At 41.7% G+C, this 136340-nt stretch overlaps 4 protein-coding genes across 6 annotated transcripts; 1 reads left to right on the top strand and 3 right to left on the bottom strand.

The window, feature by feature from the left end:
- Window positions 1-31175: 31175 nt before the first annotated feature.
- On the top strand, window positions 31176-35798 carry C9H10orf71 (chromosome 9 C10orf71 homolog). The gene has a single exon (XM_063406469.1). It carries the CDS (start codon window positions 31176-31178, stop codon window positions 35787-35789), a length of 4614 nt encoding a protein of 1537 aa, XP_063262539.1. The 3' UTR covers window positions 35790-35798.
- Window positions 35799-52175: 16377 nt separating this feature from the next.
- DRGX (dorsal root ganglia homeobox) lies at window positions 52176-68955 on the bottom strand. The gene is made up of 6 exons (XM_063406468.1): window positions 68600-68955; window positions 65934-66031; window positions 65564-65665; window positions 62789-62961; window positions 62369-62481; window positions 52176-52441 (listed from the first exon to the last, which is right to left on the bottom strand). The coding sequence occupies exons 1-6, from the start codon at window positions 68859-68861 to the stop codon at window positions 52176-52178; spliced, it is 1014 nt and encodes a 337-aa protein (XP_063262538.1). The 5' UTR covers window positions 68862-68955.
- An 8307-nt stretch (window positions 68956-77262) lies between these two features.
- LOC134555112 (bone morphogenetic protein 2-like) lies at window positions 77263-84403 on the bottom strand. 2 transcript variants are annotated; one of them, XM_063406467.1, is made up of 5 exons: window positions 83136-84403; window positions 82891-83030; window positions 82053-82169; window positions 80713-80914; window positions 77264-79028 (listed from the first exon to the last, which is right to left on the bottom strand). In XM_063406467.1, the coding sequence occupies exons 1-5, from the start codon at window positions 83656-83658 to the stop codon at window positions 78592-78594; spliced, it is 1419 nt and encodes a 472-aa protein (XP_063262537.1). In that variant the 5' UTR covers window positions 83659-84403; the 3' UTR covers window positions 77264-78591. The 2 variants fall into 2 exon arrangements, with proteins under 2 accessions (XP_063262536.1, XP_063262537.1); XM_063406466.1 differs by having other exon boundaries at window positions 77263-79028; window positions 82891-84403.
- Window positions 84404-87383: 2980 nt separating this feature from the next.
- ERCC6 (ERCC excision repair 6, chromatin remodeling factor) lies at window positions 87384-130730 on the bottom strand. Of its 2 annotated transcripts, XM_063405694.1 has the most exons (21): window positions 130522-130730; window positions 129315-129751; window positions 126909-127029; window positions 125340-125448; window positions 123048-123777; window positions 116024-116149; window positions 112152-112310; window positions 108079-108214; window positions 102773-102943; window positions 102149-102325; window positions 101708-101824; window positions 100204-100299; window positions 98220-98438; window positions 97372-97482; window positions 96814-96933; window positions 95721-95815; window positions 93847-93992; window positions 93065-93763; window positions 92246-92447; window positions 91871-91949; window positions 87384-91464 (listed from the first exon to the last, which is right to left on the bottom strand). In XM_063405694.1, exons 2-21 carry the CDS (start codon window positions 129746-129748, stop codon window positions 91036-91038), a joined length of 4476 nt encoding a protein of 1491 aa, XP_063261764.1. In that variant the 5' UTR covers window positions 129749-129751; window positions 130522-130730; the 3' UTR covers window positions 87384-91035. The 2 variants fall into 2 exon arrangements, with proteins under 2 accessions (XP_063261764.1, XP_063261763.1); XM_063405693.1 differs by lacking the exon at window positions 130522-130730 and having other exon boundaries at window positions 129315-129817.
- Window positions 130731-136340: the final 5610 nt, after the last annotated feature.

Raw genomic sequence — 136340 nt, 5'->3', positions numbered from 1 at the left:
TTTTACCTCCTTCAACAGGAATTTAAGTACCTACATTATGGTTTAAGGTATTAGAATCTTAGAATCTTGTAGGATCTAACTTATGTTATCTTTCTGATGGATGAAGCCTGAAGTCTTTCCTATGGAGGCAGTGTTAATGATAGGCAATTAGCAGAAACAGCATCTCAGTGCAGAGACACTTTGCTAGTAAAATCATCACTATGCCTGATCAAGTGACAGCCAAGGCATTCAGCTTTTAGTATGTACTAACGTCTGCCTACATCACAGCCCAAATTAATCTTATGGGAGGGATCTGAAACAAGGCTGCCTTTCTCACTGAATCCTTGCAGCACCACAAGTTCTGGTGGATGCCATTCCCCTGCACTGTCCATCTCTACTGAGCTTGCAGCTCCTACACCCCTGGTTCCCCTCACACAGAGCACTCTTAGTGAACTAGATTAATTTGAAGATATCCTTAAAAGCTTTATGTGTTGGACAACAAATGTGAGGTGGACAACAAATGTGAGGTGGTCACTGATGGCAGCTTGTGTAAATTTGGTCTTCATTGCTCTGTAAAAATCAAGACCTCGGCCATAAGGTGTTTGTTGATTTCCTTCCCCTTTGTTTGTCACTGTCCTTGGTTATCAGTCTGAGGCATATCAGATGAACCAGATCAGGGGCAACATGGGGTTGCTTAAAGGTGTTGATGCCATAGGGGGAAGCAGCAGAACCAGCATGTGAAGTATTCAAGGGCTGACTCCGAACTATGTGAGTTTGTGATATGCAAGCTGCATCAGGAGAGGGAATGTGAGGTTACTGCAGTCACTCAAGCCTGTGAAGATATTTGTCATTCCAAAACTATGCTGTTGAGGGCTTTGGTTGAGAGGGAACAACAGGAGGGTAAAATAGAAAGTGGAACGTAGGTTCTCAGGATTGCTGTTAACAGGCACAAGTGACATCATAACAAACTCATCTATTTCTCCCCCAGAAGAAAGGTGGAAACAGTGCACATAACATTACCCCTGATCTCTTGGTGTGAATTTTTGATAGCACTTGCCTGGCAATGGAGGCTGGGCTGGAACTGATGTCCTCTTGACTTGCTTGGATCCATTCTCATCTCTTAGAGTCTTCAGTATTAATTGTCTGTTTTCTCTTTTTTTTTTGAGCTTTAGCCTTTTCCAGTCCAGTCCTTTGGCTGTACTATCACCTAGCAATGAATGCAGATGCAGCAGAAGGTTTTGCTCAAAATTTATTTCCCTGGTGCCCAAAGATGGACAAAACTAATAAAAACCTGAGTCAATACCTGCTGTAGTGGTGGGAAATTTATGACTTGAAAATGGAAGATTTTTCAGTGATCCACGTGTTCACATGGTCTGACATGGTGATTAAGGGAAGCAAGGGTTCATTTGGTAGCATCATAGGATGGTTTGGGTTGAAAAGAACCTTAGAGATCATCTAGTCTCAGTCTCTCTGTCATGAGCAGGGGCACCTTTCATTAGCTCATGTTCCTCAGAGCCCCATCCAGCCTGACCTTGAACACTTGCAGGGGTGGCGTATCCCCAACTTCTCTGGGCAACTTCTTCCAGTGCCTCACCAGTTCCAGTGCCTCACCTATCGTGTTCCTTTGGCATTCAATTGTCTAAATCATGTAGGAAAAATTGTAATCTGAGTTACATGTGTACAGTTTAGTGTGTCACTGCTTTAGTATCTTATTCTGTTTTCTCTGTGACTGAAGGATTTCTAGATTTCTCAAGTCACCAGGAAGATCCCAATCAAGCAATATTTAGACAACATGAGTAAAATTACAAGGTATCTTTCATCTTTCAGGACTCTCCCCCATTAAGTCCTTTATGATCAGCATTAAGAGGTCATTCCTTCACCTTGCAGTCTCTGCTGGAGGGAAATACAAGCACTCTTATCAGCATTTACCATGGACAATTAAAAGCTTAGTGGGGACTTCAGTATTTACTTGAAGTTGCAAGGATGAAGACTTAGGGAAGCCCAGTCTGATCATTATTCACTTCTGAGACAAATGTCCATGGAAGAGGTTTGCATAGCCCTTGGCTTCTGTGTGAAGCTGGGAGCAGGGTTTGAGGGGGGCAGGGATGTAGAGAGGCCATGGGGGAGGGAGGGAATGGCAGTATCAGAAGTGGGAAGATTTAAATAGCTGTAGGAGGATGCTGATAGCCCCAGAACAGGGGCAGGGACACCTGTGGCTACAGCAAAAGTGACTTGACATGCTAAAGGAGAAAGGAAACGCAAAACTTGAGGGTCACACTTGAATTACAGACTATGAAGTGCCATGTCTGGGGGTGGGCATGTGGGGACTGATGCTAAATCAGTAGGTATATTTTGTAAAGCATATTTGAGGGCTCTTAGGCTAAGGAAATTTTAGATGACGTTTCAAATGTCAGGTCAGACAAGGGGACAGAGGTATAGCATAGCTGCAATGTTAGTCTGAGCAGAGAGCCAGTGAAAGGGCTTGCCTCATTCTACAGAGCTACAGAGCTCCTGCAGCATTTCCCAGAGAAGCCCTGCAGCAATCAGTGCCTCTTGCAGTTGCATCCCATGGACTGGGCATCCATATCCCCTTGGCTCTTCAGACCATCCCTGTCTCCTCTGTGAACCCTTGCTATCCCACTTGGTGTGATAAAAGGAGCTGCTAAAACTGGAGGCTGCTGAGTGTTATGCTGCCTCTATTCAAATCTCAAATGAGCTCCTCTTTGTAGCTCTAGGTTTAATTAGTTTTCATTGCAATATTAATGATCCAAACAAACCATTTTAACTTTCCTGTTGCACAGCTGGAATCTTCTTATTTAGTGTTGTACTCTATAAGGGAATCACACCAACTTCCTTTCCTCTCCCCCATTTCTGCCATTAATATGCATTAAAATCACAGTCTCACTGGCATAGAATTTCAGACCTGCCATAAAACTCTAATAATTTCTAAAAATGGCAAGGCTGAGCTAATGGCAGAGCCTTATCCAAATAATACAAAGACAGATTTCTCCTAGAGTTTGATGGAAGTGATGATTAATACTTCATTTATTTATTTACAGTCTAACAGCATTTACAAAGATTTGTTCATGCCTCTAAGCATGTATAAAATCTCTCTTGAACTCCATGTCTAATCTATCAATCTTCAGAAAAATGCCTGCTTTCTCTCTTTATTTTCCCCTTGGGAGAAGGGCATGCCCTGCCCTTCCCAGTGTATGTCTGAAGACTGCACACCTCAGATTTCTCCTATCACAATGGACTGGGTGCATCTCACATTTCCCTCTGAAATCCCTGATGGTGAAGATTTAGAGGAGAGTCCTTTTGTTATCCTCTGGTGTGTTTCACCTCCTGGTCGCACTGTGACTTGTGGAGGCTGAAATAAATTGGATTGTAGATAATCTGGGTATCTGCCTGCTGAAGAATGCTAGAGGAGGCTAGACTCTCTGAAGGACTGATGTGGAATCTTGCAAGCACCTTCTTCTTTCTAAGCCATAGAAATAATGGAAAAGTTGGTAGCAAGAAAGCTCCAGAGTTTCTTGCTTAAATTCCTCCTCCGAGCTGGTCTGTTGCTCACCAGTTGTGGTCAGTTTTGTCTTTGTCCTGTTTAGAAATGGATGTTTTCAAGGAGCCTGAAGAGCTGTGCTCTGCAGAGAGGCTGTCAGCAGCTGGATGAAAGGATTTGCCAGCTAGACTGCACAAGAGAGGTCAAGATACAACTGTGAAAGTGCAAAAGAGATTTAGTACCACTTGCAAAAAGTAATTTTCATTGGGTCTTAGTCTCATAAGGGCTCACATTGTCTTTGAAAATAGGACTTTGGAGTGTGCCCATGGAGATAAAGAAATGCTGTGTGATTGCTGGCCTTGTCATTGCCTTCAGGGTCTTGGTTCAAGAGAGCAACAAGTGAGTTGATTGCAGAGCAGCCTCCCCATGACCCCTGCAGTGGAGAGCTGGAGGTGCCTCCCCTGGAGCCCCTGCTCTGGGGCCTGATGGTTCCTCCTGCATGGCCCCAGCCTGCCCCTTCTCCAGGAGGACTGTCCTCCCAGAGAGCTTTCCTTTAGGAAGTCAGCAAGCCCCATGGGAGCTGAACTCACAATTCTGTCCTTAAATCAAGCATTTATGGTACTGTAGATTTGCTTGAAAACTAAAGCAATTCAGTAGAGGCAGGAAAGTATTTGGATCATCAAGGTCTCTGGCTGCTGCTGGTGTTGGGAGAATCATCCAGGAGAGAGGTTGGGTACCAAGGGTCAGGACTTCACTCAGTGGTCCCAAGGTTTCTCCATCTGTGTAGTATTGTAAAAATAAAAACCTCCACCTCCATCTATCTGTGTTTAAATGCCATTTCTTTTTCTGCCTGCCTAGCTGCCTGAATATAGACTTTTGGTGTGTGGGTATCCTGACTGATGGGATTCGAGGTCCATTTTCTTAACTTCTGTGATCTCACAGGGAAAAGACTTTATTGTGTGAATTTTTTGCCAGAATATTTCTCTGCAGCAGCAGTTTCTTGAAGATTCATCTCAGTGAGATGATTTCACTAATTTCTTGTGCTGGTTTACTTCATATTTGTCATTCATTTGTTGAATGGGAGTGTAAGGGTGAATGGTAACCTACAAAAGCACATTGTCAGCACCTCACAGATGTTTGTCCAAAGTGCTCCTGCTGAAAATTTTTAGATAACTAACTTGCTTGCTACTACGAGTGAGAAAATAAGAGGATGTGTTATCCCTTCAGAAATCATGAGAGTAAACGGGGTAGAGGAGCAGCCAGGGGAATGAAGGACGCTATCTCCTTGCTCATTTGCAAAAAGTGGAGATAAGCTTCACATGAACTGAAAGCACTATCAGAATCATATCAGACAGTGTGGCAGGGTTATAAATGCCCACAGGAATGTGTGGCACCATGGAGGATATAGGGAGCACAGCTCCTGGCTGGGCTGTGCCCAGGCTGGGAAGGACACCATCAAGAAGGAAACACAACAGCAACAGAGAGATAACTTCCCTGAGGTTTCATGACACCAGAGTTGCCTTTAGTGTTTTGTTGCAGTTGACAATACCACAGCATGAAAATTAGCAGTTTAAATCCATTTCTTACTCTAAATTCAACTGTTATTTAAGATTAAAATTGGTAAGATCTCTTATCACTGTCAGCTAACCACAGCTTACCACACAAATATCTCCCTTACTTGGCTTCCAGGGGCTTAATGTATTCCCTTCGCTGCCAGCTTAATTATGTGTGGTTCCTTCCTTACTCAGTTCCACCAGAAAGATGAAGTTTAGTTTAAGTTCATATCAGGAAGACTTTCAGCCTGTTCTGTTTCTTCAGAGTCACACCTGGGGCATCCAAAGAGGCCAGCAAGATCCAGAGAGGGGAGATGGGGCATTAAACTTAGCCCAGAAAACTGCTGGGCACTGACGCTCACTGGCTTGGCAGCAATCAGCACAGCACATGTAATTGCAGCTTCAGTGACCTGCTCTGCTCTTTCTTCAGCCAGCAGCCTCTTATTCAAAATACTGCTGTAAAGCTAAAATCAAAGTGATTATACCAAGGGATGGATCTGCTTTGATGGAATAGTTTTCTAAATTGAATTAAATTGTTGTTTAAAGTGTGCTTCCTTCAGTGACAGAAGTGAGATTTTACCTCTTTCTATTCTTTGTATCTCTGCAAAGCTGAGAGGGTACAGCTCCATGCCTATCCATATCTGGGCATTTCCCCTAAAACTGAGCCAACTTTTGATAGCAAAATGTATATTTTTCAGTGATGTTTAAATTAAGAGCCTTGGTTAATTTACTGCTCCCAGACAAAATCACATGGCACTTAGAGAAACATCATTTTATCTCATACCCGAGCATGTCTTTCATTGCTGGTGGGGCTGACAGCATCTCTTGAAGACACAAAACTTCAGGAGAGCAGATGCTTTGTAGTATTTCTATTTGCTTGGCACTTTGAATCTTTCCAACACCAGCCAGCTTCAGATTTTTCTTCAGCAGCTGTGAATGTAACTCATGGTTTTGAGGGGACTGAGGTCTGACAGCCTTATGTAGAAACCATTAAATGGCACTTTTTACCTCCCTTTAATTGAAAGAACCATTTCTTGTGATGTAAACAAATGTAAAAATTGATATGTTTCGAGCATAAGTTGGTGTTGCTGCATTAAATGCTGAATTTTTTGTCTCCCCATAGAAGCATGAGGGCCAGTAACCTTGCCTTAGGTACAGGCACACTGAAGAACAGAATCACAGAGACTCACCTGCAATTTCAGCAAGGGCATTTCTGAAGACAAATAGCACTGCAGGAACCAGGTGCATTTATGGTTAGTAATGAATAAATAATAATTATATTAAAGGTGTAGGGTTGACCGGGCAGGCTTCCTATTCTGGAACTGGAATCACCTCTTAAAATCTTTAGCCATTTGTCTTGTGATTGAAAGCTGCATGATGTTTCCACATTGGAGCTCATTGCAGGGAAAAGCTTAAAGCTGTCAGTTGTTCCAAAAGCTAATGGAGACATTAAAAATATAGCAGCTTACTGGGGAGAAAACAGGGTGTGTGGGGAACACGTGTTACTAACATATGCTGTAACTGGACTGTAAGTGGTCTCCACATATTCATGAATGATGGCTGACCTCTACTCTGCTAGGGCACATGTGTGCACGTCCATCATGACAACACACTCTGAACTTACTCCATCAGAGGCTCTTGGGAACATAATCCCCATATCTGTCTCCAAATATAACTCTGCTGGTCTGCAATATAAGGCAGTGGGGAGAGCTGCTGCATGGAGGAGCCATTTGGAAACTGCTGCAGTGATATTCACAGAGATCCCTGTGCCTGGTTGATGACCTTCTTCACTAAGAGGCAAATGTCTGCAGCTTGTAAAAGAAAAAGATGCCTCTGAATGCCTTTCCACTTTTAAAAGCTCCTCAGTGCCGGCTCAGCAGAGCAAGTGAAACCCACAAGTGGCAGTGCTTACAGTGCTTGTACTGTATGAGTGTGTGCAGCCATACATCTGGACAAGGAGGCTGGTCCCGGGCAGGGGACTGGGAATAATTCTTGGAGCTGCCTCCAACTTAAAGCTAGAGCTTTGATCTGAGCCAAACCACTAACTAGGAACTGTTTCAAAGTCAGTTCCTGTGGAAATAAGGCCAGTAACACCTCTCTGCCTCAGTGTCCTCCTTTTTTAATCAGTTTGTAAAACAAGACTCCAGAACAGTCCACAAGGGATTGGGAAAGGCTTATTCATTTGTATTTAAAGAACATCAGGATCCTCGGAGAAAAGTTCCTTATTAGAGCAATAATGAATACAAAAAATAACAACAATTCTGTTATCACGAGGAAATTGCAGGAATTTGGTCAGCATCACTTGACTATAGCTGTATTTGTCCTGTGGCTTACAACAAAATAACAAATCATCCTCTCTAAGTATTTTTGAATATGGAGGATGAAAATTATATATTGTGATCTTTTAAAAGAAAATTAAAACTTTAACTCTGAGGTGTGTGTAATAAAATGGCACTTTAATTCTCTAGTGAGCCATGCAGGCTTCTTCTGTTAATTTATTCACTCCTTTTCTTTTTGTGCTTCATGTAATATTCTGAAGTTATTAATGTGGCAATATATTTGACCACAAAAACCTGCCTTCTAGTGTTGTTAAGACTGTGAATTAACTCCACAATTGAAGGCATTTCTGACTTCAAGGTAAAGAGATCATGCTTGGAGTAAAATGATTAACAACATGACAGATATGCAAGAACTTGTAGCAGGTTTTCCCAGGTGTCTTGCCATGATATGTGTGTGTGTGCTTAGGTCTGTGAAGCCTGTGGGACTGTCAGTATTGTGTCTCTGTAGTGCAGACACCTGTGAACACCACACCTGAGCTGCTGTGAGCCCTGGGACACAGCACAAACCCCCCTGAACAGCACTGCAGGCACTGATGTGCTTGGGATTCCTTCCAATGCCCAGTCAGGGTGCCAGGTGCCAGGCAGAGGTCTCTGCTCCACACCTCCCAGTACAGCAACACTGCAAAATCCACTTGGTAAGGAGGCACCTCAGCCCTTAAATGACTTGTATGTCATCCATCTTGGCTGGGTAAACCAAAACCCAGCAGCAGCAAACAGAAGGGAATTTGGTGGGACAAGTTCAGTTCAGTGCAGTCTAAACCATATCTTCATAATTCTACAAATACTTCCAGAACCAAGATGTGGTCCTAGAAATGCCCCAGCAGTTTCAGTTGTACCCCTGAGATGCATCATCAAAGGCTGCCAATGCACCTTGTAGTGATTGTAGCACAAAGCCTTGACTTACCAGTGCCAGCCTAGGTTGTAGGTTGTACCTTTTCTCATCAGACTTGTTCTGTTATCCCTGTGTTTGGGCACTTCTAGGACTCATCCTGCATCAGTGGTACAGTTTACACTGCATGCACAGTGCAATTAAATTCAGGGTACAAGTTCAGAACTCTCTCTCTGTGGGGTTTTGGCAATAACAGGCAAAAATTGAGGGAAACCCAGGGTTTTGTTAGGGTAATTGCTAGGATTATCAGGCAAGAAGAATGGGAGTAGTTAAGGAGAAGCTAAGCTGAATGATGTCTTCTACAACAGTATCAGGAATTACTGAGACCTTGGCTCTGCTGTGGATGTAGCACACACTCCTGGGGCAGCCTGGAGAGGCTGTCTTGGCAGAGAGCTACAAGGAGCAGGATTTTCCAAAATGCTTGTCTCAAGCACAGTACTGCTGTGTTGGCTCTGGGATGTGTGTCTCCCTGCTGGTGGGCTGTACTCATGCCTACAAAATGTCTGCTTCATGCTCAGCAGGCACACAGACGACTGGGAAAGGGACCAAGAATACTGTTGTGCCCCACATAAATCCATTCTGAATAGTCTATGGTGATTGCTCTCACCTCAAAACAGTTATAAGAGTAGATTAAAGAAGGTCCAGAGAGTAGAAGTGTAAAGAAATGTATGTATGCCTTTAGTTCTGCTTTCTGGGTGAAATACTGTTTCCTGACTGATTATGAAATGAAATACTACCTGCTCTGCATCTATGGACTTGCTCCTGGTGAGGGCTGGCACCCTGTCTTGCTCAAATTGGCCAGCAGTTTCAGAGCCCATCACCTCTGTCCCTCTTTCCAGCCTAGCTCAGAAGTCCTGATGCACTGCAGAGGTCAGGATGACACTCAGGTCTTAGGGCAAAAGCTCAGGGCAAAGGCTGGTCAGGATGGGGGGCATGCCCCGCACCATGGGCACAACAGGCTGTGCACAGGGCTCCTCCAGCAGGGTGACAGCTCAGCATGGTTTGCTTGGGAAGGTTGGAAGGAAGTCACTTAGAGGAGAATACTTCATTTGTTTAGGTGCCTTTGATCTGATCCTGTGCAATCTTAATCTGCTCGTATTTCCTGCTGGAAAAACAATGACTTTGCTGGTACTGCTGCTCCTAGTTTTCCCTTTATTCTTTTCTTAAATTTTTAGGATTTTCTCATTATCCCTACTCCCTTTAAATCTCCTCTGGCGTGTATTTCATTTTTATTTCCTTTCTCAGGGGATCTCAGTCATTGCTGGGTTTCTGTCCGCTTTCTAGGGCCAAAGTCCTGCCACCTCTCCTCAGCTGTCTCAGTGCTTGGAGCCTGGGCTAAGCCTCTCAGGAAGCTTCCTCTCTTGTCTGCCAGGTGTCCTGAGGCTGTGGTTCTTCCTTACAGGAGGAAGGGCATTTCAGACATCCCAGAGGTGTCAGAAAACCTCCAGGGATGAGCAAAGGAGCCAAGATCACTTTAAACTTGTAAAAGGCGAGCAGCGGGTGTGATGGATTTTGTCCACTGGATCTCACCTTCTTGCTCATACAAGATATTTGGCACTAGAGCTTTTCTCTACCTCACATTGTGAAGTATTCGTGCATCCAATACTGAAACAAGTGTTCATAAGTGTCTCTGTCTCCTGAGGGTGAATTGTTGCATTCCTGTGCCCTCCCAATAATAATAAATAATATCTTCTATTTATAGAGCTTCAGTTTCCCAAAGAGCCACCTTTGGGATGGAACATACCAACAGTTAGTGCATAGCAACCCTAGACAACAACTTAAGATGTATGAATGTATCCAGTTGAAGCTGAAGCTGAAATTTCTTTTGGCAGAAGATAATTGCAAAAGTTATTAATTATTATTGTTGTTGTTTATGCAGCTCTAGACTCAAGAGCAATAGGCACTTTTAAAATACTACCATCAGTTAGAAAAAAGCACAAAGGTATTACAATCATACCACAGTAATTTGCAGAAGGCAGAATGTTCTAGTAAAAAATCTCCCTTGGAGGTTTTTCCATCCAGGACTCAGCATAAGATATTGAATAGTCCAGAAAAAGAGAAAGATGGCTTTTCCATATGTTCCCAGTGTCAACTTCAGCATGTAGTTTAGTTGCTCTGAAGCTAACATGTCTACAAAGCATGTTTTAGGTGTTTACAGGTGAGATCTGGAAAGAATTCCAATGCAAGTATTTGGTATGAATCTCTATGTATTTTAGCAGGGTGATTTTATTTGAATTGACAGTGGTTGGGATTTTTTGTTTTAAGCAACAGGACAATGTGTACATAAGCCTGGATTTGCAGATCATCTCTAATTGCAAGGTTAGGTGTTTGCACCAGCCACAGTGGAAACCACAGATATACCGGATAAGTATTATTTAAATCTCATGGGCTTCACAAACTAATATAGCTCAAATAGTAAATAGAAGGACTGTGTGATTATATTGAAAGCGTTTTTAGGAGCAGTGAGTCTGCAAATGATTTTTGAAGAAGCTATGAAATTTCATTACTTTAATTTTTTTACATTAATGCCCAAATACATGGTAAAGCTGTGAAAGGTGCGAAGGAGAATGTGAATCAGCACACTGGAATAAACCATTCATCAAGGCATCTAATGCTGAACAATACAAAAATATTCTTTTTATAGAATGTTCCATTTTTTTGCATTTTGATACACCGCACCCATTCCTTGCTTTCTTTGTATTTTCTGATCTTGCATTACTAGCATGGAAGTTTTGTAATTTTTTTTATAGTTTTCATAAAATTCTGTAGCCTTTCAGAAAGGGTAGAGATGTTTCTTTCCAGTGGAGATGTTTCATGCTTGTCATGCTCAACTAAGCTGGAAAAAGGCTCGTCCAAGGTCTCATTAGCATCCCTCCTGTGAGGATAGCACAAACTCTGTCTGAAGCAAAAAGCAGGCAGAGCATGTTCCAGCTCCCACTCATGTCTATGGAATGGTTTCTGTTGATTAGAACTGGCTGCATATGCCAGGCTGCTTCTGGTAAATATCAATTTCTGAAATATCCAGCTTTTGTGGGCCACTTTGAAATGTGTGAGATGCTGCTGTCCTTCAACAGGACTGGAATAGTGAAATCAGAGGGTCTTGTGATCCCAAATGACATGGGCATTGTTAAAAGTGTTGCCAGTGGAGACATCAAACCTTGCCTTTTTGTTCAGGCCTGCCTGCATATGCAGTCATTTTCTTAATGGATTTCAGATACATGCTGGATGTGGGAATTGCTGCTGTGTTTGGAACAGCAATATTTTCTGTTGCTCACTAGAAGACTGCAGTGAAAATGCAATTTGAGCTTGCAATGCTTAAACGCTTCAGTCTGTGCTCTGTAGTGAGTATAAACATTTCTGAAATCAAGGACAATATCTGTATGAGTGTCATTATGGATCAGCTAAAAGCCTTGATTTTGTGAACATGTTCAGTTTTGTTCCTAAGAGTCCTTAATCTCTCAAGGAAGATAATAAATCATGTACCTGTTAGCTGCATTAGAATTTTCACCAGTAGTAATTTCATTATTGTTTTATGTTTATCTTATTTTATCTAAAACACTTTTGTAAAGTTTAGAGGAAACCAGTTGTGACTTTTTTAAAAAGACAGATTTATCTCTTTATTCTCATTATATTTTTATTCAAATATTTGACAGTGTGAATTTTCTAATGAGTTTAGCAGACTAGAAACATTCAGAAAATGCCTGAAGGCAGTGGTTTATATGATCATAATTCAAACCACATGTCTTTTCCTTAATGGAATGATATTAAAGAATTATTTTGTTTGCATTTGTCAGTTTATTGATACCAGTACTTTAGTACATTTCCTACAGTGACTTTCAGACCCAGGAATCACTTTACTGCTAGGAATAGTCTCTGATTACCTGGGACTCATCTAATTAATCATTATTAAGGGGTTGTGACATAGTTTTTAGGCCTGGGGGAATTTTTAGGGTGTTCTCTGATGGCATCTTCCTATCTACTCCACATCTATCACTGACTCCATTTTCCAAGTTCAGCTACAGGGGAAGTTTTGGCCTTTGCAGTGGCTCCTGGCTGAGGTCAGGTGTGCTGCACACACAGGAGCTGGGGCGGGTTCCTGCAGCACAGCTGACAGACTTCTGTCTCTGCATGCCCTGTTCCCTCTTCCTCGCTTTTCTGCAGCGGTTGCTCTTCTGTTTCCCATTTGGCTCCTTTCTTCTCAGTCATTATTTAGCACTGTTCTGCAGAGAAGCACATTTGCTATCTTTCAGGCCAGGTTTTCAGCTGTTCTTGGCCTTGCTGTGTTTGCATGAATTCCTCCCGCTCACACTGATAATCTCACTGCTTGCTAATCTTCCATTCCTGACATTCAGCAAAACCTTGAACAATTACACATTGCCTTTTTCTGAAAGGGTGGACATGAACTTCTCGTTCTCTCTCTAGTGCTTTCTGGTTTACTGAATGCCGATTTTAGATTGCTTACTTTTCGTAAACGTGACCTAAAGTCCTGTCATTTTGGAGAGAGAGTATTATAATTAGTTGGATTACTGGAATGAGAAATGCAAACAGCTGTGTTGCTTCTTGCATTTAAGAGGTGTGCTCTGATCTGCTGGTGGACTGGAAGCAGGTTAGAAAGTGTTTTTGCTGTGCCTTGCATACTCCTGGTACCTGCTTTTCTGCCAAGACATGCAAAAATTAAATATTTTCAAAACCTTTGTGGTTTCCAATAATCCTTTCCTGAGAAGGATTCTGAACAATGAAGAAAGTTGGTTTGAGCAGGAGGAAGTGCAAAGTTAAATTCCTTCCCAGTCTGATTCACATCTGGATTGAAACCTTTCTCCTAAACCAGCTGGCCTGTGCTTCACTGTCCACTGGTGCTCGAGTACAAAACCATGCAGGGAGATACTTTGCACCCCAATCTCTTCTGAACACATTTTTCAGGACTCTTAAGTTTTTGAGATTATGCAAACATGTTTTGGTACTTCTGGTACTTTGGTACTTTGATTTCTGAGAAATAAAATTGTATTATAAAATTATTTTCTCCTGCAGTGCTTCATTCTTTTTTCTTGGCCTACAGAAAGTGTATTCTACAAACCAGAAAATGAAAACCCATGTAATTCAGGCAACTCATAGACTATAACAAGTTTTAATGTTTTATCTTTTCTCTCTGCACCTCTCTTCACCCAGAGATAAACATATTTTTACCACAGTACCTCTGCAGTACTAGAACCGCAGCATAACACAGCTTCCTCTTGTAGTGCAGTGCACCACAATTTCCTCTTGCCATTTCCCAGAATCTGGGGGAAGTCAGCCCTGCTCACACTGCCCAAATTCCACCTCTCAGCTGTGAAGGTACTTGGGACAGGATAGGGACAGTGATTCTGTGGAAACCTTCACAGGAATTCATCCAATGTGTTGTGTAAAATGCAAAATACTGCATGAAATCTGGATGGAGGTGTGTGGGGCTGAAACAAATGTCATACTGTCTGCTTCACCTTGTCCGTGGTGGGGTGAGAGAGTGCACAGGACTGAGAGCAGCCGTGTGACACCTCTGGATTGACTAGATTTCTGGCTGCCTGGGCTCTCATACGACCCCCTAAAAATAGCCCCTTATGGTTCCCATCATTGTTTGTCCAGCTATTTTAATTAGCCTGTGGTCTCCAGCTTTGGCTTTGCAATTTGTAAATGGGAAATATTTACACTAGGCCAGTAACCCCACATTCTTCCAACCTTTTCTTAAATTAGAGAGATTATAGCTATGTTTATAAATTACCTAATGCATTTGGCCTAGTATCTCTAAATGTCACTGCCTTCTACATAACGTTTTTAATGAGACCTAATTTTAGATCACTCTGACTATTTACAGATATTTTTCCCTGCAACTGGTATGTCACAAGTGTGCTCATTTCTTAAACTTTAGTTGAAAGACTGGTTTATTGCATGTCCTGGCATAGGCTGGACCTCTCCTGCAAATTGCAAAGTGCTGTCAGTTTTTGCTGACATATCCTGATGAGAAGGGAAAGATTTCCAAGGAAAATCAATGCCCAGAAGGCAGATAGGTACTTAGAGTGCTTTTTGGCTATTTTAGGTAATGCAACCCTTTGAAAAATGGGTCCAGGTAGAAGAGTGCTTTACAGGTTTAATCTTTACTTGTAGATTAATTTAGCCCTCTTCTGCTGTTTAACATTCTCTGTAGTTAGTTCTTTATTGCCACATCTGTCTTCCACTCTTGGCAGAGTGTTTACTAGTGAAGCAGTTATGCAAAAACATCTTTGTGGGGTTCTTCAGGTGTGATCACTGTATGTGAGGTGGCTGTGTTACTGGTAAAATGTGAGTGCTCCTGACTGAAATGCCAGTTTGATTTGGGGGAAATATACAGGATGAGGCTGTGACTGACATCCTTGCCAAAGGTGTCCCTGAGGCTGTGTTTTTAGAGTCCTTCTAGTCTGCATTCTGCCCCCAAAAGCCAGAAGAGAGATCCAGAGCCCCAGACTGGTGCCATGGTCGGGCACTTCACAGAGTTTTGGGATGAGTGTTCCAGGCTGGAATCCAGACAAGTTGTTTCTGAGTCAGCTGAGTCTGGGTGCTATTGATGGCACAGCAGCAGGGAGAGGAGATCAGGAGATCAGAAATTCTTTTCAAATTGCATTTAAGGTCTTACTCACAGATGGACAAAAATATGGTGGAACCAATGTCTGCCAGTGATCATAAATGCAGTCAAAATTAAAACGTAGAGAAGTTTGTTGGTTTCATAAGAAATCTGATTTCAGAGAAGAAACATAACCATTTTTTAGGAAATAATATCTTCTACTACTTTCAGAGAGCAGGATGAAAATAATTTTGACATTTTATTATATTAAACACCATATTTTAAAATTATGAAAGATGACATAAAGGAAATATTTATTTTTCTTGAACCCTTCTCAGATTTCTTCCAGATCTTCCAGATCTTACTTTTTACTTTCCTTGGCTTCATTCAAAGCTTCAGTAAGGACAAATAGGAAAAAAATGCAACGGCTTAAAAAAATTCTCTCCTTGTCAGAATTCTAGAGTCCCTAGAGTTGGGACCAGTGAACTGCATCTTCTGGCAAGGTTTGAACCCTAAGGAGTAGACCTGAGGAGAGGCTGTGGATGGGTCCTGCATCTGTCTCGTTGCACAAATTCAGCATGAAGGGTGGATAAGCAGCTCTTCCAGAAAGGTGGAGAAATGTCCCCAAGGAAAGAGGCCACAGGACTGCTAATGGTTCTCAGGTGCTGGGGACCTTCATGTCCTCATATACATCTTCTCAGCTGGGTTTGTCAGGACAGGATGTGTAAGGGGCTGGACACAGACAGAGAGGAATATGACTGTCACTTCCTCTGATACCATGAGCAGCACAGCCTGTGTTGGCTAGGAGGAGGTGCTGAACAGAAAATGCACCCTTGATCTTGTTCCCCTTTGGGAGAGAAAATACCTGTATCAACAATTCCCTGCTTCACTGCTTTTGTTCAGCTGATGTGACCCAGAGGCTGCTCTGTCCAGCCAATGTTCTACATCACCTACACTCCTTGTCCAGTGCCCAGAGATCAAGTTATTCCACTCACTGCTATAACAGTCAACAAATCATTCAATCTGTGGCTCCAGGTAAGAACTGAACCTGTGTTGCTCTGCTGGACAAAAAGTGCTGTAAGCAAACAACTGAAAACTCAATATAATCCTATTGCTCTCATGGGTTCCTAAATAGACCCCTTGCTTGTTAATGCCTTGAGAATTATAAACCATTTAATTTCTGCAACCAAAACAGTTTGATGCTTGCATTTTCCTAGTCCAGGGTGATGTTTTCATTTCTGTTTATAATCAGTTCCACTTTTTGGTTTCCATGTAGCAGGGGCTTTTTGCATGTGATTGGTGCATTGACCCCTCGGGGTCTGCATACTGCTTCTCTGGGATTTGCAGCTAAGGTAACAAAGGAAAAAGACTGTCTCTGTCAGTAGGCCAGAACTCCATTTATTTCCCTGGAGGAAGTGTTGGGATGGGATAAAAATCAGAAAAGGCTGAAAGCTACTGCTCTTGCATAAGGCTTTCTTCTCAGAATTCTCAGCATCACCAAGCATACAAAGTGTATGAGTGAAAGATGGAATTCATTATGCATACAAGTATACATACATTTTCCATTGATATATTGGTGCAAATTGCATGAAGTTTTCATACAAGTATAAAATCTCAGTCCAAATTGCTGTCTAAAAAAGTTCAGTGTGTCAGTCTGTTATTGCTCGACACTCACTGAAAGAAAACAGCGGGAATTTTTGCTTTTTAAATTTCCTGGGAACGGGATAACAACATCTATGTGCCACTGGGCTGTGTTTCTTATGTGTTATTCAGGAGTTTTCCCAGAAATGGTTTTATTTTAATGACAGGCCATCTGATCCCAGAGCCTCATCTGAGCACTGAATTAGCAAATATTTATTATCTCAGTATTTGGATAAGCTTAATGCCTATCCTAAGATTTAAGTCCTTCCAAAGCTGGAGTCTGTGAACCACATTAACCATGATGAATAGTGTTAACCCCAGTTGCTTTCATGTGAGAGGCCTGTTTTGGATTTTCCAAGCAATCAGCCAACCTCCCTGCATTAGCAGTTACCATTTCCATAGGGATCTTTCTAGCTGCGATTCAGCCTCTCAGCAGTTCACAAGTTCAGGGCTTACAGAAAGCAGGGCTATACCTGCCTCTCTTCATAGACAGCATAGATGGATTTATTTTTAGCACAAGTATTCCAGAAATACATTCCTCCCCTCTTTAGAAATCTGTGGGAGAAACAGACACACATACAGACAATTTTGCCTATACTAGTGGCAGTGGGTGCCTGAGAACTACTTTTTCCACTGTCTCTTGTAATCCCAAACATTTTTTTCAGTGTGCACTAGCTCTCTCCTGTCTCAGTCCATAGGTGCCATGACTCATGATACACCAGACCTTTGTGCATAAGTGCTTTTACAGGTGCAGAGCATGGGAACCTGCTGGAACTCTGTTGTTCCAGCCCAGAACTCAGCACTTAGAAGTGTTCTGATGTTTGGCAAGACCAGCATTCAGTTTGGGATGAGTTAGGAGAAATACTTGAGCACCAAAAGCCCATACCAGGACTTCAGGAGAGTCATCTTTGTGAAATTTCTTGCTGGAATCTAAAAATACACGTTCCTCAGGTCAGGAAATGAAAGCTGAAGGTTGCTTTGGAGATGGCAGGTCATTGTCTGTCCAAGGAGGGGTAAGCCTGGGCTGCTCCTGGATCTCAGGGACAATTAGTTCATCATGAGTGTCCCTTGGAGATTCTAAGGCAGCAGAAACTTGCTCATGCTGTAGCAATGTAATTAGCAGCTCTTTTTAATATGCAAATGACCACTGGGCTCATGTGGAGTCCTGCGTGTCAGGAAGCAGGAGTTGGGCTGTAATCACAGGAGATCCTGCTCTTCACTTTGCTGTAGGCTGTGGTTCAAGTCCAACATGATGCTGAAGCCCAGGAGAGTGCCATGACTGCAGTAAGACTCTGTGTGCACTCAGCATGGCCCAGGGTGCCAGCCATTGTTCAGATCTGCAGTACAAAAACGTAGCTTGGTGACTTCATGGCATATTTCCCCCATTATCCAACATCCTATTGCAGTACGCCAAATGAAACCCAATGCTGGCGTGTGCCTTCCATGATCTTGTTTGCTTTGGATAGACAGTGGAAGAGGTCCTTACTCCAAGAACTCCAAGAACACTGGCTACATGTGTCCGGCCTTGATGATGAAATGAGCTATTTATGAAAAAGCACCCACAGGACAGCAATGTGTTACTCGTGTGCATATGTACGCAGTATTTTTAGTGGTGACCCTAATAAACATTTTGCCTCCCACCTGTAGGTACAAAACTGCAGTGCTCTAAGGTTTGATTCACTGGCAGCAGCAAGCCCGTGGCACAGCACTGCTGTCTGTATTAGTTATCTCTGAAGAATTACCAATGGCCAATCTGAATGTAAAAATAGCTGATGACTGTTTGTTTCATCTGTCTGCTACTCGACACCGCGTGGTTATTCCAATACGTATGTTTGCCTCTTCCCCACCATGATCTCCGCTTGGTTTCCCCTTGCCTTATAACTATTTAAATACATTTTACCAACTTCGGATTCCTGGCTCATTTCACTTCACCTGGCTGGGCAGGTCTGCAAGGGCTGAAGGGCTAGCTCTTCTACTTTTATTATTTTATTTATTTTTCAGTCATCATTTTTATCAAAATAACCATGGTCAGAGGAACAGCTCAACACAAATAATGGGAACTGCTAATAGTAAGCAGGCTGCTCTAAAATGTGCTGGGGCTTTGACTTAAGGGAAGAAAGCACAGCCCTGCATTGTCCCTGTCAGGAAGCTGGAGCACAGAAGGTAAGGAGGAAGCATATGGGTGTTTGTAAAATAGGGAAATGGTGGAGAATGGTGGTTTCTGAGTGTGTGAATGTGTGTGCACTCAAGGATCAGTAATGTGAGTGATCAGATAGGAGAAATAAACCAGCATATAAATCTTTTCTTCAGTGATTAGAGGTGGAAAGTCTTTTCATTTTGTCCAGCTTTTTTTTTTTCCTCAGAGAAATGCAGGATTGTCTCTGAAAATCTGTGTGTGGAGACATACACATAGATTTGTTTGCAGTGAATACTGTTTGTGATTATTTTGTAAAGGGGCACGATCTTTTTAAAAGAGCACTACATTGATATGGAGCTCCATTTAATTCTTGCACATTGTGCTGTAAACAAATTTAAGGAAATATACATTGGTTTTACTTCTTGTTTTACTTTCCAGGTGATTACTGCCTACAGATAAGCTACTTTTTAAAACTTTAGTGATTTGTATAGGATTCAGAAGGCTGTTGGATGTTTATTTTTTTTGGAACAAATAGGAATAGAATAAACTAAATATTTTGTAAAATGTAATTACAATGCTACAAAGCCTGAAAAAGTAAGATAGTTCAAATACCTTTGCAGGGCTAAGAGGGCACAATAAATGACTGTGACTATGACTTGCATCCAATTTTAATTGTTGGAAGATTTCTTAAATGGCATAGGCTTTTTCTATTTCAGTTGTTGCAGAACTTCTTAGTCTGCTATCCCAAGGAACTGCATTTTATTAGTTTAGCTGCAGAACTCAGTAGCAAAAAAAAAAAAAAAAAAAAAAAAAAAAAAAAAAAAAAAAAAAACCAAAAACCACCACCCCAGGAATAATTAAAATCAAGCTTGAGAAGCCAAGCTGCTTATGCTTTTTTAAATGGCTTGTGAACTGGCAGACTGATTAAATGTGAAAATGTGAATAGGAAAAGTTTTACAGCAGCAGACCACAGTGACTGGTTCACAGTGAATTTGTACAGTACCAGCTAGAAGGTTCCTCTCTAGTCTTCCTGGGAGGGAGGCAGGGGAGAAGGAAAAGAGAGAAAAGAAGAGCAAATAGGCTTTCTGAACAGGATCAATGTCTGTGGCTCTTTTCCTTCACTTCTTCAAGGAACTGACCACTTAAAAAGCAAATGTCCTCACTTAAGTGCTCGAAGGATGAGGTCTGTGACAAATAGTAGATGTAAGAGATTCCCAGTACACTATAGCCCCAGCTGCATTTCTCCATCCTTTCATGCTTGTCATTAGGAAGGTATTTACATAGGCATTCTCAGCTTAGTTACCAAAACACTTGTAGGCCACAGCTGGGTGGAAGTTTGCAGGTGTAATTGCATCTCTTCACTGCAAGCCAAAAGCACACAGAAATTTCGCTCTGTAGCCTCTTATTCCTACCTGCTTCTCTGAAATGCTTGTCTCACCTGTATTTGCAATACCAGTGCTGTGGAAAAGATCCACAAAACTGTTAATCTTTTCAAGACCAGAAACAAAGTCAACTAACCCTATAAGCCACGTTGGGAGAAAATTCCATTCATCTGTATCAGGCTTTCTTTAGTCCAGCTGAGTTACACACAGGGAAAGTTGCTGGCAGAGGCAAATTCTGCAAGTGGTTTTTAGCTGCAGGCTTGCCTGCAGCTGGGGTGCCAGGTCACACAGAGCTTTGGCTGCTCCAAATGAGAGGGTGAGTTCATTGCTTGTAGAGGTAGCTGTGCATTGCTTGAGGTTGTGTCTCATTTTGGGATCAGCTGTCTGTAAGCCAGCTGACAGGTGTGTGGGGAAAGGACCACAGTGGAAGCTGCATGCGTTCACTCAGAGATAAGGCTGACCCCTCAAGGTTCACCCTTGAGATAATGTTGTTCCTCTTCAATCAAGCCTGCATTTGCTTTTGGATGGATCAGTGATTACTTACACATATCTGAAGTTGTGTGTGTATATGTGTACATATGTATATATTATATATGTATATCTGTGTGTGTGTGTTGAGCTTGGTGTGTTATGACTCTTGCTGCTTACGAGGTTTTTATGGCTTTCACGTGTGTGTGGTGGAAGAGCACCAAGACCCCTGTGCTTTAGCAGTCCCAGGGAAATTAAGGTAGCACTGAAGCTGTAAGAGGACAACCCTTACCTAGAAGTAAGGTCTCCCTTGGATTTCCCTGCCAAATGATCCTCTTTGGGCAGGAATAGAAAGCAGATATTTAATTATAGTTCTAGGTTTCTTTATCATCCATCACCTGTGCTTGCAAATAATGATATACAAGAAGGCAGTAGCTAGTAATGATTAATCTAAATCATCTGGCAACAGCAGACCCCTCTTTTTATGAGCCAAGAAGGTCAAATAGGGATGCATCTTTATTTTCAGCCTCTCACATAACCACATCCCATTAGTTTCAAGGATGCTTTCTCTGTAGCCTACACACTGTGTCAAAGGCTGTTTTGGGGACTATGATAAGGCTATGACAGTCAGGTACACGAAGGTCACCTCATTCATACTTTCCACTTGCAAAAGACAGATATGAAAATCTTTGCAGTTTTAGGGAGGAATCTCTCAAAGAGATGTCCATAGTTAACATTTGGCTACACCTTAACATCCAAAGTCAGCAAGCAGCAGTCTGGCAGTTTGCAGCTATTGCAGATCCTCAGTCTCAGATGTGCCTCTGTCTATTGACTTTACTTGGATCAGACATAAGCTGTCCTACCTCGAGGCCAGCTTGGCTTGTTATAGATCCATGTACAATTTTGCACTCTTCTGATGGTTTTTGTTCTGTTGAGTGTATTTTATGTGTCCCTGTCTCTATCCTTTGCACATTTCAAAGCACAGGGCTTCATTGTGCAGAAATTGCAGATGGGTGCCCAGGACTGCCCAGGATGCTGGTGCAGAAACAACATCATACTCAGAGGGATCTGACCCCTGCAAGCTGTGTCAGGGTTTGCACTGGGGCAGTGGGGCAGCACTCCTTATCATGATATTGTTCACTGAAACTCTGTTTTGACTGATCTGCTTTGAAGTAGTGATATTAGGACTTGATCTCTCTCTCCAAAACTGAGAAATTAGTCTTTGACCAGGCTTGTGAATTGAATGAAACCATAGACAAGTAGCTAGAATTGCCACCTCTGTGGTGTGTGGGAGAATTGAGGAGCAGGGATGGGAAAGGAGAAGTAGTTGGTGACAGCACTAGGCTGACATGATGCCATTGTTTGTTTGCAGGCTTCTTCAGAGGGTCTAGGGAAGCCCCACACTGACAGAGGGACTGACTCTACCAGAGTCATCCTCTTAGAGAACAAGTGGGGATTCAGCTTAAAACTCTTGATGTTTCCTTTTCTGTCTTTTGCATATATCCTTTACAGAATAATCACAAGAAACACCATAGCAAGTACATTAACTGTGAAAGAATGAGGAATTGGCTTGGGGACACACCATTCAATCATAACGATTAATCAATCTCTGAATAGAGAGTCTGCATTTCCCAGGGCAAAACCAAAACAACTCCTATGCACAGTGCAGAAAGAGGGAGCTAAAAGGACCTGTCATCTTGTTCAGGTGAGATTTTTCTCCTAGCTTTTGCTCTTCAAAAGGAGGAAAGTAGTATGGGCTCCAGAGATACCTGGGACCAGGGTGAGTGGGCTCTCCCTGCTCTCTTAGAGTGCTGCCATAGGTGTGTAGCTGTCCAATGGCCATACTCCAGATAGCAGGCAGAAGGCAAGCCACAGCTTTTGTCCTTCAACTGGAATGGCTCTGTTATAATCACAAATGGTTGAGGAGCAGTTTGTCATCGGAGGAGAGATGTTATGTGAAAGGATGGTTATGTGCTTGAGTCATGTGCTCTGGCGTGCACTGAGTGTTACCCTCCCTGCCACACTGCCTGCTCAGGATCTGAGCTCTTTGGGCTGCATCTGAAAGCTATAGCAAGGTGTAAGGAAAAAATAGCTCAATTCCTGCAACCTGAGCCACAATATTTTGAAAACCAGAGCCTCCACCTTCTCCCCCACCTCTGACACCTACACCTTTTGGTCTTTGGTAACATAAGACAGGTATTTTGGTATATTGCCTGTGCCTAAATCCTGTGGAATTCAGGGAGTGAGTAAACTGCTTAGAAGTAGGAACAATTTTGAACTTAGCACATGCAAGCATTTTGAATTCTTTTCTTGAAAGAAAACAGATTCAGCAGTCTTTGTCCAAATCTTGAAAATATCCAGAAGTTAGAAAGAGCAGATGAGACTACCAATAAAGGAATGATCCTTTTTTTCTGCAAGCCTGTTATTTCCTGGGACTGTGTCCTGTGTGGTGGGTGTGGGTCAGACTCTCCTTGTCAAGAAGCTTAAATGGTTTAAGTGTAAACTTGACAATGCTGATGGTATCAGTGTGTTGGGGCTGGTGAGCAGAGGGCAGTGTAAGTGGGGTACGGTTTCAGATTCCCCAGCCTGGAAAGAGAAGTGAGGCATGCCTTGTTGCTAGCTGCAGATTTCCTTGTGTAGGTCACAGAGGAGAATACACCTGCCTCCCATTTGTGTCTAAGATACTTGCTGACATCATTACAATTTTCCCATGACAGGGACTGGGACTGTCTGGTGTGCTCCTGATTACAAGACATCCAAAACATTATATTTTTTTCCTGACCATGTGTTTTATTTCAGTTCCTCCTTTGTCATGTCCCACCTCTAGCCATTGCAATGCTGTGATACTCCACAGCTTTCCCTCTGCTGTGGGATAATCTCCTTTCTCCCACTCAGGAAGTGAAAACTCAGAAGCTTTTGTCATCTAAGTCTTGCTTGAGACTGAATGGAAGGAGATGAATACCTGTCTAATCAGCCAAAATCCTTCCAGTGCTCAGTGAGGGAGCCGTACCATTGTAATGTCAGCTGTCACCATCAGCTAGTGAGGAAGGCTTGAGTTTTAACAATCTTAGCAAGATTTAGGTATCAAGCACCTGAGATGAAGCAGAGCTCTTTGCAGTCAGTCACCTCCAAATCTGGTTGGATTTTGCTGTACAATGGAATGACAAGCTACAGCATCATACTAAGTTGAAAGGGGGGTGGAGGTGGGGGGCTTGCAGAGATTAAAGATAAGTGGGAAGGCATATTTTTTGCCTTACTTGAGAAAAGTAAAGCTCTTCTTGTGCAATTCAGAAAACACACATTTGGTTCCCTGCCCTGCCACAAATGCCCTCTTTGATCTTGGGCAAATCAGCCAGCTGAAGTTGGGCCTTAACTGCTGATCTGTAAATGAGACACAGATCCTGCTTGCAGTGGGAGAGTTTGCAAAGATAAATAGCCACGAGGTGTTCATGTACCATATTGCTGGGGAGCTGTATAAATATCTTGGTGTATAGTGACTGACCTAGTTACAGACAGTGGCCTTTTCAGGCAGATATTTAATGCCAAGAAACGCACTGTTTGGGTGCAGTTGCTTAAATGTCACTTGTCTGTGCTGACTTCAGGTCATGGAAGGATCACCATCCCTTTTGCCTTGTGTTTGTCATGGACTCGTGCTGTTTGTCAAGTGCTGCTCCTGCCCTTGGCCTGTGTCAGTCATGTGCTCTGTGCCTTTGACTTCCCCTGTCACGTCTGCATGCTACTGGCTCTTCAAAGGCAGTGAGTCAGGAGATGGAAAGGATGAACAGGAGTTGCAAGAAAGCCTCAGTGCAGATACAACCCTTTCTGAGAGACATCTCCTTCTTCCAGACTTAACAGGCCTGTTGGCAGGATGGGGCATTTGGAGGACATTGGGAAAGGCAGTCCGGAGACCGGCTGGAAATAACTGTTGGGTCTTTGCCACTGAACCAGAAAGGGAAAGGTAGAGACACTTGCAGTCTCTGTTCCTCCCATTTTTCTTCATGTGAGGTCTTCATCTTCCAGTGTTTGAAGCTTTGTGGTCTGAGCTGGAAAGGTAAGCGTTTCAGCTGGGGCTGCAAGAGGTTCACCTCCTCTGAGGAAAGGACACAGCAGGATACAGAACACACAGCCATCAGCTAGGTACATTTCTTCCTTGTGTTCATACTTCTACCAGTCTACACTGACCTTCCTGGAACTGATGAGTCCCTGGTTCCAGCTCCCATTGGAATAAATGAAGTAGCTTCAGCAGAGCTCACTGGAAGAAAAAGACTTCAGTTCTTTTTTTCAGAAAAAAATAAGAAGAGGTTTGATTAAACAAATAAAATCACAATCATATTCATTTTAATGACATTTCCCCTAGAAACATAATTGGAAATTTATGGGCTTTATAATTTGAAATATTTACTTAGGGAAATTTCAAAACAAGATCATACTGTTGCAGTACCATCAGAGTATTGTTTGACATAGAAAATAAAATGAAAGGTTTCAGTTAATGTTAAATATCATACACCCTCTTTGATTTAAGGACAGTAATAGCATACTATTATAACTATTGTAGTATATATACATATTATTTCTCACAGGTTTTTTTCACTGAAAATGGTGAAATAATCTAAAATCAATAGAAAGGTTTTTAATTCTAAATGAAATTTTGAAATTCCCAATTTAATTTCTCTTCAGAGTCTTTATTCCATGTGAAATGCCAAAAGCTATCTAAATGAGAACAACCTCCCCTAATACATACGCAAACATATTTCCAGAAGTTGATATTGTCCACATGATGGCAATTCAGTTTGGCAGCCAGCTCTGCTGGTGCAGTCTGGAACTATATCATGCCTACCCCACCACTCTTAGGTCTATGTATTCTAGTGAATATTGCAGAAAAGAGGAAAAATTACTTTATCTCAAATGTACTGCTGTTTTTAATGATGAGCAATACAGGTTAGAAAATCATAATTGTCTAGAGGGCACAATTTGGTGGCATAGTAATGTCACATTGGTTCCATCCCCTTTCCTTTGCATGTTGGTCTAAATACCTCATGGAGGTGAGGTTTGGCTCTTTGCAGATGTTGAATTTCACTTTACTGTGGTTACAGTTGCATGTGTAGCTTCTGGACAGTGCGCCAGTGTTGGCTGAGGAAATAGATGTATTCAGTCACCAATTCTGTTCTCAGTTATTCTAATGACGTCTGTAAAATGATTCTAGATTTATACCAGTGTAACTGAGAACAGAAGTTGGCCCAAAGTCAAGAACAATCTCTCCTCTTCTCTGGCCCAGAACAAGCCGTTCGAGACATAATTGCCAGGCCAAACCCTCAAGGGGAATGGACCCGGTTCCCCACACTGGTTTGGTTAAGACACATGGTTTCTTTGCCTTGCTTTCCAGTGCAATGATCAAAGATCTGAGGCTGGAATAGCTGAGGTCACCTTGTTCAGTGCTAGTAATTTCTGCCAGTGTTTGGGATTTTCACCCTAAGCTGGAGAGATCCACTTCTCCATCCTCCATCTGCTGTGGCGGGTATTTGTATTTGAGTAAAGTGGTTCCCCTTTCCCCAAGCAGGAGAATTCACTTCATGACTTTTTATGACATAAAGGTTTCCCTTTATGACTACAAGCAGTTGGTGAAAGTGATCTTGTTGGATGTGGGAAGCAGAGGCTCGTGCTAAGAGATTTAATTTTATGGCCACCTCAAACTAGACATTGCCTTTCTTGACGGTTCGGGGAAGTGTGTCTTGACACTACCGCCTCTCTGGGAGGCAGCTCCCCTGCTTGTTGAGGGTGTTGTGATCATCCCCCGGGTCCACGTTAACTCCTTGACACGTTTTTGTTTGTTTTCCTAAATGCACAATGAAGACATCAGGGCTGTGATCATTGACCAGCAGCAGCACACTCCGTAGTCATTCACGTGCTGATCGCTGCTGCCATGCAGGATTTTGTGGCGATTTCCAAGGGACCTCACGAGCCAGCCCCACTCGGGCTAGGGACCAGCTGCTGTCAGCTGGGAGCGTTGTCTCAGCTTGATGACACAAAGCTGAAGAGACCTTCTTCCATCCACAGCTCTCACCTGATTATAAAATCCTCTGTGTGCCATGAACAAATCTGAACCTATGCAAAAAACTCATCAATTCATTAGGGATTCTTCTATTTCCCATGGTAAGGAGCATTAACTATTATTTGTCACTATGAGCCCCTGGAAGCTTAAAGAAGCAGAATGTGTGGAAGTGGAGCATGCTCCTGAATAAATGACAGCCAGCGGTCACCATAGGGTTCTGGACTGTGGGCTGGAGCCATGGATGGATGCCACAGAGAGAGCACCACATGAAGAAAACAGCTCACAAAGATTTAAAAAAAAAAAATCTCTTCTTCACTTCTCATTCTCATGGGTAATGCAGTGCTGCTGACTTCAGACTGCTATGCAACTCCCAAGGGCGCTGCCAAAATGCCACTGTGATGTCTCATGGCATAACCCTTCAGCCAAATACCAGCCCAGGGGGGTGGGGGAACCAACTGGCCCTTTATATATTGCAGCAGCAGTGATGTCATATGCTCCAGCCAAGTTTGCTGGTTTACCCAGCTCCTGTCTAGTGAAAAAAAAAAAAAGGCTGACATTCGGTCTGTGCCAGGCCAGGAATAGTATCTGTAATTTAACCTCCTCATCACAACTTGCTAGGGGCTTAAGAGAGAGACTGAAAAAAGCCTCCTATTTAAAGGGGGGTGGGGGGGGGGTGGGGGGGGAGGGTTGGTTTCTGATTAAACTGCTTGAAATCTGTGTTCATACAAACTTTTTCAGTAGCTCATATCAGATGATGCCTATCACTCATACCTCACACATTTCTCAGCATTTCCAAGTGGTTTCAGATGCCCAGCATTGCTTTCCTCTTTCTTTAACACAGACTAAATTCAGACATCCTTAAATGTTTGAACTAGCTGAATCCTGACCTAAGCTCAAATACTGCACCTTCCCTGTTAGCTACCATGTTTGTCCAAAAAGGTAAAGAAATGGGACTTTACCAGCTTATTAAATTAGTAAGAAACAGCTTCTTTGCCTAAGTTGTTGTCATATTCATTCAAGGAATAGCTGAGGTAATGACATCAATACAGTGGTGCTGTTTCCATCCAGTTCCTGTAATGGTCTGCACCTTGAACACTTGGTGCAGGTACAGCTTTTCCAGCTTGAAACATTACACTTCACAAGCACTTGTATTATGTCCAGGCAAGACAAGGAGACAAGGATTGTCACAAGGGTTTCAGAGACAGTGGCAGTCACTATTCTTTCCTGAATCAGTGGCGCCGAGTTGTTTTTGTAACTGTGACTCCATCTAGGAAAATAATTGCTGAGATTACATCATGATATCCGTGTTTATAGTTGCTCTACTCACTTTTCAGCAAAAGTTCTCAGTTTACAAGGGACAATATATTTCTCCAGACCTCCATCCATGGGATCTGAAAGCCAAGATTCCTCCTAGTTCAGGCACCACCACCACTAAGTACTGATAAACATTGTGCTACTGGAATGTAGTCAGCAGCCCCGTTAATGAGTGAGACAGAACTTAATCACCATCTCCCATGTCTGTGTTGGCTTTGCACAGTTAAGGGTACCACAGAAGCAGTAAAATTGTAATTTAACCTCTGAGCAAAGAACTGGCTGCACATCTCTGGAGCGAGGATACCCTTTTACATGTGGCTGCAACCAGATGTAGCATTGTTGGTAGTTTGGTTGATTTTTCTTTAGTTTTACTTTTTTTTACCAACACATCTTAGACAACAAAAGGCTGTGATTGATACAGGCTTATCCCTAACCACACTGATAATTGCCATTCCTCAGGTGAGGTGCAATCACAGTGGGTGAGCCCTTGTTGTCACTCTTGCCAGTAGGTTTTGAATATCATGAGCTGCCTCAAAAGTTTCCTTAGAGAAGACTGTGCTATCTGCATTACCTTAGGGCCAGACAGTTCTCCTTGTAGGAAATTGATATATTCTCGCAAAGATTAGGCAAACTGGCCTGAACCTTGGGAGTTCCCACAGCAGAGGAATGGCAGCAATTCATGTTCACCATGGCTGAGCTTTCCTTTAGCATCTCCTGCCTCTGGTTCATGCATGGAAGCAAAAAGATATTTTGTTTACTGCCGCTTACCCTGCCAGCTGTCCACCTTTCATCCCCTCGACCACAGGACAGTGAAAACCATGGACTTTCAAACCTCAGCTGTGTTAGTTCTGAGTCAGATTGATGTCTGTATTTGTTGACAGTGGAAAGCCATACACAGGTGGAGTGGAGGCACGTATTTTCCTCTGAGTCCCTCTGAAAGGGTAGCACAGCAGGGGAGAATTCTTCTTCTTAGCCTGGAGTCATCGTCCAGCCTTTGCAAAGGGCAGAGTGCCAGGAAATCATTGCTCACTCAGCTGCCAGTGGCTGCTGGGGCTACCAGAGCGTGCTGGAGATTGTGACAGTTGTTTGCTAGGAACCTGACTGCACTCCACAAGCCATCAAACCCAACAGGTCTTTGGTTATTGTCACTCTGGGACTGACAGCTGTCTCTTTTTGTAAGAAATCCTGAAAATCAGCCCTAGAATGGTTGTAAAATGGGAGCGAACGAATGATCAAAACAATCCTCAGACTGAGCAAACAAATATCTTTGTTTTCAAATTGCAGAGTTCACTTAGGATCAAAAAAATGCTGAAGGTCAGAAACATCCTGGAACACTACTTCTGTCGAAACTACATCACTGGACTATTTCTACATCCTCACTAAAGATGGTCAGAAAAGAAGACAAACACAAGTATGAGAGTGAGTTCTAAAAATAAGAAGCAAAATTATAAGGCAGGTATGTACTTGTATTTCTCATTTATATAACAATTAAGAATCAAAACCAGAAGTAGGATGGCCTTTCATTCATCTTGTCTTTTTTCTTGTTGTATTATACACAAAAACGTATGTCTGCGAGGGAGGTGAAACTCACATTTGAAAAATCTTTGTACAAAGTAAGGTGGAGGAGCTCTGTAAGGCTCATTTTATTTCTGGTATAAATCTATTGTAGTTATGCATAAGTCATGGGAATTGCATGGCTGGCAGGACAGGATCTAAATTCACTATGATACTTGGAGTCTAAAAATAAGTTGGCTGAGATTCTTTGAAATAGAAAAGAAAGGTGAGGAGTGTTTTCGTTTGAGGAAACAACTGAGCCAGAGTAATTCAGCTGATTAAGCACAGTTCCTCTTCCTTTTCATACTTTGACCAGCACTGGCTCATCACAGAGAAAAACAAGTCCTTTCCAAGAGTTTCACTGAGATGGACCAAGGTGGAACCAGGGATTTGGATACCTGGAGAGGCTGTAATCTTGATCTGAATTTCATTGCTCAGTTCTACAAGCTGAATCAGTGGCACCACGCTTGAGATATAGATATCTTCCACTTGTATAGAAGTTGCTGTAGATGTGAACTGTGGTGTTTCAGCTCATCACAAGTTCGTAATGCCATTTTAAGGAGAAAATGGAGATACAGACCAGACTTTCATTGAAGAGTTTCAGCCAGTTCTGGAGTATGCTCTTAAACTGGGTCTCCCTGCAGTTTAGTCAAAACTCTGCTCAAATCCTCGAATGTGAGAATAATCATCTAAAGAATTTACAGAGAAACTGAGAAGAATTTTACTATAGAGATTTTAAGTACAGCTGAAGGGTCTATTTTGCTTTTATTTGTTCAATTAAAAGATTCCCACATCCTGTGTTCAGACAGGAGATACACAAAAACCTGCATACTGTGGGCCGTGACTGTGTCATAATCAGTCTGTGGTATCTTATTATTGTGTTGAATGTGTTACCTTTAGGTCTCAGCAGTTCTGGAACTGAAACCAAACGTTCCCTGTGCTACTTTAGTGGGTCTGCTACAGTCCCCAAGACACTCCTGCCTTCTGCTGGCTAAGCTGATGTTAGCAGCCTCTTCATCTCCAACAGACCAAGACAACCCAACTGTATCCTGCTATGGGTGGCTAAACTGTACCCCAGCACTATTTGTATGGAAAGGCACAGTAATCCTTTCTACCTGTAGTGCCATTCTGTTTTCTCAGACAAGGGTTGTGTTCATGGCAATTGTTATGACAAAGCTGTGACAATTAAGTTTTATAGACTTTTCTTTCATTTTGGACTTAGTGTGCAATGATGTACTCAGTGACATCTTTTTTAAAGTAGCTTTTGTTGCTAATTCTTCCTGGCCAAAAATGGCTAAGCTTCTTTTCTAAATGGATGCACAGCACTTGGAAGTGTTTATGGTTGGAGGTATGGAAAGGGAAGTACTTGAAATTTGTTTTGTAGGTCCTTGTTTAAGAGCCCAAGTAAAGAATATGAGCTGAAAACACTTTTTAAAATTACTCTTTCCAGAAAATAAATTATCTACTGTGAGCTACTTGAATTGACCAAAATAACAGTGATTCTTCATGTTGTTTATTGTGTTGCTAGCATCACAAAACTAGTCAGTGACTGTTGTATCTGGAAAATGCTCTCTGTCTAATGGTGTTAATACAGAAAAATGATAATTTATAATTTTTGGCTTTGCAGAGAGGAAAGTTTCCTTCAGCTATTTTGTAAGATGAGTCAATGTGCAGCAGCACCATCTGGAAGAATGGCTTTGTGCTTGTGAATTGCAAACAGCTGGATCTGCCTCACCAAGTCACCTGCCTATTCAACACCTGAAACTAATCCTTTGGATACTTCACTCATGACTCTCATGAACAATGCAGGGAAATAAGAAACACACAGAAGGACATAGTGATTCTTCAAGTATTGGGAGTCTCCTGGATGACACAGACAGAGAGGTGAGCAGCCTCACAGCTCGGGCTTTCAAAAGTTTGTGTGTAGCAGAACTTGAAGATCCTTACAATGAACCAGAACTTTCCATTTCACCTGACTTTGCCCTCCAGTTGTCTGCTAAAATTCACTCAGGGACGTTAAACCATGACATCATGAAAAGCAATGTCTGTGACAAGCTAACACCAAGAAACAATGAACATACAATATGGGCTTCCACATTCCAGCAATTACCAAAGTGTGCTTCAGAGGAGAAAAGGATTGCTAAAAACAACACCTTTGCCCTGGAAAGGAAATTGAATTTGCCAGTCCCTGGTCCAAAGAACAATAAGCATGTTTCAAAAGTGTCCTCATTGATTAGGACATTTGATAAGACTGCAGACCAAGGGTCAGGAAGTCCTCTGATAGCAAATAAGCAGCCCATTAAGAATAGCTTTCAGAAATATAAAATAAATCATGGCAACGATATTGCTTCCTGGGATGATACAGACAATTTAAGCATCCACAAGGAACTTGCTGAATTTTCTGAGGCTAGTCAAGGTAGCCACTGTCTCAGTGGCAAACATGAGTCACAGAGAAGACCTAATAAAATAGACCTGAGTTATGGGGACTCTGATGGTTATTATCCTGTGCTGATTGAGATGTCAAAAGTAGCCAAGTCAAATTTTTCCCATTCTTCTAAGAAGGCTTTAAAAACCAGAAACTTGAAAGTTAGTGAGCCAGCAAAAAAAGGTAGTTTTCTTCACAGTGAGAATAGTGCTTTTGAATCATGGAATGTTCATAATAAAAAATTGAAAGAAAAGGAGGAATTTGCTGACATAAAAACGAAAAAGCAAGGTGTTACATACCTGGAAGAATCACCATTTGTTAAAGGACCCCACACATGTGAATATAAATTGTCACCTGTCGTGACCACTGTTGCTAAGGAGGAAGATTTTCAGATGAAGCCAACTCTACAAGAAGCTTCCTTCTCTCTCCGAGTTGTACCTCAGGGTCTTCTCCCTTCAGAAACCAAATTTCCTGCTGCTTTCCCTCCCACACCTCCCCCTAGGAACCACGTACACCAGGGTCCCCCTCGGCCACCCCCCTCCCCACCGGCCCTTCCCCTCCCACCGCCCTGCCCGCCCGGCCAGCCCTCAACACCCCCCAGCCCTGAGGCTCCTCCTGTGCCACCACCCCCAGTGCCAGCTCGACTTTCCCCCACGGCCTTGTCCCAAGCCTCTGTGTCACCCCAGTCTGTGTCCTATAGGACGGTTTCACCCTCACTCAGGTTTGAGACACCCAGTCCGCCTCCACCAAAACCCCAGGCCCCCTTAACTGGAGAGGAATCCCTCAGCCCCCAGCTGGGCAGTACCTGTCCACCCTGGAGGAGACAGAGGGCTGCAGAAAAGGCAGCAGGGAAGAGACAGGCTGCAAAGGAGAAGGTCACAGACAGCCACAAGTCCTCATTGTCTGAAAAGGCGACCGGTGCTGACCCTGGCCAGCATGTGACTCCTCTGGCTAAACAGGCAAACTCCCCTGGATCCATCAGTCCCTCTTTCAACATCACCGAGCTCCTAACGCCTGTCATTCCGCCAAAACAGCAGGTGGACACTGCTGAAAGTGAGCTGATCCCACTGACACCTCCTCCCACAGACAGCACAGCCTCAAGAGACCTTGAGGAGTGCACCTTAGATGATTACAAGTCTTGGGACAGTTACAGGCTGACAGCATCGAGTCTGTTATTTAACTTAAAGGACGTGCGCAAACGTGTTAAAAGCATTTATACCCCTTCTCCCCTGTTAAGGGCCTTGGAGGAGAAAAATAAAGCAAGGGACAATATGCAGGAGAGTACAAAAACAAATGCCTCATTCTCAACTTTGAATGACAAAAGTGAGAAAAATATTACAGAGAAAGATGAACTGAGTGATATAGCTTATGTATTGTCTAGCAGTGTTCATGAAAAGGACAGTAAAATTGATTTAACTGGGCACTTCACAGGTAACCACCTGACTTTGAGTTCACCCCAGACAACAGAAGACCTTCCACTTTACCAAACTGGAGACAGCATGCATCAAGACAATTCACAACACCAAGATGTGGTTAAAAACACAGGGAATAATGAAAATTTTCCCTTGTTCAGACATGAATCGAATGAACCTGATTTAGGAAGACATCAGCAGTATCCAGCACAGAGATCATGCAGTAGAGACAATGTAGGTAAAAAAGCTGGGCAGCCCATCCAGAATCACAGTGTGCAGGGTGAGGAAAATGAAAGACAAGCTGCTATTCAGAATGAAAATTTTGCCTTCAAAACACTCCTAAACCAACTCTCACCAGAAGAAAATAAACCTTACAGTGGCACCCAAACCAACACTGTGCTACCTGGCCATGAAGCACAAGGCAAAAGAAGCACTAGTTCTTCAGAGCAATCCTTCGTCTCCACAGTGGAGCAGCCACTTCAGGAAGAGCCATTTCTGCCAGTGCCCCTGATGGAGCAGACGTGCCTCCAAGAAAGCCTGAGGACTGACAGTGAAATGGGTTCAGGAAGTAAGAAAAGACACAAGGAGAGAGGGAAAGAGATTGGGGAAGATGAACTGCAATATTGTGCTTGTATCAGCCCTGATACTGGTGCAGCAGAGAAGAGGGAGGGAAGTGTTTCTGGGAATGAACAGAGGAGCTTGATGAAAGTAGGGAGTGAGAAAAGGGAAGAGGCCAACAGCACAAATCCTGCATCCGATGGTATAAGAGACACGTCCATCCCCAGGTCTGAGGAACCACAAACACCATCATCTTCAAGCTCAACCAAACCCAGTCTGTTTATGATTAAAGATAACACATTCAGGTCACCTCAGGTAATAAGGGCTGTCAAGCTGCCCCTACTCCGGTCGTTTTCCCTGGATGACACAGTGAGCAGCAGTTACAAGGAAATGGAACGTAAGTTTATGTCCCCAGCAGTTTACAACAAGCAGCACCAAAACTTGTTGCATGCCCAGGAGGTTGGCTGGTGGGCATCAAGGCACAGAGGGCAGCAGAATGTGAGAGATGGAGCAACTGACAGAGAAAAAGAAGCCAGTGAGCCTGGATCTACTTCAGTAACACTGGATCCCAGTCCTCTGGAAGATACAGAGAGCTTTTCATTTGGAAAACTGACAGAAGAAGATGAAAAGACTTGTGAGTTGTTAAATAAATTTGGGAAAATGAATGAGGAAAGTGTCTGTAGAAATAAAAAGAAGCCTACAAAGGCAAGACACAGCTTAGCACAGCCAATTATAGATCTGGAAAATGACCAGGCACAAAACAACCCCAGCTATCCTGCAGAAAGAAAGACAAATTACTTTAAGAATCATCATTTATCTAACCGCAAAGGAGGCTCTTGTGCAAAAAAAATAATCACTAGGGAGACAACTTCCCCTGTGACTGGCTCCATATTAGAGGACCACACATGTTCTTCTGTATCCAATGACACTTTAGAGGACCTCCTGCACATAGAAGGTGCTCCTGTTTTGTTGGACAATCCTTTATGCTCTGCTGTTACAAGCCCCAGGTCAGGAAGCATGGTGCACTCTCTTGCTGCCAGTTCATTGTCAGATAAACCAACTATTTTTGGCCTTAGAGCGACAGAGGATGTCACAAATCCTGCCTTGTTGAACACGGCACTAGAGAGGCAAGCTTATATGCCTGCAGAAGAGAGAATCAATTTTGCACAGAGGAATCTCCTTTCTGATGTCGCAGGGGAAGATGGGAGACTGGAACCCAGGGGACTTGGTGGGAGACCAGCAGGCAAGCCACCCACTGTGCCACCTAAAACAGAAAAGGCTCTGCGTCGGGCTAAAAAGCTGGCAAACAAGAGGAAAAAAGTGCAAGAGCAGCAGAAAAACCATCAGACTGAGCATACAGGTGCTGTAGGGAGAAAACCTACTCATTATGGAGAGACAACAGTATCTGCTTCACCCTTAGGATATTCTCCCCTTCATCCTCCCCTTCCCTCAACTTTTACTCCCACAGAAACCAGTCCTGGGAAATCTAGACGTGCACCAGCAGTAAGCTCTTCACCCTCTTCAACCCAGCGGAAACTCCTCCAGGACCCTGACTCTGGTCAATACTATGTGGTTGATTTACCAGCCGAGGTTAATTTAAAGACATTTTATGACCCAGAAACTGGCAAATATGTTCAAGTCTCAGTCCCTTCCTTGGAACAGAACTTACACCAGTCCACCTCTTCAGACATTAAGAATTCTCCCTATGCCTCCTACCCTAGAGTGCTGCCCTTACCAGCCTCATCGGTAGCAGTGCTGAAATCACCTTCTCAACTCTCCGAACCTGCCTGGTCAGTGCCTGCTGGACCAGAACCAGCTGAACTACCTGAAGATGGCCAGCAGGACTACAGATACACTGAGTCTGTGGATACTCAGCCCTACACTGAACCAGACTCCTACTCCTACCATCAAGATGCTGGAGAAACTCAAGTTCGCTTAGGAAAGGATGTGAGCCCAACCCAACACACTGGCATTGTCACCCTCACCACTTTAGATGATTTTGCTGCTGAAGGAGTATCTTGAAAACTGAAGTAACAAAACATGCCAGCTAGTGTTTTTAAGAACTGTTTGGACAGACACATGCACACAGAAGCACATGCAGATTTGAAATTTGTACAACACTTTGTCTGAATCTCATTGTGGTTTGGGTGGGAAAGGAAATGAAAGCTGTTCACGTTGAAAGATGCAAGGTAATGACCACTCTGAAGAAAAGAGAAATTGAGTAAGCACCAAATTATCAGTGAGATGAAGGGGCAATGCCAGCTAGACAAAATACATTTGACAATGTGAAGCCACTGCTTGCTGCTGCTGCTTTGTCATTAAGAAGGCTGGGATAGCCAAAGCAAGTGTCCTGTTGCCCAGATGTGTTGCATGATACATGACACAAAATAAAACCTATGAAATCATCCTATGCATCCTATGAGACTTAGAACTGATGCTGCATCTACTGAACTTTCCACACTCACTGCCTTTGAAATATATTGACAGATAGAAAGTATGTGGCTACAAGTATGCCATATATGCAAGATCAGTTTTTTGCACACGTTGATTGCCCTGATGTCATTGACAAAAAGATTGTATACTGGATGCATGATACGACAGCCATGTCAAAAAAAACCCTTTTAAACAACAAGAATACAGTTTCAGCTGCTCTAGACTTCTAATATACTTTTGCAGTGCCCACTAACATGCTGCTGGATTCTTCATATTTCTTGATAACATTCAAATTGGTTCCCCCGGAGTCAGGGTTTATTTATAATGCAACTTAAAACTTCATGTTATCTTCATCCTTGGCCTTCATATTTTGGTGAGGATCAGGTTGAATGAAATCCCACAACAGTATTTAATTGTTTGTTAGAACAAGACATTCTTTACTATTGCAATTGAAATGTATTTTGTTTTGTTTTCAGGCTCCCACTGAAACATGGAACTAACTTTTAAAACCTGAAAAATGTATCTAAATTTGATCTTGTGAATTCTGTGATTTAATACAAACAAACAAAATATTCAGAATGTCCAAAGTATTAATTTCTAGAAGAGTGCTTCTTTGAATTATCCCTTTTCTTTGAAAGATCTGTATGAAAACATCACTCATCCCTGCATAAGCTCTTTTTAATCATCGTAGTTAATGAAGAAACCTAGGTGAAAAGATGGAAATATTTAATGTATTGTACCTGTTCATAAATATCTATATTTGGAGTATTGGCTTAGTTTTTTTCTGTCTCATTCTCGTACTGTCTTCCCCAGTTACAACTGAAGTGCTGAAACTCAAAGGAAGAATTATCCCAGTGACACATCGGCAATTTTTACAGGATTTTTTTCAGTGAAGCAGCTCTTGACTTCCTGAAAAGAAAGGGATTAATCAGGCCTTTTGTTAATGTGGAGACAGGACACAGGCACTGCTCCACTCTCCCAGTGCTAATATTTATGACAGAGTTTTTCTTCAATAAATTTCCCAGGACTGAAGCCTCTCTTGGGACACAGACCCACTTTGTGGTTTTTCTCCTTCTTTAACCTGCATTCAGCTCTCAGCCTTCCTCCATCCCTGACCAGAGCCATGTGTTCACAGCCTGTCCTGGTCCCACCAGACAGTTCCTTTCATCAGTGCCACTTACTGAAACATTTCTCTTAGACAAACACTAAGGGCATCACTTCAGTGATTACAGTGGGGTTTGGATTTAGCCTTTAATGGTTTTCTAAGGTTCATTTCACCTGTCAGGCATTTTGTGATTTGGTAGTTTTGATTGCAGCAGAGGTGTGGATTGGAAGTGAAGAAGCTTGTACTGGTATGGTTTGGGTTTTAAGCATTCAGCCAAATGCCCACATTTGAATAAATATTTATTGTTCAGTTTTCCACCCTGGAAGGTTTTCAACACCTGGCTGAATAAAGCCCTGAACAACCTGGGCTGTCCTCAGAGCTGACCCTCCTTGAGCAGGAGGTTCACCCAGAGTTCTTCTGAGGTCTTTTGCAGCCTGAATTATCCTATGATTGTGTTCTGAAAACATAAAAATTTTAATGAACTTTGACTTGAAACTCAGCAAACGCAGTCTCCCCTGAGAAAGAGCTCATTTAAAAAACAACAACAACAAAAACATAAAAAAAAAAAACCCCGAAAAATCAAGAGTTTTTGAATCAAGAATTCATTTTCAAGTTGTTACTATAAATATTTTTTTTAGTCACAAATATTTTGCAAACTGATGGTGCTATTCATGTTGCACTTCTCTGTTGCTGTCACTCTATACAGCATAATGTCTATCCAGTATAGAGCAGCATCTCATCCACATGTTAAAATATAGGTAAATAGATCCATTAGGGTTTTCCATGGTGCATTTAGACAAAACCTATGCCATCTTAAAGCCTAGCAGAAAAAGCCTTTGTGTGTGTGGGTGTGGTGTTACACATCTTAATGCCCTTAACAGCCACAAGTCAAGAAGTAAGCTCTGAGAGGACAGGATGAAAGCTTCCTTTCCAAGGGAAGACTATGGATATGAAATATCTGTGGACAGATTAAAAAATGAATGGTAATTTGATGACAAAAATGTATATGTGTATTTAAAAAGGTCCCTTTCACTTTTTAAACTGTTATTTGTTTTGTAGACATGCATGCTTCTGCACCCTTTTGTCAAGGATGTCCTAAAACTTTATTGTGGAGACTAATGGGGTGCTCCATTATACTGCTTCCAGGTATGTGAGGAAAGCAGGGTGTATTTTTCCCTCTGCTGTTAAGATGAACTGAAACACAGGCATCTAAAGAGGAGCCAGTCCTAACTTGGATACCAAATACATTTCAAGTAGGACTTCTTCATTTCCATCAGCCCTTTCTTCTAGCTTCAGGGGGCTGCATTCACAGTGGACCGTGTCTCTGAACAGCTCCCAGAGCGGGTTTTGACCTGGAGAATTTGTAGCTAAATTGTTGTAGCAAGCTGAGGGTCTTCTCCAAGGTAACAAGTGACAGCACCTGAGGAAATTACCTGAAGCTGCTCCGTGGAGGTTTAGACTGGACATTAGGAAACATTTCTTCACTGTAAGGGTGCTCAGTCATTGGAATAAGCTGTCCGGGGAAGTGGTGGAATCACCATCCTTGGAAGTGTTTGAATGGTGTGGTGAACACTTGGTGCTAGGTCAACCCTTGGTGATGATTTTAGAGGTCTTTTCCAACCTTGATGAGTCTATGATTCTGTGAAATTAAACAAACTGGGCAGTTTTTAGAAGAGATAAGAAAGTGGTTCTTGTCTTGTATCCAAAGCTTTCCACACTTTGTCGCAGGGCATGAACAATATTAGAAAAGTATTGCTCCAGGTCTCAGCCTGGTTTGAGCAGGAACCCATCAGCAAACCTCTCTCTGCCCTAGACCATGCTGCTGGCCAACCTCTTGCTAGGCTGTGGGAGTGTGTGTATGTGTACAAAACACACATGCATCCACATAAACAACCCTATGTATATATGTAATATACCTGTAAAACTGCCATTTGCATATCAGTATAAGAAAGCAATAATGCCTGTGATAGGTGAACACAAAATGTTTATGTGTTAAAAGGAAGACAAATGGAACCTTTTGAAATAACAAATATTTTTGTTCCTTGCCCTATTCTGTTTGTGTTTGTTGGGGGGGATGTTTTCCATTGCTGCTGTGGGAAACAGGGCTGGAAGAGGTCAGTACTAGGCAGAATGAGAGGTGTAAACTGACCCTTTGCTTTGGGGAAGGGGTGCTATGGGATACGTGCAATAGTCGTGAAAGCAGTTGTAGGAAAGCAGTGTTTTGTGACAGGGACATTAAGTTGTAGGTTTAAGAGGTGTTGATGCAAACCAAGCCAAATTCTGCCTTGCCAGCAGACTGTGGTTAGGGCTAAAGAACACAGCAGGTTCTTGGCATGCACAGCAGGCTGAAGGGAACACGGGCCATTGTTTTCACTGTTAACTTCTCCTGCACGTGGCCTTTGTGCATGTTGCATTTCTTGGTGCCCTGAGGCTCATGAGTGGTGATTCTTCCTTGACAGGTATGACTGAGGCCAAACCTTAGCTAGTCTTTGGTTCTAGGGCCAGAGCTGCCTACCTCTGAATCTCCTTCTCCTTGTGGGGTGACTGCAATGCCAACAGTCCAGCTGTCACACGGCAGACTTGGACTGCATTCCAGAGCCATGGCTCTGTCCCAAGGGCTTGAATTTCCTCATGGAAAATGCTGGATTTGTTTTAGACAGTTTAGTTTAATTGAAATGGCCTACATGCATGGATTTTTGTCAACTCCTCCTTGGGTGTTCAGTGCCTTCCTAAGTCATCTGTCCAAGAAGATATATGTCATCAGCACGTTCCATCAATGCAACTGTATTTGCAAATAAGTAATTATTTATTAATTAATAAACAAAATAAATGGGACTTGTTTTATAATACTGGAATGACTTCTAACCAGCTTTTTCACTGTAATTATGTGTCATTGTAATTTTATCTCCAGTTATGCTGGCAGGGAAGGTTGAGAACAAGGAAGTGTTTGTGCGTATATGTTTGTGATATACAATTAAAACACCTAGGAGATGAGTGGATGCAGGCCTTCATCCCCCTTCCTCCTTTTCCTAAGGAGAGGGAGCAGGAGACTGGGCAGAAACACCTTTGGCCCAAGACTCCTGTGATCATTCTCACTCCCTCCCTGTTATGCAAGGGCAGTGGTCTGTCTGGCCAGAAAACCATGGAGGTGTGGTGCCAGCACCCAGTCCAAAAGCACTGGGAGATGATCACCCTCTTGCCATCACCCAGAGGATATCAGGGCTTTTATATTCCCTGTGTCCCATCCACCTATGGGAAGTTACCAGGTGTGTAACTTGTCTTTTTTCACATTTCTCCTCATTTATCTTATTGTATGTTGTGTTATGAAACACAGTGGAGATTTCTCAGTGATTTTGGCTCAGTCTTTGTCCAGACTGGTTATTTTATTTAGGTTTCCTCTGCTTTGATCCCTGAGTAGTCAAGAAGTCCTTCCTGACAGTGAAAGTGTTACTGTAATATGAATACAACAGATCATAAAGAGAATAGTTGGCTGGTTATGTTTTTACCAGAAATACATTGACAGGTTTGCATATCTGTATTTGGAGGATATACTCTGTCTCATTTCTGAGTAAATAAAAAAACTCTAAGTTTGATCTCCTCTATCACTGAAAAACAGCATCAGAAGCTGGTGATGTTGCACATGATGGGTTACAAGGGCTCTAGTGAATACATATAAATGTGTAATTTGGAGCAACTGGTGTACATCAGTCATTTTTATTAAAGAAACTCTGCTTCAGAGCCTTATAGGAGATAAAGAACATGGAACACTTGAGTAAATTGAACTTCAATGTGTTTGGGGTTTTTTTGTGAAATCCTCATCATAACAACAGAGGTCAATGATTCATTTGTTTTATCTTTAGGATGATTATTCTGGTTTTATGATGATCCCACATTTAACACTGTCCCCTGATACTAAATATAATATTGTAATTACGGGGTTTAAATGGACAGGGAATGGCTGAAAATGACCTATGGTCTTCTCTTGCTTCTTTTTGATATTCTCAAAGTTTTCATGATGTTGATTTCTCACATTAGATAGTCAGATCTTTGGTACTATATGGCCAATTAGAGACTTGCTTCTAATATGCTATTGGACATACTTAGAAAGCAGCATTCCAGTAGTGCAGAAGAGAAATCATTTATGTCCCAGTTGACTAAAGCTCTGTGTTTTTATTAAAGCAGATTTAACTCAAGCCTTGAGGGAAGCAGCTTGCAGTGGTAAAAGATAAGCAATTTCCTGTGTCCAAGTCCATATTGAATAAATTGAGGCCTAGGGTACTTTAAAAGAAGGAGAGAGGGAAGACTCTGTGAGAAGCAGGGACAATCTTTGAAATCCTTCTAGCAATGGAAAGAAGTGGGACTCCAGTGAAAAGTAAAAGATGTTCAAAGCTGGAGCTGCACTTTGAAAAGCCAGGGCTTGTCAAAGGCAAGCTGCCTGACAGGCTGACTCTTCCCTATGCTGACTTGGACTCCCTTGTCGTGGAGCTCCCTGGTGTGTTCACAGTCCTGCATTCACAGCCTCATCTTACCACAACTGGCCTTTTGCTTGCTTAAAGCTGGCATGGGGAATGGCATCATTCAGAGCACACAAAAATGGAATTATTGCTGTGCCAGCGTTGTCAGTGTTGTCACCAACACGAAGCATTCCAGGTGAGCTAAGGTGGTCTTCTTCAGCACCATTCTTACATCGACAGGGCAGAGATGACAGACCCTGAGATAAACACTGATCCTTCTTTCTATTCCTAGCGCTGATAAGCTGCAGGGGATGAGAATTGGGTCTGGTCCAAGAGAGACTCTCTTTGATTGCCCCAAGATTCCTGAAAGTCTGTTGGCAGAATCAGTTTCTGCTGGTGAGCACTGACTGCCTGGAACAGGTGTCCTGAGACTGCATCCCTTCCCAAGGAATGTGGGTGAAAACATTCCAGCGCTATTCCATGCCAAAACCATCTGTGCTATTTGAAATTTCCAAAAGGAAAAGTTAGAAAAAGAATGAAAACAGAATTTCCTGTCACTTTACACTAAGATAATGTTATTGTCCATGGTGCACCCATACCTGTGTAGAGAGGTATCTAAGTATGTCTACAAGTCTATATAAACTTACATGTATAGCGTTCATGTTCCTCTGAAGTGTCTGGACACGGTCTAAACAGTGCCCTCAATGTCCTTTCCAGCTCCCACTTGTCTGTGCACATCTGTGACTTGCATTTCCCACACGGGAGCTCCATTTTCCCCTGGGATTCCCACATTCCACTGCCCCAGGGAGATTAATGTTTGCTTCTTTCCACATTCTTGCCGGGACCGGAGTTGTACCTGGGATGCCCCCACAGCTCCACCTCTCTGCTGGAGGGGTGGTCACCCACACATTGTCCCCTCTTGCTAAAGGTGGTGCAGCTGGTGAGTCCAGGGCCAAGTGGAACTGGAAAGGGGGATGGAGGTGCCCTTTTTTTAGCTGTGTCCCCTTCCTGAACCCCCTGCATTATCAGCTGGAGACACAAACACTCCTCCTGGCAATGGGATCAGCCCCAGCAGTTCAACCCAGCAGCAGAACTGTCCCTAGCATTGATCCTGCTGCCATAAACTCCTTTCCTTAGCAACCAGATGAGCCCCAACATAAACCAAGCAGGATCAAATACCAGCTGGAGTACTGGACCAAAAACCTACTGACACAGCCAAGTCACATGACTGCACCTTAGCAGAAATTTTCCAGTAAAACAGCTCCTTTGCTGAAAAAAGACACTGCTTTGACAACACTGAAATTGCTGGTAAAAAACCTACATATTTGGAGTGTTAATTTTTTTTCATCTGCTGTCTTCTCTGATGGGAAATTTGCTCAAAAATTATTGAGAAGTCCTCGTTTGCTTACATGGATGTCTCAGTAAACAGTCCTGGACCTTTTCTTTTGGACTGAAAGTGCTTTTTAAAGAAATCATTAATTTAAAAACATGTATTATGAATTTGAAGATAAAGAAAAGGGTTTCAAATACCACAAAGTGTTTTTTGGTTTATTTCTTTGTAGTTTGTTGAGCTGAATATTGTTTTAACTATTTTCCCCAGCGTTTGGGGGTTTTGTTTTGCTGTTGGTAGTAGTGGTTTAGGGGTATTTTGGAATGAAGAAGAGATGTTACCATCACCAAATCGGCTCTGCGAGGGGAACAGTTTGTGATGCAGCCGCAGACGAGTGCTCCCAGCAGCGGCTACCAGGATGAGCCAAGCGGAGCTCCCTCTTGTGCCGGGCTGTCCTGGCTCTGGGTCCAGCTGCCATGCGACCAGCGCCACGCTGGCAGTCTGCTGTTAACACTGCAGGGGGCTATTCCCGCTGCTGCCTAACCGTGCTTGCCAGTGGTGGAGGAACCTGGCTGTAGATTTATATCCTTCTGGGCATCCGAGACATGCTTAATGGTGTGCAATATCTGCCTCCCGGGGTATACTGAGAGCTTATCTGATTGGGCTCAGCAGGACACCAGCCACGTGGCTTACACTTCCCAATTTTTATGCTTCTCGTCTGAAAACCCCAAACAACAGCCTGGTCCTTGGAAAGCTTCCAGTGGCTGTGAGAGTGGCACTAACGCAAGGGCAACGGTACATCCACACTGCACTTGAAGTGCTCCTTCAGCAGGTAAATACCCTTTATCCTGTAAAGAAAGCTGAGCTGGGGGTAAAAGAAAGGTTTATACGTGTGGCTGCACCTGCACTGTGGCTGTTTGCTGGAACAGCATTGTCAGCCATGGCCACATACACCCAATCAGGCTGGGCACAAGGAAGCCTGTGATGCTCAGAGGCCACAGATAAAACCACATGATCCCAATTTGTGTGGGTTTTATTATGGCTAATCCTAAATCCAGCCTGAATCAAACTAAACCCTCACTCATTCCTAATTCCCGCAAATTAATGCTCGCATTGCTGTGTACATGCTGTTAGCTAACAGAGCACACAGCAGACATCATCCTCCATAACATGCTGGGCTGTTTAGAAGACTTTTTGCTCCTTGCTGCTTATTGCCAACTCTGCCAGCACAAGTATTTCCCAGTCTGCTTGTAGCAAGCCCAAAATGTTCCCTCCTGCTGATAGGAATGTGAGGAGCTGAGCTCAGGAAGAGGGTCCCTGACAGAGGGCAGGGGGAAAAGATGAAGTGAAAACAATGTGCTTAAAAGGTGTCATCATTTACAAAAGTAGCATCTGCCCAATGCAATTCTCCCTTGTGGCAGGTGCCAAGGGCCTTGTTAAACTGTGGGCCAGATATGCACCTTTTCATGCAGGAGCTATTTTGGTTGGGCACATATAAGTCCTAGAGGCAGAGAGTATGGAATCAGGGTTAAATTGCCTTCCCATACAATGGCAGCAGGAATAAGGTGTTTACAGTACCTTGGCTCCTACTTTTAATGTAGTTCTAAAATCTAATTAATAAAAAAGACTGTAATTTATTCCCTCCTCTCCTGCTTTCACAGTGTCTGGCAAACTGTGTATTGAAGAACGGAAGAGTACCAGTGTCACTAAATTTTAATATTATGTGATTCATCAAGCTGCTGGTGAAAAAGCATAGTTCCTAACTCAGTGGACTATTTTCTTAAAAGTTTAATTCCATCTGAACTGGCTAGGAATTTGAAGATTTTCAGAGTTTCCTATAGACAAGAGGCTTCCCAGCCTCAACAGCTCTGTAGACACTTGATGTTTGTACAGAGCAGCAGACCCATGACATTGAACAAAACAAAAAAAAAATATTGAATCCAACCAACCAGCTACTTCAAAAGAGAATTTCAGTGAAGATCTTGTGACACCTTAGCGTGTGACAAACAGTACCATTTGCATCTTCACTTCATCTACTGCTACTCATGTCTGTGATGATGTGATGCAGACAACCCAGTGCAGCATTGAGAAGCAGAGTGACACTGAGCGGTCCCAGATATCTTGTGAGCTGTCAGTGAAGAGACAAGTCACCTCTCAGGCTATGGAGACTCCTTCAATTACTAAAAGAGAGGACCCTCTTAGCAAGCAAAATCTCCCTTCAGAGTGTCTGCACTGAAAAAACAGAGTAACATAGGGCTCAGGTTGGCTTGTCACAGGGCAAAGGGATCCCTAGTGAAAAACTACTGAGCAAGAAACACTCTCCCTCTTCCTCTCCTTCCAGCTTGGACCCAGGTTGTGAGCTCCACCCACAGCCTCCTAGTGGAGGTAGGGATAAAACCTTGTGCAGTGAGTCCTGGGCTTCACAGACAGAGAAAGGGCTCTGTGGGGTGCATGAAGGTGACTCACCTAAATGCTGCTCCTGACCCCGGTGGAGGGGAACTCCACCAAAAGAGAGACGGAGCTGTGGTTTAAATGTGCATGCTCTCACACACACACACAATGTCTGGCTGCTTGTTGTCTGTGTTATTTATCTGAACAAGCAGCAGCATCAATCTGGATTGCTCCCAGGTTCAGACCCACAGGACAAGTATTCAAGTATTTGGCTTTCTGGGAGTGATTTTGAAACTTCCTTTCTGACCCTTGTTGGATGGTGATTGTCAAATCCTCCCCAGAGAACCTCTGGCTCAGTCCCAGCTGGGTTTAGCTCTAAAGGAATGGTTCAGAGGAGAAATAGGATCAGCTCTTTTCTCCTGTACATCTTCCTTCCCTGCCAGCAGCCAATTTCTTATGCACTGCTACAGAAATATTTCTAATAAAAAGTAACAACTCCCAGGGATGCTCCTATCCCTTGCTGTGCCAAGGCTGGTGATCACATCAGCATCTTGGTTTTCAAGCATCTGCCAAAACCTGATGGCTTCAGCCAGCACGACGGAGCGAGGGTGAGCCAGCTGTGATATAACAGGCAGAGTTTAGGTTCCTGGGGAGTCTTCTTTCCAGAGATGGGCTTCTTCATTTAATGGGCTTTGGATCTTATTTAACACATTGCCTCATGTACAGTGCAGGGATAAAGAAGCTGTGTGCACATAATAAAAAACTTGGCCTATTTGTACCTAGGGGAGCCCTAATAAATTTGCCACTATAGCAAGTGTTAGTCTCTAGGGCCAATACTGAATGCTGGAGTTTAATAAAAAAGAATTCTGAAACAGAAGAACTGAAAGGTAAACCAGTTTGGCTGACAAAGCAAACACAGTTTAATTAAAAATGAAAAGTTTTCTCCTGGCCTTGACCAGTCCCCAGGAGCAGTGTCTCAGGCTGGCTGTGTCTGGCTTGCTTCTGTCTGATGGCTGCTCTCAGGGTGCATTTCCCTAGCACACTATCCGAGGTCTCCCAGACTGGGCTGAAGGCACTTCTCAGGGTGTGTTCAGGCCATTGTTAGGGCAGAAGATGATAAGTCAGTCATGAGGGATGACATATTCCACGTGTCCACCTGTATACAGCTTTAATGTCACAGTACTCTGGCTTGTGCTGAGCCTTAGCAAGCAGGTCAGTGGCAGCCACCCTGCCATTAGACCAGCCCAGAGGAGTGGATATTTTCTCTGTACAAATAGCTGTCACAATCTCAGATGCTCCAGGATGCTGTAGAGTGATTTAGCTGTACTGTCTGAGACCAGAAGCAGCTTCAGTAACTTCCAGGCCCAACAGAACAGAGTTCTGGAAGCTGCCTTTTGTTACTCTGCATGTGAAAACTCTTCTTGGTAAAATGACACAAGTGGTGGTGTTTTTTGCCTGCTCTGTTTCGTATTATGGATGTTATATTGAAAAAACACTGACTACAGAAGAAGCCATTGAAATTAAATACTAGAACAGTTAGACAAGCCAATGTTTTGAATTCCAGTGAGATTTAACTATTACTGGTTTACCACAAGAAACGTCTCACAACTCCAAAATGTGATGCTCAGACTTCTGAAACAGCAGACCAGCACCTGCTTGTGGCAGACATCTTAGGGCAGACAACAAGGACACTGAGGTTAGATTATTAAAATATTGTCAACACCTCACTTTCAACTAAGGCTGGATGTGCTACAGGCCAATGAAATTCACACTTTCACAAGTCAGGTGTGTGTAAACACTTCCTTGGTAGTTATCAGGAAAAGATCTTATTTTGTGGTAATATGGCCACCTAAAGTCAATATTTTACTACATTGCAAAGGAAGTTTTTAACTTGAAAGAGTAAAGCGTTGTTTATTGTCCTCTATTACTCTTTTATTTATGGCATTGTGGTGGTGCAGCCCCGCCGCCTCAGGCCGCACTGTGATCTCAGAGAGGGTGTCAGGCTCTTCAGTGGAGAGGGCTGAATTATGTACTCAGGGCTCGGGTATCAGCTCAGGGCATCTCACTTCTCCTGCTTCACACTGCTCCCGCCGCACCGCCAGCCAAGCACAACAGGATCTTTATCGAGCAGAGCTCCTTTAGAGGGAGAATGTGCCACAGCAGCACACCACAAGCATTTCATCTCCATCCCTCGTTCCCTTGTGGTCCACCCGGCAGCAAATGACTTCCTCCCACACTGTGCTGGCTTCTCTCTGCTGCAGGGAAGCAGGAAGCTTGAGTGCACAGCAGAAGTGCAGACTTCCAGGGACACAGCCCTGCCAGCAGGCTTTTATCCCTGGCCACGACCTGGGATGGGGGACTCCTCTGGGAAGTGGAGAGGTCATCCCAAATTCACCAAGGGCAACAATCTGTGGGGAACAGAGGGGAGGGCACCGACGGCAAGAGGGAAGAGTTTAATGATGAACCAAGATCCGCATGCACGTGGCCTTCAGCATTGTTGTAAATAATACTCCTAATAAAGAGCCAATTAGACCAACAATCTCATTACTATCCAGCATGCAGTGTCGGAAGGACTAGCCTGAAGCATAACTGAGCAAAAGTGAAAACACAGCTCCACATTTCCTGCTATAATGTGCACAGGCATAAGGAGACTTAAACAGATGTGTGAGAGGCAACAAGCACGGAGAGCTGAGAGAACAGCATACAACCTTATGAAGAAGCCCCACGGTGTGGCACTTTGCAGCAACCCCCATTAACAAAACCCAGCCCAGCTCGCTGTGTCACCCCACACAGGGAGGGGCTCCTGGATGGCCCTGCCAGAGCCCCCCCAGTGCCAGGCTGGGCCCTGGAGCAGCAGGAGCTGCAGCGTGGTGGTGCCTCTGCACCTGGGCTGGAGGCAGGACCACGGGCTTTCCACAGAGCCATGAATGAGGGTGTGGGGAAGGTGGGGGATGAGAGGCAGCCTGGGCACTGTGGGTGTCTGTGATTTCTTGAGAAAGGAGCCCAGGACTGGAAACACTTTGCCAAAGCTAGGCAAACAGCATTGGCACAGTGACTGTCCCTAGCTTGGCTCATGCTAGTACAGAAATTCAGAGAAAAATAATGCATAGCATCAAATGACAATGCAGAGAGCTGTTCAACAAAACATATTTGTCTTACATCCATCCTTAAACCTTGGGCTTCAAATTTTCCTTTACATAACCAAAAAAATACCATGCAGGCTAATTTTGGAATAGCTCTCATGTAAATCATCCCCTTGGGCTTGGGCCTTCAAGCTGGGGTTCAGCCTGAGTGACTTTTTATAGCTGAGTTATAAACTTTTAAATGCCAGACTTAATCAGAGCTACTGAAATGGCCATTAGAGTGGTTTAAGTGGCATAGTCCTGATATATGACAGCACAGAAAGTAGGCAGGTGGCTCATCTGCAGTGGGCAGTCCATCTGGAAGGAAGCAGGGTCTGGTGGCTAGAAACTAGCACGACTGAGACACAGATCTCTGGAGTTCTGCTCTTGCCCTTGTGCTACTGCTGAGTGACTTCGAGCAAGTTCTCTTGGGAAGCACTGCCCTGAGCAGCCAGGTCTCAGATCAGAGGCCTAGAGGAAGAGGTGGTTCACCATGCTCTGGTTGCTCCAATATGCTGACAAGAACACGAATATTTATCTGCCTCCCCTCGGCAAAATACAAGAACTGTAAGAGAATTGGCCTAGGGTATGACATGGCATTGTGTACACTCAAAACACAGGAATCAACCTCATTTTTGGCTGACTTGGAGCCATCACCCACAAAATCTTACTGAATAATTATAATCACAGACATGTCGGACACTAAAGAGCTCAGGTTTAAGGGGGACTAATGCCACTTTGCTCCTTACCAGGAGGCTTTGTAAAGCTTTGAGTCCCCTAATTTAGCAGATTCTGAGGCACTCAGCAGGTTCCAGCTGTGCATGGGAGAGCCTCCCTGACTCTGCAACATCACTGTGGTCCAAGCAGAACTGGGCAGTCATCAATGTGAGAGCACAGAAGAAATTCATCCAAATGAAAACAGCACAGGAGCTTTTCAGGGTCTTCTTTCTAAATTTATTCAAGTATTAAACAAACAGAAACTACAGCATGCATCAGATACTTTCTTTTATTGTACAACAAAACTGTGGACTTGTTTGTATTTGCAGCATTTCCAGCAACATCAGGCAGACTTGTCGATGTTATCCAGTTTTGCACAGTCACTAGAGTGTCGCATCATGAATTATTAAATCAGTGCTTCGTGGTAATACATAATTTCTTATCAATTATTCATGCTAATGTGCGTGTAGTTTACTTAATTGTGTTATTGACGATCAAAAGTAATTTCCTGAAAATCCTCAAGGACAGAAAATTTAATCAGCGTAACTACTTTTCAGATGCAATGCTGTTAAGTATTCTTAATTTGCCCAACAATTCACTTATTTATGTACCTTTCTGGAGGAAATACGAGTTTAATCAAACAATTAGATTGAAGAGTTAGTGTACAGAAGGGCTGAAGTTCAACTGAATGCAAGGTAATTATGTTGAAAGAAAGTTGGGCCTGCCTCTTTGGACTGGAATATTTTTTTAGTCTTTTTTAGGAGGAAGAAAAAACATGATGGGGAATATCACTAAGAAAACAGTGATTTTCTCTCCTCCAATTACTCCCCACAACAAAGCACATAGCGATCTCTTATTTTGGTGGAAGAAAAGGGTGGTTGCTTTTGTTAAGGTCAGCCATGACTTGCAGCCAGAGAAGCCACATCCACCCACATTTCAGCAGAGCATCTCCTGAAGCTGGAGCACAAAAGCAGATCGCAGACTACTGTACATTCCCCTCCCTGCATTAGGACAGCTAAGGATCCCTCAAAGAAACACGCTATGTGGCAGAAGTAAAGCAAAATTACTCCATATGATGAATGTGGGCCCTGTCTGACTTTTCTTTGTTCTCTGACCAAAGGAGAGACCCAGCAATGCCCTCTCTGCTGGCTTGTGCCCAGAAGACACAAACTCCACTCTGGGAGTGCCTGGTGTCCTTGGCTCCTCCACAGTGATGGTGCTGGGTGCTGAGTGACCCCACAAACACCAGGGCTCCCACCCTTTGAGTGCTGCTGACATCAGACCATGCCTGGTGGAAAGGAAGGTGTGCACTGGGGGTATGAAAGGGTCCTGTGAGCCACAGAGAACTCCCAGGTTCTGTGCAATTCATGGGCTGAAATCACTTACATGGAGGAGACAAATTTTTGCTGCCAACCTTACTCAGGACTGCCTTTCCAAGCACACCCCCAAACATGGATCCTGTGAACAGCTACACAAAATCCCCTGTAAAGGCATGTGGTCAGCACATTTCAGGAGGTCTGCAGCACAATGTGCAGGATCAGAGGTGAGAGGAATCCTTCCACTAACCTCCATGTTACTTGATCAAAATCTCAGATAGTGGTTTCAGCCTGTTCTCCAGGGACAGCAGTGGACAAAACCTAAGTAATCTGCAAATGGCACCTGGAAAATTCTAGTCCATGTCACTAAGTTTAAATCCACATGTGCAGTTCCCATGGAAAAAAAATATGAGGCATTCAGATTAAAATGACTGCTCTTCAGATCAGTCTGCTTTGCTTTGGGGAGATTTGGGTGAGAGATAAGACTAAATTTACTAAGGCATCAATTTCTCCCATACACTTTTCCCAATCTATAATAATTAATATATTTTCATATCTAGATTCATTACAACAAGCTTTCAGTAAGTGGAATAGTCTAAATTTGGATGGCATAAAGGAATATCCTTCCAAGCTTTATTTCCTCTTTATTAAACATAAAACATGGAAAAACATATTTGCAGTCTTGCAATGAAGGATTTTTCTGTCTTCTGGTCTCTTTTTACAAGAAAGTGATGTCAAAATACCCCCAGCTTTGTGCAGATCTAGAGACAATTCACTCTCCATTAAATACCAGCATTACTGTTTGAAGCTGTAAATGCCACTCTGAAGTCGTGTGTCTTTCATGTCTAACCCAGGGAATGGCAAGAGTAATACACTAATGTTCAAGAGGATAGTGCGAGGATTTTAGTCACAAGTAAACCGATCTCAGTAATTTCCCAATAATCTACTCCATAAGAAGTTTCACTTTCAGAGACAAGAAAAAAAAAAGAAAAAAATTATGAAGAGTTTTGTTCTATTTTCTGCTTCTCTTACGTCTGGATTGCCTGGGATAGGTTTGGTTGAAGTCAAATGCCTTCAGAAAACAGCAGGCCAAACTGGGATACACCTGGATTTTCCTTCCCCTCTGTTGTGAGCAGTGGAGTAACTGGCACCTGAAAGCATCTCTTGCCCCAGAACTCACATCTGGAAGTGATGTGCTGCTTCCAGCCATCCATTTCACGCAGGATGGGAAGTCAAGATGTGCAGGAGCAAGCCGGGATCCTGGGCCTTTCAGCGTCCCTGGGATGTACGGGGCAGGGGGGAATAAGAACAGCTTCACAAACGTTTCCAAACACAGATAGTGCTGATAAATTAGGGAAATGAACCTACAGCGACACAAGAAAAGCAAGGGTGCATGAAAGGCAGCCAAAGAGGCCCCTCAGCTGTGCCGGGTCCCTGGTGGCCCCACGATGTCCCACTGGGCACGGCCGCACTGCAGTTCACCCCACGGCAGAGCGCCGGCGGCAGTGCCCTGAGCCGCGGGGCCAGCACCGCTCCGCTCTCATACGCTCTTCTCCCCTTCCATGTGCTCCTTGGCTGGGGAGGGCTGCTTGTCCTGGCTGCCCTCAGGGCCGGGTTTGGCAGGAGGAGTGGGGCTGCTGCTGGCGGCGGGCAGGAGGTTGGCAGACTGGAGCACAGCCTCCGAGTGCTCGCGCGCCTTCATGCGCAGCGCGGCCACGCTGGCGGTGCGGTTGCTTTGGCAGCCGTAGGTGGGCAGGAAGGAGAGGCCCATGGGGTCTGGAACGCAGCACGAGCACAGCGGGCTCCCTGGGGAGGAAGGAGAGAAGGCACCGTCACTGCTGGGGAACGTCACGAGACCATCTCTTCCCCCCATGGTTAGTCCGAAGAGGACAGAGATGAGGTTGACCTTTAGTGGGTACATGGACCTTTAGTGAGTACACAGGTGTCCTCTGGATCACCAGGGCTAGAAAACCCATATTCTGTTCTGCTCTGAGTCATCCAGGGTGACAGAGTGCAAGAGGGAAGTAGAGACAGAAGTGAGCAGTGAAGTTCAGATCACATATGAGATTTCCTCATAAGCAAGGCTCAGCTCATTCCCTCCTCTCATATCAAGCTGCTGTTCTGTGGCTGCCATCAGCCCCATGCTGGGGATGTCCCCTGCCCTCCACCTGCACACTGAGCTTGATCAATGTGGGCAGCAGCATTTGGTGAGTGAGTGTAGGGGTTCTGTCACTTATCTTTGCCTGAAAGATTACAGCAGAGAGAAAAGTGAAAATATTCCACTCGTTATGATGACCTTCTCCTACCTCACTGTAAGATGAGATACTTTTCCTTGGCCAGAGTCCTGCCAACTACTGCCACCATGTTTACCTGCAAGAGTCTGTTCTGTCTTTACCCACTCAAGTTCTGTGCTGCTTAGGGGTGACCCCTCAAAGAGAACAACCTTCAGAAGTGAGCCAAGGCTACCTAAAGTTGCTGCTGTGATACAGCTTAAGAGTCCCATGAGGAGAGATGGGCCAGAGCATCTCTACCCTGTCATTTGGGATACATGGCTGTTCCAAACAGGCAAGAAAACACTGGAGAGTGGATGAAGTGATTCCTCTCTCTTGAAGCCAAAATATTCCCTGCAACCCACTGACAGGGGCAGTCCTCACTCCACCAGCTGCCTTCCTGAGATGGAACACTGCAGGCTCTTCCTCTGGTTTCTCTTTGATAATGCTAGAGCTTGGGCCAGTTCCCAAACAAGCACACCTGGAAGTGTAGGTTGATCACTGGGCAGCATATGCAGTCCATCCAAAAAGCTACACTGGTACCCAGCTTAGAGGCATCTATTCAATGATGGAGAATGTGTCAGAGGAGTAGGATGGGGATGCAGGGTGGGATGGCTGAGCTACTTCTTGAATTTACTCTCTGGTTAAAAAATCAGTCACCATTAGTCACCATTTTTTCCAAGGTCTTCGAGGTCACACTAACTCCACATCCTCATTTACACCCCTGGTGAAAACCTGTCTTTTGCTGATGTGCTACCTTTCAACAAGAAGCAGCCCAGCCACACACATCCTGACACGATGCAGTATCTTCCCCTGATCTTTCCAAGCCAAGGACTTCCTTTAATTTCTGCAGTTAATATTTGAGTTAAATGGCTCATGACTAAGTGATGGAACTAATAACCTACAGAGTTTTACACTTCTGTTCTTGGTAGCAACGGGTCAGCACCCATCTGCTAGGAATGAAGGCAGACAGTTGTTTGTTTTTAAGATGTTGTTGGCAAGACTGCTCCACAGCAATTGTCAGAGATTTGTGGTTGCCAGTAACATTATGGAAAAAGTATTCTTTGTATTTCAAAAAACAGCATCTACAAAGGACAGCTTATTAATATAAATGGGAAGATCCCTTTTCTCTTGTATTACTTCTCTGATAAAGCATCTGATCAACAGATCAGCATTTCCATGGGTCCAGGCATTTAAGCACAAGCAAGTTTCAGCACTTGACTAAAATCCTCTGCTTCTTTTGCTTTTAGCTCTAGGAAGCTCAATCTTGAATTCTGTGGCTGTTTTGAGCAGGTCAAAAGGAGGGTTTATAATAAAATCTACTCCCGCAGCACAACTTACAGTTTTTGCCACCACCAGCCATGCTCACAAATTAATTTTTTGCCCTGTTGAATCACAGCCACAGTTTTAACAGGAAGGAGAAGAGTCCCTGCAGTTTGCAGCAGGTCTTTTCCACTAACCTCAGGTTCTGCTCAAGATGTGGGAGTTGGGAGGCGTGCAGGAGCATCCACTGCCTTTGCACTGCTGCTTTCTAACACAAAGTGAATGAGGCTTTCAAAGAAAGCTGTTCAGCTCTCAGGCTGAGGGGAGGGCTGGCCTGCAGTGCCTAATGCAGGACTGGGCACAGACATTGCTTAGTGGGAGGGGGAGAGAAGTGGAAAGCAGTCTTCCCCTTTTCAAAAAAGCAGGAATAGGCTCCATCTCCTAAGAATAATTTTCATTCTACTGTTGGAGGAATAAAATATTTATCAGTATTCAGTACCAGCCTAAGCTCTTTGCTTAATAATTAGTCCTGATATTACCTAGTGGCTCTGCAACCTGAGGGTGCAGTTACCTGTGGTGAAAACTAAGCTGTCTCTAGCAATAATTCACCCATAAACCATTCCTTTCATTTTCACTGAGGTTAAAATACTTGCAAACAGGCCACACATGAAAAAAAAGTAAAGTAAAAAGCATCATTTGGTCCAGGACCCAGCTGGAATAGAGCAGAATAGAATTTAGCCCTATTCCTTTTTAATGTATGCTGTAAAGAAGGTTGACTCTACCTTACATTCACCTGAATCTGCAGATGATAAGTCCAGTGAAACGTACTGGACTTAGCCAGCACAAATCCAAGACAACAGTGGGGCACTCAGGAGCCCAAGGCCTGCACCTGCCTGTCAGTTAGCCAAAAAGTGACCAAGGAGGAGACACTCATATATAGCAGACACCAGGGGTTTTTAACATCTTGTTGGAGTAGCCCTGAGCCCACAGCAGGAAAGGAAGGAATTGTTCCTACTTATTTCAAATCTTCAGAGGACTTTAGGCATCCAGCTCCCATCAAAATCAGTGAGGGTTCAGCTGTCAGCCCTACATCTTGATCCAGCTCCCACCACCATCTGTGACAATCTGAGATTAGTTTAACAGGATTTGTATCAAATTGCTGCAATACAGACAGCGTACTGTTTGTTTTCTTTCAGGAACTTACTGCCTGCTGTACACAAAATTAAAATACACAATTAGATTTCCATTAAGTTACTACAAATTCTGCTGGATTGATCTGAACCTCCTTCTATTCCTATATGAGATCATACTTTAAATGCCCAGCCTGAACATAAATACTTAATGTAATAAATACAGTCTGAAATATTTGATCCACTTGGCAGTTTAATTGATCTACTACAGAGACTGACAGGAAAAATTAAATTAGTTTTGTCTTGTCTCTGCCAACATCACATTTAAATTGTAACAATATTTGATCTACATTTTTCATTGTGGATTCTTTTGTGCAGTTCCATCCCTCAGTTTCAGGTGAGAAGAGAGGGATAGGAGTGGGGCACATGCTAATACATAAATATCAATATAAATTTTTAAATATATATTTTGTGTTTCAAGTCAAGGGCCTAAAGAATTTAATAGGTAGTCTTTCCAAAAGGCAAACCTCACATTCCTTTCCTCTTTCATTATTTGTGCATATCAGCATTTGACATGAACAGCTGAATGACAACCCGACATGGAGGGAAGAATAGAAAAAATCCCATTTAAAATCCTCATATATCAGTGCATGCTGTTTAGTTTTCAGAGAAAATATTATGTTTCATCTAATTGCTGTTGTCTTCTCATAGTTGTCACATTGGTTTTCTTCAGCTCTAATCCCTCTCGTAAGGATTGGAAGGTCAACAACTACCTCCAGTTCATAGTGTTTATTACCAGTGGGAGCTGATTCAAAGGGAGCTCCCTCTTGCACTTCAGAGATGACACCAACATTCTGTCTATTAAAGCCTGAGTCAAAAGCAGGAAACATAAAAGTGTCTTTATCCAAGTCTTCTTGGGCTCTGAATCAGGAAGTTCAGAACAAGAAAGGCATGAACTCAATCCTGAAACAGGGAAGCATCAGCGGGTCCCACTTTAATTTGGGTTATCCTCAAGGCTTCTGGAATTATATTAGATGGTTTCTTCTTCTACTGAGAAACTGGTTAAATGTGGAAGATACCCTGTGCTGCCCAGAGGCTGGAAGAGCACTCCAGAGGTGACAGCAGAGTCCAAATATTATAATTTCACATATCCTTGGCTGTGACCTCTATATATGCCCAGCGGAAACAACAAAGAGCTGATGATCTGGCTCAGTTGCTCTATCATCAGGTGCCCTTTTGTCTAAATAACTCAACACTGGAACTGGAGGATTTCATCCTCCTGTATCTGTGGCAATAGTACTCTGAAACAAAAAAAAAAATTCAGAAGCCAGGACTTGCCTATTAGGGCAGAAAGGCTGGCAGCAAAGCCCACAAAAAAGCTGGGAGAACAGAACCAGTTGTGTTTGAACTTCGACAGCTTTGAATACTGTCAGCTTGGCAACCTCATCAACAGGAACCCCTGCCCAGCTGAGGTCCACTAACTGAACCAAGATTTGTCCTGGAGAAACACGACTGCACCCATTTCCTACCCATGGCTCTTATGGCTCCAAGTACCTGTGTATTTCCTAGTATTTGTGGAAAAGACCAAAACTCTCTACCTGTGAGGTAGGGCAGTGCTAGAGCTAGGACCTGTGATATGGGAATCAAAATATTTTTCCCAAGGTGTGTACATCTGCAGCAAGCTAAAGGAATGTTGTAGATTCTCTGAAGTCAGAGTGGCAGATAAACCAGGAAAAATGCCAAACAAACCCACTTAATATATTGGCTATGTTACATGAGAAAGGCAGTAAGTCCATAATCAAGAAGGACACTGAAAATAAAGGACCCCAAGGGTTTTATTCCCATTCCCCAGTCTTACAGTAAACAATGGAGCTTAAATTCAGTAAGCACCAGTTCAAGGGTGAGTTAGGTCTGTAAACACTTCTTTTGTAGTGTTGGCAATGGGAATTGCCCAATGGAACTGGGCAAACTCCCTTTATGTTTCCATAATAGAAATTGAAACGTAATGGATGTGTGGTTCTAGGTATGTTTTAACTTTTTTTCCTGGATACTGCAATTAAGTCTCCCTAATATGAGCAGCAACCACAGTAGAGCAAACCATAAAAGAGCCTAATCAACAGTGCCCTGCAATACCCATTTGGAAGTGCATAATGCAATCGTGCTTCTCTATCAGTGGTGTGGAGATGCCATGAAAACCAACTGAGCTATAACTTGTACAGAGCAGAGCCGTGGGTGAATTATGAAAGTAATTCCCTGGCAAGTGTAATTATTTCTCTCCTCATACACTTCACTCATCATGGGGTCTGGGGAAATTTCAGCGGAACACAACAGACACACTCTTGGCCTCAGCCACCAGAATTGTAGAACGCATCCGCTCAGAAACGGAGATTCTTGTTTACACCCATTAATAACATCTTCTGCATTAATGAATTGCATTCATGCTGTCATCCATTAAGAAGGTACTTTGAGGTCTCTCCCTGCACAGAACACTATCTTCTCCAGATGACTCTATAGTTTTACAGCCCATAAATAAAACAAGTATTTTCCCTTCATCTTTGAGGTCTGCAATTAAATCTGCTAAATGGACTGCAGATGCCTGGCTTACAGTAAGTGTTTCATCTTAGAGGATCATGGAACTGTCGAAGTCATCACAATGAAGTAGCATAGTTGTCAAATCAGGGCAATTTCAGAGAAAAATTTCACAGAAATTTCATCTCTGTGAGTCAACCTTTTTCCTAAGCATGGCCAGTGGTGAAGTACTAAACCCCTGAAGTAGGAAACATTGTATACCCCAGAAATTATGACCTTGTGCTAATTTTTCAAATGAGGAATTGTATTTCCTCACAGAATAGTACATAGGGAGATGATACAGTAGTTAACAGAGCTTGCTACTGAGCACAGCCTCCAATGTGCTAAACTTCAGAGAGACAGGAGACAGGAAAAGGGCTGTTGTACTACTGAGCAGAGAATATTTGATAGAATCAGAGAAAAACTGTCCAGTGATAATACTCTCCTCTGGAAAAGTCTATATTCTGAATAACAGTTTTCTTTGCATAGTATAGCCAGCCCATGTTATTAACAGAACATCCTGTGGTGTCAATATCCTCACTTCAATGGAAAAAAAAATCTCAGTTTCAGAGACAGCAGAGTTCATGGGGCATACTGTTTAGGGAAAATAGCTTTCTTCTCATTCATCAGAGCAGACCTGGTCTCATACTCCAACAATATCCCCATATCCTAGAAATGGCACATGTGGGGTCCAGAGCCACATGAGGCAAGCCTAAGGAGCACTCCACAGTCTTTCCAAAAGCAAAGTTGAAGGCTTAGTCCCTGCCCCAGACTAGGCTGTCTTGAGATATCCTGTCTCTTGTAGACCAACTCAACCGTTACATCCTTACACTACAAATTAGATCCCAGAACCTTGTGACCTAAGCACTTTATGCATCTTTGGAAACCTGGCTCTGGAGCCAAGCAAAGAAAAGCAAAGTCAAAGAAAGAGAGGTATTAGGTTTTTTACTAAAGATGGAGAACTCTCAGATGATGGAATCAAAATGGTCCCTGAGAGCTTAAAATAATTATTAATTACTTACATCACCATCATTGTTATTCACTGTATTGATCTTGTCTCCTTTAAAGCATCCATCAAATATTATTCACCAACACCAGCGAAGTGTTGGCTCATAAGTCCAACAAAGCACACCTTGTCTACTCAAAAGAATAAGAAAACAACCATCTTCCTAGTAGAACTTGATGTAGTGAGAGTGCTCATTTCTTTGCAGGCAGCTCTTATGGCCGTACTGAAGAATGTGATTCCCTTTACTGGCCAGGATCATTCTCCCAATGTGGGAATACATATCTATTTACAAGATCCTCATAGAGGAGCTGCATTTGGTATGACACTTGCACAGAAGAAAGCAGGGTCATGCATCCTTTCATGAAGTGAAATAATGCATTGATTCTACAGTAACTATTTTGCTTTCAAAAGCACAGAGAATTCCTGGTAGTTTCAAAGAATGGTTGGTGAAAGACAAATACTGGGAAGACCTCTCAGTCATTTCACTCTTCAGTAAAATTGCAAAATTTTGGAAAACCTTTCTACTTGCTGCATTTTCCCTTATCTAGGTAATCAAAAAAGCAAGCAGCTCATAACTTTATGCCCTGTGCTGAGTTTTATGGGATTTGTGTGACAAAGTCTTGTGCATCCAGACAGACTGTGGCAGGGTTCTGGCATAATATCTGCAGCAAATGCAACTAGATTTTCAAGGGACAAGCTTAGGTCCCTTAATTAGGATGTATAAGGGCACATACTGTCACACATATACATGCACACAACTCCTGTCTCAAATGGAAATGAAAAGGGAGAGTCAAGCAAACTGAACCGAGTATATGACAAAGGCAGTCATATTAAGGTTTTGTGAACACTGTGTCTCTCCCTACCCTTTCCCTCCTTCCCACAACCATTATCTTCTCCTCCAGACTGACACATGAGCTTGGTTGTGCTCTCAATACACTGGTTTAAATGAACCATCATTCACCTGGAGTTGAATCAAGGGAAAACTAAACTGTGCATTAGGCCTGTGATACCTTTGGTCCACTCAGAAGCTCTAGAGATTGCCCTGGTCACCAGTTAACAGGAGCAAAGCCCAGTGACTTGCTGTGCACAGCCCTACCCCAGCCCAAGTGAATTACTCTTGGAGAAATGGAGAAAGAGGAACTTGTGGACATGAGCCAAGGAAGGAGGACACAATACTCCGTATATCAATGCTACAAGAAAGATGTTACAATTATTCTCTGCTTGTATATATCAGATTTGGTCCCTTATATAATGATAAGTTCTTCCCCCTTAACCCCAAAGCCAGAATTTGACATTACTAAGACCTAGCAGCAGAGCTGGCAGCAGAAGAAAAAGAGCTCCCCTCAAAGCAGCAGCTCAGACTACAGTTCCTTGCAAGGATAACAATACGCTGACAGGCACAGGCAGCTCCTGGTAGATGGATATGCAGAGGCGCAAATCTCTACCTGGATTTCATAAAATCAAAATATACTACTTAATCCCAGTCCTCCTGCATGTACCTGGAGATTTCTAGTGCCAGGCAGGAAATATAAAACAGACATTTCAAGAATGAACTGCATGTATAACTGACAACATTCACCAAGACAACGTGCAGGCATCTGATAATTGACCATTCCTTTACAAATTGTATAAATAAAAAATCTCCATTTACATTTGGGAACAGTTTTTCAGGGACATTGTCTCTTAGTCTGTGCAACTGACTGTTTACCATATATCTACCAAAGATTCAGGAATAGAACTTCTTCTGTCCCTAGGTTGTAAAACTTCAATCAAGCAAAAAAGAGCAAATTATTAATTTCTCAATTTAGTGGCTAAGCCGTCAAACGAAAGAAAAGAGTATCAAGAAGTCTTCCAAATAAATAAAATTAAAAATAAACAAACAAAACCAACAACAAAAATCCAATCCCAAACAAACAAAAATCACCAGCTAAAAAAAACACCAACAAAAAAACCCAGCTAAAAATACCAACCCCTCACAACATTTTTTTAATCTTTTTTATTTCATTTTGCCTGGCTTTTGGGTGATTTTTTTCTTAAAAAATAGCTACATTTAAACATGAAACAAGTGAAAACACATATTGATGCCTTTAATTTTGAAAGTGTTTGAACATAAACTTTAAGAAAAAAATACTCCTTACTTTCATCTAAATTATTCACTGAACACAAGCCTTTTCCCACATATTTCAACCTGTCTCAGACTACATTTATCAATTAACAATTTTTTTTTTTGCCGGAAAGATTTCAGCTGTATCTACTCCAGAAATGTTGTTCTTGCCCAATGGAAAAAGTCAAAATTCACAACCCCACGACTTCACAGGGTGGAGATCAAGAGGACTCAGGCACTCCAAACAGCTGCTGCCCACTTACAAGCAACAATAATCCTTTAAGTTTTAGGGTTCAGGTCACACCTCTGTGTCCTTTCTTGATTCAGAATTCCAGGTTCCTCACCTACCAAAGAGCAGTAGCTGTGTGGTGTGTCTGGCTTCAGCTTTTTGTGAAGGACAGGAGGAAAGGGGGTGCAGGGGGCAGGACACTGGACTTGACATACAACTCAGGAGTTCCAAACATTTGCTTCAGGAATATACCCTGGCAGCACTGATTTCACTGGAAATACAAGGAGCATGAGGTATGCCAGAGAATACAGGGAGATGTAATAGAGGAAGTTTTTCTTTATATTGGGGGGGTCTTTAACCGAGAAACTTTCCTCACAAGTTACTGCAGCACACTGGGACACAGAGTAAATGTATGTGCCTCTTTGTGCTTGGCACTGCTCTGAAGCTTTGCATCCTATAAATCTATAAATTGAATTCATCCTGCTTACACCCTTAGTCTTATAAATTGTTAGACTAAGAACAGCTAATGGATGAGTGGGTGATTTATTTTTAAAAGATGCATACTGCTGCTTTTTGGAAACTGAAAGTACATAGACTCTGGATGTACCCTTCCTGAAGCCCAGGTCTCAGGTAATGAGGAATTACATTGTATCCTCCCCTGTCCCCAGGAACATGCTTTATTCAAGTTCTCAAAGGGGACCTACTGTCCAAGAAGAGAAAGGTCTGGATTGTGCAGAGATGCACTGCAAAGGAAACCACATGCAAAGAGCGGATGAGGCATCAGTAATGGTGCCAGGTACTACATAATGCAAAAGGAGGTATATAACTAATTTATTAGAATAAATTTAACTCTTAAAAAAAGCATATGCAACAAAAACTCTAAAGGAGCAAACCCTACATTGTCTTACTCCTTGAGAGAAAACCTGACCTCACAAAAAGTAACTGTCAGAGTAAAATGAAGGAGTTTTGCCACAAATGATGCTATGAGATACATTGGGAAACTCATTTTGGAACGTGCAGCAGTGGTCAGTGCAATTACTACCAATCTAAACAGAAAGAGGGATCTACCATTTCCCAAAGGTTTCCCCACAGAGGGCAGTGGGACCATGCCACTTAGCTTGAAAGAGATGCTCTCTGAGCTTACCCCAAATTAAGAAATTTACCTTTTAGAGAGGCGACATGGGATAAAGCTTGGGCATAGGTGGCTGTGTTGAGAAGAGTCCCCGGCAGGCAGGAAGGGAAGAAAGGTCCTGTGGGACCCACTGATCGGCTCAGGCTGATGGAGAAGAGAAAACAACTTCCTTACAAAACCAGAACCAGCTGATTCCGTTTGTGCATGCACACAAACACGTTGGTGTCTCAGCATCCAACTAGATGTGACCCCAGGCTGGACAATATCAGCCTCCCACAGCCACCAGCTTCTCAGCATCTCCACAGGGAACAGTGGATTGCACAAGAAACACCTCATTTTCTAAAGCTGATACCTGTAGGTGAAGGCATAGCAGGAAATCTGTGTGCACATACACACATACGAGGCATTCTTGCCCCACAGACAGGCAGCTGATGTAATGTACTACTCTTACCTCTGCTGGATCTCCAGACCCTCTTTCTTATTCCTGGTTTGATCTGCTGGAGAAGGGGAATTTAAATTCCTCGCAGGAGGTGCCACCTCAGCCATGGTTTCCTTGGAGCCCTCTTGGTCGGAAGCACCCCTCTCTGTTTTTCTCCATTTAGCCCTTCGATTTTGGAACCACACCTGGAGCAGGAGAGCAATCCTAGGTGAAAACCATGTTTAGCCAAATGTGAAGCAAGGAGACTGCAAATTGTCACTCTGGTGAAATGTGTCATTTACTATCTTGGCTAAATCTTCCTCTTGTTTTGTATCCCCATTGCTATTGTAGTTGAGTCCTAGGATTACATTTTTATCTGTAATATTTCTGTGTCTGGAAAACAAGCCAGAAATGTCTAAAGACATTCAAAATGTATGTCACAACAAAAATTTTAAAAGCAATAGTTTTGATACTTCTGTGCTAGTTAGCAAGGCATTTAATCACATGCAAGCCTTTATGGACACATTTAATTCTCACTGATTTCTACGCTTTAACACATCTTTTTATAGGGATGGTGTTAAATACATGTCTAAGCATTCTAATGAAAACATATATAAGTCCTTAAACCAGCTGCTGCTACAATCAGAGAGGTCAGAAATGAAAAGGTGTGTATGCAGCTCATTTTCTGGAGAGGGCTGAGGCTGGCTGTTCTTCCTCTCATGTCCAGTCTGCTTTCAGAGGACCCAGAAGCTGATAGGTACTAATTTTGGAACATCATTCTGCAGTTTAATAATGTGGTAATTCAACTGCCCCCACCTCAGGCCACAGTATGACCTCAAAATAGAATACCAGTTTCCAAACCATTTTTTCCCCCCATATGCAAAACAAATACTCATATTCATGATTTTTTCATCTATTAGTCTAAAACATTTTCTTTTTTTTCTAATAACCTTGGAGCCGATATGCTGAAAGAACCATGTTTAAGGTGGAAAATGCTAAGCCTCTCTTGAGGTCAGGAAATCCACATTTTAATACATAAATTCAAGTATAGGCGAGATTATTATTCTTCTTCTCCAATTCCATTTTAGTTAGCTGCCTTTTAATTGCATGTATCAGCAAACATTGAATAATGATTTTATCTATATTCTAAATTTAGAGCAGTTAAATGCAAAGCAAAATGCAGACACTTTCTTGTGTCTTAATTGAATGAAGGTCACAGCTATAACAATATTTAATTGAGCTATTTTTCATTATCATATTTTAATGACTTTGCACTGACAGTTTGCCTGCTTCTGAGGAAAGAGCATGATGAAGTCGTTTATTTCCCTATTTAGTTATTGTTTGACAACATCATCTTCGATTAAGACTCTGCTTTATAGCACATTAATCATATTTGAATGAGCAAGGGGTATAAATGTAAACATATCTCCCATCCTCTGTGTTTCCCCATGTCCCTGCATGAAAGCAGGCTAAACAAATGCTTGCATCTATTGTCTGTTTGCATAATAGCTGACAACAAGGCTAAACACCAGTCCTCAGCAATCTAATTGTCACCACCCCTATCTCACCCTTGCACCTTTCAGGAAGAAGTTATGATCTTCCACTTCTGAATGCTCAATAATTGTCCCATTTATCTCAATTTGCAGTTCAGTCTTTAGGCACCAATAGCCAAAATGGCATTTTTTATTATTTTTTAAGCCAGTACCTACAATGCAGTGGTAAAAGGAGATTTTCATTTCCAAATAATAATCAGTTTAATTTGCCCACATATGACCAATGATTCATGTTCAGATTTAATAATCAGGATCACATAATCTGATTATAGGAGAAATAATTTGTTTACAATCCCCAATTTACTGTGGTGAATTCCATTATCTCTCTTCAGCCATTGGGTTTTAAAAGATACTAACATGACCCTAGGGAACAAAAGGCAAGCTATTATATTTCCTACAATTAGATCTTTGCATAGTCTTAACCCCAAGCACCTAAAAAAAAAAAAAAAGAAGAACAGCGTGCAGAAAAGCCCCATAAATAAAAATGAATGCATAATCGTCTTCAAAAAATGGTTTGCAACTCTGGTGGATGCCTGAAGAGTTACAGGGATCCATCTCTGACAGCTGCAGGACTGCTTCTCTTAGCAGAGCATGTACACATATATATGGACTGGATATGGAAAAACAAACGTATGGAAAAAAGAAAAAATAAAAACAAGGAAAAAGGTGAGGAGAAGGAAGAAAGGAGGGGCTGGAAAAGTGTGGCTGTGGAAAGCGTAATCATGGCTAATGGTATTTATTGGATTATATTAAAGGTGTGGGAATCGCTTTGCAGGCTCTTTAGCAGCCTAAATTAAGTGTTTAGAAAGAAGGGGAAAGGGAGGAAAGTTGAAGAGGTGCAGAAGGTTTCTTCCTGGCAGCTGGGCTCCCTGCAGCTGACTAACCCAGTGCTCGACAGTGGTCATAGCTGCTTTGGAGAATCACGTCTCAGCTCTTTTCTCTGCACCACGCCCCCCCTCCAAAAGCAAGGAAATGGATGTGCATTGATGTAATTTAGTACCTTGGAGACGCGGACAAATTAGTGTAGAACATTATCACTAGTTAATTATGAATGACCGATTAATCAACCTAATCTAATATTCCACATTATGTTGATGTTATTAAAGTGCATCATGAAAATGACAGATCGTCTTCATTTGCGTTCTTTGGCCAAATGTGCACTCTGCAGTCATGATGTCAAATAATAAAAAAAAAAAAAAATTAAAAAGTTTGCCAGTTTGAATATCCAAGTTAAGTAATTCCCCAGGATGTTTACCTGCACCCTGGCCTCCGTGAGGTTGATTTTCAGAGCCAGCTCTTCCCGAGTGAACACATCGGGGTAGTGGGTTTGAGCAAAAACGGCTTCCAGGGCCTCGAGCTGATGGAGGGAAGGAGAGCAGAGGTCCGTGAGGGATCCGTGAGGGATCCGTGAAGGATCCACCGCCCCACAGGGGTGTCCGCCAGGCATGGATGAGGGAAACGGGGCCACCGAGGCCGCGGGGCGGGCAGCATGGGGCTGGCACGGCCCGGGGAGCGCGGGAAGGAGCCGGGAGGCGGCAGGGAGCGGGCGTGGGGAGGCAGGGAGCAGGAGTGGTGCCGGCGAGCGGGGGCAGCGGGTGCCGAGGCCGGGAGGAGCGGGCTCCTACCTGCTGCAAGGTGAAGGTGGTGCGGTTGCGGCGCTGCTTCCTTCGCAGGAACCCGTCGTCGAAGTCGCCGGCGGAGTGACCTCCGAAGGGGGCCGCGCCTGCGGGCCGAGAGCCGCGTTAGGCCCGCTGGGCACAGGGCCGGGCACGGAGCGCTGGGGCGGGCAGCGCCGCCCCGTCCCGCGGGCACGGGGGGTCCTGCCGCCCGGAGCTCACCCCGTCCCGGGACAGAGCTTTTTCCGGGCCGTTTGTGCTTTAAAAGGTCAAAGAGACGAAGCTTTGGCATAGGGGTGTTCGGCAGCTGGCAGAGGCCCTGCCCGTCTGCCGAGGGAGCCCGCGGGAGGCCCTGCCCGGCCGAGGCGGCAGCGGGACCGCTGGTGGGTTCCACCGCACCCCGGACGGGACCGGCCCCGTCTGCTCCTTCTGGAGGAGAATCTGGGCACGGGGCTCGGCACAGCCCGGCACCGGCTCGGCACAGCCCGGGAGACGGCAGCGGGGCTGGAGGGGGCTGCCCTGCCCTTCCCCGGCCGGGCACCGGGGGTTTGTCCCCAGAGGGAGGTCGGGAGAGGGCAGATGGGCCACCGGGATGCGAACCATGTTCCGCGGAGCAGACCTGGCCTTCGTGGCTGCCCCAGTCACACACCATCCGTGCATGCCCGTGTTGAAATGTGTCACTCCCTTTCTGTTTGCTGACAAAACAGGCTAAAAAAAACACAAACAAAACGAAACAGACCAAAAAACCACTCAAAACTTAAACCAAAGCAAAAAAACCACCAACCCCAAACCATAAAAAGAAAAAAAAAAACCAAACACACCAAACCAAAACCCACAAACAACCAAACAAAACCAGACCAAAATAAACCCTCACGGAACAGAAAAGTGCCCGAACCCCCAGAAGCGCTGCTGAGTGTCCCTGTGACCCCGCTCGCAGACCTGCCCCTGGGGTGCTCTGGGGTACGTGAGCTGGAGGTCACCGCTCATCTTGCAGCATCATTTAGAAGATAAATACGGCCGCGAGCCCTCTCCTCACACAGACCTCACTCCATGTGGGCCTGGGAGAGGCTCGTCAGAGAATAAAGTACTGTCCCGGTGACCCCCAGGAGGTGGTCTCTTCCCTGCGGCACCGGGCCTCCCCGGCTGCCCAAAGGCTGGCCGAACAGGGCTTTTCTGTTTCCTCTTCTTTCCTTTGGTGATGAGGGGTGGGGGGCTTTGGACGGAGGTGTATTTTGTTGGGTTTTTTCCCTCCAGTGATGCCCAACGCTGTTTTCATCCTTCGGCAGGGCAGCTCGCCCCTTCCCCCGGCCCGCTGCTGCCCGAGCCGGGAGAGCGAGGGGCGGCCCCGGACACGGCCGGGAGAGGCTGCAGCCCGCGGGGCGCTCCCCGTCTGGGGCCGCCGAACACAGGCACGGAGAAACAAACACACGGCAAACAAACAGACAAACAAGCAAAACAAGAGCACGTTTCCAAAGCTGTCTGCCAACAACTAGCAAAAAAAGCGACCTCTGAGCTCGGTGGCACCGGCGGGAGGGACCCTCGCACTGTCCTGCCCAGTCCGGCTACCCTCTCCTGTCCCTCCAGAAGAAAACTTTGGGGAGCGAATATTCCAGCTGGGATGCACAGACCGGCTTGCGTCCGCTGTCCCTGGGAAGCCGTGTTCAAAGAGGGGCTGACCCTCTCTCGAAGTGGGATGAAACCGCTGGACCACTTCTTCCTGCCAGCTGCGCCGCAGGGAAAGCCCCTTTCTCGCCGGGTGATGCCTGTGCAAGGAGCGGGGTGGCCGGGCGAGGGGATTTTACGGGGCTGGGTGGCTTTCCCCGCCGTGCAGCCGCTCGGGCACGGCGGGACAGCCCGCCCGCGGCTGGTGCTGCGCGGCCGCGGCTCCGGGGATGCTCCGCGCACTACGGGCAGCGGCCGGCGGGAGAGGGGACAGAGGGCATCTGCGAGGGTGACACGGGGAAATCCTGAAGGCTGACCGTTTTTAAAAAAGTAAATCAACAACAACAACAATAATAATAAAAATTAAAAAGTCTCTGAGCAATAAGACAAAGGAAAAATCCTCCCAAATATTTATTTTCCGCTTTTTTTTTTCTTCTGTTGTACCTAATTTTTCCCCATCCTCCCACAGAATGTTTGTAAAATAGCATTAAAGATTTATGCGGTCCCTTTTGCTACAGGGAGGAGGCGTGACCACGTCCTGAAAGTGTCCCGATTACAGCCATGACACCAACATCTGTGCTGGGAGGGGAGAAAAGCATCTCTCTCCTAGCCTGAGGCTCAACTGCGGGATCGCTATCCACAGAGGGGAGGCAGGTGGCAAAATGACGGGGGTGGGGGTGTAAAACCAAGCCCTTTCCAGCAGGAATAAAAAAAAAAAAAAAAAAAAAAAAAAAAAGAATGCAATCCTTTTTTCCTTCACGTGACAAGAGGGGTAAAGGAGAAAGCTAGGATGGGGGGAAGGGGATAGGATTGTATTTTCTTAAGGAAAAGGATGCTATTTAGTTGTCTTATCTATACATTTGCATCTTATCGCAGCACGTATTTGAACGTGACAGTCGTGGCGCAAGTTCGGTCACAGTTTCTCCCTCCGTCCCCAGCGCACCCCGCGCCCACAGACAGACAACTGGAAGTTCAGCTCTTGTACTTACACATCTCTGTGCGACAACACTCACCCTCTAGCTGCGGGGGGCAGTGGAAGTAGAACATGGCCCCGCGGCCGGGTGGGCGCTCGCTGCCCGCAGCTGCGAGCCCGGCGGCGGCCGGCAGCGGGGCCAGCCCGCCCCGCACCGGCGGACCCGCACCCGCTCCCGCTCGGCACCGCCACGCAGCGCCCGGTGCCTCCTGCAGACCTGAACACACAGAGGGAAAGAACAAAACGGGTGAAGAGCCAGAGGAAAACACCTGAAGAAACTCGTCGATAATCCTAAAGCCCATCCCAGAGGAAGAAGAGAAGGCAGTGTCTAACCCTGTGCAACGAATTAAAAAAGCCAAAGGCAGAAAACTCCGTGGTTGGTGTACAGTAAGCAGAATCAACAAAACTTTGTGGGGTTTTTTTTCTGCTCAGAACAGCATATTGTGGCTCTCTTTTCTTCTATCTATCTATCTATCTATCTATCTATCTATCTATCTATCTATCTATCTATCTGTCTGTCTATCTATATATCTATCCATCTATCCATCTATCCATCTATCCATCTGTCTCAAATATTTCTTTATGGAGCAAATAGCTACATAAAGAAAAAAAAATGCTTGTAGATAAGACGGAACTGCTTAAAAGAAAATCTAAATTACTCTGCCTAAATGAAACAGCAATAAAACCTAAAAGCTGCCTTCTTTTTAAAGCATCCAACACACTGGGCTCCAACGTCCTCGGCAAGGAAAAAAAACTCAAACAACAATTCAAATTTATATACAGTCATACTAAAAACAAACAAACAAACAAAAAATCCAGAAGGCACATGAATATAGTAATCCATACCTAAACCGAACAGAAGTAAAAATCACCGGTAAGGTTTGGGGGTTTGCTTTAGAATAAGGCGTTGTGAGTTGTTGGCTGGAGAGACAGAAGGGCTCTGTGGAGTTCTGGAAGTGGCCAGATGTCTTTATATCTGTCTACAGCATGCTCTGCCTCTCAGCACTTGCCTTTATAATCTCACGCATAATTGGCCTTAATCTGATTATTTCCAGCGCTGTCTACAGTGAGTAACTTGGATAGGTCTATTGGGCCCTACAAATGGCCCACGTGGTGTGCAGAGCAGGGGGGGTGGAGAGGATGAAAAGAAAAAACCGTCATTTCTCAGCAAACGCCAGGAATGTGAACGGCAGCAACACAATCCCATTATTTTCAGAGCGCTGGCGCTGCGGGGCTCGCAGCCCCCTGCGTGTCCCCCCGGCCCGGGGTGCCCCCGAGGCTGCCCCGCCGCCCGCACCCGGCGCTGCCGGAGCGGTAATTGCCGCCGGATGGGTTTTGGGGGGCCGCTCTGCACACGCCTCGCCTTTCCAAGCGATCGTACCACGGCAAAGTTTGATTTTGTTCGCAGCGAGGGGTCTCTGGATTTATGCTCGCTTCCCGTCTGCAAATGATATGCGGCGGGACCCTTCGCAATTACTTTTAAAATGCATCCGAGACATGGGCTCAGCGGAGAGAGATGGCCCTTGCCTCAGCCCGGGTGAAAATTAGACTTTAAAGTACCCAGATGAAATTTTCAAGTCAGGGACGCGGGATTGGATCAAATCACATAAACTGCAAAAAAAGCAAGTATAATGGCGCATAATTGGTTCTGTAATAGCATTACACAAGGATAATAGCCTGTTATGGCCCCCTGCACATTAAGTGCTTCCCTGGCGTAAAGCCTTTATGATATTAAAGGGGGAATATAATGATATTTTGGTTATTAAATGCGTGTAATTAATTTATGCACCACTGAAAATAAAGTTGGTATTATGACCCACTCAAGATGCATCAGAAGATGTAAGTCAGACAACTGTTGATAAGTTCTGGTGTCTATGTTTCGTCTAGACTGCTGATTTTATTTTGGAACTATTGCTTCTCCGGCAGACTACACAAATTTAATATTTTATAAAGATTGTAATGTTCTGTGCAGGAAGGGTGAGCAAATCTACACAGGCTCTCTTAGATCTGATGGGAGTTTAAAGACAGCACATTCATACCAGAGCAAAAGAGATGGATACAGGCAATACAGGTGCAGAAATAGTGAAGAGATGATGTCTTTGGAAAGTTGATTCTGTACATATGATCTCATTAAATAAACACTAATAAGCCTTAGAAATATCACCTGCTCTGTCTTTTACATTAGGCATAGATGTGGAAATTCCCCTAATGCATATTCAAATTGAAGTTATGTTTCCATCCTGTGAAGCATTATTTTACCAAAGCAAGGCAAAAAATAATTTTACTTGAGATAAAAATTGATTTGGTCTGATCCTATCTTACCCGTTCACTTCTAATTTTAGCAGACTAGTAACAGATGTAGAAGGCTGTCTGTTTCATATATGTTTACATGTCTACACACACACTTTTAGGAATATCTTTGTTTGACAACAGATATTTGCTCACCATGCAGGCAAGTCTCTGAGCAGTAAAGTATACTATGAATTCAGATGGCTTTTACATCACCATGCAAGATCATAGACCAATGCTCTGAATCTGACTGAATTTGATAAGATAGCAGCACGAGCTTTAGGTCATGTTAAAAAGAAGGCCATAACCCAGAGGTGCTGCCTGGATCTCTTCTGACAGTCTCTCCCTCTTGAGCTTTCAAATCCACGCAGGGCCAGTACTGTAGGATCCCTTTGCACAGAGACAGATGTGCCTTTTCGTTTTTCTCTGACATCAGGAAGAGATGATTGAGATAGTGTTTTATCATAAGAACCCCTAATAAAATAATAATAACTTCATTATGGCGCTCTCAGGCCTTGCTCCAGTCAGGGGGCTGCATTGCTTTTTTGGCTCCAAGACTCACTTTCCCCAGCAGTTTGAAGCCTGCAAGTTCAGCGTATTGCTGGAGAGGGAGAAGGCGGAATGGAGCACGGGGAAGTGCTCCAAGTCGCTGCTTTTTAAATAGAAGCAGAACCCCGAGCTGGTCGAGACTCAACTTTCTCCCAAGGACCAGCAGCTGCAAAACAAGGAGATAACTAAGCAATATATAATCCCCCACCCCTCGCCAGCTCGGTGTCTGTTTAATTTTAATGCTCGAAACGTGGGGCTGACATAATTAAAAGTTAGCGCTGGGGAGTGCTGGGTGCTGCTCTCGGGTGGACGGAGCCCCGAGGCGGCGGCGCTTCAGCACCACGGAGAGCGCCCGCGGCTCCGCTCCCCGGCCCCGCTCCGCGCCCGCGGCTCCGGCCCCGCTCCGCGCCCCGGCCCCGCTCCGCGCCCGCGGCTCCGGCCCCGCTCCGCGCCCCGGCCCCGCTCCGCGCCCGCGGCTCCGGCCCCGCTCCGCGCCCCGGCCCCGCTCCGCGCCCGCAGCTCCGCGCCCCGGCCCCGCTCCGCGCCCCGGCCCCGCTCCTCCCGCCTCTCCCCGGGGACAGGCTGCCGGCAGAGCTGTCCCTGCGGCCCTCCGTGTCCCCCTGCTGCAGAATTTTCCTGCCAATCTGGGACCACAGTGGAAAAAATATGCAGTAAGTTGTTTGGGATCATGTCTAGTATTTCTCTGATAGTTCCTCTGAGCTACCAAAGGCAAGCACTAAAAATAAGAAGGAAATTATAGAGAGCTACACTATCTCAGGGAAAAAAACCCAAACCTTTTTATGTAAAATCCTTAAAGTCTCCACCATAAACTTAATTTTTATTACTACTATTATTACTGTTGTTATTACTGTGACTATTGTGACATCAATATTAGTTACTAGGTCTGCAATACAAAGTCCAAGTAAATATAATTCTGGATAGACACTTTGCTGATGGTGTCTGTTTGAGTGCAGAACTGTTCCTGTGCTGCACACACAAACACACCTCTTCTTATCTTGCACCCATGAAAACAAAACCTAAGGCAGAACTGCTCAGCAAAATCACTGAATGGATGTTTTCCTTGGAAGCACTGAGCTTTGAGGGGATCATTCGTAAAACTCAAGGAACAGCTCAGTTTGATGAAATGGCTCTCTTGCCTTTCCATGTCCAAATGCTTCCTTTCCCGTGATTCTCAATACCTGACCACAGAAAAAGGCTAGCAGCTAAAAGGTTATTTTACCCTAATTCATGTGCAGTAAAATGTATTTTCCAATTAACCAAATTTGCCGATTTGTCCCGCTTGGACACTCTTATAATTTATAATGTAAAAGTGTTCTTTCTTTATCTAAAGACCAAGGTGACTGCTTTTAATTTTCTGTAACCTCTTTACACTTGATGTTCACCAGACTCATAATGTTAATTGGCTTCATATACGGATCATCAGTTTAATGAAGGAATAAATCCTATGTTGCTTTATGTCCCTCTGTTTTAACAATGATTGCTTTAATGAAGAATGTGACGTGTTTGAAATCAAAGCTGCAGGAGACATTAGAGGGTTGTTTTTTTTATGATGACTGAAATGCTTATTTAAAGCTAAAACCATGAGGTTTTCATATTTCAAAAGCTTCTCTTGAAACAATTTTCCATGGAAAATACTGACACATTCTTCACCAGAGAACTCTTTCTTTGCAATTATGGGCAGAGACTGAGAATAGCACAGTCCTGTAATATAAACACCCCAATTAGGTTATGAAATTATCTCTAAGCTGATTTTATATCACTGCAGTTTTCATTCAGAGTTTAAGTAAAACTCCCAGTGAGTTATAAGTAGTTATACCTGCTTAAATAAGGAGTATTTCAGGGTAACTAATAAACTGGGTAACTAACCCAGTTATGAATTTAACCCCACACAGGTAACTAATAAACCTCTTTGTCAGCCTACTGTATTTTCACTCTTCGTGGGTAGATGAAGAAATCTACAGGGGAGAAAGAAATGTCAGTTTATACACAAAAATGGTCTAGATTGCTGTAGTCTATTTTTCCCCATGGGAATTTCAGGATTTCAGAAGCAAGGGTAAAATGTAACAAAACATGGGCTTGTAGAGGTAAGGTGACTGCAGATCAGAGCATCAATTAGGTCAAGCTGGAAAGCAGCAATTAGACCCAACTGCATGTGCTGGTTACAGTAGCTACAACAGGTTTAAAATGTGCAAAGCAAATGCATTCTGGTAATTGAACTTTTATGTTCCTGGTCCCATTTATAATGAAAGTAAGCCTTCCTTCTCCCTCTTGCCTCTGCCTTTAATGGAGACTTCATATACTGGTATGTATACACTGGTATATATTTTCTTCTCGTTTGACAGCTGTTGCTGACAGAAATTACATGACCCTTAGATAAAGGAACATGCAACATCAGAGAAGTAAGTCTCTAATCAGAGCCTGGGCAAGGGCTAAACAACAAATTGAATTGGATAGAAATTTCATGATGTGGCAAAAGAAGTGCATAAGACAGAAAGGGATATTAGCTTAAATTTTATACCACAGAGAAATCATTCAGTATGCCCAGCCTCATCCTATGATCTCTTGTCTTGTTTATGTCCCTGCAAGTGCTATACTCATTCAATCCAGGTTGCAAAATCTTCATGTAGGTACACACACACCTTCAGCACTGTCCTCCATACACAGTGTGCATGTTTCCTTTCAGAGCTGCCCAGGACCCTGTGAACACCCTATGAACAGCTCATGAATCACTCTTGCCTTCCTTCTCAGTGGAAGACAAGAAGGTACCTTGTGGCATCTCCAGTGGCACACAAGATTAGTCTGCCAGGAGCCTTCCTCAGTATCTGCTGCTCTCTAGGAGCTGTGCCCTTACCAAACTTATCCTTACCATTTCAAGTGACTCAGAGCCAGGATGAGGCAAAACAACACTGGTTTTCAGGGGAATTGTCTGGGTTTTTAGTGAAGATATCAAACAAAGGTGCTTCTTGTGGGATAAAAATAATCTTCTAACCAAGAGCTGTGAATAAATATTTCCAAGGGAAGGTATTCCAGCCTATGGCTTTTGAGGACACAGTTGCTTGGCCACAAACATTGGCTCAGCACATTCAGCAGAAAGTTTGACACAGATGAAGAGTTGATTACCATGTGGATCACAGTGGAAAGTCTATACAGATTTTTAAATACACACACCAGTTTGGTGATGCCTGACAATTCCATGTAACCTGCTGGTTATCCAAGCAAGGTTTCTGTGAGCAGATCTGAACCAGCGTACTGGGGTTTATGCCATAGTACCACTTTGTGTCACAGGGCCTGAATTTACAGCATCACCAAATCATGGTTTCAGTTAAAGTTTAGTCACTTCCCAGTATCAGGTCGTTTTCTCAGGGAAAATCTGCAGCTTTTGTTTTCCACAATAAGGCAGGCCATGATCTAGCACTGAATAACAGCAGTTACTATATTCATGAATCTAAAGCTGCACACATCCTGTGACAACAGAAAGTTAGCAGTCATTCTGTGAATGGCTTCTAGCAATAAACCCAATAGGAAGAAATAAAACATCAGCTGCTTTAGTGCACAATTGTCTCATTCACTAAAGTTAATTCTCCAAATTCACACCTACTAACTACTCTCCTTGGAGGTGAGCTGCACTCCAGGCCAGGAAAGGACTAGGTGTGACATACTTTTGCACAAAGCCATTGAAATGCACCCTGTGGATGTGGCAATGTTCTCACGTTAGCCCGAGCACTCCATCTCAGTTCCCGGTAAGTTGCACCATCCTTTGGGATGAACCAGGAGTGAAGCTGTCTCTGAAGACGAATGCATGTGCACAGTGTACATGGGTGTACAGAAGAATGAACGCACACATATATGTGCATTTGCATGTGCAGTCTGAAGGGGACTGGTGATAGCCAGTGGCTATCAGCCAGATAGGAGGGTTTGGCATCTGTGGGAAAGCCCTGGAATTTACCAGAGGCACCCAGCCACTCCTCTTTCCCGGAGACAAGCTCCAGGACTATGAATAAATACTGTCCTCCATGGGTTTTTCAAACAATTGCCCCATTTCCTATCCAAAGAATAGGAACCATAGTAATTACCCTTGGCAGTCTGGAAGAAGCACTGCGCATTCCTAGAAGATTGCCTCATACCAAACAGCATTTTCAAGGCTGCAGAGTGGATAGAAGAGCTTACAGCACTGCTGTGTTCCAGCTTCCTCAGGGCAGGCACATTGAAGTTTTCTCTTCTCCCTTCCCACCCCCGCCCCTTTCCCCCCCCGAAAAAAAAAAGGAAACCACCTCAGATCAGTTTCCCCAAGCCCATCCCTTCTGACTTACCTGTTCCAGGACACCCCCAGCATATCCTTTCCCCTGCTTCAGTGTCAAGAAGCACCTTCCTATCATCTACACCTTATGAAAGGAGCACCACAGAAATCCCTTCAAACAAACATTTCTACAAAGAGGAGAGCACTCTTGTGAATTTGCTCTTTACCGTTGGCTCTCTCCCACAACATATTCAGACCCCATCGCCACGTTGTCAGGACAAGGCTTAGTGCTCTCCCCACCTTAGGGAGCAGAGTGTGACTGCACACACCTCACATGCCTGGAGCACTAGAGTTCCAAACTTGGACCAGACACTTTGTCATGGGCTGAGCGTAACGCTTCAGTTTTACCATGAGTAGGATTTTCTTCTTATTTTGGAATTTTACATGTTTCAGTTAATGAATAAGAAGAAAATTCACCTTTATTCTAAAGCAAAACAAACAAACAAAAAAAAAGGCAACAAAAAGAAAGAGCCCACTTGTGCTTAATTATTATTCTAATTACAAGTTGTGGTGTAGTGTAAATTTTTTCCCTTGGCGTTATTATGAACCTCATTTCCTCACAAAGTCCAGGATAAACAATTCCAATATATTTTGTTTTAATTATCAGGGTTTAATGGGGCATAATAAGACTAAGTTGAGTGGTGCAGAAAAAAAATAATTTAATGTGCACAAAACTACCCAGTGCTCCTAGCTTGGCCGTGCATATTTCACCTATTGTAGGGCAGCACTATGTTAGCTAATAGTCAGTTTGCCCATCATTCATTTATTAATCATACTGGCTTTTCAGTAGAAAATTTCCTTTTTTTTTTTCCCTGGCATCTGAAACAACAAGAAACACATTAAGATATCCCAGAAAAACAACGAGCAGTTCTCTGGGTTGAGCAGTCAAGGATGAAGGTGATACACAGCTGATAGTGCTGGAAGGATTTGTCATGCATGGACAGAAGATGAGATGGTGAGCACAGAACCTGCCTCTGCCAATCCACTCCAAATGCTGCCAGTAAAAACTTCTGACTTCAGGTCTTAGGGCTTCTACCAAAAGAAGCAGAGATAAAACATCAGCTGAAGTCACCACTCAGAAACAACCTCATCCAGACTCGTGCTGTGGATGCATCTTGCCACTCCCAAGGTGTGGTTTCTGTAGAGTTAAAACACCACAGGTACTTCTGCAGTGAAAAGGGAAAAGTGCAAAAGAGCAGCCTGGGAAACAAAACAGTGAAAGGAGATCCTTTATGGCCCTCTGTGCTCCCCAAGGTCCCTTTGGCAGTGGCGCTGAATCAGAGGGCTGGGTGTGGCTGATGCAGCAGTTAGAACCACCCTGCTACCAGATTTACATTCCACTTTACCAGGACCACCATATACCAAAGATCAAAACGCTTTCACTGGAGGAATAACTACCGGGTCCTCCCTAAAGGGAAACATGTCTATTCTCCTTCTCTGTTATACTCCTTGACACAGAGGACTTGATAAAATACCCCCTGAAGCCATTGGGAATTTCCTCTCTTCTGGAAAATTATTTAATTCATGACTCTAGGAAAGAGGTTCAAATGCAACATACAAACCATACCAATGTTACATTACATTTATTTTAAAATTAGCATTTTATAATACAGATTATTTTAATATGCCCCAAGTGTTTATTTTAAATAAAATAAATTTATTATAGACATCAGTATTTACAGAAAGAAAGACCCTACATATTTTTTTTTTTTTACATCTCATTAGAGTAAAAAAATTCTCCTTGAAGATTCTGCCCACGGGAGATGCCACATTCTGTGAGAGGTTAGCCTCCTTCAAGGGTTAAGGAGACAAGAAACCTAACCAGGCTTAAGATACAACTCCATGGATTGACTGAGGAACAGCAATGGGCTGGTCACCTGCACGAAATTGGAGCAAGACTGAAAGATCTCAAGGGGCCTCATCCAAGCCTGTGTCTCCTCCTACTCTTCAAAGAAGGAAAGGGAATCAGCAGGTACATTCCAAACTCACCTCTGACACTGGACCAGGGCAGTATCTAGCATATTCCCATGGACCTCCAAAGCTCCATGGTTTTCTTTCTTCTTGCTAAACTACAAGGACTCTGACCCAAGCTTAGGCTCTGACAGTACACCAAGCACACAGAGGCAATCTCTGGTGCCACACACCCTAACAGCCATTACAGAGACAGGCACTGGCCTCACCATACAGTTCCAGCCCTGAGTTAGAGGCCAAGTATGCTGATTCCCAGACAAATACTGACCTATGGGCTCCTTCTGGCTGGCTAGCAAGTCCCATGGGGACTTATGAGGAGGTCTCTGCATTTGGTAGAGCTGCTTAAAGCTCAGGGGAAGAAGTCCATTTCCTGATAATGCATGATATGCAAGTGGTAGAGACCTCTGAAATTAGCTCTAGGCAAGAGCTTACCCTGAAAGCTCAAAGTAGAACTGCACATCCCCACTGGACCATGAAGCCAAAACTGATTAAGGCTGTGCTAGTAAGGCACCTGCATCCCATCGTGGATTGAGACAGGATGCCACGCCTGTTAAATCACTGGAAATTCTGAGCTTTGGTATACAGAACAAGATCTTAATTTGAACAGTGTTTCAACTTAATGTGTTTCAACTCCCTCCTCCTTCACGTATCAAGTTTCTGATTTTAATAGTTTCCTTGGTGTACAGGCACTCAAAGAGCTCTCCATGGAGGTCTTGAAGTCTCTTGAAGCTCTTCACAAGCCAGCCAGCTTTCCACCCAGCCATGGTGAGAGAAGGATTCGAAGCACAGACAGGTTTCTGTCTCTCCTGCCCTGTGAACTGAAATGCCATCTCCTTTGGTATCTTCAGTGGCCAAGGGGGAACTGAATCCAGGTGCACATCAAATGCAGAAAAAAAAATGTCTTGCTAATGACAACCACACCTTGTTGCCACCATGTCTTTATAATTTTTAAGGACGACATTCTGTTTGTCATCAAAGTAGAGAAGATTGAGAGACTTCAATTCATCTGGCACACAGCAGGGCATGCTGACTTCCTGAGACAGTTTCAGTGTGTAAACAATGGACTGAACTGTAGCATGGTTTGTCGCATTTAGGCTTTCCCCCAAAGGGAAGATGCAGGATCCTCTGCAATAAAACGCATTGTATCCACTCGGGTGAATAATCCATCCTGACCAGCCAATGGCCTGGAAGTCCACGTAGAGCTCCCTGCGGTGACACGCGGTCAGCGGGCGCGCGGCGGCGGCGCGGGGCCTCCTGCCCACGCCGGCACTGCTGCCCGCCAGCACGGCAGCGTCGTGAGGAGCACGGGGAGCGTCAGATCTGGCAGGGTTTGGTTCTGCTCCTGAAAGGAAGCTGAACGTTAATACTTCAAAAAAAAGTTCATTTACTAAGCACAGCATTCTGCATGAAAGTCTATTAAATAAATCTACATCGAAGTCTTCGGAGCAGATTTTAAAATGGCACCTAAGCTGTGAATGTACCAGAAAGGGTGTGTATTCAATTGCCATTTCAGCCATACTTCCACATCTATCAAATCTCTGTTTCAGGGTCCTGGAAAAGCACCAGTTCAGCAGAAATAGAAAAGAAAAATGCAATGATCTACCAAATATTCATTGAACTCCACAGTCCCTCTTCAGGGCTGAATGGTATAAACTATCTTCCTACAGCCACTCCTACAACACACAATATACTGGGCAGTGCTAACAGAGGGTGGAGATCGCAGCCTTTTTCTCTCCAGTATTCTTCCAGGAGGTCTACCCATACCATATGTTTCTTTCAGCCTTTTTCTCTCCAGTATTCTCCCAGGAACTCTACCTATACCAGGAACTCTCCCCATACCCCATACATATATTCTGCAAAGCAGAATGTGCAGAAATCTGGTAATGTGTAAAGTAGCACTGTAAAAAATAAGTTTTTCAGATTTTTGATCCTACAAAAACCACCACCAGGTTTACATAACACCGCTAAAGAATGAAGCGTACTGACAATGGGATGCTTTCCTAAAGTACCTTCTGAGAAGCCCCGAGGTCCATGGAGATCCATGTACACAAGCTGAAACTCACTGATATCTGTGTGGTCACTCACCACTAACAACGGGCAGGTCTAGAAAGTCTCTTTGTTAAGAAATTTTTCAATCCTGACATTATCCTGCAGTATTCCGTGAACTTTGATGCTCATTAAAGTGGCTCTACCATTTCATTATTAATTTTTATTTGGAAAACAAAAATAAACAGGCCAGACTAATATTTTATTTTATTTTTAATCAATTTCACCACCTACTTCTTAATATTGTCCTACCTAGCTTCTTTCTGATATGCAAATACCAGAAAACCTGGAAAGCCAGAACAGCATGATTTTTGCCCCTCCTTCAAGCTTTTGCTCTTAACCTTTATCAGACCCTAAAATCCATTCTTAGCTGATTTTACACCAAGGCCAGTGGGAGAGGTAAGACAGTGTTTTGTATTTTAAGGCACGAGGGCTTAGTCTCTGATGAAAGCAGCCTTTAGTCACAATGCTAATTAGTCACTGAAGTTAAATAGGTGCTTAAAAACCAAGCCAAGGACAGAGAAGTTCAAAGTGCTTATTTAACAATCTCTTTCACTCTTAAAAATCACATTTAATTACTCCACTTACAGATACTTTACCAGAATTTCGACAAAGTATCCCAGGTCACAGAGTTTTCTCAGACTAAATTTAACATACAATTTTCATACAAATTTCACCACCACAAAAATAATATAAGCAGTACTTAATAACAGAATTCCCACTCCTTTACAAACTAAATAAACCAGATTTCTCTTAGCATTAAGGAATATTTCTGGCACAGAGAGCTTAATTTATGAGGGGAGGGGCAACTTAGGATGCTGGTGACCTACTAGCAAGGACTATCAAATCAAATTTCGATCACTGACAAAGCTGAATTTCAAACCTGTTTGATACTGCAAAGAACTGAGGTTACATCTACATGAGGTAGCAGGAGGTAACAGAAAATGAACAGGCAATTCATATTCTAAAAGTGCACTCACTTGTAGCAGAGGGTACAAAGCTGTGAGACCTCCGTTTGTTACTGTTGGTGAAGAGGACAAGGAGAGCTTTTCGACTCTCCTGCAGAGCGCCCTGGCTCTTGGCAAATGTAACCACGTCGTGCTCCACTCCATTGCTGGAAACAAGTGTTGTAGTTATCCAAAAGCCGTGGTTGGAGCTGCTGTTCCCAACCCACTTGGAAACCTGGCGAAGACATAGCAAAGAAAAAATATTGTTTCGATATTCTAATTACAGCATTACAATTAAGCAATGTTTATATTAGGAAAAGAGAATAGGCAACAAGCTATGAGAGCATAAGGACATTTCACAGAAGTGAGATAACTGTATAGCTGAGACTCCATTGAGTTTAATATTTAAACCAGTAATTCAATACTTAAAAATACAAAATAGCATATGCATTCCCCAAAGCTACATTTACAGAAAGATAATTAATTTCAGAGAATTTACCACTGAACACTTGAGTGCAGAAGTTAATATTAAAATAAACTCTCTGATTTTCAGCAGAAATTTATTTTTCATAGCAATCTCAACATAGTAATATGAACTCTCCAGACCTTTTACACTGTTAAGACTTATGTAAATCCAAAAACCATGTCATTTGAAGAAATTCACAATCAACCACATTTACTTATCTAATTGTTATAATTACACACTGATCGATTAGGCCAGGCCATTCTCTAGGAGGAATATAATGACTTAAGATGGAACTCAACCAATCATTCAAGCAGGCTGTTCAGTCTGATCATAAAGCTTAGGCAATACAAAACACTGTCCCAGAGCACAGCTTCAAACCACGCGTGTGTTCTTTTGAATTCACCTACTGTTACAGTTCATGGATATCTACAAAACAAAGCTTGAAGCTCACAAATACAGAAGTCTATGGGGGAAGCTGAATGACAGGCAGTCCAGCCATGATAAACTCCGGAAACACAACGCTGAAGCATACTGCTCTACAGAAATGCTGCCAGAATAAAAAGGAGAAATGAAAACCTACTCTAAGTACACAACCAATGCCAAATGCTTTGGCAGCCTAAGGACTAACAGGTTTTAATCACAACGACATACTTGGCCTGATGTCCCTCCTTCCACATGGTTTGGGTTGCTCAATTCTCACCGTGCTTGTGCTCTTAGCAGCTCATTAACACTTCTTTAATTCAGGTAGCACCAGGTGTACTTTTAAGGGTAGAGAGAAAGCGTCTCTCTCTGCTGCTGTCCTTCTGTTTGAATTGACCTCAAAACCCAGCTTAATGGCAATGCTGGAGTCATAAGGTGTCACCTTAAAAGTTTTAGAAATAAAATTAAATCAGACTTCTCTGCTTACTGTCTGCGTGACGTTGAAGACTTCCCAGCCTTCCGCATAGAGGGACAATAATCTTGATGCAATGAGATGTTTTTTCTGTGGCTTATTTCCACTCTCCAGGAGCTCATACACTTCCACCTAAATAACAGCAATATACAACAAAACCAATAAGAAATTAATTTGATTGTTCTTACAGCAAAACGGGAGGATGAAGATTATGCAAGCTTCTGCTACATCACAGCTGTAAAACTGTACTGTCATTCTAAAACAGGTAAAAAGTAGATTTTGGACAATTGACAAGTTATCACTACATACAGCTACTTCTAGATGTGTTGAGAAGCAGGATACCAGACTGTAGATACTATAGAAAAATATCCTGACCATCCCTATCCTGTTTTGAACACCTGATACCATCAATGTCTTTTGTTCATCCACATATTTGTCTTCAGGTCCGCAAAAAGTCTAATCCTGCCCTTTGCCAGAGGAATAGATACACCCAATTTCCTTACCCACCCTGTTTTCCCATGAATCCCTGGCTGCTATTACTACTTTTCAGAGCAGCTCCAGCAGATAAATTTCAATTCGAATTTCGAAACATCTCAAATCCCAGGGAAGTATAGTTTGATTTGGGATACGTCTGACCTTGGTATCTTTAGGGAAAGCTCACTGCACAAAGGTCAGCCTAAAGCCAAAGTCAAAACTTCACATTACTTCTTTGCATGCTGGAAGCAAAGAAAAAGTGAGGATGACAAAACAAACATAACAATAAAGCAGGTTTGTGATACGCCGTTGCACTCCTTATTTTCAGTATAAGTAAGAAAGATAGCAGAATTAAGTGTTAAACTATTTCCCCACTTACTTTGCAGAAGTGTCGCACGTCGGACCTTCTGGACCGATGTGTCCTCTTAAGCTTGAAGACCCTGAACTCGGCTTTCAGCATCTGCTCGCCCCTCTCCATGGCGCTGATGTCGAAGTAGAAGTGGTGGTGGTCCACGTGAACTGGAAAAGAGCCTTCTTTAGGAGCCCCGCCAGCCCCGCCGGGCCGCGCCCGCCCGCCCGCCGCGGGGATTCGCCGCGGGCTCGGCCCCGCCGCCGCGGGCCCACCTCGGTCCTCGAAGCCGCGCACCACGTCCCCCTGCAGCAGCCCCGGGGCGCGGGTGATGCCGTTGGCGTCGGCCACCTTGTTGAAGAGATCCACCATGAACTGGGGCGGCTTCTTGCGCGGCAGCACGTCGGGCGGCAGCTCCTCGATGTCGAACACCTCCCGCAGGCGCTGCAAGGCCGCCGCCAGCACCTCGTCCCGCGGGTCCCGCAGGGGCAGGGCGCTCCCGGCCCGCAGGCTCAGCAGCCCGGCCAGGCACAGCCACAGGCACGGCGGGCCGGTCGCCATGAAGGGCGGCGCGGGCTCGGCCGGGCCGCCTCGGGGCCCGCGGCCGTGACCGCGCTGCGTGAGGGGGCAGCGGCCCTCCCGCGGGCCCGGCCCGGCCCGGCTGGGCGCGGCCAGGCAGGGGCGCGGAGCGCCGGGCAGGGCGCGCAGCCTGAGGGCCAAAGCCCCGGGCAGGGGCGCGCCGGGGCCATCAGCGGCGCTTAAGGACTCAATGGGGCACCGCCGTGCGCTCGCTGGCATCAGAGCGGCCGCCGGGCCGGCCCGGGGGCTCGGGCTGCCGGGAAGGGCCAGGTGTCGGCGAAGAACTTGCGAAACCCCTATCCTTTAGGTCGACCGGTTTTTTTTTGTTTGTTTGTTTGTTTTTTTTCCCCTCAGCCAAAAAAGGCTATAATTTGGAGATTACTGAGCTCAGGTGATGTTTCCTGTCGTTGCCGAGGAATAAAAAGTATACTGCGACCTGGGCGCGAGCTTCTGTACTTCCCTGTCTCCGGAATGCCCGGGATCCCGGTACCTTTCCCGTCTCAGATCCCGAGGAATGCCCGGGATCCCGGTACCTTTCCCGTCTCATAGCCTGAGGAATGCCCGGGATCCCGGTACCTTTCCCGTCTCAGATCCCGAGGAATGCCCGGGATCCCGGTACCTTTCCCATCTCACAGCCTGAGGAATGCCCGGGATCCCGGTACCTTTCCCGTCTCACAGCCTGCGGAATCGCCGCCGGGGCGGCCCCGGTGCCGCGGGCTTGGCCGGAGGCTGGAGCTGCCCGGGCTCAAGCTCCGGCCCGACAGCTGCCCAAGGGGAGGAGGCTTTAAGGACCGAGCCCGGGTTCTGCTAGTGCAGTGCAGCAAGAACAGCCAGCTTCGAAGTACTCAGGGATAGGGGCAGGGATACACATTCTGACGAGATATTTTAAGGCTTAACTATTTTCCAGAGTCAACAAGCTTTCATTTATTTGCTTTTTTTCTCACCCATTGGTTGATGAAGAGGATTCCACACCCCCCACCCCCAAAGAAATACTAAAACAGAAAACCAACGCAAACGAACCCACCCCAACCCTAAGGATCCTGCATAGCCGTCCTTTTCAAGGCAGTCTGGCAGCTTCCAGAGGAGCAAATAGACCTTCATGATGGTTCGTGCAGCTTGTGCCCCACTGTGCTGTGTTCTCTTTCCAGGCAGAAAAGTATTGGGAGGTATTTTGTGTGACAGATAAAAATGTCTGCTGGCTCCTCTGCTTGGCCACACGATGTTAGACAGCAGTCCTTGCACTGAGCAACCAGGTGGAGCTATAGGAGACTAAGGTGGGGACAAAGAGGCTACAGATCCACACAATCCCAAATTTTTGCCCCATGAAGAGCAAAAGACTAGTGGAGGAAAATGAGAAGCAGTGATGGGTTAATCAGACCAGTGGAAAGAGCACTGTTGCTGGACATAAAGCTTCAGCCAATTTTGATCCTCAGAATTCTCAGTTGTCTGCTAAGAGCTGCAGGTGTCTCAGCTCATGCCTACCAATAGTGCTGGATAAAATAATACCCATTCAGCTACCTGCCTGAGAGCTTGGAAAGAGACTAGTAAGACAGAAGAATTCATCACTAGACTGTTTTTCAGTCAACCTAAAAAGCTTTGCTTCCACTCCACTGCTTCTTCACATGCTTATCCTCACAAACCCTACCCCGCCCTTGGGTCTCTTCATTTACTCCCAGTATCCTCCCTAGGCATATACCTTCATTTTTACTCTCATGGTGCTGCTTCCCGACATTAATGTCTGGGAACACATAGCTAGGGTTCCCAAAGAACCTTAACTCTGCCCCAGAGGCAAAGATTTATGAAAAAAATCCTCTCTGTTTAATATAAGCTGGGACCACAAACAACGAAATGCCTCTATTGTAGTGCAACTGCAGAAATTTCAGCCTACAGTTAGCCAAACATAACCCACTGAGTGCTGTGTTCTTTTATTTTCATATTTCTGATTAGGCAAACAACATAATGAAAGCCTCTTTCCCTATTCTTCTGTAAGACTGCATGACTCACCACTTATGTAAGCCTTATGCAGGAGTTGGTCATAGCTCCTCTGATGATTCTAAGTCCTGGTTTGCAATTAGTGCAAGGCTTCAACCTCCCTGTTCTGTACAATAAAAATAGGTTCTCTCAACTTATGTGTTGCGAGCAGTGTGGCTTTGGGAGCCCAGGAAAAGCTGGGAATTTGTAGGGGATTATGATAGATAGTTAAAATTTTAGGTGGATTCTCTAGAGTTCAGCATTGGCATTGCTTTCCCTTCTCTCTCAAATGACTGGATAAGCAGCTTGTTGGGTCTGAAGAGTTCACAATCATCTGGCTTTCAGGTATAACATATGGGTAAGAACGGGGGTGTTTATTATATGGCCTGCCACATCATCTTTGATGCCATTGTGGTGAATATAGGACAGCAATATTGAAAAAGCATGGTTATTGCATGGTATCAGTGGGCAGAGCAAACTTGGGAGCCTTCATTATGCATTTCAGAACTTTATTAAGTTTGGACTGAAGGGCAAGCCCAACCCTGCCATTCAGAAAGGAAGAGCTCAGGTCAGAACACACCCTCCCCTTCTCTCATTTGTGTCACATTAGCATGAACACTAAGAGCCTGTGGGTGAGCAGCCTGGAAGCTGCTTCTTAACACAACTGCATGACACTTCCTATATTTTCTGTGCTGGTTCTGCAGTTCCTGATTTAATGACTTACAACAGGTCTGTTCTTTCTGGGGAAAAGAAGCTTACTTTTCTGCTCTATGAATGAAACAATGATGTTCTGCAGTCTTCCCCAGGTTTTTCAGGCAGGAACAAGAACACAAGGTTATTTCACTCAGTTCCATAGCTTAGGCCCATTTAAAAAAGAGGCACAGCACTTGCATGACAGATGTCAGACTCCTCTTCTAGTGGTAGGAGAGGTAGCAAAACAGCCACCAGAACAAAGTTAAGAATTACTAAGGAAAGCTTCATCTACTAAGTCTCAGCTGAAGGCACAGGACTGTACCTCATCAGCAATACTGCATGAAGTAGGAGTGGTGACATCACCCCAGAGCCTAGAATAGCAATCCCGTGAGGGCTGGGTAGATGGAGAGAGCCACTGAGTTAGTAAGCATTTAGTATATTCAGCATTTAGCCTGAATGTTGGAACATGGACATTATAAATGGCCCTAAGTAGCAAAGTGTTTTTACCATGTATCTAATATATAAATACCTCTCCCAGAGGAGATAAACTCCCAAGTGCAGACTCGCCAGCACATCCTGACTCCTAGACATGTGCCCTATGCAAGCCCTTCAAAAATGGCACTCTCAGCAATTTTCTATTATAGTTTTGTGTAAATTAGAGTTGCTGAATTCATGATCTAGACAATAAAATGCCATATTACCTGTTTTTCCAACCAGGACTTCTTTGTACTGTGGTATCATTTCTTGAAGCATTTTTGAAGGACTTGAAAGATGTTTTGCTTCCCTCTAAAGACTGAATCCATCCAATGGAGAAACCAATGCAGGAATTACAGTGCTGCATCCAAAGCTGTCCAGAGGTTTATAGCAGGAAATTCCAGGCACCCCTGCTCCTAAAAGATCAAGCAGGTAGATTACCTCACATTTTACATCATCTCAGTGACTGTGCTACCCAATGTAAAACATGAGGAAAAATAAGGAAGAAATCCTGAGTGAAATCCTAGTGATTTCTTAGCCCACACATTAGAAATAAGCCAAATTTGGATAAAGTTGCTACAGGGTCTCTTCACATTTAATTTTTTCACAATCTTTATGTATCTTTTGAGAAAGCACAGCCACCAGCAGCACAAGAGACATTGCAACACTCTTCCTTGCTGAATCACTGAGATACAGCTGTTCCACTGTTCCTTAACACTTCCTCCCTTTGAGAGAGAAAACTGCTTAAACTGTAATGACTGGATTTTACAAATGAATCATGTATGCAAAAAAAAAATCAAGTTAGATATTATCCCACCAGTTTAATTATTCATCTACTCAGTCCCTTATTTTAAAAATAAAATTATTTTAGGAGAAAAAGAAAATACCAGTCAATGACAATCAACAACCAATAACAATGTCCCTTCTGTTATAGCCTCTTGAAAGGCAGACAATTGCAGTAGTAGAAGACAGTAAAATTTAGTCAAGTTTAGCACAATTGGAATCAAAAGCAAAGCTGACCTTATGACTTGAGTACAACTGTCTATAGGTGACTGTCACCTGAAGCCAAAACCTGCAGATGTAAAACTCCACTTCTTTACAGCTTTATTTGGGAGGAGACATTTATTATCTGCAACAGATTCAATTCTCCACATGGTGCAGCCCTTTGAGAAGAGGCTGAGCCACAGACAGAAGTCAGGCATTTTTAAATCACCATTTCTAATCAATCTATCCACTCAGCATCTTACATTTCTTTTGTGGTGGGTCATCATAATCCAGAAAAATCAAAGGCCTAGAACCTTTAGCTAAGTCTTTTTTCTCTATGTCAAAATTTAGTTCTATACCTGAGATGTGTTGGTTGGCTAGACATATTCAGCAAGAGGGTGAACACGGATGAATAAGCACCTGGAAAAATGTAAAAGGAAGATGGGATGGGAGGACAAGAGACATCATCTTCATGAATAAGAAGGTTTTTTTACCTCCCCCTTTACAAATACGGTTTGAAACCAGAAGGAACAATTACTATATTTTAACTTCTGCTATTAAAGTAAAATTCAGCATGTTTTACCTAAGCAGTGTACACACTTCCCACAACTGCTTACAGAACAATTAACGTTTCTGCTATTTAGCTTTCTAGATTTTTATTTAACTTCATTTGTCTGCTCAGCTGTGTGGATGGTAGGTCGCATCCCACAGTAATATAGTGCTCAGCTTTTAGCACCTTCACAGGAAAGAATTTTTCAGTAGTTCCCTGTGGTATCCTTTATTTAATTTAAAGCTTATAATCACTGTTCCATGCTGACATGTCTTTCCTTAGTAAGATTTAATGATTTTTTTCCCAGCTTGATTCCTAAATTAACATCTGTATTTTGATTTTTCTTTATCTCCTTTTTTTACTGAGGTAAGAAAACAAAATGTCAGAACACATTCATTCCACATGAGGGATTTTTTGAATCATGCACAAATAAAGTAGCAACTACCAACTACAGCATTGAGTACTTGGAAACTGAGACAGCTAAAATACAAGGTTTGTTTGACTGTGCAACACTGTTAGTGAGGAACTGCTTCAGATAATCAGTGAAAACGTGAAAAGAATTCACTTTACACAGGTAAAGCTAAACAAACAAAAATCAGATGTTTTATGGAATAAAGTAGAATTATTCTGAAATAACGTTACAATGACAGTAGCTATATTATATTCCAGAAAAACTTTTACTTATAAATCACTCTGTAAACCATTAATCACATATGCTTTTGAGATTAACTACTTAAAAATATTCCTTGAGTATTATATTAGTACTAATTCAGTCCTTAAAGATTTTCAACAAATGCAAGTACTGGAAAAAAGCTAGTTAGGATGCATAATTTGAAACTGCATAAATAATGGAAATATAATTAAAGACAATATGAATCATTTGGTCAGTGCACAGCACACAGGAGATGCCTCCCTGCCCACTCTTCCCATGGCCCAATGACTTCTACAACACACTTTTGCTTTTCCTTTTTTAATAAGTTCATAAAAGCTAAGAATTTATAAACAGTACATGCAAATCTATTTACATTAACAAAACAAGAAGCTGCAAGTCCTTAGTATACAGGAACTACGTCATTAAAATTGAGAATACAAATAAAACAGGACACCAAAGCTAACAGATAAGGTGACAGCAGCTTTGCTCACTGCTGAATTCCTGGTTTGTTGCTGGGATAAGTAGAGAGGCAAGGGGACATGATATTCAAACCAATTCAAATACCCTATAGCTTTGAAGAAGACAGAAAAATTGGTTTGTTTCTACTCTTTTTCTGACCCATTTCAAGTCATATCAACAGCAGTTGCAGCCCAAGTTCCTTGTTCCACCTTTTTTTGAAAAAGGGAATGTAAATGAACATAAATGGGATCAAAGAAAGAGATATTAGAAGTCCCATCTTCAAATGCTATTAGGAAGACAAACATTCTTGAATTGTCTGTCCTGTCCAATTCCAGCCTCTGAAAAGCCAAGAAGCACCACTTCTTGCAGATCTCTACAGACCCTTTATCACTGAGTAAAATCAAGAGCAAAAGCCATTGGAAGTCTCTTAAAGGTATTTTTTTACAAAAAGCAAGTTTGTATTCTTGCTTCACCATTCATCTTTGAATATCTGGACTTCCACTTAAAGTAAACAAGATAATTTCACAGTGAACAAAAAAGCTAAAAGTAGCTCAGCTTTCCATAGCTTAGGGATAGGAGGGACATTAGGCATATTTAACTATTCCTAGTTTAAGCCATACAGTAATTTATTGTTGCTGCAACAATGTGGTTTTCTTCTCTAAATCTGTCCACATTTTCCACCTTAAAATTTCCTTGTGTAGCACACAAGTACCTTGAAGACAGAACCAATGTTGTACTTGGATTTGCTACAAATAACTGGTATTAGAACTTACCCAATTGTCAAGAAACTTTAAGTTTTCCCTGCTATGGAAGGCAAATGACGTGTAACTTCCATGTATATAAGGCCAACTATGCCCAAAAATTATTATGGTGAGTAAAATACAGTGACACCCTTTCCCCTCTGACCAGCTAACACCCCAGTCTATGTCCACATATAAAATATTAAGTGCTAGGAGGTAACTGGACATAAATCACAGTGAAACATATGAACATTTAATGAGATTTCAATTATAAGTCCACAACCTGTGACAAACATAACAGTTATTGTAGCCTCAGTTTTAAGAAATACTGTAGAGCACACACGTACACACTTGCCAGTTGTGTATGGGACTGTAACTGGAGTGCTGATTATGGTGTTAATAGGTGTTCTGGAATTTAGTAAGTTTTCCATAATTATCAGTTGTCAGTTAACTCAATATCCTGCCACGCTTCCCATTTTTTGTGATTAAGCCTCCATGGTACTAGAATTATTTCCCAACTTAGTTAAGCATTACAAGAAAATTCTCACTAGATGAAAGTTACATAAGATGATTCTGATGCACTTGTCAGTACAAGTGAGTATCTCATGCTAGGTACTATCATCTCCCCCCCTTTTTCTTTCTTTTTTTTTATTGCACATTGTGTGCCATGACTATGATCATTCAAGTAATAAACAGGAAACCAAGGAAGTAGTTTTCTTGAATTTCACAGAAATCAAAGTCTTACAACTCATGGAAACATCCATGGTTCTTACTGTAATAAAAGGTCAGTATATGTTCTTCACCCCATTTATATTAAAATTTCTTTTGAAGAAAAGGTGCTGATATTTTGTATTGTTTCATCTATGAGGTAGACGGCACTTTTATATAAATAGTGTAAATCAGAAACTAAGTTAACTTTAAGCCTGCAACAAGTCCTGCACCATTGACTGTTCAAGGCATTAATTAATTCAGGAATACAAAATACTTCAGAATTTTCCAAGTCACACAGTGTTCCTCCTTGGAGAGGAGAACGGTGGTCAGCTGGACAGAGAGGTGCCCTCACTGACCAAGGGTCATCGGAACTCCGGCTTTAGCCTCCAGACCCCTTCCCCGCTGGGGCTCCTGTGGAAGGTGCAGATATTGCGGAGCAGTTCTCTGAAGACACAGGAGTGCTCCGCAGGCAGCTTGGACTCAAACTCCTGCAGCAGCTCCCGAGTGCTGGCCTCGCCGTCCACGCGCGCCTGGAACGCCAGGAAGTTCCGCAGGTCCACCAGCAGCTCGTCGTATTCCGTGGAGCCCTGCACCGGGCCGGGGGCTGCCTGGGGATTCTCATCACCCTCACTCCTTGCCTGCTGCGGTAGAACAAGGTGGTTCCTTGCCCTCATACGAGCTAATAAAGAGGAAGAGTCCAGAGCACTGGATGATGATTCTCCAGGTTTTCCATTGAAGTGCTCACTGGAACTACACTTCTTTATATTTTGTTTCTTTGTTGTATCTCCATCCTGCAAATAAACACACAGACCAGGGAAAGTTGCATTTTGAGACCCACAGAATCTATTAAACAAAATCTGCCTGTTGCTTAGACTTAAACACTACCACTCAGAACTTGGTCATTGGAAGTATACAATAAAGAGGTGATGTATTCTGGTCTCAACTTTAGAGCTTAGAAGTATTGCTGGTCTTGAGACAGATAAGCAAGCCATGGTGCAACCTGTGACCACTGTATCTAACTAGACCTCATTAAAACAAAAATCAAATTCACAGGTAACAAAAAATTCCAGCATTCTACATAATCATGCAACAAATGTGTATGACACATCTACAGTGTAAGTCAGATTTACTGCATAAATCATCAACACTTCACATATATCAGCTATTAAACCAGAAATATTAGCTTGTGTTTCTTACCTTGTGCTTCTTTGCAGGCGATGCACAAGTGGAATGTGAAGAAAGCAGCATGGAGTTTCTTTTTTGACCAAACCGACTCCTAAAAACCCATGAAAGAATTAACTCCATGAAACAGCATTCTCAAAATGGATAGATTTTTCAAAGATGGACTGCATTTGTGATTGTGCTAAGCTCTCTCTTCTACTATGCAACAATAACGCTTTGTACTTCAGAATGGACTACCATACTTGTAATATGCTTTAATGTTTATATTAAGTATAAGACACACACATGACTTTGATGCATATTACTGCAAATACCAAGACAAAAAATGTAAATCTTTAGCATTCTAAGCAACTCCTGTTTTCCAGAAAGCAGAGTGAGAACTGAACTCACTTTATTCCTGATGGTGCACCTGAAAGGCCACTTGTGCCTGTCCAGGTTGGCACACCAGAAGCAGCTCCTAAACATTGCTGACGAGAGAGTCTCAAGGCTCTCAAGGCGTCCTGGGCCACTCTGCTTGCTTCTGCTTCCTCCAGCACGTGATCTGCACTGGAAGCATCCATGATGGCATCATGCTTCATAACACTGTGAACCCCTACAACCAGAGGATACAGAAGGTGAAGGAGGACATCTCTTAATTTATGTGAAAATCAAACACTCACTTTTGAAGTGAATGCCACAATTGCATTTTTCCTTCTTCAGAGTGATTGTAGGAAGCACATCAGTAACAGTAATTTCTAATGAGAGAACCCCCTTCTTTATCAGTTAAGTAATCAATCTGACAGCAAATCACTTGTGGTGTGCTGATGAGGTCATTACTCACAACAGACCTGGCAATTATGTGGGCAAATTGATCATTTCCATTGTTATGGACAGGACAGACAGAAGTGAAACCCTTGTGTAAATGAAGGTTGATTACACCCTGGAAATAATCTAGGAGAAAAATTCCATATACTTCTATATCCAGAAATGAGGATCTCTCTGATCAGTTTGTGCCAAGGTAATTAGCAAATTTGTAACTGGAACTAAAGTCAACTGCAATTAAATTTAAATGAAATTTAAACAATGAACATTTTAAGTTTCACTAAAGTAACAGAACAAACATGTTTTGTATTGTAGCTCTAACCATCAGAGTAACAGATCTGCTCCTTCTCCCATTTGCATAGGTTTTATATACTTCTGTTTAGTCAGCAGTCAAACAACAACTGTTACCTGATTTTTTGAAAAGTTTCTGCAAGACATAGTCATCGTTCTTCTTTGAGTCTTGCTCTTCACTGTTCTCCCTTCTGTATTGCTTTTGTTTCACTAGATGAGGAATGCGCTTTCCTTCAAATTTGGCATCTTTGTGATGTTTCTTCTTAGACTTATCCTTGTGGCTCTCATGTGACAGCACATCCACCCTGTGCTTTGTTTTTGAGATGCACTTATAATGATTATTATCAAATTGCCCATCTTCAGTTTTAGCATCCTGCTTTTCCCAAGAGCCAGCTGCATCACAAGTAAGGCTAAGGTCTGTCCTGGCATCTGCATTAGCTGCTTCAAGTCTTTCACCAGCCACCATGGCAGTCGGACATTCAGCACTCTCTGAAGACCCTGCAGTGCATGGCATTGACTGGGACATGCATTTGGCATCACTTTCCAAGCATTCCTCACTGCTTTTATTGAATGAATTCATATCAGTAGCAGCTTGTGCGTTATCTTTTGCGTAGCTATTTTGGTCAAAGGCTTCCAAATTTCCTTTGGTTTTCTCACTTGTCTCTATTGCTTTAGAAGAAGAATCTTTCATGTGTGTGGTGGAATAGGAATTGGAGGACTTGATCTTCTTGTGTGAGCTGCTTTCTGTAAGATGGACATCACGTTTAGAAATGCCACTATCAGGTGGCTTTGGGACCTGAACATCTGAACCAGTACCTGAGGGATGAATGCAATTAGTATCCATTTAACAAACAATTAAGATATTTTTTCTTCCAAACAAATAGAAAAAAAACATGTACCTGCAAAAATTGCACTTGTTTCTGTCCCCTGAGACACATCAGGGCTGTTCAGAGTAAATAGTTCATAAAGGTCATTTGATTTGAAGAAGCGATTCTGCTTAGGGTCTTTCAGCACTCTATTTGTTAAAAACTGTTTGAAGATTTGTCTAAAAAAGAAAAAAAAAAGTACTTTGTGCATGAAACAATGTCTAGCTATGTTTAAGTACCGAGTACAGTACTAAACCAGAAAACTATAAGCACAAACATTACTCTGCAGAACAATTAAGCAGTGGGAAGATGATGTTAGTTTCTAAAAGACCATCTTGAGTTAGTAACTTTCAAATAACCAAGTAGATTGTTAAACACAGGGATTTATTATTTTGCAACAACCCCATAACACAACAGGTAACCACCATCCTGAGATGTCCTATGAGGCATCCCTTAACTAAGCAATAAATAACTTCACAGCTAGAACTTTTTTGTCTATTAAAATTGAAAAGCTTGCATATGTAACAATAAAAACAATCAGAAAGCTCCTGAAAGAAAAACAAGAGCTTGTTAAAACTACAACATTTTATGGGTTCAGGTGATTGGAGGAAAACAGCAGAGCAGCTCAGTCTGATGGTGATGACTGGATGACAGCCACTGAAAAGGGGAATCAGACTTGTGGCTGAGAAGAGCTCACTTGCAGAGGACCTAAAGCAACAAATCTATAGGAGAACGAAGCTCCAAGAAATCTTCTAGTATTGGTAAAACTGCTTCTGTGCCACATTTGTACTACATAGTGCCTGGAGCAAAAGCTGTTTTATTCTGTAGAAGAAATACATCCCTAAATGAAACTAGCAATCAGTTGTCTCAAACAGTTTTTATCACACTTTCAGTTCTGCTGACATTAAGCAGGGAAACTATTTTAAATCCAGTCATCAAAAAACTAAGTTTTCATTTGCAGGCAACAAAACACAGGAAAACAGAAAAGACAACTTCTTAAAATATGAGGTCCTCTGCACTGTTCCGGAAAGAAATGAATTTCTGGTGGTTGTTCTGACTGTTAAGAGTCCAATTCCTTGATGCAGTCAGTGTTGCTCAAACAGAAGTGTGCCAGAGGGATGCAAGCCACAGAACAGCAGATACTTTGTGTCCATGTGGCAAAACAGATTTAAAAATGCATTCAGTAAGTGTGGGCATTTCATTATTTGGAGCTTTTTGTTCATCTGAATTTTCCAAGAGGGTATTTCAGTTCTAGACACAGGATTCCCATGTACATTCATCTGGAATTCATGTGAGTGAAGCTAAGTACTGAGAAAGCTAAATGGGAAAGCAAATCAGAAAGATTTCATTGATTTTGAAATACTTTAAAGCACTTCAAAGGCTTTAGCTACATTTTGAAATAAATAACATGAATATGACTGGTAGTTATTGGGATTTAATTCTTTCACTTTGGAATGAATTGGGAATAAAATCAAATTGGGTTTGCACAATAGTAAATAGATATATGTACCACATACATCTTGATATATCCCAAGGAGAATATAAAGAACTTGATGATTTGAATTTGCATTTCAGACTTGTTCAGTCTCATGTTCTGAATAAGGTGCTCACTGTTCTCTATCTATGCCTCATACTCTGTTTTACAGCTGCTGGAACAGACTGATATGGTACATCTAGCACATGGGTCTTGCAGCTAGGGATGGAGCAATGCAGCTGGGAGTACACTATGAGAAAAAGGTTCTTCATTTCTCAGAAGAAACTTCTCAACGTTTTCCATGATGTGCCCATCATGACCAAGGCTGGGGATTAAAAGCAATGTGTGCACATGCACAGATACGTCACTGTTACACCACCTGGGATTTGCTACACACATTTTCCTGAGCATGCAAGAAATGGTTCTGACTGACCTGTGGTATATCTTCTCCTCAATAGTACCTGCAGTGAGCAGCCTATACACAGTCACCTCTTTCTTTTGGCCTATTCTCCAAGCACGTTCCCGAGCCTGGAACACAAAAGGTTTTGTTACCAGACGTGAGCCTATCAAACGTGTCTGACAGAGAGCTTATGAGAACACTCCTTCAAACTCAGTTTGGACATTTAACAATTACTTCAAGAAGTGGTATTTCTAGAGCACAGGATAACTAAGCAGGAGAGGAAAAAGATCTAGGAAGTCTCCAATTGTACTAAGATATCTATGCAAAAATTATCAATAAATAGATTATGTTAAAATAGGAGCTTTTACCTAGAATATGTACTTTATATAAAGTTATTCCAGAAGGAAATTTCACAACAGAGCTTCAATTCACACCTTTCCTTTGAACTTTTCTTCTTTAATTTAACCAAAATCTTTCCTAAAAACATCTTGAACCAACCACTAATACAGAGCACTCTAAGTCAGACACTTGCAGATCTCAGAGCTACATAGGATTTCTATAAAAAAGCTTTTTCCTCTCAGACTTGTAAGCACCATATAACTGCTACATGATTTGATAAATCAGTCTTATCACACCACGAGATACTGAACAACTTCTAAAAGCTTAAAGCAGCTAAGGTCACATCTACATATCATTATCTAGTTAGAAAGCCAATTTGAGCAGCATCTGTCCTCCTTTTCTCACCCTGCATTGTCACCACCAACAGTCCTGCCTGTTCAAGAGCAAAGCTGTACTTTCCCTTCAGAAACATCTGGTTTATTTATTTTAAAAACACAGGCCACTTGAACTGTTTGTTTGACTGCACTGTAACTGAGTACACGAATGAACAACACTGAAGAGTGGTAAGGTATTAACAGCTTACAGGATGTGGTGGGAACCACTTAAATTGGCTTTGCCACAAGAGGAATCATAACGTGGAGCTGCACCCTAAGTGACCACTGCTGGGAACAGCAACTTAGGAAAGAGCAACACAGTGCTTTAACACTGCTTGAGGAGATAAATGTCATTTTGTCTTCTGTTTTATTTCAACTTAGCTGGTAAATGGAATGTAATAAATCAAACTCACCTGTGTGTCTACACTGGGATTCCAGTCAGGATCATAAATAATAACCCGGTCAGCACCAACCAAGTTAACTCCAATGCCACCAACACGAGTTGTTAGAAGAAAAAGAAATATAGATTTGTCCTGTGACACAAGAGAGTATTTACTGAAGCAAGAATTATCAAAATGTAACATAAAAAAAAAATATATATATATTTCCTGGATTATTTTATCAGCATTATATGCAAAGATGCAAAGGAAGCCAAGAAAAGGAACACATTTCCTTGTTCTTCTAGTACTTCTTTGGACAAATAAAAGTAGTCCGATCTAAATTTCATTTACTCTTATCCAATATATTTGCTTTTCCGCCTTCTCAAATGTGTTTCTTTCCTTAGCAGAAAGCCCAACTTAAGTGTGCAACTTTTTTCCCCTCTCTCACAAAGACAAGGGTTTTATTTCACTGAACTCCCCAGTTCTGTGTCTCCAACCTGAAGTAGTATATTTAAAAATAGAACACAAAGGAATGGAAGAACTCAATCATACTCAGTAATATGCACTCTTGTGTGGGATGGAACATCTCACCTCATTGTATTTTGTTACAAGAGGCTGCCTGGAAGCTACTGCTGTGGTGCCATCCATCCTGAGGTAGGAATAGTTTCTGTATCTCACAAAAACTTCAAGTATCTGCATCATCTGTGGTGATAGAAAAGATTTAATGAAATTCAGACATGAAGGCTGAGCACCTGTGTAATGAACCTATAAGAATTTCTGGTACTAACTGCAGTGTCAATCAGACAAACTATGACAATGAAAAACCTGAAACAGTTTCTTAAGTGACAGAAAAACAACTTATGTAAATGGGGAAAAAATGATTTCACATCTGAATGCAGTGGAATATTTGTGCTTGGTTTAGAAAGTCCAGGGCCATAGGTTCAAGACAATTAAACAGACTGGGGCGCAGCATCCCAAGGAAATCCCATGGAAATCCACAGAAGGAAGACAACTGTGAGTACATTGGGAAAACAAACAAAGGTCACTGCCTGTGCCACTGTCCCAAAGAGACCGATTCTGGGGATCAGACGAGCACAGGCACTGCACAGAGCACGCAAACTGACCCCCAGCTGTACCCTGAAAGCACCCAGCAGGGACAGCCTGGCAGCACAGGCTACAGCTGGCACAGCTCTGACCCAGCACACTGGAACTGGGCCACTGCCACAATGCCCTGTCATTCCAGGAACACTGACGGAGTTCAGGAACCGGTCTCTGACTATTCCAAAGACATCAGTCACTTCAATAACTTCTTCAACACGATGTTGGTTTTATGAGAAAGACACTACAAAAGGTGGTTCTACTTACAAGTTTTTCAGAACTCACACACACATTTTAAGTAATAGTAATAGCTAAAACTAAAAACAATTAGCTCATCTTACCTGTCTTGACTGAGTAAAAAACAGCACTCTGTGACCTTGTTTGTGCCATATTTTCAGTAAGGATTCTACCACTATCATTTTTCCAGAACGTTTCCAATATCCAAACTGATTCGGATCCTCTGTTTCAGCATCTGGCACACTCTTCAGAATTCTGGGACTATCATCAACGAAGTCAGGGTGATTGCAAATCTTTCTCAAAGTTGATAGTCCTAAGAGAATCTAAAGAATCCGAGAGAAAAATATTTCTGTTTTCATGACAAGTACTTGTATCTATATGGATTGTGGACAAGAAAAATATACAATAAATAGATTAATCCACTCACCATCCATGTTTGTTTTTAATAATGTTTTGATGCTAATATCTGTTTAAAGGAAAGTTTTAGCAAAATCAGTACAAGAGAAAGTGATTGAAATTTGATGTATTTGTGAGCCAGTTCTGCTGACAATGTTAAGGGAATTCTGCAACTATTTCTACACTAGTAAAACCAGTCCCTCTCTAGCTGTAAGGTCGTATTTTACTTACTCAAAATGAAAAATTCCACCAACTGGTTTCTTGACATTATCATATCTTTCCTTCCAACTCCTACCATATTAGTAGGTAACTTAAGACAGACCTTGAGGATAGTCAGTATACCCACCAGAATGCATGATAACAAAGAATATATGAGTTAACATACTTGAACAAACATACAAAACTGAAATTGTGACTTTTGATGCCATGTTAGAAGTATTCTATTCAGTTATTCATTCAATAATATTACAATGTTATTTATACTTCTGAATATTCTGAAAAGTGAACTAGCTTGAAACACTGAATCCCTCAATGTTTTAGCACTACAAGCTGGATGAGCCTGCCCATAATTTATGGTTTGTTTTTACAATGTTGTTTTTCAGCTGGGACTTGCTGTTGTCATCACAGAATATCTAATAAAAGCATTGACATTTACTGTTCAAAATTTTCAAATCCTTGTAAATACGATAGCCCATTCTGTAACACCTCTGAGAAATTTCTGCAGATAGTCTTGTACAAGCCATCTCGAAAAGAACAAACTCAAAGTAATTTTCACTGGGATAGCTAAAATGACTATGCACTTGAAAAAACTTGTCCACTATACCTCTGTGAGATCTGGAAAATTAAAAAAAGTCAAAAGAGTAATAAGGTCAATGTGTTTTTTATATGGGACTGCAATACGTATGGCTGTACTGACTGGGGGCACTGGGTATGCAGGGAGAATGGATTTCACAGCTCACAAGACAAGAAATACAGCAAATTACACATTATAGCCAACACATAATAGCCCTCCTCCTTCAAACAAGGGCTAAAATGAAAGGGAGACACATCCATTGCATACAAAAATGTCAAACAAACCAGATGTGTGCAATGCAGGAGCCACAGGGAACAGCAGATTCTACACAGACAGTAGCAGCCAGCAACTGAAATTGTACCCCAATTAGGCCTTTCACTTGGCCATAGCAATTTCAACACTTACATTGTGAGGAAGGAGGCAGAGGATGTTGAAAAGTGACCAGTAAGACAGTAACAAAGATGTTTTCTATTTTCTCTGCTTTCTGTTAACACTGTGGAATCATCAACTGTTGCATAATAAAGTTATCACACCTGAACAGTACTCTCAGGACTAACTTTGCTCTTCCTTTGTTTCACTGGGGCAGTTAGTTAAAAGCCTGCATACAGTTACCTACAACAGGTCATCCGAAAAACCAGAATTGGTTCCCAAGATCACAAACATATTGTGAAGCTCATTCCATTCCTACTTTTATCTGATCATGTCACTACATGCAGATCACTAATTCAAATATATTTCATCTAACATTTCTGAGAAAAAAATAGACAACTGCAAAAGCTGAACAGAGATCAGAATGTTTGCTTTCCTTTACTGCTCAGAATCCAGCTAGAAGAATGCAAAGGCCAGCCCATGATTTTATTCATCAAACCCTACCTGTCACTATCCTTATTAATGCTCACCTGCATGTCTCCATTGAGAATCTGGTAAACTTCTTTGGAGTTGATGTAATTTTGATAGATTTGACGCTGCTCCTCTGTCAAACGGCAAAAGAGGACCTACAAAACAAACCAACCACTCAGCCCAACCTGTGTGAATTTTAGAATTTTACTATGTGCTACAATGAAACTTCACAGATATTTGACATACTGAAATACTAAGTTAAAAGATACTGCAGAGAAATCACTAGAAATTAAAAAAAAATTTAGAGAATGAACATGATCATTAAGATGAGTTTCATGAGGTTTTATGTGCTCTTTCCCAGTAGTTAGATTTTCCCCTAAAATTACTTTAGTTTTGGAAGTGCTGCCATTTTCCAGTTTTAATGAGGTAACTGTGCAACATCAGCATTCTCTCAAAGCTATGTTTCTAGTAAACTCTTTCCATTGTGTGTCTGTCATGTCCCTTACAACTTGCAAATTCTGAGAAGTTCAGCAGATGTGATCTGTCCTGTCTTTAGGCCTTAAGCAAGAAATATAATGATTTCTCAGGTGCTCTGATGGGCTAAAATGGAACAAAAACACTTCCTTGCATCCTGCAAGGCACACACCATTATGCTCTAAGTCAAACTGATGTAGTGCCCTGTAACTGACAAGAGCAAAATTCAAATTTGTTTAAACTGTCTATGATCACATTCTTTAGATTAAGGAGCCCAGACTCTTTAACACCTAGACATTTAAAAGTTGGTGAAAAATAGTATATAGAAATTTAAAAGTTGGTTAAAAAAGATCATTAGACTGCGTATACACAGTATGGCCTACTTCTTCATTTTGTACCTTTCAGCACTGTCTTACAAAGACTAGCATGTCTACTTAATCTTTTAGAGGGAGAAGACAGGAAAGGAGTCAGGACAGAACATGAAAGAATGAAGCACTGAAACCTGAAGAAGCAGCTAATAATTACTACAAGTGAGTATTTCTAGGAATTTTAGTTAACTATTACTTTCAATCTCCTCCACTTTGAATGAAAATGTTTCCTAAAGAAACATACCACCTTGTAGTAAAGCAAGCAAGTCTCATACCACAAGGTTAATATTTTGAAAATTTATTGTAATGTATAGGCCAGCTGGCTTGCAATATGAACAACTGCCAGCAAGTATTTCTCTACTATTTGCTGCACAAATTAATCTTTCTAAGACAGGAAACAATGCTGAATTGTTTCCTGCTGTACAAAAGGAAACAGACAGACAACTCATTTCAATGCACTTGAGACCTAAGGGGACAGCATTAAGTAGCCCTGACTACACTTCATATATCCTTTACTTCTTAAAGAGGTGAACTCATACAGATCCTGCAAGACAGCAATAATTTAATACTCAGTACCATGGTGAAAGAATATGAATCTTGAAAGCTCTGCACCTTATCCAGCATTTTATGTACTACTAGCACAAATTATTTCCAAATTTTCATGAAAGACTGTGTTTTGGGGAGGGAGAGGACTCAGATCTAGTAGTAAAAAGAAGCAAACCTGTTCATTTTTATCTGGAAGTGAAAGGCTCATTTTCACATCAGCCTTCATTCTTCGCAGCAAGTAGGGGTTTATGGTGTCCCGTAACACACAGGCACATTTGTATGCAGTTTTTACCTGAAAAAAGGAACAAAACACACAAGTTGTATTTTGATTCTTGATATTAATTTTAGCAACTAGCAAAATTACAGAATTAGCAATAGGAAAATTCTAATAAAGTAAATGGCTCATTTTAAATGGATCTATAGTTACGTGTTCAACACAACATGAATGCAATAAAATTCATGTTAGCAGTAACCAGCAGTAATACACAAACACAACTCTTTTTTTGGTTAGTGTCTAGAAGATACAGCATTAAGTAAATTTAGAAGTCAGACTAGAAACAACAGTAACACTTGGAACAGTTTCCTTCAAGCAAAATGATATTTTGGATGCATTTACCTGGACAGGAGAGGCATTGCAGTATCCTCCCATCGTTATTGGGACAGAAAACTGCTCCATGAACACAGGTAGGGTTCCCAGTTTTCCTGGGAATATAAAGTCAAAGAGGGACCAGAGCTCCTTTAGGTTATTCTGCATAGGGGAGCCAGACAAGATGATTCGATGGGGTGTGCGGAACTATTAATAAAAACCACAAAACCAAAGGAAAGTTATTTTCATGGTTCCTGGTGTATTCTGTCTCCTGCCTCAGAGGATATTCAACTTCACCATCAATAAATTCTCATGTAAAATATGTGGCCTCACACTCATGAAAAAAACCCCGATTTCTGCAATACACTGTTCACAAACTGTTAGCAGAAAAGTCACACCAGCAACCTGACATTTATAACTACTGGTACATTACTATGCAATTTAAAATTTTTAAATTTTTTTCTCTCTACCATACTTGTGTAAATTTACCCAGGTAAATTCATTAAAAGTGTTAAGTAAGTTAAATAGTCAAATACAGACCATTGTGATTTATGCTTTTATTCTTTATTAATGATCAAACATATATTTTTATGATAGGCTATTAGATATTGGAACCTCCCTCCAGAGCACTTAAATTTATTTTTTATAAAGTACCTGCTTGCATGCAAGTGTGACTGCAGCGTTAGGATTTCGGATTTTGTGACCCTCATCCAGAATGACATAATGCCAATCATACATGTGGATGTTGTCCTGCATCAGTCGAATGTACGAGTAAGATGTAATTAAAATTCCATGGCATGAAGCAATCTCATGAATTAGTTTCACCTAAAAACAAAAGGTGCACATTTTCAGTGGGACAGAATCCTCTGACCTACACATACAGAGATTTGCTGTCCAAGGTACATATAAAAAGTATTATAAAAGCAGATCTATAATATCCTTTCAAAAAAAAAAGTATATGCAAGATTTTGATTATACGATTCTTAGCTCATCTGTTAAAGAATGAAGCACTTGAATACTGTATTACAGCAAATCAGAATTTATCAAAAGCCTGGTCAGAAGGAAAGAGTGTTTATTATCATTTTTTAAAGGCAATGTCTGAAAAAACATATATTGGATTTGATTAAGGTAATGAGTTTCTTCAAGTTCTCCTATATTTACTTCACAAACCCAGCTTTGTGTACTGCAAGCAAGATCAAGAATGTTAGAGAATTAAACAAGTGAAATACTGAAAACCAAATACAAAAATCTATTTATTTAATCCTAAATTCTGTCTAACCTTTCTCATTATAGGATTAATAGAGTTGCTATCAGTCTTCAAATGTTGTGCTTCTCCTGTAAGCTTTAACCTTTCCCCAAGTTCTTACTAGCCTTTATAGCTGCAAGTTATGTAGGACAGGAACAGCTTATATCACTTTTGACAGTGTTCAGAACTCATCTTTATTGCATTTATCCTCCATGTATAAATCTAGAAGATTTAAACAGCAGATGATGAGAAGGGAAAAACAGAGAGTATAACCACCACCAAAATTTGCTAAAGGAAAGAATTACTTATTACTAGAACTGCCCTTAATTAAAAAACAACCCACAAAAAACAATTAAAAACCAAACAAAAGGGAAAAATCCATGCCAAAACCCATGACCTCTACTGTAAAATTACTTGCTCATACACACCCCAAGATTCAAAATATTAACTGTTCAAGAATATCTGCTTTCTGATTATCATCTCCTGATAAAACCACAACCCATTATTTAATGTTTATATCACGAGTCTCAAGAGAATTTGTAATCTTTAGAATAATTTGTATTACAGACAGAGTAAGATTTCTCTGCAGGTGTGGACACCCAAAGCTTAATTCTACCTGGTACATTATCCATAGTTGCAACTTTTCTCTAGTCTCAGCAATGGTCTGTCATAGAATATTGTAGACATCTCTACCCAAACACTTAAGACAAATCATCTCGGGTGATTTAAAATTAAAAGCTTGTAAAATATGTAACCTCTCCTAATTTTTGCAATTAATAGGGTATGTCTGCAATTAGCCTGACTTACAGAATGCTACGCTCTTGTCATTAAAAGATGTTTTGTGAAAGTGCTGCTGTTATTATGGAGGCTCAAGAGACCAATCCCTCCTAGAGGGCAAACAGTGGACTCGTAGAAAACAACAGCCATAAATCACTCTGTCAGGTAGCAGAGAGAACAGAAGTGAAACACAGGCACATGAAGGCCATTCATTGTAAACACACCAAGGCAGAATCCTAGTCAGGATTTACTGAACCTGTAATTAATTAAAGTTTCCTTCAAGCTAAATTTTTAATAAACAAGGATTTGTGCTGACAATGAAGAAATAGAACAACACAATTTTATCAACTTACACTGCAACACTTACTAAGTCTCATTTTACTGCATTGGATACTTTTTCAAGGTTGCCTTCACTTTAGGTGCAGTTCTTCCAATCATTCTCAATAATTTAAACATGGTAACAGATCTAATATTGGATACAAAATTTGTAGGTGTGGTATTTATAATTTAAGATATTTTACAATGTTCGTTTCATTAGATTAAGTCATGTCTAAATTTTATTTTTTCTCTGGAAATACACTTCAATTAAATATTTCAGGTCATGCACTGTTACATTAAATTAAAGAAAGTGTACTTGAGAGAGATAAATCCCACTAATGCCAGATTACATAGCAGTTACCTAATTTTGAAATTCTGCACTCTGGCCTTTATCTGATGTTAATGAATAGAGGAACATGTGAGTAGATTGAGTAATTATGAACTTGCATTTTTTTTCAGCACAGTACTTCAGGCCTTTACAATTCAGGGACAGTATTTTCTCCCAACCTTGGGTAATAAATTGATGGTGTTGCTTTGTCTTCACTGGAGCAAATGAGATGTACAAAGAATGGATGAATTTTGGCAAGCACCATTTCTTAAGGCTAAAAGTTTTATGATTTATTCTAAGGATATATCTCTAAGCAAATGCCTTTTGCCTGTTGTTATCTCAACGAACCTACAAGTCTGTTTCTGAAGGTACAAAAACAGGAAAGTTTTTTGGACTGATGCTTAAAGAAATAAAGACTTTTTTTGATAGTATTTTAAAAATATTTAAGAGGACCAGAAATCTGAACTCTTAGGTATTATGTATTAAAAATGATAATTTTCTCTGACAGAAATGGGTGTTAAGACTGAACTTGGAGACAGACTAGTGATAGCTACAAAATTCACTAAACATTCATTTACCTTTGAGGCAAACGTGAAGTCAGAGATAGTATCTAGTCACTTATCCAACCATAGATCATTTGTGAATCAAAAGTGCATTCTTGAGCAGGCTTATCACTATCTCATAACCAACCATTAGGCCTGGGGATCCATAAATTCAACATATAAAACCTCTTTATTATTTCCCTGCCCCAACAAAAAAAATCTAAATGGCACCATGAAGAGGCTTCAAAAGAACACATTATAATGTTTAATAATGTAAAAGTTGCAATAAAAAGAGCTAAAGCACTTAGTACATATTTAACAAGAATGCTGCTTCTTGGAGCATGATACTAATTTTATCTGAGTCTTTAACTCAGAAATAGAGCCTTTGGCTAAAATACAGGTTCCACATGCAATCATGCCAATAACTGTACCTCTGAAATTTATTTTCTTTACATGTAGATTATGTACTCTACTGTGAGTCTAGAAGGTCTAAAATTTTCCATGTGTGAAGCTATCTTCAAGTAGATGGTTTCACAGCTGCAAGCACCATAAACTTGACAATTACCTTTTAGGGCTGCATTGTGTGTCCTGCATTTGACCAGAATAAGGGAATGCAAAGTCACATGTTTACAAACAGTATGTGACTAACATCAGAAGGAATTCTTAACCTCACTGATACCTGTTCTAAAGATTAAGAAATTAAAAGTTCTGCCTTGAACTTAAAAAATACAGTCTCCTGCCACATGTGATATGTTAAACAAGATAAAGTTCATGTTGCCTCTTACATTCTATGGTTTACAAATGCTCATGTGCCAACAGAAGTTTTAAAACAGTAAGACAAGCTCTTAGCACAGAAGGCTTTTTTCCAACACAAATAAAGTTTTTTCTCCTTACCTTCTGTTCTATACCATAAATAAAAAAGCACTTGTGATACACTACATTAGATCTATTTTTTTTTCTCTCATGATTAGAGGTCTCAGAGCACTCAATGTTTACAGATCAGATTTGAGTGTAAACCACAGTAGGAGCTTAATAGCATAAGACAGCACCACAGGACATTTAGCCACAAATGCTAGACTCTGTTCAAACTGAAAGCTGACTTCACAGGGGAAGACTATCACTTAAATCTGGTTCCATCTACTGCTCCAACTTAAGCACATCTATCATCATAAAAGTGCTAAATAATCATCTGTAATCACAAATAATAATAATTAAAAAAAAGAGCAAATTTTACATTTCATCCAAATGCCTTAAACAAGCTCAAAAGTCTTTAGCTGTTGTCTGTTTCTGCTATGAAGTTCTGTCTTGCCTTACAGGACATCTGCCATTGCTCAACCCTCTTTCTCCAAAATTCTCACTCAGTAGTTTTACAATTAATCTTTGCTCCACGGAAATCCCCTGCCCCTCTTTCACAGACTTGTAGAGAGCAAGCTGTGTCTTAGCACAGCCTGCTGCCCAACACCTACAGGGTGAGGTAGTCCTTAAAAATCCATTAAGATCTTCACTGTCTGATGTCCAGTTAGTTTAGAGGTCAGTAATGTTCCTCAACACCTCAACTCAACACTTCTTATAAGCACTCTTGCAGCTCTTAGAGGATGAGGCACTAGGTTCAATTCTCTAAATTTGCTTGAAAGTGCTTATATCTTTAAGTTGTTGAATATGCATTTGAAGGTGACAATGGGAGGGTGAAATCTTGAAAACCTTAGTATTCCTGCAGATGGAAAAAACTGAGTCAGTCTGTCCATTAATTAAGAAACAGCCCAAAATAAGCACAGATGATTTAATTTAGGAAGACGTGCAATCATGTTATTGAGGTCAACAGACTTTTAGGGCTTGAAAACACACCAAGTTAATTGAACAACAGGAAACTATTAGCACATTAGAGTGTGCTACTCCTTTTTTCCCATGTACTGTAACTGCATCAATTACTTCAGAATACGTTTAATCAAGTGCAATTAAGCACCATATAATCTTAATGTTATTACAAGAAATTCAATAAATATTTAAAGAGAAATTTAAAAATGCTTTGCTGAATCCTGAAAAACCATTTAAGCATCTGAAATATAAGGCTAGGGGAAAATAAAAATCAAAGTTTTCCTTGTTTTGTTCCTGCAAAGTACCAAAGTTTAACTTCAGACAAGTCAAGCTTTCCAACGTAAGAAACAGACTAAGAATGTGTATATGAAGAGACTGACAAAGAAAACTGAAAGACAGAAAGGACACTGCTTGAAACAATGAAAACTAACAAAGTAACTCTCATAGTAACTCATTAAAGAAAATGAGACTAAGAGATACCAACTGATAGTGACCAACTGAAGAGAAATTGCCCATGTGTGCAAAACACATTAAATATCAGATCAATGACACAGTGATGCAAAGAAATTCAAGAGAATTTATCAGTGCTAAAGCATTTATCTGGTGTACAAGCAGTCTAGTCATAAACTCCTAGCATTGACCACAGCACAAGGAAAACTCAAGCAAGAAACCTGTTACTATGTTTAATTTGTTCAGGCAATACATTTCTTTATCATAATATACATGTATTCTGTGTCATCACCCTTTTAGTCCAGTTCACTACAAAATCTACACAAGACAATGAACTTTTTGTTCTTTTAATACATTCAGTGAAAGGGCACAAGCTCTTTCCTACACAGAAGCATTAAGCAAAAGGGGATACTTTTTTTTTGGCTAGTGCCAAAAAAAAAAAAAAAAAAGCCTTAGGAATTACAAAATGGATGTCAATCATTACCTTACTCTTTGTATAAGAACCAGTTTCATGGAGCACAGCAACTCTAAATGGAGGCCACCAAGTGTGGAATTCTTTTACCCACTGATGCAACACAGTAGCTGGACAAACAATTACTGTTGGACCCAATCCCTGGTACCTAAAACAGAGTATTCAAGGAAAAAAATCCTTAATGTGAAATAAATAATCTGTATTAAGTGGCTCATTAAAATACACACATATTAAAATTACATACTTTACAGTTTAAGTGGAATATGAAAGCGATGGAAATGAATTGGCAATTTGCTTTCCTGGAAGTCAGTTTTTTAAAGGAAGATGAAGAGAGTACTGCTAAGAGAATCTACTCATTGAACAGTTAATGGATGCATCAAGATAAACAGGAATAGAAAAGCTCCAAACAATAAGGCATAAGGGAACTTCCTTCTGTGATATTACAAATCAGGTTTTAGTGACAGCTGTTTCTATAAGCGAAAAGAAATCATTACAAGCAATTATTTTATTACTTCTGTTATACAGAATGTGTAGCTAGAGTCTCACAAATGGATTTACACACAGGTGTTCTGCTTCATGTTGGTAATATACTGCACTCTCATCATCATAGTTTATTGATAAGACAAGGACTCTAAAGTGGCAGACTATATCATCCATGGAAGTTGAGAGATCTGAGCTTGGCTCAAACTGTCTCATAAGTTTCTTATTGGTAATTATATTACTGTTTCTGAGGAGTTTACTAAAGAGGTCTGAAACAAAGTCATTCTATTTATGAAGTTCAGAGGTGCTCTTAAGGTTGAGAAAGGAAAAAACCCTTGCACACCAGCCAAATAAAAAATACTATTGCCACAAACAAATATCAACAATCCTGTAAGAAATACATTAAGTAGTGGTTACTAGCAGTTATTTTTCAAATATATTTCCTCTTTAAAAAATGGAACAAAATGACTTTGCAAACAAAGGCAACAGCTTCAGTTATCATACACTGATTTGTGTCTATGTACCATCCAAGTGATAACAAATACACAATGCAAAAGATCAGAGTATACATTCAACATCACACACTGATAGCAATAAATGATGTCTCCTAAAGACACCAGCAACACCCTGCTTTAAAAAAACCAAACCTTGTAATGTCTTCAGAAACTGCTGACATGATGAAATAATATTCTTTATTAAAAGCTTATACATATGCAGAACAACAATCTGGATGTTGCTTATTATAAACAAATACTATAACACAACCTTACACGGTCTAACTAAACTCCCTGCAATGCAAAGGGAAGTAAAAGGGAACGTGGAGATGTAAAAAATAGCTTCAACTGTGCTACGAATCCAAATAATCACTGCTACTGCTCTTAAAATTACCTACAACAAAAAAGCCAACTTTCCCAGAACATACTAGTTTCTCATTCTTCATCGGTAGTAACAATATATGTCTGGTTAATCCCCTGGTCAGTATCACACAAGCTCACATGTAAGGTTTACCCAGATTTTTTCCCCCCTCAGCTTACACAAAGAGTTCACACCTCCTTGGATCAATTTTCAGCAACTCCACCCCCCCTCCACTTCGCTGTGTGAAAACTACTCTGTGTCTAGTCTGACTCTAACCACTTTATGTAATAATAATAACATTTTATTATTCTCTTGAGAGCTTTTATTTATTTATATAAAAGAGTCATCTAGCTTCTTCCAGTCGGAGCCGTTTCACAAAACTAAACAAATCATACACTTCTGCCTGCTACACTTAGGAGGCATCCTTCATTCTCCTAATCACTGCAACACTGCAAGATCTGCTCTGCTGCCCATCCAATTTATATTTGCTTTCCTTGAACAAAGGTGGCACTTCAAACATTCGAAACTAAAGTCTTACTAGTGTGCCTTGTACCAAGATAATAATACTGCCCTATTCCAAATATATTGTCATATTTTATTCTGTCCCTTTTTCACAGCTGCACTATACTAATAGCTTATGGTCGATATCATACACGATCGATATATCCAAATCTCTTTCTTCTTCTGTTGCTGCTGGTTTACAAAGTCCAAATACACAAGCATCCTTTATTTGTTGTTATTTAATTGGATGCAATTAGAAGTGCAGCTAAGTTCCTATTCCTGCAACTTACTACCAAGAAAAAGGAAACTGTATTCATGCTATATTTATAATCTTTAAACACACAAAAAATTAGCACAGGAAAACATGTTTCATTATAATCAAATGTTGCCACGGACTCGCAAATCATGTTTTCGAGCTGAAACAATAACTAAACCCTACTTAAAATAAGAGAATGTGGAAGCAAGAGCAACACACTTTTTCTGGGGCAATGGATTTTTATTTACCTAAGCATCATGGAAATTAATCTCTGCCACTTAAAGTAGAGATTGAGCTGTTACGTTTATGTCTCAGTATCCTGAAGAGCACAATGAGTAAATAATCAGTGTATAAACTTCCTGTCAGTTTCTCATCTCACATCTCAAACAAATGAAGGCAAGGCTAGTGAAAGGTTTTTGTTACACACCAAGGTTAAGAGAACCAAGCTAGGCCAGGAGACACTGACAGTGCTGACAACACAACTTTGTCCCCTCTCCGTGCTGGCTGCGCAGTCAGGCTGCCCAGGGAGTCTCCTGCTTATCAGACAACAGTCCTTCAAGCAGAAAAAGGTAACCAGTACCACTGGTCACCAGTATTACTGCCTTCTCAGCCCAGGAGAGGAAACACTTGACTATGAAAGATGAAGGTGTTTGAACTGTTTCCTTACAGCACATGAGCAAAATCAGACCAAGCTTCAGCAATATATTAAACCTTGTTTCCTCCCACGGAATTACTATCATGATGGACTCAAGGACACGCACCAGACACAACATGAAACACAACACGTTATCTTACATGCAGAAAAAATGCTGCAACTCAGAAGGGCAAATCGATTTTGGCCTTTTCAAAGTTTTACTGTAGTTTTGAACTATTTAACAGTGTCAAGAGATGTCCCTGAAGGATTTCCACCAACTCAGTGGTCTCCCAAGTGGGATAGGGAATATAAAATAATCTGTACAGTAGCATCCTTAAGCAGGCAGCCACATAAAAGTAAATCAACTGGCCTGACTGAAGAACCTACAGGGTTTGGGTTTTTTTTAATATTAAGCCTAGAGTAGGAAGTAACCAGACAGAAAATATGAATATTTTCTCTTTAAAGCATTATTTTACAATTCATGTACAAGCTGAACATAATTTAAACATACCTTTATATAAAGGTAGTTATTTTTGTTTAGTACAGTACTATGATAGTTGCTAAATTTTCATGTAGCTATTTACATCAGATAAACAGGGCAACAGAAGTGGAAAAATCAAGCACTATTCATGGATGCATTTACAAATGTGAGGACACAAACAAGTATCTTGCTAGTAATTCCTCCTATGAAGAAGAAATTTTAAAGCATTGTTCAGTAACCAAAGCCCATAAAATATCTTATAAGAAAGGCCAGTCACACTAGCATATGTTTTGAAAAGCAACAACAACAAAAAATCAGAATCAGATAGAAATTCCTCCGTATAAGTTACTGGTTTTACTCTTCCTACTAATTTTTGGCATAGATAATTCTCTGCCCATCAGAAACTCTAACTTTCATTGCAAATCAGCTTGCTACTTCCTGTAAAACATTTACCTGGTGGGTTGCCAGAACAAATATTTTAATGTAAAATTTAATAAATGGAACTAAAGGTATTACATCTAATTTAAAATTCCATATTGTGTAAACTATTGGTATTAATGTAATTGAGTTTGTAAACAATCCATTTGTGGAAGGTAACCTTAGACACTGTATTGACCCAAAATATCTAGCGTGGCTCATCTGCAAAATGAAGCATCAATGCCTGGAATTCATTAAAAGTGTTACATGTTTAATTTTTCCTGCCCTACAGCTCCATTGTCTCGTAAAATTTTTCCTTTGATGTCCCCCACTAAAAGAATTAAAGGAATATTGTAATTGAAATGTCATTAATAATTCACAGGACCCTCCTCCACCAGTAATACATCTGATGAAATATTAATTGAGCTCCACAGACTGACAGTCTGCAGAGAAGCACTTGCCTGTAATTTGAACCACGAGTCCTCATATTGCTGTAGCTCAGACCTGCCAAGAAGGCAATTATCTGAATGGTCTTGCCCAATCCCATCTCGTCTCCCAGAATTCCTCCTGCCTGCTGGCAGTGCAATTCCCAAAGCCACCTAACACCTGTCTGCTGGTACCTAAAACAAGGAAAAAGAAGATGGCAAATGTTTGATAATACAGATCATAACAGAAAGTACTCATGAATTAATCATCTGGCAAGGTTCTCATACCAGTTACTGTAACATGCTGGATGTGTGTTTTACATGAGTGCTGTATTTACTAGGTCATACATTTTTGATGTACTCAGACATTACATGTGACTTTTGTTCTTTATGCAACACTAAAACATTTCTAATTAAACCAACAGTCATTGTAATTAGAGAGAATTTTATTTCATATATATTTTAAGTGCTAAAAGCAACTTGGAAAGTTACTCTTATGAAGCATTATCTTTTCAGAAAAGACAACATGCAAGGGTCTAGTAAATAATATTATTTGGAACATATTCCTTGAACTGAAGGAAAAGGTTGACTTGTAAGGGGTCCAGACTTCATACAACACTACAAAAACTGATCGCATCTGCCAAACCATGCTTTTTTTTTACAAAAATTTGTTTAGTAACAAATTTGTTTAGTTTAGTCTTTTTGAAGAAAAAAGCCAAGACTAAGCAAAAGTGCATGGGATACAGCAGAGCATTATGTGAAAGCATCAGAGCAGTTTCTACTCCCGATCCTTCACTGGAAATCATACAAGCAACAAGGTAAAATACAGTCCACTTAAAAGAACTGGACTAGAAAGCAAGATTTATGACAACTAGCTAAAAAGGTGAAGATAAGATGCTGGGCTGAAAATCACTTTAGGACATGCCTTTTTATAATGACATGAAATAGTGAGACCAGTAGGAATAACATACCATGTGTGGAGGTTAAATTGAAGACAAAAGAATAAATGAAAAATTGTATCTTTGAATCACATTAAAAAAATACTCAAGCATATTTCAGCATCTTAGTACGGTTGCAATTTACAGGAAAAAAAGGTTACTGATAATTTTCTTGACAGCATGCATTTCTGGAGTGCAGAGCACAGCAAAGAACAAAACACTTTTTAAAAAATACGGGTTGTTCATTTTAGGTGATTTCTTGCGTGCATTTCAAAATCCTGTTTCCATCCTTGAACAAATAATATTTAGGATTACTGACAGCTAATGACACTAGTGTCTACAAAGTACTATTAAAAATCAATTTGTGATGAGTTTGGTATGGATTTAGAGAATGCTAAATGGAGACAAACAAATGGCCTGAGTAGTTAAAAAAAGATGATCAAAGAACACATCTAATGGTTCAGACATCACACTATCTGCCTGTGTCTCAAAAGCATTATGCCATGAAGCCCTTAAGAAACCCTTTTATTAGAAATTAATTCACCTTAAAATGCAGCAATCTATAAAACAACTATGAAATGGCTTGCAGGATTAGCTATAATTGGATTAAGATGCTATCATTACTACATGTTATGAAGACAAAACATCTTCTGACAAACATTAAAGAATTAAAGATAACCCTAATTCCAGTCAGAGGTGCTGCCCCAGACAAACGTTCTGTATGTCTTTTCAGAAGACAACCATTCAATAACTTCCTAATATAAATTTGTATTATTTTTTAGGATTACATACAGAGCTTTAAAATTAATTTATAAGCATATTTCTCTCTCTCCTTCCTTCTCCTGAGAAAGTTCCACAGTAGATAATTAGGCTTGTGAAAAATTCTGCTCCATGGTTATATAAAAACATGAAAGATGCAGGTGCTTCCTTGGTATAATCATATAAACATGCATTAACTGTAACTATTCAAAAGTTAAAGGAACACATCCTCCTCCATTTTGGTGGTTATATGGAAAGATAATGAATTCTTTTCAATCTTACACTTTTATTGCACCAATTTTTATGTTGTTATTTTCTTTTTTAATTCCAAAAGTATTCTGGAAGTAAATAAAAGTGCTGCTGGCCTTCCAAAATAGTTCTATTATACTGTATTTCACATGAGCAATCATGCTGTGATGCATCCTTCATAATTCACCACAGCAGATACCAGAATTCAGCTGCACTGCTGCAGAGACAAAACTGTGTTTCAGATTTATCAGGGAAATCACTCACTGGAAGCAAAGTGATGAAGGCTGTTTTCTTTTTCACACAGAGAGCGTTCTCTCAGGCTTAGTGCAGACAGAATAAGGCAATGTTTGCACCTCTGCCCAGCTTTGTTTCACAGCAGCATCAGTGCTATTCCTGCTCAACGTTAGCAAAGCAGACAAGTGTGCACAGAAGAAACACACTGTTCACTTTAACAGGTTTACCAAAGAACAAACCTGAGGGTCTCCTGTTTCCAGCATGAGCTAACATCTTTGGAATTTAACTATGCAGGAAGATCACTTAAAGTGCATGCTACCCATGTCCTTGGGTCAATATACTTCCATGTTTTGTACTAAACTTTCTCAGAACTCAACAGTTTAATGCCTATTGACCATGGGCTTTCCTACACTGGAGATTTCAGCATTTAAGTTACAAGTCAGACAGATCATTCAACTCAATTGATCTTTCTAACCACTTAGGAAGTTTTGCCAACTGACTCATGCTTGCAGGGATACCCTTCATTAGTGAGGCTTGCATCTTCAAGATGAATTTTTAGTGACTGCTCTATTTCATTTCCCTTCGGGTTTCTCAGACCACACATCCGTCCTCAAGATGAATATTTGTGCAGTACCTTCTCATAAACAACTGGAGACCACATATTGGCTCTGCATGGTCCCAGCAACCAAGTCATTAATTCAACCCCATTTCAGAGCTAGTGCTTTCCTTCCGAGGACTACAGGACAACAGTGGTAATTTCTTTGAGGTCAAGACTAAGTGGTTCTCTTGGAAGGGATACCACACACACCCATTATAAACCAGGGCTTTCCACTACAGTAAGATTTCAAGAGAGTTTGCTATTGAAAGAGATGTTTTTCCTGCTGTGTGAAATGTTGCCAACAAAAGTAAATTCAAGCCCATTATGCATGAATTTTAAGGAAGAGATTAGGGATAAAATTAACTGGTCAGCTGCTAACTTGTATTTTTTTTCTTCAGATGAACTAGAAAGCATCACTGGGAACTATGTCTCAAAAAATGGAAATAGAGAACACTTATGTCGAAATCTATAATTAAGCATTAGATAACTAAAGAATGACTTGTAGAGTGTTTTCCACCTACCAAAGAAATTAAGAATTTAGTCTGTATATTTAAAAATTTTACCTGGCAAAATGTTCAAGATTAATTTATAACATGAATTACAAGTAGTTACTTTGAAAAGACTTTTAGTAGCTACTTAAAGTTCTCCACATTTTTTACTGGCATAAAATTTCACTCCACTCAATCAGAGAAACACCATATTTCTTATTTTCTTTTATCACACCTTGCCAATATCTTATGTTTCAAAGTAAAGTTATTCTACCACTCCACACATGAATTAGTAGCAAGCATATATCAATAAAAGAAAGCATTTATAAAAACAGACAAGGAGAGCTCCTCAATTCATAGTTTAGCTAACACATATTTATAATATTCGCATCAGCCAGTTATCACCTGTATTTTCATCTAATTGCATTTTGTGCTCACAATAAGTTAATTTCATTGAAGTTTGATCCTGAAATCTTTTTTAAAGAAAGAATCTTACTGAAACAATTGAAGCAAAAGTTGAGGCATCATTCACTGAAGTAAAAGTTACAGCAAAGGGCATCTGGAACTCACCATGACTATTGCTACAAATATTATTAACAGCATACAGTGGCATAATATTGAAACAAATTACACAATACATACTTAAAAAGCTTTTTGAAGAGAAATCCTGGTACTTTGAAACCTTCTTCAAATTCAACATCACTGTCCTCAGAAAGTTCCTCAGCTGTTTGATGTTCTTTCTTCTCCAAACGTTCTTTTTGCCACTTCCTGAAGTGACACAAGGAATCAAGATTCAGTTATAGCATGGAAAAGATATTGTATGAAAATGACACTGAATTTTGATCAGGTAAAAAACAAAAACACATGCTCTCATGTCATGATTTAAAATAGTAATCTTTTGGAGGAGAGAATTATGCAAGTAAATGCTTGAAATATCTGATATATTAAGATATAAAAGCTAAATGTTTTACAGCTAGTTACAATTTTCTATAGACAAAAAAAAAATAATATAATGGAATCAATAATTAACAGCAGCAAAAAAATTGGCAACTTTAAACTTCTAAATATCCCTCCCTTTGCCCCCCTGACAAAATACTGATAAAGTTTAGGTATTCCAAAGCTATTTTATTAATTTAACCAAAAACTAAATTTAACTTCCTTCCTGTAGAGAAATGTGAAGTAGTGTATAATCTTATACAGAGACTCAGTTGGAAACATCACCATCTTCAGGGGGACATGCTCTAAATCTATAAAGCAGTCATTATTAAGAGAATGAGTTTTATGAGGTTTTGAAATTACAGTGTGATTTGTGGTTTACAGTCTCATCTTATTTGGACTCCAGGCAGCTTAGAGAATTACCTTCCTGCCCCATCATTCCCCCAGTGCTGAAAAAGTACCAAAGGATCTTCAACATTCCAACAAAATGATGAACTTCTGTTTCAGTGACCCAAACCCATCTGCCTCTAATGGTAAAGTGCACTGTAGCTGGCCATGTACTACTCAACCAACAGCACTTCACTGACAATTTGGGTTTTGCTGGAATTCTCTCCTGAAAGTGCCATTTACTGCAGGCACACTGGTTGACAGACTGACAAAATCCCTATAGACACTGGCAAGGTACACAACAGATAAAAACATCCATATACTACTGTTCTGGATGCAGTGCAAAAGCAAACTTCCACTTAATGGTCTCTGCATATTTGGCAAATCTGTTTAAAAACACTTGTGTTAGGAACAAGAGAGCAGGGAAGAAGTTCAACACTTCATGTACAAGCAACACAATCATACTCTTTCTCTTGGAAGAAAGCTAATTATGTGAGGTTTCTACATGGACTTTTCAGCAGTACCTTTTGAGAAAATACTTTATGGAACTAGTCACAAACTGTCTGTCTTTATGGAACTAGTCACAAACTTGGTACCGTTCTATTAACTCAAAATAAACACCACCATCTCCAAATACACACAAGTTACAATCACTGCCAAGAATTAAAGCATTGAAAAACTAAGACAACACAATACTGATCAGGTTTAGAGAGCCAGTTCCACTGAAGCATATTTTGATCTCTTAAGTCAAGATGTCTTCAGAAGCAAAAATAGTGATGGGGAGAAAAAAGAGCATATATGGGGAAAAATTAGATGAACAAAGATAGTCTTCAGTTTACTTTTTAAAACTGATGATTTGCTAATGTTTATATCGGATTCCTCATATTTCATTACAGGAAATCATGAATCCAACTAAATAGTAAAAAAGAACTTACTAAAAATACATGAAGTGCCAGTGTTTTCCTCTTTCATAAACCTATCCTAACAGGAAGGGAAATCTGTATCTTAGACTAACAGTCTGCTAAAAGTTTGCCGTAGAAAAACTACACTCATGGTTTGGAGATATCTAGCAGGTAGATATGATATATTCTAGAGTCACAACATAAAAATACATTTTCATTTCTTTAGTACTACAGTATTATGCTATCAGGAACACAGGGTCTTGCTTTTCTGAGTTCCAGAAAAAGGAATTCAAATCGACAAATGCTGATAGTCATTGCTCCAGACTGTGTCACTGCTGGAACTGAGACATGCTAGAACTTGACTATTTCATCTCACTGGGTTATGACAGGGCTCAAAGCAAGGAAGGAAATTCCTACTTAACACACGAAAATCAAAAAAACTACAGATGACAAAGCTTCCAAAGAGACATCTAGGTAAACAATCCATACTAAACCCAAGCAGGGCAATAATTTGTACATGAGTTTGCTATTAATTTTGTACTCCAAGAGGAATCACCAGCAGCCAGCACTGGAGCGGCAGCCTCCCCTGGGAAGGAGCAGATTGCCCTCTAGTGTGCATCGGGAAAAGTGATCCAGAAACAAGCAAGAGGAAACTCCCAGGTTAACTCGACGCTGTCCAGGAATTTAGGTACTTCACCTCCATATAACTACTACATTTTCTTCAGGAAGTGTGATCGATATTGGGATTTCTCCTAAAATTACACATCTAGAATTTGAACTAATAAACTCTGTACTTAATCTTCCTAAAAAAATTTCCTTTTTACATGCTCTGTTACTTCATTGATGTACTACATTTCTTCCAAATGTCTAGAGGTTTTTAGCCATCAATTAATTACCAGTTTAAAGAAATAGCAGCAACTTGTTACCACAAACAACTTTCAAAGTCTGAATAAGCTATTCAGTTTCTGAAAGGCTGTGAACTTAATGTAACACGCACCATTAAGATATTCTACACTGAAACTTCATTATTTTATTTAGAAAAGTGTGACTATCCAAATGGCTGATGCCATGGGAGGACAAACACTATTTCCAAGACCAAATCAGTCTGTTGGTTAATCTAGCCTTGTACCTTTACCTGGAAGTCAGAGTTTGGAGCGAGAATCAGTGGTGATCATCTTTGACTTAAATACACAGTAACTTACTGTCCATTTGCTCAACATATTCCTTACAGTTAAACATCATTAGTATGCCTAAACAATCAGCAAATACAGGCTTACCAAAGCCTCTTTAAAACAGAAGCATGACTTTTTACAAATCTGTCTTATATTGTCCATTGTCACTGACATAAATACAATTTTATACCTGAAAATGAAGTATGAAAGCCATATATCATACAATTAAATTTCTTCTTAATATAAGAATGTATTCAGATACTAAGCCCATTTCCCACTTACTGCAATACCCTAGAAAGAAATTCTGCACCCAAAACAGTAATGAGCACAATTTGACTTTCTTTTTTTTTAAGTCAGTCAGGAACCAAGCTGAGTATTTAATATAGTTTGCATTTGTGAAGCACAATATGGTTTATATTTTATATAGCTAAGAGTCCCTTACAGATTATTCTAATTTGCTAAATTGACGCATTCAGTATTGCTTTTTTGATCTAACTTTTTATGGTCTATATGGGTGGATTTAATTGGTATGTCCTAACAGATGAAATACATGCAGTTAGTACCACAAGCCTCCATAAGTAAATTAAGACTGATGTAGACAATTACACACTTGAGCTTAGAATGAAAGGTGTACTCGGTGAGTGAGAGAAAATATATCTTCATTTGTGTCCTGGCTTTGTCACTTTAAAGAGCAGTAAGAATGTTTTAAGAAAGTATCTTTCAGAAAAGGTAATATTTAATCCTTTTTTAATTTATAACTGAAACATAGAGAGATTCAGTACTTCAGATACATCAAAGAAAGCTCGCAATGAAAACTGATCTATGAAAACAAATTTAATTTAACATGATTTTTTTCTTTATAAATCAACTGCTTTGTATACTGACAGTCAAAATTTCCTGCTACTCAACTGCCTGGATATCACTGGAGAGGCAAGAAAAGAAGCAGCTTTCCTAGCCTTGCCTCTGTGCACTTGACAGCAAAAGAAGTCAAACAAGTGTGCCCCACAAACGATACAGAATACACAAGAACACACAGATATGGTACTGATCGCCTGTAATATGACATGTAATTCCTTCCTTGAAGCAGCAGGCAGATACATACTGACAACTGCTGCAGGCAGAGTGTACTTAAGGATGCTAAGGTTTGTTCTGACTCCAAGCTGTTACCTCATACTGACACCATACTGATGTCAATAATGCAACATATTAACTACATATAAGCAGAAAAAATTACTTTTTTTACTTATGCTTGGCATTTTAATACATGTAAAGGAAAACTTAATATAAACAAAATCTTGATACTTTGTGGTTTCCCTATCTGCAAAGCTTGAGAATAATACAAAAAAACCTCAAACATGTAGCAGTTTTCTTGCTGAGAAAAAAAAAAAGTTCTATTTCCTACACATTTTATAGGCATTCAAGGTTACTACTCTTTTGTGCTGCTAGGTAAAAGAGGTTGAAAAACAGGTTCATATTCATCCTCTCCATAGTCTTCAAATAAATGGACTGTGCCATGACCTGATGTGCTGGTTTTGGATGAAGTGGAGTTAGTTTTCTTCCCAGTGGCTGGAATGGGGCTGTGTTTTGGATTTGTGCTGAGCACAGGGCTGATGATACAGAGATGTTGTTGTCATTGCTGAGCAGGGCTCACACAGAGCCAAGGCCTTTCCTGCTGCCACGCTGGCGAGGCTGGGGGAGACACAGCCAGGACAGGTCACCCCAGGGACCAAAGGGACATTCCAGACCAGAGGGCACCGTGCTCAGTACAGAAAGTGGGGGAACAAGGAGGAAGGAGGATGGAGTTTGTCTTCCCCAGTCACTTATCTGAGAGAGTGGCTGTGTGTGGCCTGGCTGCTGGCTGGGGTTAAACCACAACATCTGAGCATTCCACTGGGCACGAGGGAACAGGTTTTGATCCCACCAGCTCCAATTTTGAACACTTCTAGATGAAGATGGTTCCTACTGAGTATGACACAGACACTAGTAATATACGTGTTGATGGGGATCAAGTCTCTGATAGGTTCCAGTACCATCCTAGAGACTCACTCCCTAAGCCTCTGAGTTCAGCTGATAATGGCCAGTATGATGGATAGCTGGGAATGACAATATGCTAATTTTTAGTGAACATTTGAATCACCTATAGGTGCATGACAGTATTCTATTTACCTTACTCTCCATAACCCTGAGGTTCCCTGGTACTGTTCACTATTCTAACAAGCTATGAATTCACCTTAGGCATTGACCTCTCAGAACAGAAGATTTTGTTCATCTGCAAGTCTACAAAGCAACATGGCTCCAGTAACAGCAACTAGAGAAAGGCAAAACCCATACAAAAGAAAAAAACCTCAATTCCTGACGGCCTAAGCTGATTCTGCACAGCTAAATTTTACTTTTTCATGTTCCATTGCTGACAGCTTGCTTTGAGTGACTAGACAAACCTCTGGAAGCAGCCTTTAGAAGGACAGGGAAGAGTCAGCTGCTCTCCCACCTGACATTTCCTACAGACAACAGCTCCTGTTTTGACAACAGTCTCTTGTTCCAGAGATGCTCTGCAGTCATGCAGTTAGCTAATTATCATGCTTTAACAACATCAATGCAGTTTCCCCCTGACACAGACCAATCTCTTGAAGCCCCATCTCCAAAAAGTTTTAATGTTAAGGAAACTCATTTTCAGTCTCTAAGAGTGTAGGACTGAATTCATTGCCAAGCACAAGACTAGATGTTCAGAAGAATAAAGTAATCCTGAAGGACTTTCCTCTGCCTCTCTCACGGGTAAAATATACCATAATCTCACCCATTCGTTTGCATTCAAAAGTAAAACTGACATGAAACAAGATATAAATGTAAGCAAATGACAGCATTTCTATAGCATTCTTAATATGTTTCTTAATTCACTACATTTTATTTTCTCATGGCATTTCCCATAATGAAGATTACCTGGGGGTGTCAGCATAAAAACATCAATGTGGACAGCTGCAGCTTAACAGCCACAATAACTGTAGCTATGAAATTTTTAAGAGATGTAGTGTTTTGGTAGCAATTACAGTTATTGATATTTCTAAAATTCATTTAGGCTTTTATTGTAACTTCAGTAACCAAAAGAAATGTAGTCTATGATATGACTTTGCTAAGGATAAATTGTCACAATCTTAACGTTATTAAAAAACGTTTTTAAAAAACGTTTTTGAATTAATTTAAACTGTGAGTCATATTAAAACTTTCAATCAAAATAAATTACTCTTGATGAAAACACTGAATTAAAAATGATTTAATATTGGTCTACTTTAAATGTGAAGAATACAGTTTTACTCAATAAAACAGTAAATATTTTACTGATTAAGAACAATTAATTTTTGTTAATGCATCCAATAAAAAACATATTTCTTTTTGACCCTTTGGACATTGTTCAGATTAGCCTCTTGCTGAAATTTCTATTCAAGAGCAATAAACTACACTTTAATTTTGAAAAGCAACATCCTGGGATTGCAAACCTATTGCTTTGTATCAGTTCCTGATCTGCCTTTGTAACCTGGGATGTGAAAGTGAAGTTGGGCTCTTCCTCCATGAGATTTTCTACAACTGAGAGCACTTCTGCTACCAGAAGATACCTCTTCCTCCACAGCAACTCATGCTCTCAGCACAGGAGAGATGGTGTTTATACCTCTAGTTCTTGATTTCCTCTCTGACACAGCATCATTTAAATCTGTAAGATTTTATATTTCCATAGAAGTGTAAAACTTGAGCCTCCCAAGCATTAATCAAGCTCCTGTGCTAAGGTTTACCACTAGCATCAATCACCCTTCACTGACATTTCTAATATATGTTCTTTCTTTCACTCTAGAGAAGCTGTTTTCAAGTTTCATGATTTTCTAGAGGACTATATAACTACCTGAAAGATATTCAGTAAATGTAACTAATTAAAAGTACACATGCCATCAACAAGCTGAAGTTTATAACATGAAGCTCAACCCCTATACTAGAAAAGAGACAACATGCCTGATCACCAACACATAGTTTATACAAATTTCATAAATCACAGATTAGACCAGGTGATATATGAATAAGGACCTATAACAAGAAAAATTTAACAGCAAAGTTCTTGTAATTAAGCTCCATGTCTGAATCCTTCTGGAAAGCTATGTATGATCCTTCTGACTACCTAATTTCTCTTACTTCAACACACTCCCTAGCAATCTATAATAGACATTGTCCTTTGCATGTTTAAAATACTGATTTATTAGTATTACTATAAAAATGTCTAGGACTAACCTTAGTCTCTGTTTATAATAGTCCACATCTCCATCATCTCTCCATCGTCTCACTTTGTGCTTCCCAGGTGTATGCTCCTCCTCCTCCTCAGAGCTTGGAACAAAGTCAGCATCATCTTCAGCTTCTTTAAAACCCTTCTTCGCCAACTGTTTTCTTTTTCTTGATAAACTCTTAAGTTCATAATCAGAATCATTCTCAGCAAGAGAAGACGCCTGTTCTTCTTCCTCCTCTGGTGCTTCTGGATCAAATAGCTCCTCATCAGGTACATACTCAGACTCCCCACTATCATCCTCTTGCTCATGCCTGAACTTCTTGGTCTCAAGATACTTCTTTTCTTTTGGAATCCTGGCCTTGGAATGAATATGAAGGGCATGCTTCTGAAGCTCTCTCAAGTGTTTTTTTAAGCGCTTATCTGTTTTTGAGAGGGCTTTACCACGTTTTTCCTCTGTGACAGCTGCAGGAGCTACACACTGAACATTTTTGGCTTGTGCTTTCTTCTTTGCTCCTTTGTGACGGGATAACTTCTTTCTTTCAAATGACAGCTTAGCTTGGTCTGCTAAGTACTTCTCAAAATCAGATGCTTCATTTAGTCTCAACTGTCGTGCCTTCCTCTCGGGCTTCTGAGGTATCTTAGTTCCAAATGGAGTCATCTGACCAGTTCGGATGAGCTCTGCCCACTCTGTCTCCTGAGCAGGCATAAGCATACTGCCAAGGGAGGATGGGCCAGGCTCTACAACAAAAGTCAGAATACACAGGATGCCTTTAATGCCTTCTGTATAACTAACACATAGGAACAAAAGTGTTACACGTACTATCAAAATGCAAATAACACCACACAGCAGCAAGAACTACCATAAAATTACAATTCCCAATGATACATGAACTCTAATGTACCACCTATGTGGTCAATTCCACCCATGTCACTATGTTCAGTACAAGAAACACTGCACTGAACTGTCTTCCCCTTTCAATTTTAGTACTGATATTTCAGCCCTACTAATAAGCTTGAAATTTGACATTTTGATTACCACACCAGAACAGACAAAAACCTCACAAAACACAGATTGTCCACCCAGACTGTCTTACTAGCCTACAGTACTAATATGAAGATTATGACTCTTAAAGTCAGATCAGCTGCACAGCAGTCTGCCATAAAAGAGCACTTTTAGGAGCACAGTTACTATATACAAACTGTAACTGGTGTTTGAAACCAAAGAAAAAGAAAAGCTCTTTAATTCAGCAAGGTGAAGGGGAATTCTGGCCTGAAATCTATTATTAGGGCCCAGAATTTCAAAATAAGTCTATCAGAATTGCCAGCACAGCTTTAAATGTCCCATTTTAAAGCACTGTATCTATCATACATTTAATGAGTAACAACAGTGCATCAGGCATGAAAACCTTTCATCTCCACTCCTTCCTACTGGAACTGCTCCATTTCTTCTGTTGGGCTTCACTCACTTCAGGCACACTGGGTGCCTGAGTTTTGCTGCATGAGCCCTTCAAAGAAAATAGGATTTAAGACACTTTTCTAGCGAGAAAAGTCAGCTGAGGCTTTGACTCCTTTAAGTGTTGTTGATCAGGATAGAAGTAGCAGCTCTGCATGATGGGAATCTACTCCAGCCCCATGTGCAAGGGTCAAACAGCACAAAGTTTTTTCACCTCTGCAAATAACAATATAACCCAAAGGTGATGCACAGACACCAGTGGGACACAAACTTGCCCTGCAGAATGCTGCAGGTTACTGCGGCCAAGCTCAGTTTGCAGAGAGCAAAGAGAAAGAACACCTAGTAAAACACTAAGGCAACATATACCCTGCTCTGGAAGAAACCTTATCTTTAATTTCAAAAATCACACTGCAGCCTGAAAAGCACTTCCCCCTTTCCATTTCTAGTGATACTTCCCAACAGTAAGAAAAATCAATTTTGTTAATGCTGATTGATAGCATCCAGCATATAAAATGTAATTCAATCATGATGTTAGTCATCTTTATCAAATTAGCTGTGAAAAAAATGTTAGGATTTCCAATTTATTAAGCCCAATACTCTAATGTGCCTCAGCCATCCCTACACAGCTGAACACAGATTAACATCCATTTTTTAAAACTTCCCACATGAATATGCCAAGATTTGCAAAGCTGCAGGTGTACAGAACAAGTGTTCTTAACTCTCTTTGAAAGTCAACCACTGCAATTTATTTCCTTACTGGCAAAAATCTTACAAACCAGCTTCAAACAAAAAAAAAAAGGCATTACATTAAAATAGAGCAGAACTTTCAGCCTTTTCTTACACATACCTTCATCTTCCTCATATTCAATCTCATTTGCTTCATCAGCAAACTCTGTTAAACCAAGTATTCCTTGCAGGCGTTTTTGTTTTGCTTTTATCTTCTTCAGCTGTTGCTCCTTCAACAAGAATTATGTAAGAAATTTTATTTTTAATTTGCTTTATAAACTTGCTAACCTTTTAAACAACACTTCAATAAAATAAAAAGTGAAATGACTTCAAAAGATCAATGTTACAGATTATGTAAGAAGTATAGTTTATTACTGCAATGAAAATCATTCTTAGCTAATACTTCTTCTGTTACACCTTTTTTCTGATTGTAATATCCTCAACAGTATATCTAGTTGTGATGGTATGAGTCCTTGATGTTGCTAGCTTTCCTTTGTGAAACAAAACATTACAACCAGTAAAACAAAGTGACAGGCAATGTAACCTTCACATTTGTAACTCTGTGCTTTGGAAGTACTTCCTCACCTAGAAAGGCACACACCTCAGTAAAAACCAAATCCATTGCAAAATTAAGGTTATTAAGACCATTTTTATGTCTTATGATTTTCAAAAGGAGATTTTTTTCTTTCACTTCAAAGATGGTTAACAACAAACTTGCAAGGAGCTCTGAACTTCCCCTGAAGTAACATGTGTAAATCTCTCCAAGCAGTATGAAAACATGCAGAACGATGATGCAGAGTGATCATTCTGTAATGGTAAGCCTGGTTTAACACATTCCTTCTTACTACTTCCAGCTACTTTTACCAGTCCTTTGCCACTGCTCTGTACTGTCCCCATCACTCTCTTAATTGGCTAAATTATGAGCATGGTATTATCTGGGTTGCTGAAATAAGTAAGGTTAAAAAACTACAAGTGAATGAGTCAGTGGCAAATGACCTAAGACTGGCCTTCTGAGGGCAAAGGACAGTAAGTTTCACAGTCAGGTTTATCACTAGAGAAAGTATTAGGGTGAATTTCCAGCACAGTGAGCTGATCAAGGTGCCACATTCCTGAGCAGTAGAAGTTTCTCTTTTCTCAAATCTCTTTCCTATTCACAGCTGTAAAGGTCTATTGCTCACATTACCCCGATGCCAGCTGGATTGCTCTACAGCTCCCTTAACTCACTGCTCTGGCAGAAAAAAGCTGCAGCAGTTTCTGACAAATCAATGAGTTAAAGGGGCTCACTAAAGAAAGAGAGAAACTGTACTGAGAAGATACAGCTAATGAAAGAGGGTTAAGGAAAAGAACACAGGGAAGGAATAACCATGAGACCTGAGATTTAGTTAAACTACTGAATCATGCCCCAATAAGGCTTTGTCAATTCTTCAAATACTATTGTGAGGGTTTTAATTAAATTAATGCAAATCAATCTTCTGAACAGGTCCTGGACCTTCAGTTTTATATCTTGTTTCAAAACTTAAATTAAAAAAAATCATCACTTTAAATTAGTATGAAACCATTCCAAAGGAAAGGAACACCAATTCTAGATTGACTCTGAACTATATAATTAAGAATTATATCACAAAAAACAAACCTTAAGAAAAAGTACAAACTAAGTATTGTAAACAGGAAATTATTGTAATCCAATTACCTTGTTATATTTTTGCCTTTTTACAGAATCTAGCTGTCTGTTAATATTTTTGTTGTCAGCAGCTTGAGGTGAAAGGTCCTCAATAATTTTATTTATATGTCTCAGAGATGTTGTACATGATCTGAAAAAATTAAAAAATAGTAAGATTACAATGAATTGGTAAATTCTAGAAAAAAAACCAGCACATTCTTGATTCAGACAATTTAAAATTTCCAGGAGATTTAGCATAAGACTTAAAAAGGTCCAAAGATAAGGTTCTAAATAAGCATAATATATTTAAACAACACCAGAAATACGAAATACTTTAAAAAGTTGTACATCATTAAATATTTTTAAACTAAATTTTGCTAATAGTAACAAAAAATTCCAGAGGAACATAAACTGAACAAACAGTGTAGTATTTAGTACTCAAAAGTTACAAGTCTGATGATGACAAGCAAGAGTGGTTGTTTTCACTATTCAAGGTAAACAAAACACAAACTCAAAATCTAAATGGAAAACTCCACATTTTCATTTTCTAGAATTGTTTTAATGGTTTGATGCCATTATATAAGGAAAATCATTTGCAAGGAAGGAGGAACTGCCCCACCATCAAAACCAACAAAACTAGGTTTGTTAATTCCTATATCAGAATACTTCATAAGGATACACAAATTAGAATCTCAAAGCATTAGGAAAAAAGTCAAAGACAGCTGTTCACAAGACCTGCAAAGCAGGTCTATTTATTCCCCCTCTGTGCAAAGAAAAGCACTAAGGAAGCCTCAGCTGTTGCCAGGGAGGAAATCTTTGGGCCACATTTACTTTCAGCTCTAATGTGAATTCTACCACTGTTATCCTTCCTAGGAGATATATTCTGCCAGCTCCCCAGCAATCACTGCCATCCTCACTTCTCCATTCTCTTTTGACATTTTTGAACCATCCCCTTTCCTTCTCACTCTCCAGTTGTGCTGCTTTGCAGTCCACCATCCTCCTGCACATCTCCTAATTTTGGCTCTTGCTTCCTTGGCCCTCTCTTGTCAAGAGAGAGTCTCTTGACACTCTCTTCTTCCACAAAACTTTAATTAACAGCACTTTGGCATTTAAACGGGATTTAACTTCAAACATTTTAATTCTCCTTTTTCTGCTTAAATTTTTGTGTGTATTATAGAATCATACAGCTTCTACCATGAACCCTGTGCCAACTACTCCAAAAACACTTCTTGCCTGATTTTTTCTCTAGTCATGCATTCACTGTGCTACAGGACTTTAAGCAATTCTATCATCCTTTACTCATGTCTAAGTTTTGTTAGTCCCTGTGCTCAAAGTCAGCTACAGCTGTTAATTTTCTCAAAAATCCACTTTCAGATTCTCACATTACATCTCACGCAGACAAGGCTCTGCAAATCTGCATAAACCATTTGCATCCCCTCATGTAAATCTGGTTTTATGACTTGAAGTGAAAGGTGAAAATAGAGGGACAAGAAAAATCACAGGATGTTGAAAGAAAAACAGGAAAACAAACTAATTAACAGTGCTGTGCACCACTCCTTCAATAAGCACATACTCTAATTGTAGTGGCTATGCTGCTCCATTCTTTCTCTCAATACCACCTTACTCATTATGTTCTTCTGCTCCACAACACCTGAAATTAGATTTCAGTGTTGTAAACTTATGTAATTTCACATCTCCACACCCAAACTGGAAAATTAATGAAGTGTATACAATTGAGACCTACAGCATTCTTGAGCACTAAAATAAACCACCATTAACACAATACAGTGGAACATACACAGGTAGAATAATTTACCTGCAATAGTTCATACAGTACAATTAGAATAGAAACAGAAAGGGAGATCAAAATTTGAAAGATTACTGGCTCCTATTCCTCAAAGTCTTCTACTATCAATAGTATTAATGTTACTGAAACATTTGATTCTTTTAAGGTATCATTAAGCACTTCTCACAAACACTTGTGATGAGGCTGTTCTGGTTGTAGGACATTTGTGAGATGGAGCCATCCAAGTTACAGAAGGAACATAACTCAGAGCAGATGACCCCACAAAACAGACAGAATTGAGGAAGTGACACTTTTTCTGACTGTAACTTTGAATAACAGAATGTAATGCCATTCTCCACTGCCCAGAAAACAGATGCATCCTAGTGAGGTAGGAGACAAAGCAGAAAAAGGAGATGCACTCTACTCTGCTGCCTTGATGCATGACTAGATTAATCAAATAAGAGCAATGATGCATTGTCTGATGTGAAAAATATTTTCTTCATTTTTAAAAGGTGTGTGACTCCAAAGAGTACATGTGATCAAGCACTTTCAAAACATCTTTTCCTCTTTAAGATTTTAAAAACATCAGATACCAAGTCTCATTAGATTGTCAGTAGCAGAAAGGAACAGTAAGAAAAAACACAATTTACCTTAAATCCTCCAGTACTGACTCATATTCTTTTGAAGCATTGGCTATTTTTGCTGCTTTATTGGCTTCGTTAATTGCATTATCTACTTGCTGAAGAACTCCTTGCTCCAACACATCCTGGTCATAGACATCAACTCCTAAATCTTTGAGCTCAGCAGCGTGTGCACTACATGAGACAGACTGGATCTGCTGCCTGTTGATCTGTAGAAGGGGATGTCCTCTTCTGGGCACCTCCAAAGGAACAGCCATGGAAGTGGAAGCCTGGCAGTCAGAGCTGGGAATGCCGATACTATTACCTGCAGCACCATTGTCACAAATGCCATTTTCCTGTTCAGTTCCCAAGCCCTCGTCATTATGCAGGCAATCACTGCTTGAAGTAGCAGCAGACTCTTGTTCTTGGACACTGTCTGGCAGCTGACTCTTGTGTGTTGGCATCCTCTGCTCAAAGGCAACAAAGGAGAAGCATATTACCATAAGGACACCCACACGTACAAAGCTTCTCATGAAGTCTGTGTCCCCCCAAAAAGTAAACAAACCAATAAACATGTTTATGATAAATTCTTGTTTCAAAACACCTGGTAGTCCACTTCTCCATCAGTCCTCTTGCAGAGACATCTCCACACCAACTTCCACAATCAAAAGAGTGGCCAAAACCTCTCACAGACAACTATGTTCAACCTGCCTGGAAGTCGTTGATGTGAAAACAAATAAGATATGAGTAAAAATTACTCTCCTTGCCAGACAGTGAACTCAGTCTTGTGTGTAAATGGTCATGCTCCAGAGGACTGTGACACAACAACAACATATGCAACTTAACATACCCAAACCCCAAAAACACAACTTTTGGAAACAGGTCAAGGCTTGCCTCTGAAAGCACTAATGAGTGTAGCTGGCCGTAAACTTAGTTTGACAATTCCGCTTTAAAGTGGAGCACAGAGCACCTCAGTTCTCATGAGATTAATGCCGAACTGACTTACAAAGGCAAGCCTGGAGCTGGAGCATCCAGCAACCTCTCCCAGCACGGCAGCCCACGGATCCCAGTCGCACCTCGCGGTTTTCTCCCACCCGCCCGGAACGCGGCCGCACAGGGCTCGGTGCTGCATTCAGGCAACAGGTACCGCACCCCGCCCGGCTCGGCCCGGCCCTGCGGGGAGCCTCTGCCCCGCCTGCCCCAGGCGCTGCTCGGGCAAAACCGGAGCTGCACCCACCTCTGCGTGCGAGCGAGCGCTGGGCTGGGACGCGGCTGCCGCCGAAGGTTGTCTCCGCGGGCAAGGCGGGACTCGGCTTCGAGCGGGCTGTGCCCGAGCCGCGGCCCCGCAGCGCAGCGGGAGCGGCACCGCCGGGCCGGGCCGGGCCGGGCCGCGCTGCTCCCACCGGCACGGCTCCCTCCGGCACGGCCTCGCACTGCGCCTGCGCGGCCGCGCCGCGCGTCACTTCCGCCCGGCGGGGCCGGCGCCGTGAGGGCATCGGCGGTGACAGCAGCAGGGGTGACGCCTGTGCCGGGGTGACGCCTGTCCCGGGGTCATATCTGTGCCGGGGTCACATCGGTCCCGGGGTCACATCTGTCCCGGGTCCCGCCGCCTCCTCTGCCTGTTTGCCCCATCCTTCTGTTTTCGATTTCAGCGTCCTGAAACTCCCGCATCCAGCTCCCCCTCCTTTGGGCAGCAGAACTGAGTTTACCTGCTGGCAGCCTTGGTACAACTGTGAGAGGATAAATAAGTAGCAGAACACATAGATATTAATGAATAATTCCCAAAAATGTTAATGGCTTTTTTTTTTTTTTCCGGCTTTAGTCTGAATTACAATTTCAGGTCCATGACTGAAGATGTTCCTTCTTTTCCATTGCCTTATTCCTGCCTTGTAATGTCTCCAAATCTCAGGGAGACACAGAAAGTGTTCTCTAATATGTGTAAGATGTGGACCTGAAAGGTCATCAAGCAAATAAAGCAGTGCTGTGTTGATGAACTCTTGTTTGTTTCCTTTGCTCTGAAATACACTATTACTGCAAATACCATGTAGTGATTACAATGAGGAAGCTTTTTAAAATCTTCATTGCCGTGCTCTAAGTAGAAGTTTTGTGACTGCTGAAACAATTTAAAATGTGAAGTGCAAAGTGTTACAGCAGACTGAGAAAAGCAGCAACCAGGGACATTTAAGGACAGAGCAATGTCAAGCTGTTGTCAAAAGTAAACTACAGCATGGAGGGGTGGGTGCAATTTGCCAGAAAGTGATTAATGAAGGTCAAGAGATAAGTTGTCCTGGAAGCAGAAAAAAGGGCTTTGTATTATTAGCTAGGAGAGAAGTTTTCAAATGATAAGGTGCTTCTTTCCTAAGCACAAGAGGAAATTGAAGATTTTCCTACATGTTAGCAGACTTCTATGGGTTAAGAGATCACTAATGTCAGAGATGGTCACTCCTAAGATGGGAAGAAGGGCTGTAATCCAACATTAAATATTGCATCAAAGCAGGCACTGGCAAAACAGAACAGTTACCTGTATCCTGACTGTGACTGCAAGGATCCTGGCTAGAGCTCGATGATACAGATCCCTGTTGTGCTTTGTATTTAAGGGCATGTATGGGACTGAAAATGGCCTTTCTGGGAGTGTTCTGAAACCATGATATAAAAATGTGTGAGCTCCTTTTGCAGGTTCATCAGAGACATCAGAAAACACCACAGACTCTGGGAATGACATATCAATAAAAAGAAAATTGTACAACTAGTCTGGGCAAACTGGGTCAGGCTCACAGGTCTTGTGGGTGGAGGCTGTTGGACTGAAGTCTGCTGAACCAGATCCTCCAGCAGCTGAAAATCTGTATGGCTGCATTAAAGTCAAAGCAGGGGGAGATCCCATAGGCCTTAAAGCTTATTCCATTGTGGTCCATCCTTGGTGCATTTGCTGCATTATGCCTTTCTTTAACTTTTCAACCTCAACACAAAGTTTTGCCTAAGCAGGGGAGATCTATCATTTCCCTCTGTTCTCAGCCTCACCTATTGCCTGGGACAGTCCATTAAAAAGGCTGTGAAAGTACAAGATCTGTATTGTAAGGCAGAATGTCTTTGAACTTATATGTTCAGTGCAGTCATTTTCATATGGAAAATTAACTTGTAATGAACCAAAAGTTCAGTTCTGGTTTTGGCTACATATGCATATGGCTTCTGTTATTTTCACATAGCATGTATGCATGCATGTTTATCTTTTGCTGAAGTATTTAATTGCATTTATGTTCATTTTGTTTTCTTTTTATATATTTTTCTATATATAGATAACTGCTTGCTGCAGTGCAGCAACTCTACTAAACCATTGGCAATATTGTTTCATGGGCAGGACAAGTTCTGCTTGTTTGATTAAGTTTTGGGTTTTTTTTTTTAATGTTGTAACATAACCACAGTCTTCACCCCCCTGATCCACACATTAGTGATGACAACTGTTACTGGACCTGGTTCTGGAAAGGTTTGATATGCAGATGTCCTGCTTTTTCACTTGAACTGGCAAGATTGGGAAGATAAACTGTGTCTTCCCTTATGATCAGCCTTGTGGGGTTTCTGGGAAGGATCCTGTGAAGCAGCAGCTCAGAGCTCACATGGTGGATCTGGAGGAATGTGAAAAACTCAGACTCTCAAGGAAGCTCAGAAAGAATAACAACTTGGAAAGAAAGCAATTTGTTTCTGTGTTTCTGATTTGGGGTATGAAAAATTAGGTTCTGTAAATTATGGTCAGTGATTAGGGGGAAAGGGGCAGTGATTTATATTTTAGTCCATGATTTGTTCAGTTTCCTGCCCTAAAGTTATCCCTATAACTATGATAAACACATCCCAGGGATGCACCCAGTATAACCAGTAACAACCTACTGTGTCCAAGTGCTGGTTCTTAGCAGGAGATGATCCTCTCAAGTGCTTGAGAGCATGGCTGTACTGTTAAGGCTGTGACCTGCTGGCAGTTGGCCAAATCTTCATTCTTGCTTTTCAAGCAGGCCTTTCCTCCACAGGTTTTAGTATGTATTTTGCCAAACTGGAGGCTAAGGAAGGACTTTTTAACAGAATATATTTATGGAATTTGTTATGAGGAAATATTGTGTGTGGACTATGACTGATCGCAATAGAGCAACCACACTGAAAGTCTTGAACTGACTGTCTAAGAAAAAGCTAATCAAACCAGTACATTTTCAGAGTTAAGTTATGATCTTTGGGCTCTCATCATACCAGTGTTTACATGCATTAAGGTGACCTGAGATGGCTGAGCCTCAGGTGTGTGACTACCACTTTTCTTAGTAGAGCAGTCCCAGTAGACGCAGTGCTTTGCTGAATATTTAAAGATGTTCCTTTGTCCCAAGGTGCTTAGGTCTAAGATTTTGATTTATTCATAGAACTTAAGCCCAGGCAGGACCATTAGATCATGCTTTCTGACCTCCTGTGTGACACTAAAAATACTCAGTAACTTCTGCATCAGGCCTGAGTTCTGGAGATGAGGTGGCACAGATGACTTGGCAGGGTATCACATTTTGATTTAAATACACTGAACAGTAGAAAATCCACTACATGACTTGGTAGATTGTTCCAGGGGCTGATTCTTCTAGCTATCTTTCATGTAGCCTGAAACACACTACCTTTAAAAAAAATGCCATGCATTTAAAAGAGAGGCTTGTCTGTTAGACACAGAGGAAGGAAATACTTCAATCAAATTTTAGAATAAGCCACAACTTTGTAAAATCTTGAGGCTGAATTTCAGAAGAATAAACTTTCCCTTACCTGCTTTGAGTTCTGAAATGGGATGGACACCAGAGGTTTCACCTAAAACTTCCCTAAGAAGTTATGTGCCTCCCTGTGCTATAGCTGTAGCTAGAAATACTGCTTTTGTGGCTGAGTGATCAGCTGGCTACACTTGTCCTGCCTGAGGCCAACCTACAAGCTGAAAATCCCAACACTATTCTAGAGGGGTCAGTTAGTCAGGTGTGGAGTGTCCTAGTACCCACAGGTAGCACTGTTCTGCTAAGATACAGGTGGCAGCAGTTTTTAATGCATATCAGTTTAGCTCCTCTATTTTTCAATCCTTTCCTGATGAAGTATCAACTGTGTGTCTGAGCCAACACCCTAGAAGATTTCTGTGCTGTGGTGAAAATGCTATACACTGAGGCACACTGATACTTTTAAAACAAAATGCCCAAACTGTGAAGTTGTGATGAGAATAGATAATAAATGATTTAAGGGCTACATTACTTCTCAGGAGGGCACAGAATTGCTGGCAGCATTGGCAGAAATGGGAATTCCATCCACAGTGATAAAGCATCTGTATCTCTTTGTACCAATGAGTTGAGTGGCAAGTATCTCTCAGAGCCATGGCAGTGTAATAAAGCTAATATATCAACCTAAGAGAGATGCTAAGCTCTTTGAAAGTAATTGTGTAGTTGGCAAGCAATAACTGTTACTCTTTATACTGCAGAGAAATAAAATTTGGGGTTTTTTCCCTTCCCTCACTCTCCCTGCTGTGGTGAATTTAAGAAATTAAATGCAGAAATCTACTCCTAATGCACTACTAGGTTGGAAAACTAATGACTGCAAATGGGAACAAATTCCAGAAGTGAAGGTTTCTCCCACTGCTTTTCTGTGGTTAGATTGCTCACCTTTTGTATTCTCCACAAATACTGCTAGACAACAGCTCACATGTAAGGAAGTTCTTGATAATACCATTTTTTTAGGAAAGCTCTTGTCTATTTGGGCTGTGTTTTTCTCCAAAGGAATTAAAAAGTGACTTTCTAGGTGAATCTGCTGCAGCTTGTTAGAGGCTTTTTTCTGAGTGTGCAGCCTGATCATTGCCTCACGTGTCTTTGCTACATATCTTTCATAGGTGTGCGAGCACAACGTTTTTTAAGGGCCTGAATAAAAAGGAGAAAAAAAAAATAGAAGTTTTAAAAACTGAGTAAGCATGTAATAAACTGTTGGCATCAGTCCTCTGCAGGCAAAGAGGGAAGACAAACCTGGGTGTTTATTGTCTTTTCAAACCAGCCTTTCACATTTTGCGTACTTCGTAGTTGTTCTCTGGAAAGCTTAGGACAAGGCTCTGGGAACCAGGATCTTCCTCTGCCATCCTTCCCAGGCAGCCAAGGGCTGCTGCTTTTCGCCTCCTGTCCACTTGTGTGGGTCTCTTTGCACTGACTGCTAGCACTGATGATGACCCCTAGAGCTCGCTGGCAGAATCTTGTTCAGGCCGTGTTTGAACTGTCGATGACGCCAGGAAGGGAAGCATACTAAATATTTGAGTACTTGAAAATCTTTCACTTCAGAAACTGGGCTGTCAGGGAGCCGGTGGTGGCCACCTGCCGGCTTTAACACTAGAGGGAGGCATCGCCTAAAAGAAATCACAAATGCTTCCAAAACAGCACAATTTAAAACGATTTATATGCCTTGGAAGGGAACAAAATGCTGATTTCTTTTTAAAGGCTCTGTTTTTATTGGAATACATTATGGGAGGCCTCGTTCGTTGCTGGGAACGCTCTTGGCCAGAGTGAAATCCAACCCTCCTGATGAGGTAGGCAGATTGAGCCTGCGCTGCTCTGCTTTGTCTTAGCTTGGCTCTCCTGGGACAGCGCTTTGCTCCAGGCCTGGAGCTGGTGCAGCCTCCATAAATAGCCCATCGCTGAATTGTTGTGTGACCAGAGCTGGAGGGTGTGCCAAAGGGTGAAGAGTTGTGTTGTTTTAGTTCAGGCTGACACACTCAAGCCGATTTTGCTGTCTGGCTTCAGTTTGTACTCAGGGCAGAGGTCAGGAAGGTGAAATGTCAGTGGTTCACTCTCCCTAATTCATTCCTCCCTAATTTCAAGCCTATAAGCAAAGTAATAGGGATAATAATGATGGTGGCTCTGTAGTAATGGTTGCTGTTCCTGAAGAAGTTTTCCCTCTCCCTTTTTACTCCATTAGCTTGTCCTGTTGAAGCATGGGTCCTGTGCCTTAAAAATGGGAGGTGGTGCACAGATCTCTGGTCCGTGGTAGACTTCAATGCCTGTAAACTGCATTTTTCTATGTTGTACAAAA

This window comes from Prinia subflava, chromosome 9, assembly GCF_021018805.1.
Source record: "Prinia subflava isolate CZ2003 ecotype Zambia chromosome 9, Cam_Psub_1.2, whole genome shotgun sequence".
In the NCBI taxonomy this organism is placed as follows: Eukaryota; Metazoa; Chordata; class Aves; order Passeriformes; family Cisticolidae; genus Prinia; species Prinia subflava.
Note: the sequence above shows the minus strand (reverse complement) of the source record. Positions and strands in the feature narration are given on the sequence as shown.

Excerpts from the sequence above, each read along its gene's own strand:
- DRGX (XM_063406468.1), bottom strand. The coding sequence starts at position 68,861 with ATGGGCTTTAGGATTATCGACGAGTTTCTTCAGGTGTTTTCCTCTGGC. Across the intron at positions 65,666-65,933 it reads CCACCTTCACCTTGCAGCAG|CTCGAGGCCCTGGAAGCCGT; the intron begins GTAGGAGCCCGC and ends TCCCTCCATCAG. Across the intron at positions 62,962-65,563 it reads TCACGGAGGCCAGGGTGCAG|GTGTGGTTCCAAAATCGAAG; the intron begins GTAAACATCCTG and ends CTCCTGCTCCAG.
- C9H10orf71 (XM_063406469.1), top strand. The coding sequence starts at position 31,176 with ATGCAGGGAAATAAGAAACACACAGAAGGACATAGTGATTCTTCAAGT.
- ERCC6 (XM_063405693.1), bottom strand. The coding sequence starts at position 129,817 with ATGAGAAGCTTTGTACGTGTGGGTGTCCTTATGGTAATATGCTTCTCC. Across the intron at positions 112,311-116,023 it reads CTCTTCAAAAAGCTTTTTAA|GTACCAGCAGACAGGTGTTA; the intron begins GTATGTATTGTG and ends TCCTTGTTTTAG. Across the intron at positions 95,816-96,813 it reads ATCCCAGTGTAGACACACAG|GCTCGGGAACGTGCTTGGAG; the intron begins GTGAGTTTGATT and ends TTTGTGTTCCAG.
- LOC134555112 (XM_063406466.1), bottom strand. The coding sequence starts at position 83,658 with ATGCCAGCGAGCGCACGGCGGTGCCCCATTGAGTCCTTAAGCGCCGCT. Across the intron at positions 80,915-82,052 it reads TCTTCAACGTCACGCAGACA|GTTTCCAAGTGGGTTGGGAA; the intron begins GTAAGCAGAGAA and ends TGTCTTCGCCAG. Across the intron at positions 79,029-80,712 it reads CTTTGTACCCTCTGCTACAA|GAGCAGAACCAAACCCTGCC; the intron begins GTGAGTGCACTT and ends GCTTCCTTTCAG.